The sequence below is a fragment of the Argiope bruennichi genome, chromosome 2 (genome assembly GCF_947563725.1).
Source record: "Argiope bruennichi chromosome 2, qqArgBrue1.1, whole genome shotgun sequence".
NCBI classification, from domain to species: domain Eukaryota; kingdom Metazoa; phylum Arthropoda; class Arachnida; order Araneae; family Araneidae; genus Argiope; species Argiope bruennichi.
In genome coordinates, this window is record NC_079152.1 from 23,351,346 (window position 1) to 23,469,409 (window position 118,064).

At 28.5% G+C, this 118,064-nt stretch overlaps 3 protein-coding genes across 6 annotated transcripts; 1 reads left to right on the top strand and 2 right to left on the bottom strand.

Moving 5' to 3' along the window:
* Nucleotides 1–22,489: 22,489 nt before the first annotated feature.
* On the bottom strand, nucleotides 22,490–28,962 carry LOC129961887 (cytochrome b5-like). Its single transcript, XM_056075508.1, has 6 exons — nucleotides 28,671–28,962; nucleotides 28,538–28,574; nucleotides 27,790–27,881; nucleotides 24,902–24,931; nucleotides 24,756–24,793; nucleotides 22,490–23,353 (listed from the first exon to the last, which is right to left on the bottom strand). The coding sequence occupies exons 1-6, from the start codon at nucleotides 28,782–28,784 to the stop codon at nucleotides 23,269–23,271; spliced, it is 396 nt and encodes a 131-aa protein (XP_055931483.1). The 5' UTR covers nucleotides 28,785–28,962; the 3' UTR covers nucleotides 22,490–23,268.
* A 337-nt stretch (nucleotides 28,963–29,299) lies between these two features.
* On the top strand, nucleotides 29,300–57,378 carry LOC129962433 (centrosomal protein of 89 kDa-like). 3 transcript variants are annotated; one of them, XM_056076203.1, is made up of 13 exons: nucleotides 29,300–29,488; nucleotides 33,576–33,721; nucleotides 33,836–34,034; nucleotides 34,464–34,552; nucleotides 36,514–36,584; nucleotides 40,048–40,228; nucleotides 43,619–43,682; nucleotides 45,448–45,651; nucleotides 45,724–45,765; nucleotides 45,839–45,928; nucleotides 48,227–48,273; nucleotides 48,363–48,476; nucleotides 57,222–57,378. In XM_056076203.1, exons 1-13 carry the CDS (start codon nucleotides 29,396–29,398, stop codon nucleotides 57,310–57,312), a joined length of 1,431 nt encoding a protein of 476 aa, XP_055932178.1. In that variant the 5' UTR covers nucleotides 29,300–29,395; the 3' UTR covers nucleotides 57,313–57,378. The 3 variants fall into 3 exon arrangements, 2 of the variants coding, with proteins under 2 accessions (XP_055932178.1, XP_055932179.1); XR_008783894.1 differs by lacking the exon at nucleotides 48,227–48,273 and having other exon boundaries at nucleotides 57,222–57,357; XM_056076204.1 differs by lacking the exons at nucleotides 48,227–48,273; nucleotides 48,363–48,476.
* Nucleotides 57,379–57,518: 140 nt separating this feature from the next.
* Nucleotides 57,519–112,719, bottom strand: LOC129991458 (apoptotic chromatin condensation inducer in the nucleus-like). 2 transcript variants are annotated; one of them, XR_008785839.1, is made up of 21 exons: nucleotides 112,468–112,719; nucleotides 108,057–108,102; nucleotides 105,354–105,373; nucleotides 104,917–105,022; nucleotides 101,398–102,757; nucleotides 99,517–99,609; nucleotides 97,764–97,856; nucleotides 95,933–95,998; nucleotides 79,721–79,784; nucleotides 73,310–75,429; nucleotides 72,893–72,938; nucleotides 70,613–70,667; nucleotides 70,174–70,289; nucleotides 69,314–69,422; nucleotides 65,958–66,181; nucleotides 65,315–65,422; nucleotides 63,406–63,667; nucleotides 63,140–63,249; nucleotides 62,593–62,721; nucleotides 58,975–59,110; nucleotides 57,519–58,227 (listed from the first exon to the last, which is right to left on the bottom strand). XR_008785839.1 is itself a non-coding variant. In XM_056098233.1 (20 exons), the coding sequence occupies exons 1-20, from the start codon at nucleotides 112,603–112,605 to the stop codon at nucleotides 59,057–59,059; spliced, it is 5,319 nt and encodes a 1,772-aa protein (XP_055954208.1). In that variant the 5' UTR covers nucleotides 112,606–112,719; the 3' UTR covers nucleotides 57,519–59,056. The 2 variants fall into 2 exon arrangements, 1 of the variants encoding a protein (XP_055954208.1); XM_056098233.1 differs by having other exon boundaries at nucleotides 57,519–59,110.
* Nucleotides 112,720–118,064: the final 5,345 nt, after the last annotated feature.

Genomic DNA, 118,064 nt, shown 5'->3' on the forward strand with positions numbered 1-118,064 from the left:
TTGTATTACTAGTATTATTAGTAATATTTATTATTATTATTAATTTGTATTAGTAATATTACTAGTAATATTTAGAGAAAACAATTATATTAATAAAAATTAGATCGTGTTGATATTCACTCGTATCTTCCATAAAACTAATGAAAGGTACAAGGTTTGAGCCAAATAAGCGGAAACTACACTATTATGAGTGCAAAACCTTGCCAAAAAGATGCCAAGGCTTAAACCAATCAGAGCCCGTCGGTATCCTTTGCCATAGACTTAGTCTGTACAATTTGCGAACTCGCTTTATTTGCAGTAAAGTTGATTTAAAGTTTTAATTTTGGTTTTTGTCAGCGTGATGGCAACACGTTGATTAAAGCTGATTTTCCCTATACTCACGTAATGTGCTCGCACAGGTTAAATTTTATTTTTGTTTTGTGTGAAATAAATTGTTGGAAAATATGCTTAAAATATTTTATTTGCAATTTGATTAAAAATAATTTATATGTTAAAAATTGGCATCATTGAAAAGAAAAGTTTTTGAATTTAAAGATGATGTAAAAATTATTTTTGTGGTTATTTTTTCGAATGTTATCGCGGAAATATATCGAAATTTCGCTTAACTTTTGATTAATTAAAATTGTAGTTAAACTGTCAAAATAATCACTCCAAGAGAAGGATTCCCAATCTTCAAAATATGTATGTGTTGGCAGCTCTTGGTGAAACATGTAGGTTGTCAAAACAAGCACACATTCATCTTTACTTATAATAAAAATTAACGTGTGTGTGTGTGTATGTTGGCGCTTTGTGTGACAGTACTTTTTCATCGTATACTTCGTATAAGAGAAAATAAAAACGCTTGTGAATGTACAACCGTACTTGAATGTGCAGCCTTGTTAAGAATTTCAAACGTTTGAATATTAATATCAGATGCAAAAATGATTTTTAACAACCATTTGTAACAACTGAAAAAAAAAAGAAGAAAAGAAAGAAAGAATACGGAGCGTTAAAGGCTTGATGCACATATCGTGTATTTTATCACTGAATCTGAAAACTGCTGTAATTTTAATATGAAATGTCCTTGACAAGCTTGTTGGTGTAATTGGTTTCGATTTTATAGAGAGAATGAGTGTTCGAGGTCAAATTCATAAAATATGTCGGTCCACGTACCTCCTCCGCCCGACAACATTCTGTTTTCGTCCGGTTTAGAATCTTTTCCCTGAAATGACTGTCTGATGGTCACACTTTTGTGAACTTTTTTTCTGGTCAATTCGTAAATTTCATCTTCGTATAATAAAACGCTCGAAATTTTGAAGGAAAATAAAGAATAATTTGAAATGTTTTTAAATTTTTCAAAAAAAAAAATTATTTGTGTTTAGTGTGGATCTTATTGAATATATTTCTAACAAATGGCGGATTTAAGCATTTTACGGCCCTAGGCATTATGGCACATTATGAAGCCCTTTTTAATAATTTAAGTTAAAAGTTGATTAAAAATTAATTTACCGTTGTTTAATTAAATTAATAGTAAATTAATTAATTCATTCTACATTTTTAACTTAATAACATATTAAATATTTTATGATTTTTTTTTTATTTTACTAACTTATGGCGGATAATTACTTATTATAACTAACTTAGTTAAGTAAATTATTATTTATTTATTATTAGTCGTGTCAGATGATCAACTGGCTCGTCTGGAATATTATTAATGTTTAATTTCAGATTAATCGTTTTTTATAACTCCACATTCATGATTCTGCCAAATTGTATGACATTAAAAAAGTGTTATTTAATTGTCTTAGTTAAGTTCTGTTTATCGAATATACGATCTTTTCTAATACAGGCAATTCCGTAAGATCCTAGTATTGTTAAATACCTGGTTCATCTATCTTGTAAATTTCGCGCTATTGTAATTTCACTTTTTTATTTGTATTGTAAGCTACACGGATATTAAGAAGAATCCTCCTTTTTTAGTTTTCAACAATGAAAGAAAATCACCCGTTCAATCAGTTGATAAAACACTGAAAACGGTTTGGTCTTTAGAGCAACTATGTAATTTATAATTGGAAATCGGACGAAAAAAATATTTTTAAAAAATTGTCAAAATTGAACAAAACTTCGTAAGTCTATTAAATGAGCATCATTTAAAAAAAAGCAATTTTTTAAAATTTTGAAATGGTATAAGGTTTATTTTTGTGCAATAATATTTTTGGAAACTATCGTGAAAAAACTCCAAAATTCAGCTTAATTTTTAATAAATTAAAATTCCTGCTAAAATTTTTAAAATCGCTCCGAGGTGTGAATTCCCACCCTTCAAAGTATACATGTACCAAATTTGGTAACTGCAGGTGAAACGGTCTGGCTTGTGAAGTGTCAGCATATACACACACAAACTTTTATCTTCTTTTTTTTATTATTTTTTATTAACTCAGGCTTACGCGGTGCACATGTTTATGCACATTAATATTTAAGCAGATACTCGGTGTTTAAAAATATCATAACAATCACGTGAATAGTACTATGTTTTTAGATTTCAAATTTAGAAATAAATATAAATAGCGGTATTTTAGTAGCCTTGCACCTGTTCTATTCTTTTAGTCTTATTAATAGAATAAAATTATATAGCGGAGTTGAATCAAAATAGTAACTGCCTAGATTATTTAATATTTAGTAGCACGTTGTCTTTCATTGTCTTATTTGTCCTGCTTTGTTATTTCATCATTGAACCGATCTAACGCAATAGTGTGAGCCCCTCCAGTTGCACGTTACCTGGATTGAAACGTGCGGATAAAAAATTAAATAATATCAATTACAACTATTATTCCCAAGTGCAAGCTTATTTACAAATTCTCTAAATATCTTAATGGACTTTATTCATAGATTTCGTACACATGCAAAAATAAATGAAATAAAATCAAAAAGCGAACATTCGTCACAACTTTATCAAAGAATATGAAAATTTTAATCTTCGTTTCTTGACTTTTAAGCACTAAAGAAAAAGACGTAAATATATAGAAGTTATTGTTGCAATTATTATAAAAAAATACTTTTAAAAAATTCGTAAAATTACGAGGAAAAATTCAGCTACAAATATATTTCCTCTTTAATAAATAATTTTTTAAAAAAAATTTTGTAATGTAAAAATCATTTCTGTGCATTGATATTTTCGGAAGTTATCGGGAAAATGGAAAAAATTATTTAAATCATTATGATTGTTATTGATTTAAAAAAATTATTCCGAAGTGCTAAATTTGATTGTCCTGTTGAGTGCCTATAAGCGCATGCACACACACAATCACGCACATTCACATTATACTTCTAGAGATACATTATAGAGATAGATTTTTTTTTCATTTACAAAATAAAATTAAGGACGGAACTTATCAATAAACTTTAAAAAAATATTTTGAATTGTATTTTATATGAATTTTGAGGAAGATTTTGCTATTCAAATTGGAAATTTCTTTGGGAAATATTTGTTTGAATCGAAGAAAGAGAGAAGTATAATAGTTTAGGAAATTTTTTTCATTTTAGTGTTACAACTAAAAAAACAAAACAAAATTCTATCGTCTCTCGCTTAACTGTATTATTTTAAAATGTTTCTTCTGCTTGGCAGACGACAATTATTTCCTTCTAGTGTAATAATTTTTAAAGCAAATGTAGAGTCATGCCATAATAAAATGTATGCTATTATCGTTTCAAGAGGATAGTTAGTAATAAGGTAAGAGTTTTACTTAAGTAACCAAAGATTCATACGTCGATTTTCGTGAACTTTTACTATTACGGATTTGAATTATATCTTTCTAATATCCGAGAAGCATTTTTCAGTCCTGAGAGTAGTGCTTTATAATAACAATGCCTGTGTCAATATGTAGCCTTGGGTTGAGGCACCTGGCAGCTAAGCATCTGATCGCTGTATCAATTTTGTCATCCTATGATTACGTTACTGGCTGTATCTTAATTTCTTTAATTACTATAAATATTTGTTATGTTTATACTCGCAATTTGTGTAACGTCAGTATAAAGTGACCAAACATTCAGAATTAGCCAGGAATTCAGAATTTTACTTCTGTTTTTTACCTCGGAATTAACTGCTATTTACTTAGCCCTCAAATATATTGATGAACAACAGATCCATAAGTCTATTATTTACACGGACTCTCTGAGTGTTCTGCAGGCTCTAAACTCTTCATCTCTCGGTCATCCACTTCTACAGGAAGTGAAGAAAATATACAGTCTTCTATACTTGAAAAATATTAGAATTTTGCTTTCCTGGATCCCTTCGCACATGGGTATTTCTGGAAATGAAATCGCAGATACAGCAGCTAAGTCAGCGAGCGTAATTTTACCCCAACGTATTTCTTATAAAGATATGCGTACAGCTATTATTCATTGGTGCTATCGCCAGTGGCAAAATCAATGGGACATGGAAACTAACAACAAGCTTCACTTTATTAAACCACAATTGGCCAACTGGTCTTCAAAACTAAGCAGGCGCTATGATGTAATTTTATCCCGACTACGCATTGGTCACACTCGCTTGACACATAGATTTTTACTTTTTGCCGAGCCACCGCCAGTATGTTTTAATTGTGGAGATGTTTTAACAATCCGACACATTTTGATAGAATGCGCAAGTTTTACCGATCTTCGTTGGAAGCATTTTATGTCCAACAATTTTACCTTAGATTTTTTATTGGGTGAGTCGCATCATCCAAACGTTTTTTCGTACTTTAAAGATGTTGGTATCATCCATGAAATTTAAATTGCAGTTTTAATACCTTCTTTCATTGACTTTTGACTAGTTTGAACACTGTCAGTTGCACTTCTCGTAACGATAAACTACTTTTTATCTTGCTGTGAAAATTTTAAATTGCTTCGGAGCAGCATATTCTGCTACAGGATCTTGCGCCAGAAATCTAAAATTAAACCTTAAACCATCAGAATTAGCCAGGCAGTTCAGTTTTTGACACTTTGATACTTCACAAGGACCTATCCGATATCTAGATCAAAATATCTAAAATGTAAATATTTTGATCATATTTATTTCATATTTACATCCGTTTTTCTTGTCATTAAATGGTAATGATTGATTTTTCATAATGAATTCAGAACATATTTTGAAAAGCTAAATGTATTGTTATTTGCATCCCCCCCTTCACTGTATATACGAATAGATATGATATTTGGCCTTACTGACTACGGTCAAAAGACGTATACTCGAGTATTTTCAGAAACTGCTCATGGCTCTATTACTATTTTCCTAGGCAAAAATTTTAATATGTAATCTCCGATATGACTCTACGCGCATGATGCATATATCTAGTTAATTATCAGTGAATATCACTGTTAAGAATAGTTTATGACGTAAATCAAAACTTTTTGATGCTGAAATTTCTCTCTTTCCCCTCGTCAGGTAAAACTGATACGAATTGTTATCATTTTTCTGATTTTATTTTTTTATGCTTTAATAGAAGTTTTAAAATCTGTGCCAAAATGTTATCATATTATTCTTTATTAACTGCATGAATCTTAGGAATAGTTTATTGAAAATTAAGAGATTAGACATTGAAAATTGGCAGGAAAACACTTACTTTCTCTGCTAAATTGGTCATTTTGTGTAATAGCTAATGTTTCCACATCAAAAGAAAAATAGCCTTCTTCTAATTTCTAGAAATACTTGTAAAGAACAAATACTTGTAAAGAACAAATACTTGTAAAGAAGAAATACTTGTTAACAATGCGTAGATTGAATAAATCTTGTATTTTACATTTAAAACTGATTAGTAACTTTCATTTAATTAGAAAATGATTTATATCTAAAATGTTTTGTTTAGATTTAATATGTAAAACAACTTGCAAAAGTACTTTTTTTCTGCTTCAGTTATGTTTTTACATTAATTTTTTTTAAATAAAGAAAAATTATATTAACATGCTTTATTTTAGCCAAATGGTTTTCTTGAGGTGCAAATTTTTTACGTATACAAAATACGATAACACTAAACGATAATTTTTTTTTATTATTTTAGTGAAAACACAATTCAGAACTTGATACATGTTGCCAAGATGGTTTTATGGAAAAAAGTAATGATGGGAAAAAATAATCGCTTTGTTTGTAGCATTGCAAAAGTTAGGTCATTTCATTTCGTCATCTTTTTTGCTACGATTGCCATGTTAACAATAAAGGATAATCTCTTCAGCACACACAATTTTAACTATCGAACTTTTCTAAAATGTGTTCTGAATTAACAATTAAGTTTCGTAATAGTCACGTGTCTTAAAATAATTCTGTGAAAGAAACTGATTGCTTTGCTTATAAAAATATATCGAAATCGTTATCGTCTGGCCAATTCGGCAACACAGCTAAGAGAACTTAAAAAAGTATTCAATTGCAGGGCCATAAATTTTGGTAAATAGAATGACAATTGCTAATGGTTTCCACCAGTTCCCGAGATAAAAATAAGGGCCATTCAGGTCATTTTTTTTTTTTTTTTTTTTTTTTTTTGTGCAAGTTATCTGGTTCTTCCACGTGATATGTCTTGAAACTCTGAATTCAGAATTGTGAAATCTCAAAGACTTTAATTTCGAAATAAAATGTATGTTGGAAAAAAAAAAGCTAGTGATCCATATTTGAGGAGATCCAGTGAAATTGTAGAAGTTGTCTTGAAAATGAAATAATAATAATTGCTTGGAAGAAAAGGCTTTACATAATGGATTTTCGATACCTTTGCTAAATTTTTTTCTAGATGAACGGAATTAGTAGATAATTTAAATATGTTTGAGGGAAATGTTTGATATGGAAAAAAATAGAAAACATAATTTGCTTAGAATGCAAGGTTCTATACATAATATGTCATTAATATTCACAAAAAAATACTAACCTCTTATTTTGAAATTAAATTATAACTTTGTATAGAATGCTTTATCTGAAAATCTTTTCAAAATTATTCTTGTATCCAAATATGCTATTTTTTAAGCACTCTGTTTTTCTTCTATGTTTCTTCAAACATTTATATAACTTTCACGTTTATAATGATAATGTTATTACAAACATGAGAAGCATAAAAAATAGTGACATAAAATATATAAAAAATCAGTTGTGATATCACTGAATTCTGATAGTAATTATTCCATATGCATACAGTTAATATAAAAAGTGCAACTAATATTAATTTTTCTTTGATTTTTGATTATTGATTTAGAAGAATTGGATTGTTTTGAGAAAAAATAATATACTAATTTTATTAAATAAAACGTAAATTTTTCGTATCTTAACATTTAGCATTTGCTTTTTGCTAAACTATGAACTGCTCTGAATTCCAAAGTTTTTTTTTTTTTTTGAGTCATTAAAATTCTTGATTGTAGAATTGTGAGCAAAAACATCCATTTAACATTATATTATGTTGATTTGCACCTAGATATTTGCTGAAATTTTACTTATCGCCGATTAATTGCATAATAAATATTTCCGTTTTAGGTCATTCCTAAAATGGAAGTATTTATGCAAATTTGCATTTCTGTATTCTTATATTTAAATTAATCTATATTCATGAAAATTTTTCTTCTTAGTATGTGGTGCGAATTTGATACGTTTTGGTATTTCAGTTTTTAGATATCTCAGCTTGATTTTGTTTAATAAGTCATTATTTTTTGATCTTTTTATACATCTCATCTCGTATTATCACAATCATGGCACTCTGCTTCATCAAATTCATTGTATTTTATAAAATAATTTTTTTCTGTATATTTTCTCCTAAAACGTGTGAACAATATTAAATGCATTTACTTCTATTTTTTCATGAATTAAAAAAATGTTTCTTTTTTTGTTCAGTTTTATTTATGTGACAAGAATAAAAACAAAAAATTCTAATTTATTAATATCACCGAGGAAATTTACAGTCCGGAGAAAAGCTTACGCATATCTTTATCTTCACACGATTTTACCAGCAGAATTAAGACGAAATTATGACGTAGAAAAACACAGCATGGTAATCTTGCATAATATAAAATTGAATATTACAAATCTTCTCATCAAAAGAATGAAAACTGAAATAATAATTAATAGAACAAAGATATTTATTTTATCATACGTTATTGATTTTGCAGTTAGAAAAGCAAATTATTCTTGCAGTTAGAAAAGAAATTGATTTAAATCATTTCACAATGTGCACAAGTAGAATCTATCTCATTGTTTGTTTTTGTTGAATGCCCCTCTTCCTGTCAAATAAAGTCGTGTCCACATTAGAAAAGATTTTTATTCGAAGTTATATTAGTTCTTAACTATCAAAGAAAATCATAAATATTTTTTCTCTGCAAATATTAATCTGAAACGAACAAATATTACAAATGTTCATTTTCATTTCTTTATTTCATGCAAAGTCTATTGATATTAGAACATTTTTTATATTTAAGAAAATATCATTAATGTTAAAATGCAAGCAAAAAAAAAAAAAAGATTTGGCTAAGAACTTATATCATTTAAAAATACTTAATTTTTTCAGGGAAACAAGGACAAATATATTGTTTTAAAAATGAAGAGCTGCGCCTTTAAAAACTATGAAAAAGTGTATAGTTTATTTTTATAAATATTATGTGTTTCACCAAAGTATAAACGTATACTGTTGTGTGTTGGTAAGTATTTCCAACTGTGCATTTAAAAAACAGCTGCGCTTTGCAGGTTAGTGTCGTCAGTTGGCTCGAAATGTAATTTAATCATTTCGTCTGTTAATGTTTCAGTAAAAGAATAAAAAAAATTGCAACAGTTACTTCTCAATGCCTTGTTCTGAATCCGTGAACTTTTATCAATTTTCAGCTAGATAAACAATTTCCTATGGGCACTGGACATTGTTTTAAAAGATAAATAGTTTAAATTCAATTGGTGCTATTTCTGTTCATTATTTTTTTATTCAGTGAATTTTTTAAAAAAAGATTTTGCTTTCGATCTCTCTGGAATCTTTTATGTAGTATCTTTGTAGGATCTAATAATGGCACAGCGCAGTGGCTAATTTTTTTAAAAACAAACGTAACAGAATTGTACAATAAATTTTTTAGAACTTAATTTCATTTACAGTAAAGGTACGTTTGTTAATTTTAAATACTAAAACATGCAGAATGTAAAGATTTTTGACATTAATTATAATATTAATTACGAACCATTAGTAGCATTGAAACATATAAACCCAATTAATGATTTAATTTATAGTTAATTCTATAATAATATGATTTAATATGATTTATGATTTAATATGATATGATATTTAATATGAATAATATGATAATAATATGATTTAATTTATAGTTTAATATATAGAAGATGAATACTTCTAGAAAAAAAAGTGATTTTCATCAAAAGTTTCTTTTATTTACTTATTTATTTTTCTGCATTAATTTTTCCATTCATTTATTTATTTTTCTTAGTTTCTTCATATATCGAAATGCGTGACACTAAAATTTGAATTTTTTTTAATTAGAACTTTTTTGGCAAGCTCTAAACTGGAATAATTCAATTTCAATCGCTTTCTATGCTTATTTTTTATGAAATAAGGATATTTTATAAAAAATATTTAATTTTTTGCCTCGACTGATATTTAGATACTGTAATTTTATAGTTCATACACAGATTATGTTGACTAGCCAATTCGAGAAAATTTAATACTAATTATTCAAAGTTTCGAACCCAAAATATTCTAAGCTATAAAGAATAATTTTTTTTAATTATAAGTCTCTATAAAATGATTGAAAGTGGCATTATAATCCTCCGGACTGGAGGTTGTGGTCACTTATTTTCAAACAGAAAGTGCAGTTTTGCCTCTATTCCCAGATATCCAAAAATACAATTCACATTATAAAAATAAAACTTTTACTATAAAAAATATGATTCTAATAACGTGATATAATAAATAAATATGATTTTACATAATCACAAACGGGCAAACTTAGTTTTCTTTACTGGAAAATATAAGAAATCGGCTCTTAGTGATAATAGGTACTAATGATATTAGTGCAGCTAAAGTTGGTGTTTTGGATACATTTTATCAAGCTTTTCTACTATATGATGCAAATTTGAATTTTTTGACCCATTACTGTGCACACTAAATATTATTAGATTTTGAAATCTGTTCTGTAACATGGTAATGCGCATATATTTTTTACAATGCGAAATGTATTGAAACTTCTTTCGCGTGCATATGTTGGCAATGGTAGAAATCAAGCAATTTTTATTAATATATTCATTTCTTAAAATATGTCACTTCAGAAATATTCTCATGCAATTGTAAAATTGTTTTCGGTTTATATGTATCTTTTTTCATTTCAAAAACACGATATTATATAATGGTTTATAAATATTGTGATTGACTGCAGTGAAACTGAACAAAACTATCATATAAAGTATCTTTGAAGTATGTCTTCAACAGTATTGACTATGATACCAGGCTTTTCTGCCTAACATTGTCCACGACTCTGTTTTCTATGTGTGCTCAGTAAATAGAGTAATATCTCTAGTGAAAAAAATAAAACATGTCAAAAGGAAGATTGACCAAAATTTCCTCACACACACAAAAAAAAATGCTCCTACAAGATTTTGTTCTGTCTGTGGTTGAGATAGGATCCCCCGGTGTCACCTCCGATTATGACAAATTCTTAACAATTAAAAAGAAATAAGTTTTGTCGAATTCCATTAAGGTTTAGATAAGGGAATAGTAATGCTCATTATAAATTATTTAACCAAAATTTTGTTTTCGCTTGATTTAGATTCGATGAAAAGTACATGAAAACGCACGATGAGAACTGTAGAGGTAAGTCTTTGAATGATCCCATTGTAAAGAGACATCTTCAAGTTTCTCGTTGAAAGCATTACATCAGTTTGGAAGTTTAGAAAATTTTGAGGGTTGCTGTCTAGCTTTACTGAATTTTCACAGAACTATAATTATAGTAAAATTCAAACTTAATTTAAATAGATATGTATCGAATTTTATGGCTCAAAGATCATCACAGTAAATCTGTGAGAGTATACTTTCGTCCATCATTAACTACAATACTCCATGCTTTGTATGTAATTCCTTCGCTCATATCATGAAAAAAATTCAAATATGCATTTTGGAACAATGTCTTGTAGTTTCAGAATTTGAAGGATAGGAAGAGACGATCGACTAACAATTAATCAAATGATGGAGTTAATTCGAAATTTTCTTCTTTATTAGAATTCTAATGATATAATTACTTATCATATTTCACCTATTTAAATCGTTGCATTTGTGAGTTATCATGCCCAGACCGACAGAAAATCAATTACTGATGACAGATTTCATTCAAAATCTGTCACAGTAATTGTGCAAAGCCTATTTGCTAAATTTCTTATGTTTAGTTCATTTTATTTTCGAGTAATTCTGATCCCAGAGCGAGACATAATTCCGATTTTTTTTTTCAATATTCTTGGAGATCTAAATCTCTATTATTCGCAGGAATAAAAGAATTTTTGAATGAAATTCTGAATTACAGTCCCTCCCTCTCCCTACGTCTACCCGAATGTTTTTCTTTATCTTAAGCCAGAAGATCAGGCTGAAAAACAGTAAAAAAATCCTACACTTTATTCCGCTGACAGATTTTATGAAATCTGAATGCAGCTCCTGATAACAAACAGAATCCTCTTTTGCCTTATCGCTGTTTAAGAAATGATCTCGCACATTCCTTGTGTGTAAAAAATTATCTCTAAATCATTTCTCTTTTAAACAATAAACGAGGAGTGGTTTATTGATTTACTCCCACTTCTATTTCGTTGTTTTAAAATCGCGAGTCGAATTTTATTGTTTTTCAGAGTCGATAATTCAACCATCTCGATAAATCTTCCTCCTTACAATTATTCAGAAGACAAGAATGTGAAACGGATGATTAATTTTTTATTTTTATTTTCAAAGGACTAATTACCCTAATAAAATGTGTATGTTTCAAAAATTCTTTCAAATGTAAAAAAAACAAACAAAAAAAAAACACTTGTATTGTTACATTGAGAACTAGCAGGAGTGGTTTGCCCAAAACTTTCTCTCATACTCTCTATTCAAGGTGTTATCCTCCCCCCTCCCCCCCAAATGTGGATATTGGGTAAAGCTTAAAATGTCTTACTTAGATGGCATTGGCATATAATAGTTGCTAAATTCTAATCTCTGGCTTCAATTCAGGTTTTTTACTGAATCTATCGTGTCATCCTTCTCAAGTTATTTGGCGATTATTCCGTGGTTTCGGTTAATAATAATTAAAAATCAAATTGTGTTTTAGACGCGTTTTACCCAACCGATTCAAACAAAAATTTCACACGGGACTATAACTGTAGTCACAAAAACACATATCAAATTTCAAACAATTAAATCATTGCGTTTTTAAGTTATCGCGTTAAGATGCTTTTAAACATACAAGCCGACAAAGGGTCAAAATTGATAAGTGATTTGACTCACAATTTTTATCTATCTAGCTCTCTTCGTTTTGTAATTATAATGTTAACTTGTATTCGAAAGCCGGAAAGACATATATTTCGGAATGGAGTTTGCGAAAAATTTTATAGAAATTTCAAAATTTGATATAAACATCTGGTACCAAACTTCACCATCTTAATCAGCGTGTTTTTTTTAGCTATCTTTGTTCACAAATCAACAGATATTTTCTAGAAATGTGTTTTTCGAAGTCAGGGAATTCTAAAACGTGGACATTCATCAAAATTTCGAGTTCAAATACGAGAAATTAAGGGGAAGAGAAAAAAAAAAAAAAAAAAAACTAAATGGACGTATTTAGGTAATAGAGTACAGGTTAAAAAATGACATTTTGAGTTCCAGCTATGCTGAGCTAGTCGAAAAGCTTTTGAAAGCATGATTTCTCTTTTGTTCTTCGATAACTCCCGACTGATTGTAAGGGGTAGACGTTATTAAGCGATAACAGTTTATATAATGCTCGTCTAATGCTTCAGGCGACAGGATGTGACCTTGGAAATGCTTCCGTAATCAAGTCCCCACGTGTAATATGGCATAATTTAGCAATGGGAATTAACTTATTTTTTAAAGCAAGTTTTTAATTACCTGCATTAGTAATAGTAAGCGCTGTAGCATTGTCAAATAATTAAAAAGATATCTTTTTTTTTCATTCGATCCTCCAACATGAAATAATATGAACAACACTTCTAAGTTCAGTTATTTTAAATGGGCTATTTCGAGTTCCGTAATTTTAATTATGCAAATGGTCGTTGCAGGTAACCGTTTTTTCGTATACGAAAGAGATTTTTTATATTTATAGTTTTTGATTATAATGTAACTAAAAGATGTTAACCGTAGAAATGCCACTTGATCAATTTGTGAAAAAAAAATCATTAAAATAATGTTACACTTATTTGTCTATCAAATAATAAAATATTTTTAATTAATTAGATATATATATTATTACCATTTTCATTCATTGTGATGAAAAAATAATTCAGCTTAAAAGAAAGAGATCGTTCGCATTCCATTTATAATAAGTCCAATAAATATGTTCCATATGACTTCATAACAAATCTCATTTCTTATTGCTTTAAATACTATATTGGTAGGATAACAATTTTTTATCCATGTATGTCGTCTTTAAAAATGATTAGTCTTTATTTAAGTTAATGAATATAGCATAAAGGTTTGAAATCACTAATTATTCGTTGAATAAAAATTATTTAATCAAAAGGAAATTATTATTCTCAGTGAAAAGCCGCTGATAAGAAATATTAATCACCTTGTTGAACACATCGTCAATGCTCTCCCTGAATTTCATTTTTTTTTACGTAAAAATTTGAATCATAATTACGATATCTATTTCATTTTGGTCTCTCTTAAATTTAAGTATAAAATTTTTATTGTAAAAAGAAAGAAAAAGTAGATTAAATTTTTAATTTAGGTTTAGTTACCAATCGAAACAAATAGCTTTTCAAATCTATCAATTCTAGTTTCAACTAGTGAGAAATTTGTTTCAAAACAAAAGGCAAAGAGATGTAAATAGAGAAGTCAAGCTAACTCAACTGGGCTGCAAATATTGCAGCTCATTAAACGCAAAAATCACATAATAATATTTTTCGTGGTTTATTTTTCAATTATTCGTCTTCCTAATTTAAAGTGGTTTTCTTGATTTTTTTTTTTTTCGCCTACAATTAAATCGTCAAAAAAAGTGACCACGAGATTTTGATGAATAGTTCATTTTAGACAATTCTGATTTTTTGTTTCTTTGCAGACTTAATTTATACTTAAATTTATCCATAAATGTATTCAATTACAAAATATTTGGACTGAAACAATCAATTTTTCAACTTCATTCTCCTCCTTAAATGTGCCTATTCTTCATTGTGGTTAGGCAAATTTTACTATCTTTCATATCTTTTTTTTTCTTCGCAGTCTCTAGTATAAGATAATGATGATTATGCAAATGATTACATCTAAGAAGTATACAGTTTATGTAATAAAATACTAGCTAAGATACCATGATATCTGTAACAAAGAGAAAAAGTATTCATATCATAAAAAAATTTCAGAATCGTTCATGCCTTTCACAACATAAGCAACAAAATTTTTCTCCGATTTTACCATGCTTAAGTGAGAAAGGGGCGTCTGGAAAGCAGATTTTTAATATTCGCCATGTCTGATCATAAATCATAAAAACGTATTGCTTATGCCCTTACAGTACACTCCCGAGTATCCGGTTCATGACTATCCGGTTTCCGTACTATCCGGCATAGTCTTCTTTTATCGTAATTAAACGAGGAAGGCATGGCGTTGCATTGGCAACATTGCCAAAGGACTGGGAGCGGACATTTGCTATGATCCTTCTACGTGTTGTGCGCAAAATAGAAGTTGCGACTGGAAAAGAGCAGCGTTCTGCTCGTTGTTCATTGTTTCGCCTGTGTGTAACGGACGTCTGTTAAACATTTTTTCAAAAACTAAAAACTGTAAGCTTTGACTCTTACCTTGGGGTAACCGCTTCATGTCTGTATAATCATTTATCAGTGAAAAATAAAATTAGTTTGAGTCAATTTTCTTAAGAATTAGGCCTACGATTTACGTTAAAGTTTTGTTCATGTTTCCTGCATGGAAGTTAGGCATTGCAGAATTTATGTTAAAATGTGAACAGTTTATGCCATTTAACTTATTTTTCCTCTAATAAATTCTTGAAACGTGAAGTGCAGTATATAAACATATATAAACTACCAGTACAGAGCCTTCTATTTTAACTCGACACGTTAGCAGCAACTGCTTCTATGATTCACTGGAGCACGGCTGCTTCCACTTCTACGTGGCTTGAGATAAATGGAGGGCTTAGCACTCAATAAGAGAAAATACGTGTTATAAAAGCGTGTTCTGGTATAAAAAATTGTGTCTGCTGATATTGATTGGAAAGAAACGAGTTCATCAAACTCTGGACCGACTCATTATCCGACCTGCCCATTCGCCACATTTGGCCGGATATTCGGGAACGTACTATAATTCCTTTCAGTGCTTCTTTACATCATAGAATATCCCTATTACTTACAATTAATGAAAAGATATGCCAAAAATTATGTTTTCAATTAATAATAATTTGTTTAGAATTTTTTTTTTATTGAGATAATTTTCTTTCCTAGATGGGTGCTGGAAAAGGCGGCGCCAACTTCCTTTGGGCCATCGTTTGGTTGATCATTTTGATCTTCGCCGGATGCCTCGTGTCCGGATTCTGTGCCGGATTCTACATTCTCTTCAGCATCTTTACGCCCTGCATCAAAGATCTCTCCTCTGTCACGGACTTTCTAATGAAAGGGGTCAACTTCGCGCACTACTGCTCCGAGAATATGGTCAACATGAGACCCCTCTGCTAGAACTCCACCCTTTCAAGTCTTTGTACATATGCAGTTAATGAACAGTACTTGTTTTGCTTCTTTTGATATACCTGTTTTTATATGAAAATTACGAACTGATTCAAGATTATATTTTTTAACCAAATAAAATGTTGAAAAGCAATTTGTCTCTTACAAAATATATATATATATATATATATATATATGTTGGCTCTTTGTGTAGTTAGCTATATAACTTAATAATTCGTAAAACGTTTTTAACAGTTTTAAAACGTTTAATGACAAAATAAAACATTTATTAAATAACAAAAAGTGTTCTTTAACGTACACACTGTGACATACATTTGACAATACCTTTAAAAAAAATTAGGAAATATTTAATCATTGTCATTCCTTTGTAGCTTTGTAGCAGTCCTTTGTCTCTAATAATAATAAATAAATTGAGGTCATATTTTTGCCAGTCATAAATAAAATATGCGTACACATATCGTATTAAGAATTCCTTGCCATTCACGCACTGCTGGTTTGCTAAAATAATTGGTTTCGAAAAATTTCCTCTTTTATACGTAGTTTGACCTTAATGTTTCCTTCTATACAGTAGTTTTAAACCCAATCTTGATAGTTGTTTTTTTTATTAATACCATTTTAGAAATCTTATTATTCTCTTCATTATCAAATTCTCACCTATCATCTGACGTAATTTGAAACCTTCATCAATTGGTATTATTTGTAAATTGAATCAAACCATGTTTATAAAAAAATTGTTAAGATAATAAGTAGAATCAATATTGAAGTTTTGTATGTTCTATTATATTTTTAAAGAAGATTTAGAGAATTTAAAAAAGATTTTAGGGAATTTTATTGATAAAAAAATTTAGTGTACTTCAATTAGAAGACAAAACTTCAATAATATTACAAGAAAATGAAGTAGTGTTTAAAAGACGAACTAATATTAAAAAAAAAAAAAAAATCCGTAATTCTTAATTCTGAATATTAACCTTAATTGTAATTACCACCAATTTTTTTAAAAATTCAAAAATTCTATCAAAAGCATCTTTTAACCTTTTAAAGGGCCATTTTTTTCTAGTCATATTATGTTAAAACATTTTTAAGCTTGAAATTAGAATAAGGAAAGGGATTCATTTAACTTATTAGATAAATTTAATTTGATTAATTAATTAATTTGGTTAATTAATAATTAAGTAACAAATCAAGACACATTATTTTGTGTAAGATAAAGAACTGAAGCATCTAAGTTTCTGTCTTTGTAAAAAAAAAATTGTCAGAACTTATGCCAACCTATATAATTTCATACAAATATTGATAAATTTGGTGGGAAGCATACTTCCCACGGCCCTAGAAAGGGTTAAAATGAAACGCAAATGAAAGCAAAAAATAAGCCGAATCTTGCTTGGCTAAAAGCAATAGGAGAAAATTCGAGAATAATTTATTTATAGCAACAATGCAAATTATTTGAGTTTAGTGTAACAATGAAAAATATTATAAGATTTACTTTAAAACCAGCAGAGGTCGTCTCCCGCATACACTATAATAAAGATGTTATCCTCCTTTTTTGACTCTGCTTACAATTATGGAACTTGGGTAAGCTCGTGAACAACAGAAGTGTTGAGATTTGTATCTATAGAATCCCACACATGAATGTTTTGTGTTCGTAATAGCATAAAGAAAAACGAATATGCATTTTGGACAAATTTATATTTCATATGCTTTATCTGTATATCCATTATTGTATTAGCCATTTATCTCTTTTCGTTTTATTAGCTATCTCGCGTTCAACTCGGAAAGGTGGACAGAGAGGCCTCCTATAGAGAAATTTCGTTCAAAATTTGCCAGAAGTTTATAAATTAGGTATAAAGAGCACATAGCAAATCTCATTCTCCTAGCTCGCCGCATTTCTTTAGTTAGTTTAGCATTTTTTTAAAATTATATTTTGGTTCGCTGTTTCTTTCTCAACTGACGAGTTCTTACTGATTTTTACACCTTCTAGAGGCGAACTGCGATTATTTGATGCAAAACCTGCTTTGTTACAAAATACCAGTGTAATATCCCCTCTAGAATCACAATAGCTAGAAAATACTACATGTGTTGGTGGATTGGCAATCATGTCCGGGTCACCAATGTTGGTGGATTGGCGATGCGCGAGGATAGAACCTAGGACCTTGTGGTTCGCAGTCCAGTAACATGACCATGATACAAAAGCAATTGCTCAGGTAGCGTAGTTGTTAACTGGCTTATAAGCTTTCATCACACAAGCCAAATAGATGAAATTTGGCAGAAAGTATTATTGCTTTAATTGTAGATCTATATTAAATTGGGAATCATAATTACCAGCGAGCTGATAATCTTTCAACATTCCCATCATCCGTGGGCTTGCTATAACTGGGTCTTCGCGTAACTTTCTCTTTTACTTTTAAAAAAGGTGTTATAAAAATAGAAATAAATATATTAAAGGTGCTTGAAAATTGTGGCACTTGGTCAGGACCGTTAACGTCCCTTCTTAGATTTTTACTTTCAGAACCTTTTTCTGTCTACCGATTGAAATCAAAATTTGATATGGAATTACAGTTTTAGTATCAAATTTCATTTATCTAGGTCTTTGCGTTTTTGAGTGATTGCGTTTACATGCATGCAACCGACAGATGATCAACCTGTTGATGGATTTTATTCAAAATTCGATGCAGGTGTATAATATTGTTACTAAAACAGTATAATAAATTCTGTACGAACTATTCATCTACCTCTTTGTGTTTTGTAATTGTAGTGTTCTCTTTCACTCGGACAGCTAAATAGATGGATTTTCTGTAAATGATTTCATTTAAAATGTACAAATATCTACAAATTTGGTGTAAAAACCACATACCAAATTTCATCTCCCTAGCTCAAAGCGTTTTTAAGCCATCGTGTTTACAGAGAGAAGACTAGACATAATTCCAGAAATTTGCTTTTTCGGTTTCAGTCAGCTTCGTTAATATTTCGAGAGGGAATTTTCTTTCATTAATTCCTTGATATTTTTTTTAAAAACTTGTTTTTTTTTAAATAGATGAAGTGAAATTCACTATATATTTATAATTATTTCATAAAAATCTGAATCAATCGTATGTTTCTTTTTCCATTGAGAATTAACTCAAAAGCAAGTGTTAACTTTCTTCTTCTATTTACTTCCATTCGCTATCTACTCATGTTGTCATTACCGGAAATGAACTGGTAGATAAAACTGCAAAATCAGCTATCAAATTCTTTCCAGGATCCATTGTTTATGCTGACGTACGCTCTGCAATTAATCAGTATTGCCAACCGCAATGGCAAGAACGCGAAAACGAATAACATCGCATCATCAAACCAATTCTTCCCTAGTGAGTTTCTAAGTTCAATAAACACTGTAACACCCCTTTAATTCGACTTCGTATTGAATTTACATAATGTACGCATAGATATAATAGATTTCAAATTCTCCTCCCATTTGAAATTATTGTGGGCACATACTTCTTGAATTATGACTTTACTCTGTTTAGTTTTCAGAAGACATTGGGCGAAATATTTCATTCAAATAATTTTATCTTCTAGTTATTTATTGGAAAAAATTTACATTTAAACCTCTTTGTGCATTTCATGGACAATGGTATTTTTGTTGTTGTTCTTACTTATGGCACTTGACGGACAAGCCCGCTGTTCGAAGACAGCCTATTTAAGCCTAAGGGGGAGCGCCTCTTGTTTTTATCGTAGAACCAACTAGGGCCAAGAGAACGACTTAACTACACACACGTCACAACCCTTTTTACGAGGCGGACTTCATTCTCGCATAGATTTTTTACTCTTATCTTTTTGTGTCTGTTCATTTATTTTTTCTTACTATTTTTCCTGTATCATAATTATCAGTGCATTCAAACCATTTAGCTCTAATAAACATTCTTAATTTTCGTTATAGCTTATCCTACTCGAGAATTTTGCACCAGAAAATAAAATAATAATATTTTTTTAATTTATAACATTACATTGGAAATATTTTTAAAAAATTGTTCGTGACACACATTACAGGATTGAACAATGCATTTACGAACCTATATATTGATGTGCTTATTTTTATTTTCCACCGGAGTTAATACTCACTTGTATTTACTCAAAAATAAGTATTTTTTGCTCAGTATTAGGCGCTAGTGTTTTCCTTAGTATAGTATATATGAATATTTTATTCCTAAATTTTCAATTAATCATCGTTTTATTGAAACACCTTTATTTTAAGTCCTTTAAAAATTCAGAAGCCTTTGAATGATAGTTTTTGTTGTGAAGTACTACATAGAAAGAAAATTTCGTATATGATTCTATTTGAAATAATGAATCTGAACAATTTAGGTATGATAATTCAGTTCATCAATAAGTTAGATGCACACTTGGAAAAGTTTTGTCACTGTACGTAATAGGTCGCTATATAATTCATGTCAACTTTTAGATTGTAATGGGTTATATTTTATTACTGAAATAATTGTGGCAATTAAATTGTAAAATAAAATAAACAAATAGTTACATGAATTTCATTTCCATTTACAAATTTTACTTATTCCCTAGGTTTATGTTAACCATTGGCTCCAATAAAGCAAATACTTTTAGCAAGCTTATGTTGCAAAAGATTGGCAATGGCAGCTGCCTATGTTCTTACTAAATTGACTGTAACTATTAACTAGATTTTAGTCAAAGAATTGCTATAATAGTATAAAAATAATAAAACCATATAGATTTATTGTTATAAAAGAAAGGATTGGATAAACTAATTAAAATTTGAATCACGAAATACAAGGAAAAAGACGTCTATGGTTTTGCTGTATTATCCCATTGCTCCACTCTTGTATAATATAGGTACTCTTACTTCCCATAATCGTAATTGAAACAGTCGATAAAAACATATAAAAATTTTCATCCTCATAGTGATCTCTAAAACGACCCCCCCCCCCAAAAAAAAGTCTGCAAAATATGCTATGAGATTTACTCATACGATTATTCTGCGAAATCAGAGGTGGATGAAATTGCCCTCTTTTTAGTAATCGTTTGCCTTCCCCTTCATCAGTGAGAGCTTCAGTTTCGACAATCTTTTCACCACTTATAATTTAAACCATCTTAAAATTAATATATTATAAACAATCGAAATATCCAAATAAGGTTTACGCGGTTTGACATTTGGCAATATAACGGACAAGGTGACAGGTAAATAAGATGTCACATTTTGTCGATAATTTTTGGTCAGCACACTAAGAACTCTATGCGATGGATGGCGACGGCATTAAGTGCCCAGATTTTCAGACACCAGATTTGAATGTTGTACATTCAACTTATAATTTGCACGATTTTGAAAACTTCCAAGAATTGAAACTAAAATCCCTACATCAGAAATTCTACTTTTATTGTCTTTTTAAACTTCTTAAGGTTATTACTCGAAAATTTTTCTTCAATTTAAAACAAAAAAGATTAAAATATCCTTATTGATCGATTTTTAATTACTAGTCTTCCTGACGAATTCAAAGACTTTCTTCGCTGATGAATGCACATATCTGATGGGGCAGGATTTATTTCATCGGATTTGGTGAGGACCAGGCCAGGAAGTTAAGAAACATGGAAATATTTTATATAATTTAAATTCCAATAGTATCATTTGCATGATACAATCTATTGATTTCCACCCTCTTTTTTAATAGTATTTTGTCAGTTATCTTTCATTTGTTTTGATTTTTATCGTCTTAAGTTCATCAGAAGCAAATGGGGGGGGGGGAGGTTTAAAGTGAATGTTTTGTACCTGGTTAATATCTTCAGTTTATGCTATTGTGATTTGGTAACATTCATCATGTCTCCAGCAAAGCAATGTAGGTTTCACTTGTATTTAATAAAATAAGGTGCTGTAAAGTGTATTCGAAACTTCTTACATTATATATATATATATATATAAGATTTTACACAGGCAGTTAGAATAAAACAAGAAATAAGGCCCAGAAAGCCGATTTGAAAGACATTTAACTAGTATATATACAAGACTAAAAGTTCTGAATAATTCTTCAGATGTTCAAAAATTAGACCATGTAATATTTAGATAAAATTTCCAATAAAAATCTTTCTTTTAAGTTTCAAAATACTCAATATAATTGTTCATCTTTATCTTTTTTATATTACTTGTATATCAGCCATATAATGTACAGATGGATTTTGATTAATCAAATTTGATATTTTGTTAGTAATCCAACTTTTTTTAGGCCTATATTTTCCTTAATATCTACTGATGAGAATAGAACTTGCAATGTCAAAGATTCATTCATGTATTAGTCAAAACTGTTGTATCACTCTAATATACAAAACAGGTAGTTTCTCATACATTATGTGCTGCACAAGCACATTATGTATGAGAAAAACAAGCTTCCTTAGTTAATGCTCCCCACCGCTTCTTCAAGAGGAAATATTACAAATAATTGCTCATAGAAATATGTGTCAATAATGAAATTACCAAATGGTTACATTAAATAAGTATTCCGAGATTTATGAAATTGTGTTAGCATAGTCCAAATAGAATTTATGTATTGTATAATTCCTTAAATAATAATGGCAATGTTAACTGTTTCAAAATAAAGTTGTCAATACTGATGTTCGAGTATAGTGAAATGCATTAAACGTCCCAAAACAAGTGGAATATCATTTACTTTATGAAAACCAAAAAGACAAAATAATTGCAAAGTAAGGCTTCCAATGCATTCTTGAAATGTGAAAATCATAGCATTACCATAAGTGTAAAAAATAAAAGCCACAGGACACATTATACAGAATTTAAACATTTTAATAAAAACTAATACCAGCAGGCAAATAAAATTTATAAAAGATTCATTAGACAAGATAAACGAAATTTTTAAGAAGCATTTAAAATGAACAACTTTTCAGCTGCAAACATGATATAAACGGATTTCATTAGATAATTGTCGCAATATCAAGAATATACTATGAAAATCACACTTATGTAGCCATTTATTAAAATAGGATGTGATTAACAGCCATAAATTGTTCCCTCCTTAAAGAAACATGTAAAAAAAGTTTTATACAAACTTTGAAATATTAACATAACCAGACTAAACAATAAATCTATTATGTCTAATTATATAAGATATCAAATATGATATACAAAATAAACAAGTAAACAGTATGAAGGGTCAAACATACTTTTCAGACAAACAATTAATGAGAAAGGAATTTTGAGTAGTATATTTATACAACAAAAAGGAAGAAAGTTTTTTTTTAAAAAAAGAAATAAGTAATTATAATCTCCCAAATGAAAAGAACTTTACAGAATCTCCAGCAGTGAAAATCAAATACAGAATTCGCTTTAAAAAATACCCCAGGTAGTTGGCATTGTCACAAAGTGATCGATTTTAAATAACCCTGTACAATTTTGTGCTCTTTGCTATGAATCATACATTATAATTCATGTAGAAACGATACAGAAGAGATGCCAGAACAGCTACAGTGATGGGAATAAGCCAGTTTTTCCAGGAACTGAAAAAAAAAAGTTTCAAGATTAACATTTTATTAAAACTTTTTATTCAATTGTTTACAGATCAGATATCTTACAAATATTGCTTAGTGATCATATTTTTTTATCCAATGTACTGTTAGCTAAATGCAAGTGAATATTAAAACTAATTTCAGTTTCAATAAAATGCATTATAAAAATACTCACAAAGAACTCTTTCCTGTATTACAGCTTATATTATTAATAAACATATAGAGTTAGAATATCAGATATCTGTTATTCCAACCTATATAAAGCAGAAGATTTGGCATTGGGACATATTGTGTTCATCATAGAAAAAAATTAAAGAGGAAGAAATTATTCAAAAAAGCATTTAGAAAAATGGAGGAAACCTTCTATAACAGGCAATTACATAAAGTTACAATGTATTAATGCAATTTTTTAAATACTATTTGTTGTTGGTAACAGCCTCATTTTTAAGTTGGAAAAATGAAGATTAGCTACGAAAGAAAATAATGATTTATTAAGTTGCATTGAATAAAACTGCAGTGAAAATTTTTTTACCTTACATTACAGAGCAGGATAACAAACTTTTTAAGAACACACCGTAGAGTTTATTAAGTTAATTTCACTTTAAAAACAATACAACTTTCAATAATCTTAGATATCCGCACAGAAAAAGATTATTAGTCTAGGAAAAAAGAAAATTATACTATTTGTTTTTTTTATAAATCAATCCAGACAATTACTCTTCAGGGAAAAAAAAAAAAAAAAAATACTATATGCAAATATGATATATTAAATATTCAAATACAACTTATTGCAGATGCAGATTCAAACTTTTTTTAAACAATTATTATACAAGCTTTATCTTAAAACTTTAACATTTATCAATGCTTAAATGAACTTTCTTGATGATAATTATTATAATTTTAATAATAAAAAAGAAATGCTTATATATTTATAAATGTGAAATATTCTCTACCTCACTCAAACACTAACATCACATTTCAAGACTGTGTAATGGAAGAATAAAAACAACAATTTAATCAGTTTCAGGATGAAAAATTAAATGCAACAAATTTTAACACAAATAATATTGTGGAATATTAAGCAGAAATGTAAAACTAAGGTTGAGCGAGTGCAGAATCCACTTCATCAATTACCATTAAGTAATTGATGAATTACCATTTACTTCCACTAAGGAAAAGGTGCAAAACATTTATAGCAAATTTTTTTCTAGAAGCATATGTATGTCACACAAAATTCACAAGTTCTTAAAAATTATTCACACAAGCTTCAAAAATAATTCTTTAATCATTCCTCTTATAAATAAAAAAATGATAGTTTGACAACACAGGGTTCTTTTTCATATTTAAATACATAAATTAAATATGAAAATATAAATTAAAAATGAGAACTTACCTATCATCATTTGCATTGATAGGCCAATGATTTTTTTCCTACAAAAGGAAATTTGTTTAAGAAAAAATATTATAATTTAAGAAACATCTATTACAATAAGACAAGAGAAAAATCTTAATATTGTAATAAGTGAATGAAAATCTCACCTCAATTTCAACAATCTTTTTCTTGTCTTCCTAGAGAATAAATAATTTAAAGGTAAATTAATAAACAGCAATAATTACAGTATAATGATATACATGCAATATTTTAAATATACTATATTTGGCTTTGATATGTAGTAAAAAATGTTTTGATAAAAAAAAAAATGCCTTAAAAGATTTTTCTAAATTCAGTCTAGACTAGACGAAATTTATGTATATATATTATTGATATGCTGATTTCAAAACAAACTCTGCTGAATTTGTAAAAGCCAGAGATACATTTTAAAATTTGAAATAAAAAAAAAAAATTGGAATTCCACCAGATACTTTCTACAATAAACTGCTTTTTCATTTTTTTTTTTTTGTTAAAAACAATTTGACATTTGTAAATTACAATAGGACATATGATCATAAAAAAGTAAACACTCGATTTTTTTTAATTAGCAAATAAAAATAATGTTGAATTTTGCATATGTTGCTAATAAACCTTTAAGCATTGCATCTTGAAAGGCAATGTCCAAAGTAGATTTCAGTATTTAAATAAAATAATTTTAAAAAAATTACCATTTTTTAAAATAGATGTCTCATAAGATGACAAATAGGAAAGAAATTGAGAATATGATTTTAATATGGTTTCATGTTTAGCTTTATAAAATTCACTTAGAAAATTAAAGATGTTGAATAAAACAGAAATCTAACCTTGAATTACGAATTACTTATAAGCAAAAATAACATATTTTAGAATAATAAAAAGGTAAAGCAAAATAATTTAAGAGCAATTCACATTTTTATTTTTAATTGAAAGTTAAATATACACAGGCACTGGTGAAAGAATAAATAATTTTATCAAGAATTTATAATTCTATAAAAAAAGAAAATGAAATAATTCTATTGTATGTAAAAATTTATGTATGATAGAACAGTAATCTATGAAATATCTTTTTATGATAAACAGAACAATGAATGAAGATATCACTTTATATAACATCAACATCTTTATATAACATCAACATCTTTATATAACATAACAACGTAAATACCCATTCCTATTTGAAAGAGCTAAATTTGTAGAAAAAGAGGCTTTTTTTTAGTATAAAATTACAAAATATAATGGTAACTAATAAGCATTTAAAGAACTTTTCATACTTCTAGAAATTTTAAGAATTAAGGTGAAGATAAATACAACCATTCCTGAATGCTTAGGAACATTTATTATCTATTCTCATTCTTAAAAGACACAAATGAAATACATAAATAAAAACTATGAAATCAAAACAAAAAAATGTATTTTTAATAAACTTTAACTAAAAAAGAAATACACTTGCAAGAAGTTTACTAATACACCAGTCTTAACAGGCAAAGCAGAGACAAAGTATCAGTGTTTATTTGCCGCATTTTAAAGATAAATATGATAAGAAAGCAAATAAATAATAATACATCATATCCTGGACACCATTAACTCCGATTCTGCCTAGGGTGCCAATTACATTCTTGAGTGTTTACAAGTATTTTATACAGCAAAACTAAATATTTGATACTTCTGTGTATATATATATTATGGTAAATAACCCACATAAGATTTAGTATGAAAAGTATGCTATTTGATAATTGTAATAAATTTTAGCTTCATGAAACTTTTATTCATTTGATTATATAAAAATTTATGTTTGACTCTGGGGCTTACAGTAGAAGAACCATAATTAAGGCATGTTGTGTTAACCAAGTTAGTGAATTATAAAAAGTAACAAGTAAAAAATATGGGTAAGACGATTTATGAAAAATATACAATCCAATATTTCAGTTTTATTGTAAACCGGAAATCTATATCTATCAGAAGATAAAATATTTTTCAAAGAAATGTGGCTATATTGAAGAATATTAAAAAAATATATATATTTCTAGCTGCATGTTTAAAAATATTCGACAGAAAAAAAAAAGAATCAAAACTAAAAATAATCCTTTAGTGTTATAACACAACCTTAATTTCAAATCTGATCCTGCATCTCCATTAAGAAACTATTATTTATCTATATATATATTCATAAGAACAGAAAAAAGTATATTTGAAAGAGGGAAAAAGTTAAGAACGAATTTTAAAGATTGGGCAAATAACATAGTTTTCTCAATATGCAGGAAATACTAATAATGACTTCAACAATTATGTTAAAAAATTTCATTATAAGGAAACAGAAATATCACAGATCTAGCTGGAAACATGATACAGATGAAAATAATTGATGAGTCATAATGATTAATCAACTTTCCATTTGTATATTGGAATATTAATACCTAAATACATGTACATATACATGTCGCAGAAATGTTATATAAAAATATGAAATTAAGTATACTCTAATTAAGGAAATGATAAATATAAATTTATAGAAAATTCAATATTTTGTAAAACATTGTAAATAACTATAGACATCCATTTAAATTAAATTAAAGTGCTTCCAAACAGGGAAGAGAAGAGATGAAGATATGAATATTATTTGGCAGAATGTAAATGAAGAAAAAGATGTATACATTTAAGAATTACATTTGTAAGAAATTAAATGAATAATCTTAATAAAGATAAATAAATTATATAATTGTTGATCTATATTTCATTCACATAAAAAAATGAATTCGTATGAAATTTTATTGGCTCGGAAGATAATGATTTTCATTCTTGTAGAAACTCCCTAATGAAATTTAGAGAATTTTACTTAGAAGCAGGAGCTGTCATCTAGTTTTAGAAAAAGTTACATTAAACTGTTCACAAAATGTCACTTTTGGAACAAATACAAAGTATATTTCTTTGTTTCTAACCATATAACTTTTATATAATTACAAAAATATTTATGTGTATTTAAAAAAATTCAAAATGATATAGAAGAGAAAAAAATTACTTCGCATAGTTCTCCAATGCGGTACTGTTTCATTAACTCCCTTGCGTCTGTAGAATGGCCAATATCTTCAAAGGCTTCTGTTGCATTTTTACCTAATGATAAAAAAAAAACAAATAAAATATTTATCAACTAAAAAATTATGCATTGTGATAATAATACAAAAAGAATCTGAATGAATTCACTAGCACAAAAATATATGAAAAAAAAATCAAAGTTACATATTTATTCCAGGAAAAAAAATTGCCATAATAATTTATTGCAATTATGGTAAATAACATTTACATAACTGTTTTCACATTTATCTGCACTTAATCAAAAGAATAATATTCTTTATCTGATAAGATCTTTTCATTTTACTGTGCACTCATTATGTTTAATACAATTCTCAGAGTATTACAAGATTTCAAATAGAAAAATAATCCACTAAAAATATTCAAATTATGTTAACATTTTTATGTCTTTTATCTATCATTTTATATGGTGCTAAAGAAATAAATATAACTAAGATAAATAGCTGAAGGCCGCAACTCGGTATTTTATGGCTACTGAAGTCAATAATATACAGAATACAAAACCTCACAATTCTTCAACTGAAATTAATAATACTAATGTCAATAAATTACATAACTGCATTCTTCTTATCATAAAATTCATCAGAAAAAAATTACAGAAACTACATATAAAAATTCGACAACTTAAAATCAAACTATTTACCACTTAAAAAGAATAATTTTAAAATTTGTTATACCTGCTTGATCTAGAAGAACCTCTTCCCCACCAGGATGCTATTAATATAGAAAAATTGGATATATTTAAACAAATGCCACCAATTACTACATAATAAAAAACAGAGATAAATAATTAATGAATTGACAAAATACCTCTTCAAGGAATTTCGTCACATCATACACATTTCCATGAATTAAAATCCACACCGATTTTTTATCTTGGTGCTCGGCAATCTCTTCTAAAGTAAAGGTCTTAGTTTCTGACATTTTAAAAGTCGCACTAACTAATAATCACAAGAACTCCTACCGTTTATTCTATTCAATTTTAGAACGCAACAAATACCAACATTTGATTTGGTTGATAATTTAACCTCAACTGACTGATTGAGGAAGATAGGAGGAAACTGAAAATCACCAAGTCACTCTGGAGCAGGTGCTTATCCACACTTATCTATCTCAGCTACATCACCTTCTCTTCTTCTTTACTTTTCATCGTTGCATAATAGAATTCAAGAATTACATTATTATAACCTTGAGTGTGTATGAATGCATCAGTTATCATCATAAATAGTTTAATACAGCTACATGAAGCTAGATTTGTTTCTAATATTTGTCAAACTTAAATATTTCAAATAATATTGCAATAATTCTGTGACACTTTTATTGACAATACCAATATGGCAATTTTGGCTTCATAAAGAACTGTTATATAATCGATTCTATTTTCTCCCTTCTATCATTGTATCTGGTTGCTATGGTTTCACATATGCTAAACTGTTTTTGTTTGTTTATTACCCAATGTGAGCTAAAGTAGCGAAAGTATTTTATATAAACAATGATAGTTAAATTTTCAAAAGAATGATTTATTTTTTGTTCAGATGGAGGAAGAAACCAGTAAAAAATCATTGAAATCACCAAAATCATTAGCGGCAGTTTCATTTAAAAAGAATAAGAAATACAAGAATTTGTGGGTGAGATAAGTAGATATTTTACGTCCTTCTTCAGTGTAATAAATTGTAGGACATTTTCTGTTAGCAGAATTGAATTTAAATTTTTGTATTATTATTATTTTGCTCAATATTATTTATATTTTTTTATTATCTAAATTTAATTAAAACGGGGTACTGTTAAAATTTATCTATTTAATTAAAGCTTTTATTCTGCTTAGTGTACTGGGAAATAAAATTCAAAACTAAAAGCTTTTAATTTGTAGAATTTTTGATGCCTGTATTTATGCCCTAGGCATATGGAAAAAAGTGTGTGTGACACATTTCTCAGATTTTTTTTTCTTAAGTTGGTATTTTGGCCATCTGTCAACATTATTAGGAGGAATATTCAGACGTGATATTTTATTTTGTATGATGAAGATAGATAAATATGATTACTGGTTTAAAAAAAAGACTATGAAATTATACTTCTCAATTTGTTATTTTATTGAAATATGTATTGTAATTTTGTTGAAATAATTATTGAAAGGAAATTTTTTTTCTCTCTGCGAAAGTGGCAAAGCTATGTGGAGAAAATTTTCGATTCTGCCTCATATAAATGAAATTTTTGCATTCACTAAAATCAATTTTTAATCATAGAATCAAAAGTATGTTATTTTTATATTAATGTGTGCAAGCAGTTGAAATTATTTTTTAAACTTTCTAGAAATTTTTTTCGACTCTCTAGAAATAACATACAACAGATAAGATAATCAATATAATTTGTCTGCAAATAATGATTTTAAAATTAAAAAATTAAATAGAAAACAAATACATTAAAATTTGTAATCTTAATGAGAAAACTGATGCTAGCTGAAACAAATCAACCAAGATATTTTTTAATTATATCATTTTGTAATTTTTTCATATATCAATGCTATTTTTATTGACTTTAAACTATGAAAATTTTTTGAATATATCTTAATTTTAAAAACTGGAGGAATTTTTTGGTTATTAAATTTTAGATAAAAACTAATAGAGATAACCAGGTTAACAGATACATTGCAAGTTATAGATGCAATGAAAATGTTAGTACTGAAACTAATACAAAAAGATTACACATTCCATTAGATGGGTTATTGATGTCCTGAATAACCAATTTTAGAAGGCCTTTAAAGGAAAATACTTATTTCTGGTCAAAAAACAAAAATATCATTAACACAATCATTCTTAGATTCTGAATAATTATCCTGGTATTTTTCAGTTTCTATAAATTATTCAAAGGATTCTATTTATAGTAACACTTAACTTATTGGAGAACTTTTAAATAAAATTCCTTAGTAATTCTATTTTTTTTTTCTTTCTTCTCTTTACCCCCTTCAATTTCCTATTAAAATAATGACAAAATATTGTTTATAACTCGAAAGCATTTTGATGAATTCAGATATAAACTAAAACTTAAATTCATTTCTGAATTTTTATTATTATTTAAATATATCCCTACATTGAATCTTCATTGATCACAAAGGAATAATTTTATAAATTAGTTAATTCACTTGAGAGATTATATAGTTTTATACTCAATTAGTGCGAATAAAAATTCAATAAAAAACTTCTGTCAATATATATATATATATATTTTTCTTCATTTAAAATTTTTCTCTGTAAATCATAGAGAAAATGCTACAATTTCTTTTTTGTACTCAATGAGAATTTTATACATAATAATAATTTTGTAAAAACAAGATTACTTCTGTATACTTATGTTCTTTAATATGTTTAAATAAAATCCTATGTAAATGTATCATAAAAATAGAATACTTTCTATGATTTTAAAAATCTGTTCTAGATTTTCAGTGCATGAACCTTTTCAAAGTCTTTTATGCCATTTCTAGCAAAAAGAAATAGTTTATCAATTTGATAAGTAAAAAAGGACATAGAGTCTCATTTTAGAAATTTTTCAGGAAAATGTTTACAAATTGAATTAAAAATACTTCTAAATTTAGAAAAAAAAAAATGTTAAAATTTTGTAGTATTTTAAAAGTGATATTCACAAAATGGTTTACTTTCAAAATTGTCTATATCATGTTATTATCATCTTGATCTTCTGAAAGATAATTTAATTTACTGAAGTTGATTTTCAACTATATTCAAATGAAAATAAGTGACGGACATTTAAATAAATTAATTTCACTCCTTTCTTTAAAAGATTTAATAATGGATTTAACATTTGTGTTGCTGTAAAAAAAAAGTATTTCAATTAAAGTTCTGTTAATCATAATTATAGACCAAAAATAGTTTTAAGAAAACTTCATAAGACTTTATTATTATTCATAAAAATCAGTTGTATCTTGGCAGAGTTTTTTGAATTTTTTATCATTCATGATTTTTTTATTTTTACATTGTTACTTTGACTGAATGTTTTTCTAGCTTTTCGTTTCACTGCTCTCTTATCACTTCCAAAGATCTTTGGTGACATAGCAACAAAATTTATGTATCTTATAATATTTAATTGAAAATAAAGTCAATCAAAAATTATATTATATTTCACAATATGCAAGTATGTTTGTAAATAAAACACTTTGAAAGTAATTATTTTTTTAAGTTGGCAACATTTATCATGGGAGCTAACATTTAAATTGTCCCACTCAACCCTCCCAAAAGTGACATACTCCCCATATTCCCATTATGACCTCTTTTATGAAATTACTCATTTCTTCATGCATTGCATTATTTTTAAAAAAATGGAAATTTTACTATTTAATTGATTGGAAGTTTTACTATTCAGTATTCATTGTAGAGATAAGAATTTTTAAAAAAATTAAGGAATGAATTATATTATAAATATAAGAATTAAGTACTTAGAGAAAACAAATTGTGTGAATAAAAAATAATAGTTATAATCACTTTTTTTCTTTGTTATTAGAATGTGTGAAATAATTATCTTCCAATTCTTTAAAAATTATTATTATTCAGAGTCAGGAGCATAGCCAAGACTGAAAAAATATGATTCCCTTTCAGTCATATTTAGCTTTGAAAATAACAAATGAACTTTAATACTTTTACTTTGTAATGTCCTTTAAGAATGTCTCATATTCTTCTCTCCCCTGACTATCGCTATGCATTTTCAGTAGCTTAAAAATTCATAGATTTTAGTTCACAGATGACTGAAATTTATACATCAGATCTTTAAATGCTAGTGTAGTTTGATTGGCTTCAATATCAAATTACAATATGGTTTGATTTATTAATGGGTTTGCAATATATTTAGTTTGATTAATTTTGAAACTACATAAGGCTTATTTTGGGGTAAATTTTATAAATGTTATCTGTAATAAGATGCTGAAAATTTAGGGTAAGCCTAGAATTCCAACTTCTATATTTTTACACCATATAAACTCATTGTTATATTGACAATAACAAATTATCATTGGGATTTTACTATCTAGAAGATGTTTCAAAAATTGTTTATGAAATTTATAATCATCCACAAGTACATGTCATGTTAGCATGAATGAAAAAATATATATAGAAAATGGTACTAATGCAAATGCTTGTATTCTTATCATACACTCTAAATAAATATATTACTCTAAGATACAAAATTATAGATAAATGTTAATTGTTATTAAGTTTTTTCCATAAGGTGGATACCAATGCTAACTAACATTGCCTTTCCATATGTTTTCAGATTTTATATGTAGAATTTATGTTGATATATAAGCTTTTTGTTTTTTAAATACTACTTGTATTTTATAAGTTATTTTTTATCTTTTTAATAAATAAATGGATATTACATAATATGATGTTTTAAAATAAAAAGAAAAAATAATTGTATTTATACATTTACACGTGTCATTCTAAAATGATTCTGGCATGAATAAAATATTGCTAGATTTTTTTCCGTCAAGCCTTTTGTACTTGTCAAGTGGTTCTAAATGACATTTTTCTGTTGATATGGCAGTTGGCAAAATATTTGGAAATGCTCCAAGTACAGCAACCCTATACATAATCATACATTTCACTGTGCATGATTATATATGTTACAGTTGCATGTGTTTGAAAATATTTAGCTACTTAAAATATGCTGCTATATGGAAAGGCATTGTAAAAGTAATTTAATTTTGTTTAGACTTCTCTTTGGAGTCCTTCAAATCCTAAACGGCATGCCAAAAAGGATATTAATGAATCACCTCAGTTTTCGCTGACCCAAGAAAATGGTAGTAAAGATAAACAATTCCAAGTTGTTCCTAGTCATCAAGAATGCAATGAATCCATGTAAGTTGTTACATTTTTGTATGTTCATATATAAAACTGTTCTGATGACTTTAATGTTCATTGGTTTTGTTTTCAAGTCATTTTTTTTCCCACAAGATATATTTTATATTGCAGATACTCATCTATAACAGAATTAGGACTGCAAGACAAGTCAGAGGCTTCTTTAAAATCTCACTCAGAAGAGAGTCTTATTTCATCAAAAAATGAAACTCCATTATCCCATATACACAAAGTTGAAATAAATCAACATGTGCCAAGTGTTGAGTCTACTTCTACAGTTGTAAAAGAGCCTATCTATGCAAAAGTTGATAAAGTAAGTTATTACTATTATTAATTGAAAGAAAATTCAGTCCTCCTCTATTAATTTAAAAGCTGTTATAACAAATACTTTTTTATTATCATGTGAAAGCTGTAAAAAATGTGTGCAAATACATCAGATATAGAAACTTTACACCATAAGCCCTATGTTCTGTGATAGAAGTTAGTTATTTTTGGTGGATTTGTCATACATTTTGGTAATTTATATTAATGGTATAATAGTAAAATTGGCAATTATTTTGATCTCTGACATTTAACAGGAAAGTACTGCAATTCTTTCATGTCTTTATTTTGTTATAAGAATTATCAGTACTAATTTTATTATTGCAAATGGGTGAAATACATTTTTTTAAAAATCGCTTGTTAAATTCTAAATTGTATATAATATTTTATAGCATAAACTTCTAAGTTTCCTTCATTACAGGATAAAAGCAAAATTTTAATAGCAAAATTAACTGATGAAAACAAACAACTGAAGGAAAAGGCTGAAGAATTAGTTAAAGAGGCTCGGAGGTTAGAGATTTGTTGCTTTTTATTTTATTATTCAATTTTCTCATTGGTTTCAATTTATTTTTGGCAAATTTTTATTTCAGTAAATTTTGGTAAAAAAATTTGATGAATTAATGCATTATTCTTTAAATAATACTACATTTCTGGAGGAAAAAATATCTGGTAAGATGTTGCTTTTTTTTTTCAATTTTGTTAGAAAAATATGATGCATGAATATAATTTTAAAGTAGATAAATAATTATAAAACTGAATTATACATGAGCTCTAGATTTCTTTCTCTTGCAATTCACTTTTTCTTCAAAGCTCCAGTTTGGACGCCAAACAAGAATTTGGAATCTCAAGTATACATTGCACTGAATATATAATCGAAGCACTGTATGAAATTGAAACGAAATAATTTAATATAGACATTTGACAAGTTACTATGATCTTTTTTTTTATTTTTTTAAAATAATTATTAATATTTCAAATGCTAAAAAATTGAACAGAAAAATAATGTTTTGGCATTTGCTTGAAAACCTCTTTTGAGCCAAAATTCCAATTAAAAAAAACCATGTGTAAATTGATAAATGGAAAAGAAATGTATTCGTTTTGCATAATATTTAGCTAGCTCAGTATTAGATAGAAGTAGCCTTTTAAGGAAGCTCTATTATATAGTGGAAATGGGTCTTTATGCACCTTATTGCATTTTAGTTAATTTCTTTTTTGTTATTTTACTTATCTTCATAATAAAGAATTATTTCCTTATAACTCTAATTTAATTCGTAATAATAAGGAATTATTCCTACTTCTTTTTCAATTTTTTCTGGCATTAGGAATGAAATAGGAAAATAAATGAACAATATCAGATAAGAAAACGGGCTCCTTACCTTTTGAAAAAACTTTGTGAAGTATTCAAATTTATTGTTTTCGATGCTGCACTTATATAATTAATACATTCGGTTAGAACGACATGTCTAATAGAAAGCGTCCAATTATTGAATATTTGGTTATGAAAACTGTGATATAGTCACGAATTGAATTTGAACTAGAAATTATAAAGACATGTTTATTTTATGCATATCTTAAGCATCATATAAATTCTTATTTAAAAAAAAATGAACTAAAATTTCTAAATAAAACATTAGACAATAAAAAAAAAAATTCTTAACTGAAGATGTCATTTTAGTTAGCTGCTGGCAGTTCTAGAGAAAGCACATTTTTATTTGCAACTCTGTTATAGAAACTTTTTTGTAACAGTGTAGATTCCTTTATTGAATTCATGTATAGATATTGAATAAGATGTGGTGACCTTATCGTTACAAAGGATCGTATAGGCACTTTTTTTAAATACTTTCTGTTTACGCCGTTATCATCCCTTGTATATTGTGCATCATCTTGAAATAATGCTTGGGGATAACATTCTAGATTTTCTCTGGATTGGAAATTTTTTAATTGCATGAATTATGGAGTTCTTTTATAAAATTATATGTTTATAAGGTAAAATAAAAACAAGACCAATTTGCAGCCACATATTTATATATATATATAAAAAATATTTAATTTAAGTATCAAGAGAGCATCATCACAAGTATTCTCCAAGGAGTTCTAAACGGCTTACAATAGCACTAATTAGAAATTTTTGAAATTAGAATTGATCTATTCCAGATTTAAAGTCTGTTTTTAGTGCAGAGTAAACTTATTTTGGGCAGGAGGGTTTTAATACAATAATTATGACTATAATTGATTCAACATAATCAATAGATCAACTATTGTGCTTGAAAATAGCCGTAGACAACTTGGGTGAAGATAAACTTGCTTTGAATAACAAATAATATTGATGCAAGAGAGAAAGATAGGACAATAATGCAACTCTTAGGCCCTTATTCATTTTGCTGTAATAAGTAACAAGGAAAAAATGTTTCTTGCTAATAAGTATTTATCATACTGTTAATTGTATTGTTTTTTTTTGTGTATAATTAAAGGAAAGAAGAGACTCTTTATGCCAAACTGCAATTAGAAATTACGCAACTTGAAGCCGAAACAAGAAGAGAAGGTAATTATCAAATGCTTTATTTATAATTCAAGTGCTTATTTATATTGTAGATGATTTATTGTGTAAAAGTTATCTTATTATAATGAAAAAAAATCAAATAAATATTTTTACACAATGATATTTTATTATTTTGTACAAAAAATAATGTATCTGAAACGATATAAGTTATATTTTTAGTCATTTGTAATATTGTTTTCCAACAATATTAGAATCATTGCGGAAAAAAAAAAGATTTACAGATATTATTAATGATGGCTTAATGAAGGCCAGGTGTATAACTCCGGTAGTTGGCAGGAAAAAAAAATGACAAAGAGCCAGTTCAGTAACAATCGAATTTGGCGAAAAAATTAAAGTTCGTGAAAGTACCAGAATTACCACAACATTTCTATTAAAAACAGAGATCCGAGTATCCTTCAAGAAAATTGTATGCCTTCAGACGGGAATTATATAAACGGAGGCACTCATTGATTCATTTTTTTTTGAAGTGCTGGTCCGGAGCGAGCTTTTTAGCCGTGTTCTCTACTACTGTTTAAAATTAGCTATTTGCTGTCTGCTTGTGTTGCGAATTTCCACGTGTACTATTTTTTTAGTACGCCTCTTCTGTATTTCTGCTACTTATATTTAATGTTTTCCGTCGAATAAAGCTTCGTTAATCCATTATCCTAACGTGACGGATATTTTTAACCCTATACCACTGAACGATTTCCACAATATTGGTGTTGTGATGCTACAAACGGATGGTCGGCTTTTGTCACTGGCAGTCAGTTTGTAGCCTCTTTCCAAGAACAGCGATATATATTCTACAAGGAATTCAGCTGATAAATTGACGTTTTCTATCGAGCTAACTCTAGAATCCCATTTGGAGATAGCTATCTAACTCATTTTTACAGGAATGAGCTGAATGCCTGAATAAAAGAAGGCAAAAAAATGTCTTCATGTATTAATTGCCGTTGTGGGAGGACTAAAACACCGAGCATACACCGTGTGTCCTCTGGATGTTTAAGAAAGTCTGGCAGCCCAGCACATCGTCGATGTTATTAGAGATGAAGATACATAACTTTCACTAAGGTTGATGGACGCAAAAGATTCGAAACCAGCTCCAGAAATTGCGAAATCTGTACTGAAGAAACACACAAGATCAATAGAGATAGAAAGGGGTAATAAATTCAAATCTCTGTTGTTGAAAGCATTGGAAGCATTATTAAACAGTTTTGTTTCTGGGAAGGAAAATGTTATTCGATAAAATCTGAATGTCATTTATTAAAAATGCAATGAAAAACGCGCTCGCGCACACACACAGAGAGCAGAGTGATTATAAGAAACGATTGTCTTGAGAGGCGAAAGTTTCCGTCTTTGAATAAAATTCATGGAGACGACTGGAAGTTTCTGTGCCTAGTGCTGGAAAAAACGAATTCTTCTTGAAAGTATATTTTTTAGTATCCCATATGTGATGTTAGTGGACACAGGTACAAATGTAACATTTTAAGAGTTGGCTTTTAACCTTGAAATTGAAATAAAAACTTAATAACCCAGCTCTAGCTTTTTTTAAAAAACTGTTGTGGATGAAAAAACAACGATACACTTGAAGATGGGAGCGTCTTTTGATTGTTAAATCCATAAAATGGCAACACCGTCTGATCTCTGTATTCTCGATTTGAATCTCGTTGAGAAATTTAACTTTGTAGAACTCTAGAAGAATGTTAAGTGAAAATAGAACTACTTTGTTTTGGGACCATATGTAGCTTCGTAAAGGAGGCTCTTAATACAGATGCTTTCTCTAAAGGGTCCTACATTGAGAGCTTCAAATATTACGAGAATGCCGAGGAAAAGCTTAGAATAGACACAAATACTCCCCTGAAAAAGCATCAGCAGCTGCAGATCCCTGGTTTTTAAATAATATCCGAAGAGCGCAAATGGAAGCAGCTCATATATTAGATCAATTCTAGTGAAGAAATTATATTCCGTGGATTGACTATCTTGGCTAGAAATTGCTCCAGTGAATTAATTCTACAGCAACATGATATTTTGAGTTTTGGAACTCCTTACACTTGAAATATCTAAAGAGGGAGAAAATTATATAAGCTTTTGTCCTGAAGAGCAAGAAGTTCTGCGACAGCACAGTGGAAAGCATTTTGGAATCAAGAGTACATTAAGTAGAACTCGAGGGTGATTTTACTGGGATCGACTTCGAGCTGACGTTGAAAAACGGTACAGTGAATGCCACACTTACGGAAAACCGAAAAGAACTTAAAACAAAAAGACGTCAACTAATGGTCGCTTGCAACGCTATAATGTAGATGCGCTATTCAAAAATAAATAAATAAATAATAAAAAAAAGAGTTTGGATATTTTAGGACATTTTCTTGTAACTTAAAGGAGTCTACTCCCCCGTTACTATAGGGATAGGGACGTCTTAGGATTTTGTCAGAAAGTAATCCCAGTAATCTTATGAAGTCCAAGGATGAAAAAAGTATCGCATTTAATAAAAGGGATTGCCGAGAATATTGATCCGCACTGTTATGGAAGGAAATTTCTACGACATTTCATTAAGTTCTGCATCTATATACAAAGCAAGAGGTTGAGAGATTGCTAATCTCTCCCCCTCCCTATGTGAGTTATTGGAAAAGAGTTAAGCAAGCTATCCGTCATAACGTAGGAACAGAAGAAAGACCAACATGTGCTTAGATAAACTAACAAACCTCCAGATACATACTGCCAGAAATAATCTTAATTGAAAGAAATAATCTTTTGTATTTCGAGCTAGCAGATCGATTTTATTGCTTAATTGTATTCTATGATTCCTTTACATTTTCATAACAAGTTTTATCGCACCAATTTTATTTTTTGAACCATCTTAAAATTTTAAACGATTTATTTTTCTATGACATCAAATTCATTATTTTGTGACATTTTCAATTTAAATCAATATTTCAAAATGTTTTCCAACACAATTCGCAACAATAGGTTCTATTGATTTAATAAAAATTTCAGCCGATTTTATTGCTTCGCGAAATTTTTTACTTATTTTTTTCTCCATTAAAAGTTTCATAAAAAATATTTGGATATTTTTTTTGTTTGTTTGTCAAATAAGGCAGTAGATTACGGTTGAGATTTAATGACTGGCAGCCATCTTAATGGTTGAGGAAAATATCACGGATTCGGAGTTGAGATAACACCGTGTTCAAAAGTCTAGTCGAATATTTTCATATATAGGATTATATATTGAATTTGAATTGCAAAACTTTGATGCATGTTGTTAAATGTTCATGCAATAATTATTTACACTACTCACATCTGTGCTTCGTACCATTCTTCTAATTAGATGACCCTTTCTTTGCTATCTTTTAAATGGGCATAGAAAGTAGCGTGAGTCACAAGCGATTCATGCAACATCTAATGTGTTATTTAAGATACGTTGTAATTTATTGTATTATATATTAATAATTATTTTCATTAATTTCAGTAAAGTCCTTGTCTGATAGAATACAAATCCTTTTAAAAGAAAGGGAAGCTCTCAATGAACAAATAGATCTGCTTCAAGCAGAAAAGAAAGACATTTTGCTCAAATGTAATGCTCTTAGCGATGGAATGAAGACTATGATTTCGCCAAAGTTCCACCGGAAAATCATTGCTGAATATAAAAAGTGAGATGTTTTATATATTATTTATTTATTTATTTATTTATTTTATTCATTATTACATCGTTTGAAAATTTAATCAAAGGAACACCTTATCTCATATGTGCAAAGCAAATTGGAGGCATTTATTCATTCGGAAGTCATTTAGCGTTTATTGGCTTTATAGTTTTATGGTATCTAAGTTTAATGGTATCTAATTTTGTGTATTTTGACTTCAGGGGGTAGCTAACTTTAAGCGAGTACGGGTATCTAATCCCGAGGTACTCAGAATCTTTTCTCTTCTTTTCATTTGGATGGTGCTTGGGCAAGAGCCACCCTCGCTAAAAGGTTTCAAAGCCTCATATTGATGAGGAAAGGGAATTTTTGACAACATATAGTGGTATATAGTAATTTATGATCCTACTGTTTGGTAAAACAGTAGACGTAGTGGAGTGGGTGGTAAGTGCTAGATTTTCAAATAGTGTACCAATGAAGAAGGGGGAGGAGTCCAACTTCTCCAAAGAGACTGGAAGGTTTGGAGAATGGGTTGCCAGAATAACTGGATAATGAATGTATTAACAGTCAGTCAAAACGAATCCTTTTTATACGGTTACGTTCTGTGGTAACGGAATAGCTGACAATATCAAAATGCATAACTATGTGCAACTGGAATAAAATTCTTAATATTATTACCACTGTTGTCATATGATAATGTGTTAGAAATATTCTTATTCACTATATTTTGCAGTTTATGAGAAATTTAAAAGAATCTGAGACATTTTCTTTCTATTTATGTAACTACATATTTTTAATGCTATGTCATATTTTTTTAAACTTTTTTATTCGGTTATCAATTCCATGCAAAAAAATCTTTCTCATATTTCGAGGAAATTATTTTTATCCTGTGCTTTTAGAATTTTCTTTAACATGTACATATAAGTTATTCACTACAGTTTTTTATCCCCATGCTTTAACTTCAAAACAACTGAAACTCTGCTCAAAATTAATATCAATACAGTCAATTTAATATCATCTACTATTAAAACAGCAATTACGAAATTTAGATAATCCACAAGTAAAAGCATGTAGTGAGATGCAATGTGAGTGTTGGGAATGCTAACGTGTATACAAACATATGTTTAAAAAACATTTTAAATTTATTTATTTTTAAATGGAATTCCAGTCAACAAACTCAAACTAGAAAGCAGTAACAATATATTTATTTTATGCTAATTAAGCGCATTAAAGTTTTAAAATTACAAAAGTGTGGAACAAAATTAGATCACGCAAGTTAAAAAAATTTAAGGAACTTTAGACAGCTTTCTAAAACATGTATTAAAAGCTACTATGTAATCAATTCAAAACTCAACTAAAAAAAAAGCTACTTAACTAAAGAAAAAGTAAAAATAACCAAAGAAAATAGCTTCATTTCAACGCTAGCAAAAACACACGAGTGGTTAATAGAACAGAAAATAGTCTTAATATTTCAACAAAAAAACATTGTTATAAAATGTGTAAAAATTAATTTTAAAAAATTGATTAAAATTGGTGAAATAGTCGTTTAGAAATAAAATTTATACTATTAAAAATAAAATTTATACTATCAAAAAGTTAATTTTTTAAAATTTTAAAATGGTGTAAAAATAATTTTTGTGTAATGATTTGTTCATAAATTAAGGCTGAAAAGCGTAAAACCATGCACCCTCATTTCATCCCCTTCAGAGGATCATATGAACTTTCTAAAAGTGCAATATATCCTTCTGATTGCTAAGAAACATTCATACTAAATTTCATTCGAATTAGGAAGTGACGTGGAATTGTATAAGGTTGAAACATACAAGCAGACAAACGGATTTTCAATTTTATATATTTAGATTAGATGTGTTTAATATATTATTTCGGTATCGCTTGCAATGTTAATTTTTTAATAATATAAATGTATGTATAGTTCTTCAATAAATGTTTTGAATGGCTATTTTAAGTAAGCACAAAATGTTTACGCAATTTTAAAAATTAAAGGTAAAAAAATGATTGTGTTAAACAATATATATATTTTATTTTTCGTATTATTTTTGTGTGAATATAACTTTATTTCAGTGCTTTTACTATAAACTATTTTCTTCTGACATCACCATTGTACAAAAGCAGTCATCAGATATTTGCAAAACAGGCTTAGTACGGCCCTGGGGGTTAATCAATTTCTAAGTAATTATTATTAATGCTAAGAATGGAACTCTTAAAACACACATTTGTTTTTTCGCGATTTCCAATACTATTTCGAGATGAAGTGTAAAAAAAAGGGGGTGGGTTGGGGCGGGTATATAGTTATCACAAGATACTTTCTTTTGGTGCTTTTGGTTCACACTTCTCTCTGTTAGCTGCTGTTGCATATGTGGTCCAATGGCTCGTGAATTTCAAATTGCCTTTTCAATTATTTATTCCTGAAAGTTACTAGAAATTATATACACTATATACAGTAATTTCGATTTAGGAGCAAATTATTAGGTTACTCCAGCGTCTTCCATCCGTATGTTCTGTTATCTGCCATATAAGTAGTGCAAGGCTTACATCAATTATAAGACAGCGCCATCTGGAGGAACAGAAATTTATAACAGCTGCAATGCACATTTAGACCCTTATTTGAATTTCACTTTGTGTGCTTCGAGGTGATACGCTTACACAAACGCGAGCAGATTCAGCAATATTGCGCACAGAGCGCATGGTTTAAGCAACCCCACAGAAAAAAAAAAATTCTATGGAGTCAGAGCAGGTGAGCGTAGAAGACACTCTTCTAAATTGTCATATCTGATTACTTGTTTCTAGAATGTCTCCACCAAATACGTCTTTACATTTGATGTCTTCCGCCGCTCCATGATGTTGGATTAGAACATTAGTTAAAAATATAAAACTTTCTGCTTCAGTCAGTATTTCGTGACCTTAGTTTCGGAAATCGTTAATAATCAAATGTCATTTTACGTATATTGTTTTTAGTATTAATGTATTTTGTACAAAATCTTTTTAATTTTCTAACTCACCCCCTGCCATCTCGTCTATTTTTCGAGATAGAAATTCTAATTCAACAGTGTGTTATCCAGTGGCAGTATAAACTGTCCCTGCATTGCGTATAATGACTTTAAAACTCAAGGCATCACTTTTATGACTGTAAATTGTTCTGAAAAGAGAGGACACTCTTTTACTTGGACAAAGGACTTTAGTGGTTTCCCTGTATGTATGATCGTTTGAATATCTTTTACAATTATACTTTTATTTATATTTTTTTCGAAATATTTTTAAATTTTCAGTTATTCTGACAGCACGTCGTTTAAATTTTAATAAAACCAAATATTTTAATTGAAGTAAAATAAATATATTTATTTATTAAAGTAATATACATTTTAATCTTTTATTTTATTGTAGATTATTGAATGAATCAAAGCAAAAGCATGAAGAGGAAATCAAAGAATATCAACAGAAATGCGAGGTATTATATCTTAAAAAATCAAATCTTTGGCACTTTTTTTTCTATTGGTCCCACAACATTTGGAATACCTGCAAATGTATCAATTAAGAAAACTTTCCGTCACGAAATTGCAGCTTTCACTGTAGAAGACATTTGAATATATTTACGCATTTTGGTAATTCTTACTAATGGAAAAGTGACAGTTTGAACCAGCATTTGTACTTGTTGGTAATTCATGTTGAACTAGTGGAAAGCTGCCAAATCTTTTCCTTCTTTTATTAGTGATATAAATATTATACTAATGCATTTATTGAAGTATTATCGAATTTGTCAATTGGAGTTATATTTTTTAGTTTATAATGGTTGACAATTTTGAGAAATCATTTTTACACATTTAATTATTTATGTATCGGTGTAATGCAAAGATTAAGAATTATTGAATATATTCAGAATAAATACTTTCATTTTTAGATTTAGATATTTTTTGCATTTAGATATGTTTAAGCTTAATTAAGTTCGGTTAACGTCACATTTTGAAGACACTCAAAAGACTTCATAAGTTTCAATTATAGTCAGTTAGTAAAAAAGACACCTTTTCAAATTTCTATGCCGTACAGAGGGAAAGAGTTTCTTGAATTTAATATGCATTGGTCTGCTTACATAATAGATATATGGTGGAATCGGATCTCAAAATAATAACATCAGGCATAATATATATATATATATATATATATATATATATATATATATATATATATATATATATATATATATATACTTTATTTTATCTAAAAAAAATTATGTTTGTTTGAAGCAAAGGAAATTAAATCTAACAGACAAGAAAAAAATATATATTCAAATATATAATGAAACAATAAAAGTTTATGTTCACTATTGCAATGTATCTTTTAAAATTATGTACATATTTTTTTTAAAAAAATTGCCAATTATGTAGTAAACATAGAACAACAATTAAACTGGTATCATTTGAAATTTAAAAAAAATGATTAAAAGTAAGGAAATAATCGGACAAAAATGAAATTTATGTCTCTGAAACGCTAATTTTTTAAATTTTAAGACATTGTAAAAATAATGCTTGTGCGATGATTTTTTTCAGCGGTTAAGATGTAAAAATCTAAAATCTTCTAACTTTTGGGGATCGTAGAAGTTTTTTTAAACATCACAACTACAGCTTTCTTGGTGTTAATGTGTAACAATGTGTAACAAATTTCGCTCGAATAAGAACAGATAATTCGTCAAGAAGTGGAAATTGTGTAAAGTTCAAATATACAAACAGATTTTCAAATGTATATGTATAAATTCACTATTAAAATATTTTTAAGTCATAAAATTATTTTTTTCTGAAATTCGCCATTAGATGGCATATCTTATATTGAGTCAGAATTTAATTAAAAGCATTTATGTTAAACTGATAATTAAACTCTGAAAATACTTTATTAATGTATTCCAAGAAATGAAGTAAATGAAAAACCAATTATAAATATTCCATCTTTGCTAATCCAGTTAAATAATAATATATAAAAATTATCATCAAATCAGAACAGACAATCGCTGTCAAAATATAGCTGTAGTGTTATCTGCCTAATCAAAAATAGAATGACAAAATTAATTTTATTTTAATTCTGGTAATGACAATATAATTCCTTCTAAAAATTATAGGAAAATTCTAAAATGTAATAAAAAGAATTAATATAAGCTTTTATATCTCTCAGCGATAAAAAAATTACTTATTTATTTAGCTGACTCTTTTTTGTTTTTGTTTTAGGTCATTGAAGAAGCAAATAAAAGTTTAACAGTGGAAGTGAAAGGATTGAAAGAGGAAATAGACTCTTATCAAACAAAAATCGAAACTCTTTCTTCTGCTCATCAAAAGCTGTTTCAAGAAAAAAATGAATTAAGTGGGCAGTTGGAGGAAGCAAAACAATTAGAACAGGAGAATCAAAAGTTGCTCCAGTCACTTTTGAAAATTGTAAGTTTTTTAGATCATTACAAATAATGAAATTACAATGAATGTTTGTTGATAATGCTTTTTAACTTCTAGACTGAAAATCTGACCATGGAAAGAGATGTGCTTTTAAATAAAGTAAGAATAGTTCCATTTATCTGTTTCACATAACTGTTTTTGAACTCATTCATTAAAAATATCTTTTGTACAGGTTTTCTATCAAGATAACCAACAAAAAGAACTTCAGTCAACTGTTATAGATTATAGTGTGAGTGTGGGTAGACTTCAAGAACATATCTCGGTGAGTAATTTTGTCAACTTTTACATGTATTTTTCCAGATTTTCTTCACAATATATAAATAACTAATTTTTCATTTAATGTAACCAGTGCTTTATCTCTATTGAATTCAATTTCCTTCCCTTCTAATACAGTATGCGCCAAAATATACAGTACTGAAATGAAATGATGAACAAAACTACAATATCGTCACCTGCGAGTTTATTTTTCCTCAAAAAGAATTAACATACTGTAATATGGTAGCGTGTATTATTCCAAAGAAACAGGACGATTTTTAAACCGAATTGGTTTATTTCTTTTTTGTCATATAGGTACGATCACTGCATTACACAACTTTACAAAGATTAACATTTAAACATGACACATTTTAAATTTTAATAAGCTATTCCTTCCGGTGTTCCTTTTTCACGCACACCACATCATTCCGCTCCATGCTTCTTTCTCCACGTTGCCATTCGGCACCAACTAAATTTAGTTTATGTTTCTCACCAAAGTACCTTCAGTACTTTACAATACATACACACTATTAGCGTGTTGATTTACCACGGCATGCGTAATGTAAGTGGTCAAAGTGTGCATCGTCTTGCTTTGTACAGTATTCATATCGTTCTCACAGATTCTCAAACATATCCTGTACAAAGGTTGCTGCAGACTCCTGCAAAAAGAGACGATTTTCTCACGTAACACAGGCTCAGAGAGTTCTTGGTGGATCTTCACAGTTGAACACACTCTCTTTTAACATTCCCCTTCCGTTGACACAGTAGACTACCAGAATGGCGAAATTTCGTAACAATAGACAACATAACTGTGTTACTAGGTGCTGTCTTTTTAAACTGCTCTTGGAATGGTTCTGCCTCCTTTTTCAAACTCAATCCACCTTCATGGCCGCTTCCATATGAGCGGAATTAATGCTCAACTATAAATACTTTGTGCACCGTCGAGAGACCCATTTCCAACAAAAACCGATCGAAACAACCTTCTTTTCACTACTGCAAATAGTATAACTGGACCTATGCGTCGTCGACAAACGCAACCACGTGTTCGAGGTGCGCGAGTTTCAGTACTGTATATTTTGGTGGATATTGTATTTTTGTTTTAATGCACTCGATTTAATAACAATTTTTACGTATAATTTTGATTGCTGGAAAGTAATCATTCCTGTTAAAGGGGAAGCATTTATCTCGGTAAACTTAGCTTTCCGTCATATTTTGACTGCCTTGAGAAGACACATAATTACTGGCAATCCATTGGTCATTTTCTCATAATCCCCAGAAATGATTGAATTCAATTTTGGAGGATTATGAGAAAATGCTGTCAATTACCACTCTCTTTATAATAAGATAGTCATGATAAATTTTAATTATCTTAACTTATAAAAAGGAACCTCCTACAAATTTAAAAATGAAATCGCAATTTGTTTTAATTCATTTCTATTACAGCCTCGAATATATTAACAAGGGATATGAAAAGCTCAACTGGTAGCTGCTTCATAAAACTTTATATCATTGCATAATAGTTCTTGTATTCATCTTTATTATTTATTTGGAAGTTATGTACAATGATTAAGGAGGAAAAATGATGCTATGCACTTGTTTAATAAAAAAACTGAAATAATCTCAATGTATATTTAATTAATATGGTAATATTCCATGGGTTCTAAAAATCTCATAAATCTTTGTATAAGATGTTCACAGGCAGGCAGAATATCCACTTGCAGAAACAGCAAATAAATTAAGTTGATGCTATGGTTAATGTGTGAAAATGACTACAGCATTAAGTTCCTGCAATACAGAATTTAATTGAAATCTTGGCAATCAGTCTAACATTTTATTTAATGTAAAATTTATTTTGTTTAGTATTATGTATTTTAATATTTCAAAATATTGATATTTATCACACATATGTAGGCTTTTTAGAGGGCAGCACATAATTTTTGTCTGCCTAATAGATCTATAAAATTGATGTGAAGTCTTTTTTGGATGAAACTGAGAAAGTTCTGGATATCTTATAATCTTTTGATTGGCATTGTAGGTATAACCGTAATTCTCTTTTATATTGATCATTTAATAAGTCAGTTTTCATTAAAACAAACAATCCCACAAATGCCAGTTTTCTTAATGGACACAGAAAATGGATTCAATCCTATTCATTTTTTTATTAGATGGATTAATAGGTACTATCCTATTTAAAATCATGAATACATTCTCAACTTGGGTATAAAAGAAAAAGAGATGGGTAAACAAAATGGTCAATATTCATATTTATTAAGAATGTTTGCTTATTAACCTTTCTCCTTTTCAGAATATAAGTAAGGAAAATTTCCAAGAACTAGCAAAACTGCAATCAAAGTGAGTGATTCTGTACAGATAAACTCAGAAGATAAGTTAAGCTAATTCACTGATAAACTAATTATATAATTTTTATTTTATTTAATTAGGAAATATCACCAGGAAGAAGATATACTGGGAATGTACAATAAACAGCTTGATATATTGAGAGACAAAATTTTAAGCCAAAATAATTCAATCATCCAGTTAGAAAGTGAGAAAAGGTAAATGTGCTGTTAAAAAAGCCTAGTTTCATAAAAACTTTTAGGTATTTAAGAAAAAGCAAATAGTATAAATATGTTTAACTGCATGAATTACTGTGATAATAGTTCTCCTTTAATAATCATATTACAGTTACAAATACAGTTTATAAAATATGTTTCCTACCAATTATATTCAAAATCTATCAAATTATTTTGTATATTCTTTCAATTCTTATAACTAATTAAATTAATTCTTACAAACACAGTTATAATTAACTGTAAATAAATATATGATAGAAATTTGAAGTAAACACAAATTGGTGAATTGCTGTTTGCCCTTTATATTATTAACATTCTGTTAGTCATGTCAGTCAATTAAGATAAGCTACATCCTATCGCATCAAATGAATGTAACATTTTCAATTATATTAACACAATCACCACAGAACATTTTATTTGTTTAACTATACACACTAAGCTGTTAAATTGATTGGCATAATTGGATCAATTGTGATGGTTATATTTGCTGTCTCTAGAATATAAGGGGGAGGGGGCAAGCAATTGTTGATGTACCTAATTATCATATATTTTAAATGAAATGATAAAATACAAAAAAGTGAGTCAATTGTATGCATTGGTTTTTCTTAAATAGTTCGTATACAATGATGAGTCTGATTCGCGATGGAATTACAAAATTTTTAAGTTTAAATCTGCAATTAAGGGAAAGTATTAAGTAAAAGGCGAAAATCGCTTGAAAACACATCATTACGTCAAATGCCCTTATATTATTCTAGATATTAAACATCAATTACTATCCCAAATAAGATCTGCCAGGTAATTAGAAAGTTAAGAAAATTTGTATGTCAAGGAGTTAATATGTTATATATGAATATTCTATGAATAACAATTTTAATCATCCTTTTATCAAGACATCTTTATATAAAGTCTATTAAGAATTTAGAAATCATATAGTTTTTGCCGCGAATAGTAATTGAAAGAAAAAAAATAATAACGATATGTTCCTCGATTACATAGTCATAATATTGAATGAAGAGTTTGAACAATTTAGAAAGTAATTTATTTAACAAATTTAGTGTATACTTGGTTAAACTCTCTTAGTGTAGCTAAAAACTACCATACCACAAATATATTTTTTTCAGTTGTAGTCTGTAATACTTCTTTAGTGTAATAATTGTAGCTTGAAAATTAGATTGCGAAAGAAAACAGATATTTTACTGTTAAATAAACTTAATTTGCAATTGTACAATTTACTTACTTTAGTAATTTATAATGAAGCCACATAATTTCGCTACAGTAAAGTAACTTTTTTTAGCATGCATATGCATAGCCGTGTCAAAAAAAAGTGTTGGATTAAATTTTGTTTAACCATTAACTAGATTTTAGTCAGGCAATCTCATAGTGAAATGAATAAAATAAATTTACCAATTCGTTACCGAGGAAGTAACAATTAGATGAATAAGACGACGATTAACTTTAGAACTTGAATTTGAATGATGAATTATGGAAAGCAACTCTTTCGTCCTATTCATGAATAATATAAAAGCTTCAATTTCTCTAATAATTCCACTGGCAGGTAATCGAAGTGCTCTGTGAAAATATTTTTTTCCCCATAATCTATGATAAAATCTTAACTAAAGGGAAAAAGATTAGTCGAGAAAAATGTGACGTCTTATTCACTTGCCAGCTTATTGATTATTCTGCTAAATATAATATAAGGTATATGCTGAATGGACATTATAACATTTAAATTAGATGATTGAGAATTTGGACTTAACGTTGTCCATCGCATTGAAGTCTTAGTCGACCGATTAAATTTTTTTTGGCAAAATGCGACATATTTTATGTCTTATTCACATGTCATCTTGTCGGTGCCAAAAGTAATGCAAATTAAAAGCTTGATGAACGGCATTTGAATCAAATGTCTGAAAATCAGTGGATATAGTCTTCGACATTCCTCACATTCAGTTCACAGTTGGCCGCCTTAAAATTGTCGGCAGAATGCGATATTCAGTCGGATATATTGCCAGAACTAGTGCAAATTATAAGCTAAATGAACGACATTTCAATCAAATGTCTGAAAATCTGCAGACTCAGCATTTTCGACACTCACCGCATCGAGTTCATAGTCGGCCGATCAAAAATTGCCAACAAAATGATCCTATCACCTTGTCGATATCTTATTCATTTGTTAGCTTGTCGGTTATATGTCAAAAGTAGTACAAATTTAAGCTGAATGAACGACATTTGATCAGATATCTGAAAATCTGCGAACACTATCTTTGACACCCATTGTATTCAGTTCTTAGTTGGTCTATCAAAAATTGTCCACAAAATATTGACCTACCACTCTATCGATTATTTTGCCAAATATAGTGAAAACACTTTAATCGTTACTGGAATATTTCGACTGTTTTTAATATATTAACCTCAAGGCGGTTTTTAAATAATCATATTCGATAATGGGCAGCTCTCTACAACCATCCTGAAGTAGTAAACACTTTTATCGACGAAACTTTGAAACCTCTCGCCGACGGGGGGGGGGGCAAGACGCTGCCGGCAGGGGGCAATTGGCCCCTTTTTTCTCCTACTACCACCGCCTCTGTAATGAATTGAGAGATATCTAAAATATAGAATTTCATTAAAATTTCGAGATCGAATCGTTGGACATTTATGAAGGACTCTAAATTATAGAAAGTATATATAAGTATATATATATAATTAAAGTTTCTAAATAATGAAACTTTACAGGTGCTTTGTTCTTTTTTCCATCTGAATAATAATATGGTGACTAAAATATGTGATTCATTCCGTTCTGCTGCACGGACTACTGATTTTCTTAAGTGTTCTTAATGGTGGATTCACCGACAGAAGACTCATCGATGCTAATCTAATCGGATTAATATTTTCCGAAATATCACCTCATTTCCGAGTTCTATTGCCTTACTTACGAGATAAAATATTGTAATGGTTTATGTCATGGAAAATTGTAAGAAAAAGATAGAGGAAACATTGCTTTGATGCGATCTTCATCTTTAAAAGAAACTTTAACTCCATGTAAATCTATCTCACGTTGTTTTGATTTAGATTATTATTATTTACTTTCTCTTATACGAAACATCAAAAGAAGAGATATTAAAATCGTCACAAAAAAGATTCCCCCGAGAGATTGTTCCGGTCTTTAGTAAAGTAAATAGTAAGTAAGTTTGTAGTAAATTGGACCAACTGAGTTCTGCTCAAATAAGCGATCTCCTCATACGCATACTTACATAAAACGGCATTCAGGGTAAATGATAAAACAGCCACAGTTACAGTTTTTTATTTTCTCGTATACGTGTTAAAGTATTGTAATCATCAAAACAAATTCAAACTCGAGATTTAGGCGAATCTAAATGTTTTAGACCTCTATGAATTCGAAAAATTCCATTTTTGGAAAATGTCCGTCTATCTGTGACAAAGACAACACAAAAACGTTTTGAGCTAGAAGAATGAAATTTAATTTAGGTCTTTATACCAAATAAATTTCTATCTAATTTTAAGTTAGAGGAAGATCTAAGTTAACACGACAGCTACAAAAAGAAAAAAGCTAGAAAAATAAAATTCGGTGCATGCATTTAATGTCTGTAGAGTAGACATGTATCAAAGTTTCAGCCAAATCGACAAGGGTCTGTCCGTCTGTATTTTCAGAAATATGTAAACGCAATAGCTCAAAAGCGGAATGATTTAAATATATCGAATTAGATATGACATTTTGTAATTACAAGTGTAGTTTTGTGTCAAATTTTTGTTTCATTCGGTTCGAAAAAACGAATCTAAAATACAAACACGATATTTAGACGCTATTAACCACATGGTTAATCACTAAAAAACTCGCCAAGAATAAAATTCGCCAATTCAATGCTAAATTCAGGCCAAAGGTTAATTTTCCGTGACTATTATAACCGCAATTTCGTGACTATTATAACCAAGTCAAAATTGCAGAATTTTTGTAGATTTTTATTTTTTCGTTTAAAACTTGATAATTTATCATAAATAAATTCCAACATTTTTTTGCTCTTTCTTCTTTTTAATAAGAGTTTTTTTTATAGTTTTCCAAATTTAGATATGTTGACCTACTTTTTTTTAAATTTAACAATGGTTCCTTGTGTAAATATCCATCGTTTTAATACGATACACAGTGTAAAAGAAAAATGCAGGGACGCTAAAACGGTAATTTATAGCAAAGCATGGAATGCCTGAATTTATCTTATGAAATTGTGGCAAACATAAATCCGTGCCTTTCTACGCATGCGCTGCCTATTGGCCGTCTTATAACTGGTCTAATGCAAACCTGGTATGAGAAAAATTTAATATTCACTCTTATTTTCTTGAATTACGAATGTATTAACTTTTAAAAAATAAAAAAAGAGTTGTTTTTTTATCACTTATTCAATTTCTGAAGATAATACAAAATTGATTCAGTATTAGAATTCTAAATCTTTATTTTCATAAAAGTTAGACATTATTCACTTTCAAAATAGTTTATAAGTAACAGTACGAAATAATTTAGTCATTTCTAATTCGCCGGTGATGTAATATATTGCTTCAGGAAAAATAACAGATGTGGTAAAAGCAGATGATTTGCAATCACATCGATTAATTTTAATTTTTCATTAGAAACAAATGTCTATGTTAATAATCTCAACATTGTGAAAAGAATTTTATCAAATATGATTAAATGACCACCTCCTTCAAAGTTGTGAAACAACTGTTGAACATCGCAAAGGATTTTGTGAAAAATGCGACTTATACCTGTAGTGAAGTTTTACTGAAGGTAAATATTAGCTGGTGTGCCGCCATATGCCAGTATTCTATGAAGAGGATAATGATAAAATATTGATACTTTTTGGAAGTTACCATATTCTTTAGTTTCCTGTCAATTCCTTTGGCCATTACAATGAAGACTTTACATTATTCAAGACGGTATGTTACAATGTCTATGCAATATGACCTTCAAGGCGATGACATTAGAATTTTTCTTCTTAGTTTCGGAACTGGTCTTATCATGATTTCATGCATTGCTTACACATATGTAAATCTTGAAAGTATCATAGGTTCTATATAATATAAGTATAATAACGAGAAATAATTAATCTGTAATTTAGATAATATAAGAGAAACTATCGATAATGAGAGGATGATTTTTGTATATACGCGTATAATGATGATAAATAAGTTGTATCAAACAACGGCATGTGTTTTTTTTTCCAACTATTAAGGATACAAAGGTATGGATTTTTAAGAAATTCTCCTCTGAAATGCATTGTTCATTATAAACGTTAAAAGATCCAAAAAAGGGCCAAATGGAGTCGCGCAATCATCATCATTCAATCATTGACGACAACGAATTATCGCCAATCCGACACAATCAATTGCTGTTGTTTCTAATGGCACAAGGGCCAAGAGAGAACAACTTTAGCTACACACACGTCACAACCCTATTTTACGGGCGGACTTCATTCACTCAACCACAGATCGTAATTTAGACCTGAATCAGAGAACGATCACCCCTGATCCAGTACCCCCAGTGGTATTACTCTCGACATGGAGGACTTTGTGACCACGACAGATTTAACGCGCGTCAGCCACCAAGCACGCGGGGAATCTTCGGCCGGCGGGGTTCGAACTCGCAACCCAAGAGATGCGAATCCAATGCCCTACCAACCAGGCTATCCCGGCCACACAGCTAATGAAATAAGTACCAATATATGATTCAAAATCAGTTTTTTGAATAATTATATACAATTCTCATTTGCCCTATTTAAATATTGTTATTTTAATTAATTGTTAATGTACTAAGAATAAAAGATGACAATGTGTTCTCTAATAGCAGAAAAAATATAGAGATACTTCAGATTAGTATTCAATTTCTCGCCAAACACAATAGAATCGTTCCAATCTACCAAAAACTTGTCAAACTTCGGATTGATGGTAATAGTTACAATATATGGCGAGAAATATGTATTTTAGGATTGCATTAAAAATTACATATTTGGCGAAAAATCGTCCTCAAAAATTCGACATTGGTATTAATTCAAAGGATATTAAGTCGGACTTCCCCTTTGGTGTTTTTGACTTTCTAAAGTAAACTATATTTGAAATCTAATTCACTCAAAGATCATTTGACTATTCTTACTTCCGTTAGCAAAATTTCTACGAGTAATATATATTTAAAAATTGCTTCAAAAGCGTCTGTGAATTTTTATACAATAATTCGTGAGTATAATGATTGTTTTGATGTGATGAGCATGCAGGTTGTTTTGTTTTGGTATTAAAGCTACTTGAGTGAATATTCGAAACCAATTTTGGATTATAAATGGTTGAACATACTTTAAAAAAGATTATTAAAAATCTATTAATTAATTGTCTTATGGTAGGTGCAAAAGGTAAAAACCAAACTGGTATTTTTCCGTTAGCCGACGCCAGCGAAAAATCGCCAAATAATGTAGAATTCCGCCAAATTTGCGTTTGGTTCACAATTGGCGACATTTGCGTCCGGCTAACGGAAAAGTACCAAACTAAATAATGGCAGATTTAACAATGACAAGAATAATCATTTCTAGAGTGTTTGTGATCCATTTAATATCAAATTGTCTGGTAGAATTAAAAATATATATAAATGTTATGTTTGCGTCTTTATATGTTTCGTAATCTTCATTTAGAAATAGTCAATAGTTTAAATACAGATACTTTTATTGGTGCATTGAAATGATTTATCTCTTAGAGATAGACCAACTGACATTTTCAATGATAACGGAACAAATTTCGTAGGATTCACCAATGAATGACCCAAAATTTTAAAGACTTTATTTAATAAAAAATGTAGAAAAATTAGTGGAATTTCTTGATCCAGAGAATATTAAAAGGCATTTTAACCCTCTGGTCGCACCTGATTTTGATGGTTTATGGGAAGCTGGGGTCAAATCGTTGAAGTTTCATCTTAAGAGGGTCGTAGGAAATATTTTATACCCTGATTTCTTAAGTAGAAACTGTGCTGAATTCACGTCTTTTGTTACGTGACCGAATGATGATTTGGCACTTAAATCGCAACATTTTTTGGCTATCTCATCATTAACATCTTTGCTTGAATATGATTTAGTAGAAATTCCAATGAGTAGATTTAATAGATGGTAATGAGTGAAAAAACTCGCACAAACATTTTGGAGATAATGGTCGTCAGATTATTTGAATCGTATCCAATCGAACCCGAAATGGTGAAAGAGTGAGAAAATTCAAAGTGAATGAAATAGTTTTGATAGAGGATTATAATAATTTAAAATTAAAACGTACAGAAGTTATTTATATTACCTTAGTGCATTTAAAAAAAAATAGGTATTATGCATTGTTTTTTGTAAATAAACTCAACTAAAATTTATAATTGTGTACTAATATTAATACATTGGAAAATTTATAAATTTGTCGGACAGTCTCTATGTTGTGTTATGCCGGGCCACCATTATTTTCATAGCTCTGCAGTCGCTGATGGATCTTTGTATATGTGATGCCAGGAAAAAAGTGTAGAGTTGTAAGGAGAGAGCAGCTTGGAGGTAAACAAATGTGAAGAAATTACCATCCCTTTGCTGTGTATTTATTATTAACTATGACCATGAAGTTCCATACAGAGTTCTGACAAAGGTGAAAAATCTCAGCGACCTATGTTTCAAGCAAAACAGTATTCAATTCCCAGAATACAATCTAAGAGAATGCATTGCCCAATACTCTCTGTGTGTGTGGTGCGTGGCACACGCATAAATCACAAAGTTCTCCATGTCGAGAGTAATACTGGACCAGGGGAGATCGTTCTCTAATTCAGATCTAAATTACGATCTGTGGATGAGTGAATGAAATGCATGAATGAAGTCCACCCCGTAAAAAGGGTTGTGACATGTGTGTATCTAAGACATACTCTTGGCCTAGATGGCACTGCTGAAAAAACAAGAGGGCGCACCCTTGGCTTAAAATCAGTGAGCTTGTCTATGACAAGTGCCATTAGAAACAACAACAGAACGTTGCTGTTAACTTCCTTCCAAGTTCACACATCGTTGAGAAAGAGATTTGCTTACGGGGAGGCAAGACAAACCGACAGGGGGGCAAGCATAATATCTCTCATTTGGCTTCAAAATAACTCAATAATTAATTTTACATTTAAATAAAGAAAATCAAGTGTTATTTAACTTTTTTTTTTTTTGAATTCAGATACTGATCCTTTCTTTCATAGTTAAAATTTGTAAAAAAATATTCTCAGTTTCTTTTAATGACTATCAAAAAATTGTCAATATTTGTGTCTATTTCTTTACGAGACTATTGAGATTTGATTTCTCTGAGATCTAAAATTAGAAAAAATGTTATATCCTTTCTAGATTGTATTATATAAATAGAAACACAGAAGTGTCATGCTCTTATTTTATATCAGAAGCTATATAAATGTTCAAAGAAAAAGTTTTATAAAAGAAACTTTTTCAAAAATATAAAATTATAAATAAAAAATATTTGATGTTTTCACCAAAAATCGATTTTTCAGCGTAGTTTCCCCTACTTAAAATATTTGCAGCAACGAGCAGGAGTTTCTATTAAAATAGGTCAAAAGTTTGTTCAACACTTAGAATTTAGAAAATGATTTCAATTTATTCAAATAAGTCTTAGTTTAATATTACATAGATGATATGATTTCATGTGCTATTATTAAACAGCTAAGGCTTATTTTTTCAGAAAACTGGAAATGCAGTTGGGAAATGTATGGAATGCTTCTTATGAGGATGCTAAAAAGTATTTGAATACAAAAATTTTCTCAAATATTTGAACATGAATTTTGTATGGATGCAAACTATTTTGTGATATATTTATGAATAAATATTTACGACATCAATATAAATTGCCATATTATAAAAAATTAGTCTACTTTTTTTATACCATAGCCTTCTAAATATTTCATCATTGTAAAAAAAACATTGAAAAATTTCATATGCATTAGATTTATATGCAAGTTTTGAAGACAACCACAAAATACAGAGCTCAAAAATTTCTTTTATTTCTCAGACAAATAATTGTGATTACAAATATTCTTTTCTTTCCCATCTAGCTGATTAAAGCCATTACACTTAAAAACAACACTTTTGTACATAATACTACATACATTTTACATTTCACAAAAACATACTTAAACCATTTTAAAAAGAGCCAACTATTAACTTTACCAATACGTTCATTCCAGTTTGTGTTGAATAAAACAGTGCATTATGTAAGAAACAAAACATGACTGCTTTCATATACCAAAAATTATTAAGCAGTTTATATCGAAAAGCAAACATCAATAACATAGTTATTTGGTCATGAATTAAGACACCTGTGTAATGAAATAGTTTTCAACATAAAAACACAATACCATACGTGATTTTCACAATGTTAACAGATGACAAGATGCATTTATATATACATGTGACTAAACTTGCAGAGTTAGGGCATTGCCTAAAGACCCCACTGACGATTTAAACTTCTGTCTAGTCATGGCTTCAATATCTTTAGATACGGATATTGTTTTTTGCTATATTTCAAAGCAGATCCAGAACCGATCATTTAAATCTGATCTCTGACTGACATCCCTTCCTTCAATTGAATACAGACTTCACAATCAACTGATTGCTACGGTTACAAAACCTTGTTCTCTGTTGCAGACAGTTTTAGGAGTTATACTTTTTCGAGACGGAACTGCTTTCATCTGCAAAAGGATTAGGTAGATGACCCACTGGTTAAAAGAAAAAAAGTTGCATTTCTTTTTCCTCTGGCCTCCAGAACTTTTCAAAATTTCAAGTTATTAAGAAAGGGGTAGAGTTGTCACCAATAAGTTAGAAAATCCCACCCATTTTAAAATTATAAAAATAAATCAACTGGGATAATTTTGCATTTATTCTTAACAAAAAACCCATTTAATTATGGCTCCTGACTGGGCACAGGAGGGGAAAAGAAAAGTATCAGGAATTAAAAAAGATGGAGGGGCATTTAAAAATACGTTTTAACATATCTAAGAATGAAGGTGACAACCCCTAGACCACAAGCACACTTTTCATTCATTCCACACACACTTCTTTTTTACAAATAACTGACTTACCTCCTGCAAAATTTAAAAGGGAAAAAACAATGCCAAATACATATAAGAAACCATGCTTTCATTTCTTTCAAACTAAAACAGCCTGCAACCTTTAGGTGCACAAATAACAAAGATTCACAAAAAGGTAAAGCACACAATATTTTAAACATGCAAAATAATGCAGTGAAAACAACAAAGCAATAAAAAAGTCCAATTCTTAAATTAATATGGGGAACATATTTTGCTTCAAAGGTCATTTCATTTACTATAAAGTTTTTGTTCAGATTTTAAAATAAAATAGTTTGATCATGCATTTAACTTAAAAAAGCTAAAAATTGCAGGCCGTTTCATGGTTTATAAGAGTGGACGTTTGTATACCTGGATACACTTAGAACTTTGCTTAAGTGCACGAGAGGAGGCCAGGGACTGAAAAAAATTATATATATATCTAATCTGCCATTCATCGACGTCTGGTAACAGGGCTACGACTTCGAGTTGAACTTCTTCTGGTTTCCTGCACAAACAAAAAAATAAAAATTTTAATTTTTCTGAATACACATAAAAATAAAATAATCAGCAAAATTAACACAAATTTATTTCACGTTAAGTAGAAATTATATATTGGGAGAACTCAATCCAATATTTTTGGATTTACATATACTGATCAGTTATTTTACTTTTCAGATTAGATAATCTGCATTTTTAGGTTCTTAGTTAAATAATATGCTTAAGATCATGGTTGCGCCATAGATTTAGAGACAATTTAAAAAAAATAAAATAATTGACAATTGGAAAGTGGCAGTGACATTATCCCATTGAAAGACTTCAATGAAGTTTTGAAAACCTTGGTTCTTACAAATATGACATTGAAATTTTTTTTTCTTCTGACTTCAAAGTTTTTATTCTGCCTTGCTCCTAATTTTTCATCCTTTCTTCATGCATGTTTGCAGTATACTGTACTGATGATATCCATTATGAATAAATTCTCATATGCTTTAAAATTTATCATTCTTTACTTATTAATAAATTCTTAATCAGGATGAAAAGTACAAAACTATTACATTAATATAAGACACTTTTTAAAAAGCATGTTTATATATGCATGCATACATAAACCAGCATATTTTCTAAATATAGAGTGTATTCTGCTTTACAGGAAAGCATAATTTTTATTTAAAAACCTAAAAAATAATAATTAAAACGTGTTTTATAAAAAATTAATATTTAATTCTATATTTGCACAATACCAGCTACCATAAAAAGCTAAGGTCTTTTTGGCTTTGACTTTTTTTTTGGGGGGGGGGGGTATCATTATCAAATAAAAATTTGTGATATTTTTCAACATTTCTTAAAATGGTGATATTGATGTAGAAGATAGCCTAATATACAGCTACAAATAAATTCAACAAGGCTGGGATGGAAAATAAATTTCCTCCTGCACTAACTCGCCATACTTAGAAATATAGGACATTTTATTTGCAACCTTATAAAGGGAAGAACTAAAGTATTCCAGGATGGCTACCATCATAAGACTGGCAAAAATGCCTCAAAATTGACAATAAACAAAGCTAATTCAGAAAAGAACAGCAACATTTAGAAATGGTTATATTATAAAAAAGTATTTTTTCCCCCTGAAGCTTAATAAAGGCCCCCTTCGGATGTGTGTGTGTGTTTTAATTTAATAAAAACCTCTATTTTAACCTATAAGCAAAATAAATATATGATTTTTTTTAGCTTTAAAAAAAATTACAGAAAAATATGATTATATATTTTACAAAGAAATGAAAATGATTTAACAATTCTTAGTTTTCAAAAAATGCAACTGACAAAAAGTATTTTGAGCATAACACACTTGATTACACTGCCTAAAAATTTAACAACACACAATAAAATGAAAAACTGCTTTTAAATTCTTAAGCACAGAAGGCATTTTTTAAAATCACAACTTCAGTAAAGGTAAAATCATGTGCCTCAATTATACAATGACATTGTTTTGAAATTCATTACAATAGACATCATAGTTACAAATTGTGTTCAAAACTGAATTTTAAAAAACTATTAAAATTGAAGAGGGGGGGGGGGAAGGAGGAGGACCTTGCATTAACTGAAGCAAAATTTGATACTTTTTAAAACCGATAAGCCCTTGTAAAAATTTGATAATATGCTTTGATGTTATGGTAGAAAGAAATTAAAATTTTGTTTTTATTCTTTAATTAAACTTCTAATTATTTTTTAAAAACCCTTTCTTAATGTTCTTTTAATATCTATGAAGCAATTTCCTGCCTCTTATTACAATGGTTTATGCTACACACTATGGCAATTGGGACAAACTTTCAACCATACCTGTATAGAGAGGGAAAGAAATTCTATTAAAAGTTACATAAAAGGAAAAAGCAAAAAACCGTTAGCAGATTATAGAACCAGAATCCTGGAGAATAAAAATTCTAAGCTCTAAATTGACAAGTTTGATCCAACAAAAAAATGTTTCCATTGAATGGGGATATTAAAAACCACACAGCGAAAGAAATCATAATTATTGAAAATTTCTGGCTTCAAGTTAAAATTTCTTCATACTGGATTTTACAAAATCGACTTAATGTAATTACACACCACAACAACTAATAATTTAATACAGTACAGTAAAATCCCTTTCACAGGTCATTTAAGGGATTGCTCCAAACAACATATTAATGAGAATGATAATTGAATGTGTAATGTACTAAAGCAGCTTCTTTAATGTTCGATATATCTTTTTGGCACACCAAATTCATCCTGTTGTATTTTTACTTTCTGTTGATCAGACCAATCAAGCATATTCTTCTTTAACAACACATAAAAGGTAAAACATACACTTACCAGGCATTACTTAAATAAATTCATCACCATCTAAAATACTTGAGTTGAAAGTTATTTTTTGAATCAAGTATGATATGGTATGGATTTTGTACAATCTCTTTGAGATAGCCACATCAGTATTTCAATAAACAGTGATGCATATTTTTATAGAAAGAGGATGCACGGGGGAGGGGGCTTTATCTTAATGTCTGTTGGCACCATTGACCTATTTCATCTTGTATTCTCCTTTGCTTTCATTGGTTTTCTCTCTTAATACCTCATGTAAAAAACACCCTTTCACAGGTAATTTAAGGGATTGCTCCAATCAACATATTAATGACAACCTCAGGTAAACAAAAAATTCTTCCAGTGAAAATTATTATTAAGATGCTTAAAAGTGATTTTCAAATGCAAATATTTATCACGATAGTGCTCACTTTGATGTACAATACAAATAAGCATTAATACTTGAATATTAATCATATACAAGTTTATGGATAGATAAGCAGAAGAATCTGTTATGGGAGAAAGATGGTCAAAATTTTCCTTGACCAGAAAAAAATATATCAATATCAATAAAAATGAATTCTAAATGCTATTTCTTCACAGTAGGATCAGAAAAACAGTAAGTGAATGAAGTAACAAATGAGTAATAAAGTTGAAAGCTATTTTACTAAATATCACTTAACATATTCAGCTTTTCAATTACACATCTCCAATAACAAGTGGTTGACTATCGAGAGCAGCAATAAAATTTTTTTTTTAAGTGGTAGTAAGAAATCAATTCAATAGTTCTATCTTGCACTAATTATTTAAATCATCCTTTTTGGCTGATGTTATTGAAGACTATGAGCTAAAACTTTAGATGCTTTGACTGAAGTCAAATTAAGTAAGTCATGTATAAATACAACATACAGCATTAAGGAAATTTAAAATGAAAACAAGAATTTTTTCCAATTACAGAGTACTCTGGATCCATCAGTCATGTGAAATCAGTCACTCATTTGCCTATACAAAGACTGCTTGGAAATGCCATCATTCAGAGATCCATGAATTTTTTTTTTAATATCCCATTTCAATCAAATTAAATTATGTTCTAGTAATTTATCCTGTAAAAACATTTTCTAAAAATCTGAGTCATGCAAAAGACAAAATAATTACCGCTTCTCTAGTTCTATTCCTAGACCGTGGTCTTTTGCTTTTATTTTCGGCATCTTCCTGTTCTCTCTGTTGAATTCGTTTCTCACGTTCCAACTGCCTCAAGCGCCTACCTTCCATTCGTTCTTGAACCTGAAATAAATATTTCGATTTCATCATATTTGGTTCCACAAAATAATTAGTAGTTATTGTTTAATCATTTGAAGAACTTTTGCTACAGGAATAATTTGAAGGCATCTGATGCATCATATTTTAAAAACTTATATTGCCAGGGAATTAGTTTCATAATACTTTCTTTCAGAGAAAACAAGTACAGAGTTGCCTCTTTTTTTTTCTTCAGAGAATATTACTTCATCAAGTTAATTTTAAGTTATTGCTCAAAAGTTATAAACTCATTTCAAGTAGTAACTGGATGCAAAATAAGTAGTATTAGCTTAAAATGAAATATCTCTTGAAGATGTAAAAATGTAAAAGAAATTTATAAGGCTTGTTACACTTTCAATATATATATATTTTATACTTTCAAAGGTTTTAAATTAATTCTACTTACTTGTTCATCTGTTAATGGCAACCAATATATACATGGTGAAGCCTTTGTTTTTTGAAACAGATCATCCAATAATTTGGCAGGAGTATCATCATTTGCTCTTCTTTTCGAATCTGTAATTTAATTTTAAATAAAATAATTAATTCCAAATATGTCAACAATACTATACATCCCAAAATTTTCTTTAAATATTCAATATGACATGGGTACATTAATTGTTACAATTTTGACTGATAATTTAGAAATCATTCACTAAAAAGTTAAAGCACCTTTTTTCTCTTTCTTATCCAAATGTTTAGATTTATCCACATCTTTCCCTGAACGCTCTCGATCAGGTGATTCTTGAGTGATCTTGTCTTTATCCCATTCTCGTACTGGTTGCTGCTTTGATCTGTCTCTTCTCCGATCTTGATCATGGTCTTTCTTACGGAACTCATCAGCCGAATAAGAAGCTCGGGATTCTTCATTAGGTTCAGGTACAGGTTGTAGAACAGGTTTAGGAGTATCATTTCCGTTTCGATGGAGGGTAAGCTGCAAATGAAGGCAAAATTAATGAAAATTTAAGTAATAAGGCAGCCCTATAGGACTTAAGAGAATTTATCTACAATTTTAAAAATGACAAATTTTTGGTTAACACTTTATCTACAATTTAACTTAAAAAAAAAAAAAAGCAGCAGCTTGTAGTAATATATGTCCTTAAAAATACAATGGATATCTGATCAAAACAATGTAAAGTTGGTACAAATAGATCTTAATTTGTAATGAAATAGCACTTTTCTCCAAATACTAGACACTATATTTTTATACATAACATATCTGATGCAGCAGTGTTGTCACCCATAGGTGACTTACCATTGTTAAGGGTTGATAAATAGAAGCTTTCAGAAACACATAAATAAGTAAAGGAATTCTGCCAAAGTCGTTGATATCATATTGTCTTTGATTAAAATGGCCTAAGAATGAAGTGCAAAACCTATTACTGAAATTATTTTATATTAATAGAAATTCATATTATTTAAAATGGTAACAAATTTTGCTTCCTCTTAGAAGAAGGAATATTAAATATATTCACAAAACACATTCAAGAAATCTTTGGAATTTTACTATTATATTTTATTCAAAATATTTTTAAAAGCATAAATAGTGTCGATTAATTTATAATTCAAAGCTTATTTTTTCCCAAGCTATTTTATCAAAAGGATTGCAAATTATCACAAAAGTATCAAAATGTGGGAAAAATAAGAGCAATGGGCTCTTTAAACCTTTTGTTCTTGGGAAATATAAAGGCTTAAATTTGAGAGCTTATCCTCAACTTGTTTCAAATTTGAAAGTTGTTGGGAGTTCCAGTTCTCTGACAACTTTCACAAAAAATTGTGGTTAGAAAGGTAAAGCATCAGTTTTTGGTGCTTTGAAAGAAAAAGCATTAATCATAAATTATAGAGAAGAAAAATCAAAACAAACTGTGGAAGTTAAAAGTAGTTTAATCAATTAAAAATAGAATATAAAAAAAAAAAGATGTACATTTGTAAAAATGCTTTTAATTTTAAAAATTGAAAGAAAAGTTTACAATTCCACTTAAGTACCTATTACCCAGACGAAAACAGTTGGTAAAGATTTCAGATCAATGCCTTTATAATAATAATTATTTTTTTGAAAAACTAAACTTAATAGGGAAAAAGGAAACAGGGCTGTAGAAATACCTTTATCTTAAATATAACTGAGGGGGGGGGACTCATTCTAGAAGTATTTTTCTATGATTTCAGCTGAATTATACAAGTTGGTTTTCAAAAAAGACATTGTGCCTTTAGAGAAATAATAGTTTTTGCTGGAGAAATGGCATGAGGCTTGGGTCACTAAAAATTACATTTAATCATAATGCACAAGCCAAAATTTTATATTTGGTTTTCCCTCCTTTTTTTTCTTCTTTTTCTTTTTATAAAAACCAATCATTACGATAAACCTGAAATCACACAACAATACTTCTAGAATAAACCCCTGACAAGAAATTTTTTATTTCATATAAATACGGCCCCATTCTTCCCATTTAAGCAAAATGATCAGTTTACATAACTTTTAAGGTATATATACTTTACATATATCATTATTCTGAGGAATCCAAAAATACATTACTTAGTTTGGACAGGATAATTTCTAATTAAAGATAGATAAGTTCTTTACCTCTTCTTCATTAGAAAACTCTACAGATAGTATTTTAGGGTTTGAAGAAGGCCATCTGGTACCATTTAAGTGATTTCTAGTCTTGATAGCTTCTTCCTCAGTTTCATACTGAAAAAACATATTAAATAATTATGCAAAGTGAGTAGTGCTAAACAGATAAAGCACAATTCATAATGAAATGCATTGACGTTGTTTTAGTTAAAAATAAAGAAAAATAAGAACAAATGTAACAAAGTAAGAAATGATGAATAGAAAATTCATGATATAGAATTCTGATGATTAAAAATGAAGAATTTAATAACTATTAATCTAAACTATTTTATATATGAAACTTTAACAGTTTTGACATTGAATAATATTTAAAATTTTAGAAAAATAAAATAAATTATTCCATTGTTACAAAGCTAAATAACATGCAATTTTATGGAACAATTACTGCAAATGATAATTTATTAGAAAACATAACTTTATCAGTAGTATGCTTTAGATATTATAACTATAAGACAGTAGCCTGTATTTTTACATTTGGTATCAGGAAGAGTTTTGTTAATTAAATTATTGTATCCCTAGGTTCGGAAAAACTAAGGTTTGAAAATAGTAAAATAATAAAACTCGCATTACTCTTAAGGAATTTAACGCTTACTGTAACAAAGCATTTGGACTTGATTTTGTCTATCCAAAAGTCTTCTTCAATAAAGTTTCCTGTCTCCCTGAGCAGTTCCTTTAATTGGTTGAGAGTAAATGGTCTCACCAAATTCTGAATGAAGAGAATTCTCGAAACAGGCCCGGTCTCAACTTGATCCACTTCCATCTGCTCTTCTTGCTGAGGCTCTTGGAATCGCTTCATATTGGAAACTTGCTTGGTATCTACAACAACAAAATTTATCCAAATTAGAAATCAATTTAACTTTAAACAATAACAAAAATCTGGAATTTCATGAGAATTTTTAAAGTAACATAATAAAAGTGAAGAAATGAATGCAAATATAGAATGAATATTAAAACTTTTAAAATTATTTAAAACTCACATAGAAATTTAATTTCTAATCAAAGTAAATTTCTAACAATAGAAATAAAAAGTATTTAAATAAATGCACAAATGATTCACCTACTAACTATTTAAAAAAGTTAATATGTAATCTTAAATGAAAAAAATACTTTATTATAAATACTTAAAAAATTTTATGACTTTCTGGAATAATAAAATGTCTAACAACAGGAGGGCATGAGTTGGAAAATTGAGTTTGGGATGAGATTTAGTATAATGATACAATGTCTTTAGGATTTTCATTCGTTAAAATATTAAAGTGTTACAGCTAGCCGAATTTGAGAAAATGGCCCTCAGACTTTTAGTATAGCTTATATACTAATATTGCATCACTGTTCCTGAGCACTCGAAAGGTACAATGGTTAAGCCTCTGGCATAGCATTCATGAGATCTGAGTTCAGCCATGGACTAGTGTTACCCCCCCTTTTTTTTTCTATACAAAAATAATTAAAAATATGAAAGCATCCTTTTTTCTTTAAATATTCACTTAAACTAAAAATTTAAAGATGTTTCAGTTAATATGATACTTATTTTTGTATGAAAAAATAAATTTATTCATATAGTTCTTGAATCGTAATTTTTAAGTGTTAAAATACTTATGAATGTAATAAACAATAAATATTACTTTAAAAAACAATTTTTATTTTAAAATCATAATAAGGCTTAAATTTTTTAATCTTAATAACGATAAATTTTTTGATATAGTTCACCAAAGCTGTATTTATCTCTAATTAAAGAGAGATGTTGAAATTATTACAATTATATCAACAAATATTCTCATTATTAATAATCAAAAAGAAAAAGTAGAATGCAGATGGCAAGTTATGGATTTCATAAACGGATGGTTCAAAAGTTTTAATAACAATGTTAATGATATGCTTCTTTGTATTTGTAGAAAGACAAATATTTTTTGAAGGTAAATGAAATTTTCAAGTTTTGCAATTTTTTTTTTTTTTTTTTTTTAAATTTCATTTACTCACTGAATAATGTTTTCACAATACCTTCATTGTATTTACATAATACAATCTAACTTTAAAAATGCCTTTTAAGGATCAACAAATTTTATTTTACACTGATTAAGGCAAAAATATATAAAGGAAATTAATTTATAATTTGTGTAAACGAATATAATGAGCCATTTATGAAAATTGTACTAAGACAATGCATTCCAAATTCTTATTAATAACTCTACAAACTTTATGCTTTTAGGATTATCCTATTATATTTTGAAGATTTTTATTTATCATTTGCCCTGTGCTGATTTAAATTCAAAAACAAATAAATTGGGCAATGCAAAGAAGTGCCCACATTTCTATTGGCACTTTTTGTAAAATTCATAAACATACCCATATGGATTCAAACCGATTCCAGAGATCTTAAGGAGAGCACATTTAAGTACATTTCGGCCGATGCTCTGTATGTATTTAGTGCTGATTGGTCTAAACAGAAAGGCAAGTTATTATAAATCTTTTGAGTGTTACACCTTGTTTTTCAGCTAAATAAAAAATAGTGTAACTTTTTTTCAGGTGAATTCCTTTTTCTTAAAAATTTTTTTTAACAGATACTCACATTGGCCTTGAATAATATTAGTGTCAGAGAAAATGCGAATGATTATATGCTGAAGTATGCTAAATATTCTAAGTTTTTTTTAACCATGTTGCCTGCTTTTGCGAAGAAAGTTGTGCAAGGGAAGAAAGAATGCAAAGCAAGAAATAGGATTTAACTGGATTATCATCTATATTTGAGAGTGGGGAAGTATGAAATTGAGAAAAAGAAGGAAGACAATAAACAATGGCTTTATAAGAACCAATCTAAAATAAAAGAAGAAAGTATGACATATGTAGGAGTATATGGGAAGTTTCATGGTTTAGATTTGCCAATTGGAAGTATGTAAGTTATGTTAAGTGTTGTGAAAATTGTTCGCAAAGTGATATGAGAAATATTCGATGGAAGACTGAAATGTTTCTAAGCTACGGTAATTGAGTGGTACGATTTCTGAATGAAAGTATGTATTCATGTTTAAACGAGGGAAAATTGCAAGATTGGGGGAATGGGTAAGATTGTTAAGGTGCATCATAGTAAATGTGGGATGATGAAGCATGGAAGAGGCAGACACATATTCTATGAACGAAAGAAGATTTATATCTGTATGAATTTACATGGAGAAAAAGACATAACTACCATCTTAAGAACAAAATACTTAAAAAGCTTTCCTGTTAATACTACAAGTATCCCCCTTCCTCCAATGCCATATAACCATCTAAAGTATTGTATTGCAATTCTGATAGCGCAGCTGCCTTAGACATCAATGTATTAGGCTGCAGCTGTCTTAGAAATCAATGTATTAGGCTATCTTCATTTTAATTCATCATAAAAAGGAGGAATGATGAGAACTTTTAACATTAGGGTAAAATTCTAATTTTTCAATGGTTTGCTTATTGTAACATGTGGTTTGATAACTATCTTCTTATTGGCAAGGAAGACGTCTTCATATTATATATTATTCAACTAATTTTCATTTTTAAAATTACATTTTTAATTATTTAAATCCAAATTTAAAAAATCTTTTAAGATGTAAAAGATTTTCACAACTGTTCAGATTTAACAAATCTTAAACTGACATATTAAGTAATTATTCAGGTATTTATTTTCAGTTTAATGGCAATTACCCTAAGCAAGCTTTTAAAAATTGTCTTCTCTTTGCTCTGCAATACTCATCAATAAAGTTTTGCCATTTCCCCCTCCAATGTTTATAATTGAAGAGTAAATAATGATAAATCATGATAAATGTAATAAAATTTCAGTCTTTCTAAATGACTAAAGTTTTTAAAATTTTGACTTTTAGAATTGTTAGAAATTCATTCTGAATGATTTCACTTATGATCCTCTGATACATATTCAAATTCAAGGACAATCAACAATGTACACAATATTTTTGAAGAAATGATTACCTTCTTCTGGTTTGTTGACTGCTATTTCCATGTCACTTTCTTCCTTTGCCAGGGAGGCAGGTTCTTCAGGAGTAGGATCTTTTAGAAGCTTGAAATCAGGAAACCAGTTCTATCCAGAAGCATTATATGTATATTTAATTTCACTACTTTAAAGCAATACATTAAAGAATTTTTTAAAGAAAGGAAAGAATCGATGAGATTCATTCAAATTGTTGTATAGTTTTGATATATACATGAAAAATTTAATTTTTATCAGCAGAAGATTAAAATTTTTTTCTTCTCTTACAATTTTCACTGCAATTTATTTTTGGTTGACTAATTTTTTTAAATAAAATTATGTTTGGAACCATCTATGACAAAAAACATCCCATTTATTAACTATGCCATTCTTTAGACTTGTAAAAAAATGCCAAACCAGATATAAACATATGTTCATCCAAGACAGATACAACGAGAAGACACATCTTAGAAAGATCCTATACAAAATAAGTTTTATATATTATCGAGGTGAGCAATACAATTAGTAACTATAAATTAACTAATCAAAACAACGCATCTTAAATGTCAGAAGTGAAATCAACTTTGACAACCAATTATCTATTTTGGAAAATTTGGTACAAATAATAATCAACAAAAGTTATTCATTCTGTAAACTTCTTTGTTATCAATCATATATTGTTTACCTCATATTTATACAGCTGTGGACTTCATATTAAGCCAAGAGATATAATCTGCTTAAGCTACAAGATATTATTTCATTGAATTTGAATCTTTTTAAAATATAAAAATAGTTAATAATGCAAAATTTACATTAGCATATAAAACAGAGAAATAATGGCAAACAGAAAAAGTCAACCTACCTTTAATGAATCTGTAGAGATGTTTATTGTTGGTGTTTTCTGTGAAGAAGCTAAATTACCCCATTTGCTTCTTTTACTCTTAGGCTCATCATCAGATGTTACACTTTGACTGCGACCTATTAAAAAAAGAGAGGGAAGGTTAAACTATTCTGTTGTACTTGTGGTATCTCATTCACATTCAGGAATAACTAATACAAGCTTATTAAATCACATTATTTGACTTACATTTCAAGCCTATTGGAATATGAGCGAATATAGGAATTTAGATTACACAATTAGAATACACCAGAAAACTTATAATTTTATGAATTACTTATCATTATTAGGAATTACTCCAAAGAAAGTCTATGTTTATGATTTTACATAGCCAAAAATATATTAAACTAAGACCTTTTTGAAATACACAAGAACAGAAAAAAAGATTCAAGAATGAACCTACTTGATAAAGTAATCTTTCTTGAAACATACTGAATGCGAACAGGAGCACTGGAAGGCTGAAAAAAAAAATAAAATTTCTATTAAAATACTAGCTGGTACTTGGTGCGCTGCTGCCGCAGAAGAAATAATTTTGAAAATATCGTTTGAAATACAGTGGCTCAAAAAATTGAGAGTACGCCTTACTTTTACTTGATAAATCCGACTTTAAATATAAATAGCACATTACCGGGAAGTGCAAATTTGTTTTTATTTTTACACATAACAAATGGTTTAATTTAGAGTAAAAATAAAGAAAAATCAACGAAAAACTTCTAAACTGAAAAGTTTCAGAACCATTTTAAATAAACATACGCAGAATTTTGCCTCAAAAAATTGAGAATACACCAATGAAATTTGTGTAATATCTCGCATAGAAAGAACGTGTCAGTATTTAGTTGCATGTCTTTTGGCTTTTATAATGACCTCTAAACGTCGTGGCACCGATTCGACCCATTTTTGGTGGTATCTGAAGATATTTTACCCCATTCTTCTTGCACCACTTGTTTTAAATGGGCTTCGTTTCTAATTTTATGTGTGGCCCACAGATATTCAATGGTATTGATGCCGGGGTACTCTGGTGGTGGGTGTAACAGCTGTTTACAATGAAAAAGACACCATATTTTGATGTTACGTGGATTCTGTTTGCAGTCGCTGTCCTACTGAAAAATGAAATTTCCATCCAAACCCAAATTTTTAGCACTTTTCTTTAGATTGCTGCGGAATATATACAAGTAAATCATATCGTTTATAATGCCATCTATAAAAATTAAATTTCCTACCCTGGATGAAGCCATGCAACCTGAAATCATGACGGATTCACCATCATGTTAAACTGTAGGCCGTAAATTTTTTGGATCCAAAGCAGTATTAGGCTTTCTCCATACAGTACGATGGCTGTCACTGCCAAAAATGTTGAGTTTTCTTTCATTACGAAATATAGCGTTCTTCCAAAGGTTATTGGTCTTCAATTGATGAGTTTTTGTAAATTTCAAATGTTTTTTCTTAATTTGCAAGCTGATGAACGGTTTCTCTCTAACAATGCGACTTTTATACCCAGCTTGTCTAATAGCATTTCGCCCAGCTTCAGCACTTACACTTCTGGTATGATTCGAAAAGTTTATGTAACAAGTTGGATGAACCATATGGTCGCAACAATAAAAAGGAAAATGTTAAAAAATTGCGTTTAGATGGAAATTCCATTTTCTAGCAGGACAACGTCTCCAAACAGAATGCTCGTAACGTCAAAATATGGCGTCTTTTTCAATGTAAACAGCAGTTATCCACACCTCCACAGTACCCCGACATCAATACCATTGAATATCTGTGGGCCATACTCGAAGCAGTGGTCCAAAAAGAATGGGGTAAAATATCTTCAGATACCACCAAAAATTGGTCGAATCGGTACCACGACGTTTAGAGGTCATTATAAAAGCCAAAAGACATGCAACTAAATACTGACACGTTCTTTCTATGCGAGATATTACACAAATTTCATTGGTGTATTCTCAATTTTTTTGAGGCAAAATACTGCGTATGTTTATTTAAAATGCTTTTGAAACTTTTCAGTTTAGAAGTTTTTTGTTGATTTTTCTTTACTTTTACTCTAAATTAAACCATTTGTTATTTGTAAAAATAAAAATATGTTTGCACTTTTCGGTAATATGTTATTTTTATTGTATGTCGGATTTATCAACTAAAAGTAAAGCGTACTCTCAATTTTTGGAGCCACTGTAGATATCTTGCTTAAATAGGAATGATAGAAAGAATAATATTTATTTTGTCAACAATGAATACATTCACTGAAATTGAGCGATATATAGAGAAGTAGTATAAATAATATTTTATTTTTTGACTTTATTATTCAAGTATACTTTAAGGTAGACAATATTTTTTGTTTTTCCATCTTCAGCAAAAACAAATAAATTTTTCGCCTGTTCAATTTGCGAGCATCCAACATAAAACTGGTCATGTGAAAAACATGGATTTTCTACAGCAAAGTTTTATTGCTACGGTACAGCGTATAAAATACAAACAAGCAAAAATTCATATTTATATATTAGATATAATAATTGCACAATGCCTATAACCTTTGCATAAGCAATAAGTTGGCAAAATTTTATCATAATCCAATGAATGGTAAGGCAGTACATTAAATACGAACAAAAATTCATTTTTATATATTAGATTGATTGTAGATGCAAAAGATGTCTAAAAAATAAATTTAGTTTTGAAAAGTACATACCTCTTTCTGATTTTCTTCACCTGATTCAATAACTACAGATTTCTCACTGTAAAAGTTTTTATTTTATTATTATTTGTTTTGTAATCATGAGAATGAAAAAAAATTTAAGATTCAAAAAATTACTATAAGATTTATTATGAAGCCGCAATTTCTGAACGAAATAATTTCATGAAACCAACTAAGATGCATTCATTTGAAATGGAAAATGAATTACACCTGCTTTACCCAACCCTTTAAATATTAAAATATATTACACTCATATATATATGATTACTATTTAAGTAATTTTATCTCCACAAAGAATGTTTTTGAATTTATAAGAATAATTTTTAATATTTTTCTAAATACTGTAAAAATAAAGGAAAAAAAAAAAAAAAAAAAAAAAAAACCCAAAAAACAATCTAAAAGAAGACCTACCTTTTACTCTCTATTTCCTCTTTCTTGTTTTTAGAAGAAATAACAACATTATCTCGTTTTATTTTCAGTTTTTGTTTTATAGGTTCTTTTTTAACAATTGTAATGTTACCTTTCTTAACAGCACCAGGGATATCACTTTCAGAAACAATAGTTTTAGCAGGTTCTTTCTCATATTTAGCAGTATCCAAGGAATCAATATTTGTTTCATCAGAATGAATTTTAGATCTTTTTAGATCAGGGCTTTTTTCTCTACTTCTGCTTCTGGAATCTCGACCATCCACAGAACTTTGACTCTCTTGCCTCACGCGTTTGGTTAATGCAGCTGAATCTACACTTGATTCATCTGTACTCTCTTTTGCAATACGAACTGGAGAACTTTCTTGACTTTTACTTCTTGTAATCTGGTTATCATCTGAGCTTCCACTTTCAGGTTCCTTTTCTTGCCCACTTGTCTTTGATGAAATAACAGAGTCACTAGTTGATTCATTTGGTTTATGTTCAGAAGGACTTTGTTCACGACTTATACTTCTGGACTTGGGACTTTTCGATTCTTCTACAGACATACGAGTTTCTTTAGTATCAATATGTGATTCAGATTTATGTTTAAGTTTGTTTTGAGGAGGACTTCTCTCCCTACTTCGACTTCTAGACCCATCTGAACTTTCACTTCTTTTTGCTCTAGATGTTTTAACCAAATTAGTAGAATCCACATCTTGTTCAAGTGACTTATTTTTTGAGGTTATATTAACTGGACTGCTTTCTCTACTTCTATTTTCAGAGCCTTCATCTTCTGAACTTTTATGCCTGTGCTCTCTTAATTTTTCAGTCGCATCCTTTGAGAAAGTTAGCGATTCATTTAAGTCTTTTTTCGATTTCTTTCTAGTTGAATCATCATCACGAGAAGGACTTTTAGGAACTTTATCACCATCTAAAACCTCATCTTTATGGCTTGCTTCCTTTTGCTTGTCAGATTTTTCAGCTAACTTATTTTTAGATTTTTTCTGAATAGGACTACTATCCCTACTTCTACTTCTTGAATTCTGATCACTCTCTTTGCTTTTCCGTCTCCCATACTTGCCAGTTACTGAAGATTCAGAATGATCATCTGATCTATCAATAAGTTTCTTTTTAACTGGACTTCTACTTCTAGAGCTTTGAGTTCCCTCTGAACTATCACGGTTACGACGTCTATTCTTCTGCCTTGCAGAATGTCGTTTTCGTTTTGAACTTTGTGATGGACTTCTATCAGAACTTGAGCTGCTAGATTTGTCACTTTCGGAGTCACTCTCTTTTTTTACTCTTTTCCTTAATTTAGATTCCTTGTATTTATCTTTCCTTTTTTGAATTTCTTCCTCAGAGTCGGAGCTATGATCACTTTTACTATCATTAGATACTGATTGTGATTTTTTACGACTATGAGTAGCTCTGCGCCTTTTAGATTCAATACTAGATTTACGAGTTTTTCGGTCATTTTCTTTTGATAGTGATCGAGAATCTCTGCGATTGCGAGACACTTTACGAGTACCTGAATCTTTTTCATACTTTCGAGTCCTTCTATCCTTTTCTTTCGATCTCGACCTAGAATCTCTATAACTGCGACTATCCTCCTTTAACTTATGAGCCCTCTCTTTGGATTTTGACCTTGAATGCCTACGAGGTGGAGAATCTCCACTTGACCAACGAGATCTTTTCCTCTCTCTGGATTTTGATCGAGAATCTCTACGAGTAGGCATATCAACTTTAGACCTTCTTGTTTTTCTATCACTTACATGAGCTTTAGATCTTGAACTTTTATGGTCATTTTCCATCTTTTTAGTTTGAGATCTAGATTCTAACACCTTAGAATCATCAAAATTGGATTCTTTTGATCGCTGTGTGAGCTCATCTGATCTTTCATTTGAATCATTGTCTGGATTACATAATTTCTCAGAGGGATCCTCTTTTGAATCTTTCTTTTCAATACTTTTTTTGCTTCTCTTAATATCAGCAGGATCTATTCCATTTGAATGAGTTTCTTCTGTATTATTTACAGATTCACTTTCAACGGAATCAGATGTAGACTTAGATTTCACATTCCCAGGGCTTTCAGGTAATTGAATATCCATAAGAGAATAAGGCACCTATATTGAAAAGGAGATAAATAATTTATTCTTTCAGAATTTATTACAATACATCTTTGGTCAATAATTTAGATAACGCAAGAACATTAACATTTTTAACAGACCTTCCTGATTACAGAAGGAGTACAAAAATAATTTCCATGACAATCGTATTAAAACAATGCAAATTTCTAATTGCATTTCTTCTTAATTTTCTGGAGGAAAAAATAAATTAAGATAGAACAAATAAAATATAACAGTAAGCTTAACATAAGAATCATACAAAACATGTTCATAAAAATACTTTTATATAGATGAAAACTGTATTTAAATAATTTATCTTTAAAATTATTTAATATAAGAAAATGCAGGATGAGTATATTTTGATAATTTAGGAGACAAACATGAATCAAAGTTTGCCATATCCAGGCATGTTCTTGAAATTATCTATCTTATCTATTCTATCCAGCATAGATATTTAATCAGGAAGTAGGTCACAGTATAACAAATACAGCATAATTTTATTTATTACAATACTAGTTGTCCGAGATAACCAGCTAACTCACTGAGAATATAGATTACATTTTTTTTTTATTTCAGAAAAATTCTTTATATATAATTTCACATCAATGATTCCACTAAGCTGAAATTAATGCCATGTTATTTTAAATGCTTTGCTTAGGTTTTATTATTGTGTACATGAAGGCATCTAATGGATACAGTTCCATAATATTATAAGTACTATTAAAAACCCAAATACTCGGTTCATATATCTTTTCAATTTTGCATTACTGTAAATTACACAAAAATACTTCTTTAGCTTTCAACTATGTAAATTACATGATTAAAAATTTAATGAAACAATGAAAATGGTTTATATTTCTATACAACAATATAACCAATAGCTGAAAATTATTTTTTTTTATTGCCAAATTTTGAAGAAATCAATATGACTACAAAATAAGCAGAGTTAAAAAGACCCCCCCCCCAAAATTTGTAATTTCATTTTTGGGCAATAATATTTTTAAAAGTTATCTAAAAAAGTCAACATTTTGCTTAATTTTTAATTAATTAAAATTCTAATGTAAATGGGTAATTCGAACGTAACTATGCAGTCACATTTCTGTAATCCAAATCGCAAACTTTGAGGTCAAACAATCTGGCAGCAGAGCGCCAGCATGCACACACATTTTTATTATTAGTAGAGATGTATTGTTTCTCCAATCAATGCAAAACTGAGCTACAATTCTTATTAAGTATATTTACAAATATATGATCAAGTATGAACCTTAATTTATCTATTTAGAAGTCCCCTTTGGCGATCAGCTGGCTTAGCTGGGAAAAATTGTTTGTGCTCAATTTTCTTATAACTTTTATACATAATTTAATATTCACTTTTCCTATAACAAAGTATTTTTAAGCATCAAATTGTGATAGATATTAAAGACCAGCTATTTTAAAAATCTTACACTTCTGCTTAGTATATTCATCATATTTCCATTAGTAAATTCTATAATAGAATCCATATTCCAATTAAAAATGTAATTTCTGAGAAATTATCTTCAAATTATTCCATGGTGATAAGTACTTTAACTCCCCTCCCCTCATATAAAATGTGCAAATGATAAGCAAAAATGTTCATTAACTTTTACCATAGAATAAAATTGCACGAATAAATATTTAAAAAAAACAGCATCAATGAAAATGGCTTAAATTTCACTACAACTATGGAAATTATCGTTGAAAATTATACATAAATTTATATTAAAAGCTGGTAGATCTAGATCAAACAGTGTGATCTATATAGTAGTAACAAATATATTCTCCTACATTATAAATAATGAACTTTTATTATTGTTCTTTTAACTTCAAATATTAAGAATATATTATTTATTTAAGCATTATAGCATGCCTGACACACTTTCCTTGTTTTGTTTGCACTCTATTAAAATGCTTGTCCAATTACTAAAAAGTTTATAATTTAGATGATTTGAAACAAGCAAATTGAGAAATATTATACAACAAGAAATCATTAAGTATTTAAATACCTCTAAGCTATATATGATGTTTACACTTTATTAAAATGCTAAGAAATTTAGTGTTGCATTTTTTTTTTGGTGAACCTAAAAAGAACTAATCAACATATAAATTCATTATTTTGGAATAATTTAATCCAGATAAGCAGTACAAAGGTAACATTTAAGGATAGATTTGATAAAATCATTCAAATGCCATAATATTCATGTTTAAATATAATCAAAATCATAAAAAAAAAAAAAATATCCCTCTCTGTTTACAACCTTTCTTGTTGGGGGGGGGGGGAATTACTAAGCAGCTAATTATTGTAGCTTAGTCTTTTAAGACCTGGTATCCAGACTCTGAACAGCTGTTATCTATTTAATAATCAATGAAATTATAAGCTACTTTTTAATTAATTCTCTACTTTCATAAATAATAAAATACAGAAAGGATCAACATTATAATTTTTGACATCTTTCACAGGAAAACTATTTTAAGATTATTAACCCCCAAAATTGAAATTTCCATTTATTATATCAAATACTGAAATAGAATTTAAGTACCATGAAGAGTTTCAAATTAATCAAAATGTTGCAACAAGATACACCATAAAAATTTATTTTTAATCCAATTTCATAATTTAAATTATTTCTGAAGAACAGTAATTGCAAATGGAGAAATATGTTTTAAAAATTTTAATTTTAGTAAGCATATAGGATCTATTAAATATTATAGTTCTGTTGGCATATTGTGTAGACAAAAGTAATTCAACTGTTCCATGACAAATTAAAATTTGTTGAATCAAAATTTTATACAAGGAATTGAAAGTCAGAATTGTAATCTCAGTTGTAGCTTTTATTTCTGTGAAGTAGAGTTTGTAGCAGATACTATCAAATTTTAATTCTATAATTAGAAATAAGTTGTAGTGATCAATTAACAGGCAAAACCATCTAACTAATCACTATATTCATTAAAATTTACATAACAAATTTTATTAAAACCAAAGAAATGCAATTAATCTTTCATTAACTATAAAAAATTAACTATGTTCTAAGAAATACTTGTTGGATGATGTAGTTTTAGAAACCAGGAATGAAACCATACATGAAGTGCATATTTTGATTATTCATTTCAAAGAAATATATTTTATTCATTAAAAAATACTTTCCTCAGAGTTTTCACAAATTTATTAAATTAGTGTAGCTGACTGACCAAATACTGGTTACAAAATTGTCGAAATCATATCAGTTCCTAATATTTTTAAGACATTTTAGAAATAACATGCATTTTACTCTTATTTATCATTTTTTTAAATCAAAGTAACATTAACACATGCATCATTTTCTTGAACTATCCATCAAAACACTACATTGGTAAAATTATATAAATTAATTTCTTAAAAAAATTAATTTTAGAGAATATAATTATAGATAACAGAAATGATTAATAATAAATAGTTCTTCAATTTTTAATAGATTAGAAAAAATCTAAAATTTCATCCATTATAGTTTCGGAAAAAACAAATAGGGGAGTATAATATGAAAATACTTCATGAATAATTCCTTAATTCTTGCACTGTTTAATTTTTGAGAATGGTACCCAATCTATACTTCTTTAAAACATTTACTATTAAAAATCAAATGCATACGTATCATTTCTTGGCAAATGATAGGACAAAATGTAGAATTTATAGTTACCAAATTTCATATTAAATATTTTAGAAAATGGGAATGCACACCTTAGAGTGTTTTTTGAGATTTTAATTCAGTAAAAATTAGAAACAAAAATTTTGACATTTTACTGCAAGACCTGAAGAAAATATTGCAACATAAAAATAATTTTTATACTATTTTAAAAAACTATCTTGGTAATAATAACAATTTCTCTGCTGTAAATCTTTCCCATGAATTTAATAATTTTTTTCAACAACATTTTCCATCATTGTAAAAAAAAAAAAATTCAAATCAATTTCATTGTTTATACCAAAGTATAAAGAGTTTAATATTAGGTGACAGATGGAATTAAAAAAAAAAAAAAAAGCAAAGCATAACCAAAATCACAGGTCTAGGATTTCTACAATAATAAGAGAAAAATGCTTATCAAAATTTAAAGTTAAAACCATTAAGACCAAAGATTTCGTTAAAGTTTTTAACAAATAATTGTGGCCATGTAGCAGAGATCAAGGGTGACCAGAATGTACAATATAAATTTATTGGAATGATAATCTACTTTTAGAATACTATATTTAAAATCAACAGTATTGTTTTTTAGAGGCCAGAAGGTGGATACTTACAGTGGAAAATTGTGTAGCTGGTTCCATCTCAGGCAACGGTATAGATTCTGGAGAAACTATTTCTCTATTAAAAAAAAAAAAAAAAAAAACAATGTTTAATATGTTTAGAGACTGAAATTTAACTTAATAAAACAGTCAAAATTGCATAGGTTTCTACACAAAGTACAATGTCACTATAGTTTTTATGACAAAATACATAGTCACTGTTGTTTTTATTTCAATATAAAGCATATCTAGGTAAATACAAAACAAAGTACTTCAAATACATAAAATGTACATTGTTCAGTTAAGAGTAATTACTTCATGTAAATATTCAATTAAAAAAAATTTAAATCAAAATCTATTTTTATTAAAAAAAATCAAAATCTTATAAATAGGAATAAGTTAGACATCAAACTTTTAATTGCTTTCCTTAGCTTTCTATATAACAAACATAAACCCTAATTTGACATATTCTTAAACACAAACTATATTAAAACACCGATACTAGCTTTCAACAAAGAATTTATCAAATGTACTGATACCAGCGAAGATTGTTTCTCAAAAAGACTTTGAAATCAAAAGAACACATGAAATAAATAAAGGTGGATTAAATAATAAAAATATATAAATAAAAATAGTTTTGCAATTTTGACGACATTTTCTGTACCGTTAAATTTTACAAACCGGTATCACGCTAAGGATAGACGTGTTATTATATCACAATTTTATATAAAATGGATTATATTTTATATCAATATTATTTTGAAGAACATAGATTACTGTGTGGATAAATAATTTACCTTTACTAAAATTAATCACGAGGAAGAAATACAATAATACAGGCCAAATGTATAGCAATTCACTTCGCGTTCTTCTTTCTTGCTATGTACTGCAGTTATGTAAATACAGTTACAGTTAAGTTTTCCCAAATATCGATATGTCATTAAATATTCGGAGGAAAAATAAAATTTTAGCAATTTCAAAACAATATTTCATAACAATAAGGAATTAAAAGTTTTATCCTAAGAGGAATTTTATTAAGTTTCCTATAAAAAAAAATATCGCTCTCGGTTCAGAAACGCCAACTGGTCATTAATGACTTACAAAAAATACGTCATACGAAAACAGCGCGTAAAATAAACATGGATCAAACACAAACATAATGCAACGCAGAGCATTAATGATAAGAAAAGGCGTTATTACCCACAATAAAAAAAATGATATTATTCAAGGCAAATTGCGGAAACTTCTGCCTGTAACGCATCGATCTAACATGAGTTTTGCAAATAAAATTACGTAAAGGTGACCTTTTCTAATTTTCAAGACAATTTTTGCAAATTCTTATTTAAATTATTTTTTTATTGAATTACGATTTTTAATTATATGTTGCACAATACGCTATTATACTGATTTTTAATTTTGTATGAACCATAAAATAATATAAGTATTTTAAATAGATAATTTGGATTTTCCACATAAGAATGTTTGCGAAACAACTACAATTAATTTCCCTTACTGATCGAAAACGTTATTTTGGAAACTCAGAAGCATTTCGTAATTTAACGATAATTTCGCTAGGAACAAACATTTCAACACAATATTTTTCATAATTTTTTTTTATTTATTTAAATTTCAAATGGAATTCTGGCGAATTTAATTCCCAAACATTCATTTTTATCAGGCAATAAATCAAAATATCTAGCAAAAATATTTGAATCCTTAGGAAATACTAAGAAAATTTTTTTTTTTTTAGTTTAATGTTTTTTTTTTAAACTAGATAATTTTATTTCAAAACTCAACAAAATCATAAAAGTTAAATACAACGCAAAATGCATGTTTTTTCTTTCCAATAAATAAAAAGTTATTTATTTTGAAAATTCTAACTTTGATATTTTGCATTATACCATAAAAAAACTATTTCAGCATTTTGCATTATATCATAAACTATTTTAACATTTTAAATTATATCATATACAGGGTTTTTGATATATTAGACATGAGCTCTCAGCTGTTTCATTTTTAACCTGAAGACAAGATGCATAGTTTATGAGGGCTATGACAGCAAACTTAAGCGCGAAAACAAGAATAAAGTAAATTTCACTGCAAAATGAATTAACTTTAGTATCCTACTAATGCTAGATAAAATGTCCAAAATTTTCTAAAGTTAAAGCTTATGGGATAAGAAAAATCACCAGGGTAAATTTGTCTTCCCATTTAAAAATAATGACAACTCTGTCAATCAAGATCTGCCAACCTTTCCATCCCATATCAACCAAGCTAAAACCCAAACAACCTTGACCACTAACAAAGACAACGATATAAACAATATTAAATAAATAGTGTCACTCCTTATTGAAATCAGGTCAAAAGACAATCTCTGCCAACATAAAAAATATCTCAAAAATTACTGTACAACTACAAGCAGTAAAAGTCCCAATGATGTGATTTATATTTATGTTAACTCTATTAAAAACAGCATTGTTACTTTAAATTAAACATTGCTGTCATTTCCTATTTGAATCCTTATGTAATTATTGTAATAAAGAAACTGAATTATTTTTATGGATTAAAGAACTACTCTGGTACATTCATACTGTTGACTGATAGCCACACCACACCAATATGACTGTGAAACTACTGATCTTATTATGTAAACTTCCTTCTTCTTTACCCACCCCTTTTCTTATAAAACAATAATCATTGCACATTTTCTCCATAATTATTGTTTTTAATTTTCAAAGGCATTCCATATTTATCACGTACTTAAACTTTTATGCTCATCGCCTTAACAATTGCAAGGTTATGGAGGTTAAGAATCTTGAATATTGACAATTAATTTGAATATTAACTGAATTTGCACAATCTATATAATATTTGAAAACATTTATTATGATTTAATCTAAAATTAGTTTACAAATAATTCTTACTTCAAATTTTATTTGATAAACATTTCCATCACTTAATACAAATGAATGTGTGCAGAAAATAATAAATATCTGCTTAAGAAATGGCAGTTTTTTACCTGATGGTGGCTATCTACTTTTATCGTTAATGATATTGATTGAGTTTGTTTCACATTTGGGACAGAAATCTTTGTTGGTAACATTCCCAATTATAAGCATTCAAGATTAACCTTTCCTTAGAGGAAAATTTGTATCAGTGGGATCTTTAGTTTTACTGAAAGGCTGGTACAGTTGCTTTATCCGTAGGATTATAATTTCATGCCCCCATTTAAATTATTTATATCTGCTCAATTAATTTAATTGTTTTATTTCTTTGTCTAATTCTATTGACTCATGTTTGATTGCTAATTAGGGAAACGAGAATAGAAATTCCACAAACAACTAAGAAGAATTGCAAACTTTATCTTGTGATTACTAGAAAAGGTGGAAAAATCATTTCATTTCGTTTTTCTTTCATAATGTAAAATTAATGTAGAAAAAGTTTTTCCTTTAGTACTAATGTAAAGATAACGCACAAAGCTAATCCTGAACCAGGGATCCATGCAGATTATAACAATATAGAAAACAATCATTAAATAATTAGTTCATAGCAAATAATCTATAGTTCTTATTTGATATTCAAAAAGAGGAGTAAGTTAGATTGAAATATTACTCAAAATGTGTCACAGATACATCATTTAAATGAATTTCAACATAGAATATGTTCTAAGTGTATATTAGATGTCTTCTGGAAACCAATCAACCCACAAATTAAATTTTCTAACTCTGAAGAAGATTTGACGTGGCAAATGCATTTTAGTAAAAGAGATTGAATTCTACCTGGAAACCATTTTATTATACAGAAGTAAAATTTTTTATCTTTCACTATGCAAACTCTAAAGGCTGTTGGAATTCAGTTTATTTTATAGGTAATATAAGATGAATGGAAATTGATGTAATCTCCAACACAGTAGAGGTGTATGTACAGGTTTTGTTACAAATATGACAAAACTGCTAGATTTAATTTGCCTTTATAAATGAATCAAGGCTGAATCCAACTAATTCTCAGTGAATTTTCAATTGATGAATTGCTGAAGAAACCGACAACAGACCATCAAATCTAAAAAACATCTTTTTGTATGTGATGGTGGTTCTTTTCATATGAAATAATAAGATTCTAAATATATGTAATTTTATATACTGAAAATAGCTTGAAAATAAGTTGGAATTCTTTGGCTTGAGTTTTCTCTGGTCAAAAAAACTACAATTCTACTTAAGAAGCACAATGTAAATTTCAATCAAGGCTATTAGGTGGATGAATGCCTAAACATGATACATATTATGGTCTAATTAGTATTATTCGAAATCTGAATTCAATAAAAATAAGTGGTTGGGTCAAATGAGAAAAATGACAGTGCAATGAAACCTTTCAGAAAAAATTGTTAATATTAAAGAAACTGTCAAGGCAATCAAATCATAAATTTTGAAGTGGTACGCTTGTGTTGTAAATTAATTTTAAATATTCAAGCTGATTTTTTAAAACACGAGATGAATAAACACTTTCTTACGGCTTCTTGTAAAATACCTTATTCTATATATAGTGAAAATTATATTCCCCAAAAACACTTTACAGAAAACAAAGAAAAATTTTCTTTTTTTAAGCCCTTATACCATTTGTTGCTTTTATAACAAGACAGGCAAATTAGGAAATTCTGGAAAAACACAGCTAAGAATTCCTTTATTTTCAAAATTTTTCATAACAAGTAATTAAATTATAACCAGCAACAAATGATATTTCAAAAGAAAAACAAATAAATAAATAGCTGATATTAGATGTTTAATGAATTTCAAGAGGAAGGATTACAAGACTACTTTAGATTTTTTTTTTATCTTCGACAACAAGAAATCCTGTATGCTGGTACATCTGGTTAAAAATTCTAAACTATCATAAACAAAAATTTTCTAAAATTTTAAAATTTTACCTTTATGAAAATGATTTTACTGCCCTTTTTTGATTTCACTATTCAGATGTTTCACAAAGAATTTTAGAATAATTATTGGAAAAAACATTTTGCTGATATTTTAAGATATTACCTTTTCAATGACGTCAGTTTGTTTAAAATGCTTAATTTTTTTCCTTCTTTATTTATGATTATAAAAAAGTTATTATCATGGCAAATTATACATAAAAGTATTTTTTTTCCAACAGGTAATTTACATGCATGACAATTTTACTTTACTTGCTTCAGCTAGCAATATTAGCCATGTTATTTCATTTTAAAATTTTCTTTTATTTCCCGATTCAAATTCCCCCTTTTTATTTAAATATTCCAAAAACTGCTGTAAAAAATTACTGACCATTGCAGTCTCTCATGGTCTGCGAGTAGGGATAAAAATTCTTAACACCTATCCTTTCAAAGATTCCCTTTCCTAAATGAACAGGTGTCGAAGAAATCCTTATCAGAATTTCTTAGTAAAATCACTAGATGGAAAAAAATTTCTTACTTTGCTCTTGTCTTCTGGTATGAAACAGATGCGTTTTAACTTTGCCCCTGTGCACTAATTATGCTCTCCCCCCATAGAAAGAGTTCCAAAGTTTTAAAAACAATTTTTATTCTTCATAATTTCAAGGAAACAATCTAATTTTTATCAATTATTAAGATTTCTGTGTCCAGCCATACTGAGAACAGTACAATATACTGAATAGGAAGGCAGAAAGCAGGGAAGAAAAGGCTTTGAGAAAGTACTTTGAGCTTGCATAGTTTTATTAAAGTATAGTTTAGAAAAGTTTATAATTTTTGTTGGCATAGCGGTTTGATTCAATGGGAAAATCAATAGTCCGTACAACTCAGAAATTAAAGTTATAGTGAGGATGCAATTTGAGGGAATAGGAAATTAATTTTAAAACATCAATTAATTATAATATATATTTCTTGGGAAGTGAATGGTTGGGAGCAAGTAAAGTGCAAGTTCCCATAAAACTTAATTTAGAAAGTTGAATGGTACGATTCTTGATGATCAGTATGATAATTAAAATATTCAACATTATATCCATAATAGAAAATATTACAATTTCAGAATATATGATATTGTTAAGGAAATTAATTTTTTTTTCTGAACTGATGGAGGGGAAAAAAAAATCTCTCATGAATTAGTTGTACAACTATAATTTTTTTTACTTGCTTCAATAAAGTACAATCATTATTAATGAAAATAAGGAGATTAATGTTTGTTAGATGTAAATTGTTTTTAGATGGATATAAGTTGCTTTATACAGATATATATTGCTATAACAATCTATATTTTAAATTCATGGAGTTTATTTATTTTTTAATTTTTTGAAAATACAGATGTTCAAAAGTTTCTCTTTAGTCAAATTTGTGCAGTGATTAATTATTGCAAAAATTACATGGATGTACTATTTGATGCTAAGTTTGACTGATTTCAAGATTTATACTTAGCAATATATCTTTTTTTTTAAAAACCAAGTTTAAGAAAATTATTTTATATAATACATTTTTTGAAAATTCTTACAATAGTTACAAAGGACAGAGTAGTTTTAAAAATGGGGAAAAAAATCAAACCAACCAAAGAAAGTCATAAAACTGACTTTTATCTTTCATCAATAACCAAATATTTTCAAACATAAGTACAAAACTGAAGGTTATTTTTACTGGAGTTTTGATCAAGTATAGAAATATGAATACACAAGAGTTTGGGTTTGGGAGAAAATTTCAATAAATTAAATGTAGAAAATAATTGCAAGAGGTTGACATTTAATCAAAATTTTTAGCAAGATAAGTGCATGAACTTCCTTGCAAAATTTCAAAAAATAATTAATATTTAGATGAATCCAGAGGCAAGATTTTTAAACAAAAATCTGGCAGTCTAAAAGAAATACATGAAAATCAGATAGTAAAACTTTAAATTTCTGTAGTCTTAAAGACATCAAAATTTAAAAATTGGTATTCAAAATCAAATTTGAATAAATATAATAAAAAGTTTTTCAAAAAGGCATCTTCAAGAGTGTACTAAATATCGAAATTTATTTGAATTATAGAATACTTTTTAGTTTATAATTTATTATTCATCATTATTAACATTATAAAATCTTCAAATCAAATTAATAAATGAATCTGAATGAGTAATTACTTGATAATTATAGTCTGAAAATACTAAAAATTAAGTTCTGTCATTAAGAACACACACGTTTATCAAATTTCAATTGTACTACAAGTGCATCAGGAAGTAAGTGAAAAAAAAAAATCAATAACAGATTTTTTTTCTGTAAAAAAATAAAACATGTCACGTTAAATTAAAAGTTCACATCAATCAAAGAGAATCAATTTTAAAGCAAATAATATTCCCGAACGTATTTATGTATACCTAAGGTACAGTAATCAAAACTATTAGTCTAAACATTTTCACTCAAATAATGATGTTTTATCTTACATTCACCCTAAGTCTAAAAAATGTTTTATTGAGTCCAAAATAATAATTTAATTTTTTTTAAGCATACTAACTTGGATATTCTACAAAATGATGTAGAATTAGTTATTCATTCCATTTTACAGAGTCATAGATGTCTCATTTTTTGGCATTACATCTTATAAATTTTGAAAAGATTTATTCACATTAAAAATTTAGTCAACTATGGACTAGTTTTATCTTTTTTCCTCCCTTCAATGTGGTCCAAAGGGAGAAAAGAATGGTTTCAGAGATTTAACTGTGAATTAACACAAATAAGATTGAGATAAATTATAAGCTTTTAGCATTTCCAAATAATGCCTCTTGGTATTTGAGTCGTTTGTAACATATAATGACTCCATAGATACCCCATGTATCAATCATTAGCAATCCTAAGACAAGATATAATGCTTTACTAACACATGTCAAACTTTCACTAGTTAGTAAATTTAAGGGTTGTAGCAATAATTATGATTTTAGATGGACAGCTTGCTCATCAGAATGATCAACTAAGCAAGTACGCTGTCACTATAATAAAGTATGTGAAATTACAGCTTTTCAATGACTGCCGAGACTAAACAGGCACTCATCAGCATGCCTCATAATCATTTAACAAGTGCTAATCTTTCAAGAAACTCAACAATCCCAAGTCCTATTTAAGTATTGAATTAATTAGTTTGAGATTGAAAGTAGAACTATAAGCCCTATATTGAGGATTGCCACTCAAATCTAGGGCAAAAAAAAAAAAAAAAAAAAAACTGTACACATATTCAAGATATGAGTGAATGTGGAAATAGCACTCATAAGCTTTTAATGGAATATGATTTTAAGAAGTGGAAAAAGCAAGGAACAATTTATCATTATTGGAAATAATAGCACATTAAAAGATTTGTATTATTAAAAAACAATTTATCTTTATTTATTATATAGAATTTAGCAAGACAAATTTATATAATTAGAGGGTGGATATATTACCTCGCATGCTTTTTAACTGTAAGTCACATAAAATTAAGGACTCAGATGAAATAAAAACACAAAACATTTTTGTTATGATACAAGCCATTTAATGATTATTTAACAAAAACATTACAAGGCAAGATTACTTTTTTTATTTATTCATTTTAGCAAGTTCAAATATTTGGCTATCAATTTCTGCAATGTCTGCAGATTTTTCAGCCATCAGTTTCATGAAGCTAGTGGATCTAATCTGTAATAAATAAGGTACGACATTTCTGTACAATCTAACGTACATTTTTTTAGCTATTTCACTTTCAGTGAATATATATGAAAATATTTCCGACATATCATTGAATATATTGAAGGGCAAAAATGACAAAATATATTTCAATGCCCATAAAAATTCGGCTTTAAATGATTGTTCTTGAACTAAAAAATTCGAAATCAGTTTATTTTCGGACATTACATTTGACGTTTTTGGATTTTACATGTCATCTTTTCCTGTATTCCTTTTAGATAATAAGTCCAAAATCAAATATGACTCTTTTGAACTGGTATAGAGTCTTGTATGTTCTCATCTTCTGGCATGACTAGCAAGTGCCTGTTTTCCCATATTAGGTTTATTATTTTCATAGACAGCGAGCAATACACAATAAATAGATTTTGTGGAGCCTCTCAAACCCATTCAGCAAAATCAAGATTGTTTTCCTTTTTATTTGTACAATTTGCATAAAATACAAATATTTAGCAGGTCATTATTTTTTTAAATTCTTTTTTAAAAAAATTCTCTTCTTCGACTTTGAAGAAGTTTACAGTTTCTTTAATAATAATTAAAAAAAAAAAAAAAACATTCAATAAACTCAAGCATGGTAGACTAAAAACCACTGCACTGCTTCTGCAGATTGATTGCTGCTATTCCCACCCAAGAAATGTATTCTATTTTTTCAAGTTTGACGAAGTTCTTGCGAATACTCATTAGCTGCAAATCAGGAATCTCATGAAAAAAGAACAATTGTCTCATAAATCGAAACTTGTATTATCTATATAGAAAAAAGAGCAGAGTTTTCGCATTACACAACTGTGAATACTATTGATTTGTTTTTTTAAGTTATGACTACGAAATTTCATTCTTGCAGTCTTCAGAAATCAGCATTTCTGGGGTGGGAATAAATAACCGAGACTTAAAATTCCTTGCATTTTCCCTGTTTTTATGAACATTTTCAAATTTTTTCCCTGGGTTTTCCTTGTTCTCCTGGTGGCATGGCAACCCTACTATAGAGACTAGAGTCATAAAAATCAGTTAAAAAAAGCTTTTAATTAAAAGCACTCATGTTGCCGCATCGCATCCTACCAGTGGGTTGCACTGACATGCTCCTTCAGGCAGAGTGCATCATCGATGGTTTGCACTTGAATGTTCCATTAGGTGGTGCCTGCCACTAACAATTTAATTCATTTAGTAACTTAAAAATTACCATACTGTAGAAAATTAAAATAATGAAAATTTAATACATATCGATTGAAAGAGTATGATTTATTTTAAAACAACACAATGCTAAAAATTTGATAAAATAAACATAAAATTTGATACTATAAACATAATTACTTATTTATCCTAAGCATTTATTTAAACTTTTAAAACACAGTATTGGCTGTTCTTCAATGGTATAATGGTATAATTTATTCATGGTATAATCCCAACCTCTTTTTTCATATGAGCATTGATAATATTCTTTGCAATTTTTTATATGGCAAAAATAAGAACTGTTTTCTTTCAAAGGTATTTGCTTCTCAATAGCCATTTCATCAATACGATGATTACTGATCAACAGATAATCAATATTTTTTTCTCTCTCTAAACTGTAAAAGACTAATGTGTTTATTACTTCATTCTTTGATGTATATGCCATGCACTTGTGAGGCAAATCTCATGTATTAATCACACCATAATTTTATTGTACAATTTAATGATTTTCCATAAATAATTATATTCAATGTCATTTGATTATCTGAATCAACATTCTTATTTTGCATTATTATAATAAAAAACAACAGATTTTTAGTAAATCATTTTCTTCCTTGAAGAATTGCCCACTTGTACTTCTTGGATGAAGTTGACATATAAATGGGCCTTATGTCAGTCCCTTTCAAAAATTCAATTTTGCTACAATTTTCAAAACTTATAATGTTACCCTGTTTTTGTTTGAACTGTGTCAGTCGAATTTTTTTTTTTTTTTTTTTTTGCTCCTTTTGACAGTATTAAAAATTCATTTTTCAGCAAAAATTCTTTAGCTAAAGGGATACTGATATAAAAATAATCAGTAAATAGTATGGGGCCCTAAAATAATAATCTACTTACTAATCCCATTATATCATATAAATCTCTGAATGGCCATTGCTTCCCCCCCCCCTGTATAAAGATCAATATTATAGGTGTAACTTTCAGGGAAATACAATTTATATAATTTTATGCCACACATATTCTACTTGCCTGGAATATATTAACAGACACAGATGCATTTTTTCCATGGAGTTATACTTTTGTTGATACAATGCCTTTTTACCAGGTTTAAAGGTTTTTGAAGATATCAACAATAGCACCAATGATATTTTGAATTTTTTTCAATTCAACCAATTCAATTTTCAATTTTGTTCAACCAATTTTTTTTCCTAGCTGGTATTGTCAGAAAAAAAATATAAAAATTTAAATGCTTATCAAAGAATTATTGCGTTTCATTACATTTTTTTATACATATATTCATATATATGTTATTTTAAGACTAATCTAATCTAATTTTTGGTACTTGCATTACACTCAAGACAAGCAATATAAAAGTGCTTATTTTGTCCCTTGTAATAAGGCTGCCAAGCCCAATAGTAGACAAAGAATTATTTATGTACTGCACAGCATATTTATTTGTTTCCCAACTGTCATTTTTATTATACTATCCTTGAAGAATAATTTGCATAAGTAAAAAGTTATTGCAATTAGTGTTTCCAACTAAAATTTTCTCCTTTTTGAATCTCATTTAATACTGAATTTCCTTCTCTTATTTGGTATTATTTTTCATCAGAATCCTCTTCTTTTAAATCAAACTTGAAAACATTCAGCCACCATGTTATATCTGTTCACTTCATAATCTGAAGGCATCATCTAATAACTTCATTCCTTTCATTAATAAAATCTTCATTTGAAGAAGAGGAGAGAATATTTCAGATCTTTACTTATTACTACATTATTTAGATCTTAATTCATTGAATCCATATGACAGTTAATCAGAAATATTTTTGGTAAGTGTATTATTTTAGGAAAAATATTTACTAGAAATCATAACACTTTTCATAAAATATAGAAATGAAATTTTCTGATTATTTACATATTGGAATACTCTTTTAACATTCTAATTACACTTCCTACATTTAACAAATAAGAGGATAGTAATTTATTGCATCCTTATGGTGAACCACAATATGGCACATTCAATTAGAAGTTATATATAACAATCTAAAAGTCATAAAATAATTAATGAATTACAAATGTTCTAACTAGGTACTGTAACTTTTATAATTACTCAATATTATTGCTAGATTATGATTCATACATATAATGTATGAATCATGTACAATTTCTAATTATATATAATTGCTTATTAGGACTGTTCCATACGGCAAATGGATTTTTTTTTTTTTTTTTTTTTTTTTTTTTTACTTTGGACACTAATATTATGAATAACACCTAATTTAATGAATAAAATTTTCAATTTTGATGAATTCGTTAAATTGGGATTCAACTGTAAATTATAATGCATATTCTTTGCTTAGTAACATTTACCTTGTTGGAAAACCAACAAAGTTAAAATTCTTATCTTAACATAAATAAATTTATTTTTAGACATCAATATGAAATAACTTAATGCTGTCAGATGTTATAAAAATATTTTTCCATAAAAGTTTGCAAACAATTTTCAGTATTATATATACATATTTGGTAAAATACTTAATTGAAAAACTTATTCGATTTTTAAAGGCCATGTAAATATTTTCTAAAAGTTTGCAAACACTGTCAAGTATATATGCATTTTAAATTAAATATTTTAGATACATTTTCATCATAGGAGTATGTATATCACATAACAAATTTATATAAAAAATATGTGATATATATTTATATATAACATAGCAGATTTACAAATGAATTAAATTCTCTGAGTTCAAAGTAAAATAATTTTTTAACACTTCCTTTTCAAAACTATTAGAATTAACAATACTACTAATTTAAAAAAAGACAACACAATTTTTAAAAAAATGTCCAGTAAATAAATGTTTTCAACTAAAATTGAAATAGGTTAAACTCAGAATGGATTGTTTCATTCTCTATATTAAAAAAAATACTAATAAATGAAGCATGTTCTAAATCATATTGCTGTATAATGAAGAAAAGAAACATTCAATCAATCATTCTTATTAAATTGGTCTATGCAGAATTATCAATTTTTTATATATATTTGAAAACAACAACAAAAACCCCAGAAATAATAATAATAGTTAAAAAAAAATCATAAAAATTGAGATAAGACAACTTTCTCAACTTGAGATAAGATAACTAAGACAATCAAAAAGAAATCCACTGCCCAAATGGCCAAACTACTTAGTTTTATTTTTATGTATAATTCAGAAATAGAACTTATTCATATTATTAAAAATCCCAAAATGGGGAGAAGAATATCTTTTTTAGATTATAATGCAAAATATGGTTGTAAATTTGAAATCTTATTTTCAGACCTGAAGATATTTAAGATCAAAATAATTAGCATCTAGAAGAGTTAACATACATTGATATTTTAAAAAAATGCATTAATTAATTAACTTTTATTAAATTATGTTAACATAAATGATTATAAAAATATCATTTCAAAATAAAATCAATCACTTTTTTTTAAAAATCTGATATACAACTATACAAATAAGTAGCTTAAGCAAAAATTACAATCTTTTATTTAAACATAAATAAACAAATTTAAAAAAACTTGCTGGAATCAGAGTCCTTAGTTTGAAATTAAAACTAAAGATCCCTTTTGAAATACATAATGAAAGCCACTACAAATATTTGCAACAAATAAGAAACTTGGAAAAAAATGTTAAAATTAATGAAATGTTCAAGATAAATATAAATTAATATATCTTCTCAAGCAAAATTTCAAATAATACTTATAAGACACTTGATAGTATATAGTTAATTACAATTGATTGGATTGTTGCAAATAAAATGGTAACTGAAAAATGTCAAAATTCTGCTGTTCTATATAGGAAAGAATATAATGAAGTTTATATTTATTCTTTTTTTTCATGTGACATTAACACATTGAATGACCAATTGTTCAATGAGTATTAAACACTGAATATTACTGATAGCAAGCCCCAAGAATCATGAAATTCAATCAATGCTATCTTTTATAGCTTTAAAAAAATCTGTATTGATCATAGAAAAAATATGCAAATAAAAATCTTCAATTGAGGGACAACTAATAAGATATTCAAATGGCATCTATATTGATCATAGAAAAAATACGCAAATAAAAATCTTCAATTGAGGGACAACTAATAAGATATTCAAATGGCATCTATATATAAAAATTTCATGTCAGAGATTTGAGACTACAAAACAAACCTTATAGTCATCGTCCTTTTACAATGAGATTGAATGAAATTAACGGATTAAATCCAATCAAACTCCTAGAAAGGTTCCTGTTTTATATTGGCAGTAATTGAAAAAGGAAGGCAGCTCAGTAATAGGAATGCCTCTCAAATTTACTGATAAAAATAAACCACAATCTTTGGAAGTGTGTTTATTTTCTCCTAAGAGAAGTTCATATAATAAAATCCCATTGGAGATACTGAAAAATAGATGCACATATTTATTCCAGCAATGAGGGGGCTAAAAGTTAAACACTCCAAGAAGGATTAAAAAGTTTTTTTTTTCTTTTTTTTTTCCCCCCCATCAAAAGACTATATTTACTATACAGTGAGTGGTCTTCTACTGTGCTATTCACTAATAATTCCTTCCATGAGATAAATGATAAATACAACTCATTATTGCAGATTTGCAGCAAATGTATATAAAGGACATGAAGTCCTATTACTTCAAGAGTAATATCCAACCAATCACATACAGTAGTGTCAACTATACAACAAATTTACAATTATGACAACAAAATTTTGCCTCACTCTCCATGCTCTGAAAATATTTGGCTAAAAAATTATTTACCAATTAAATAGGTATTATTTTTTAAATTTAAATCTAGGACTACATCATTAGTCTATAAGATTTTTTTAAAAAAGAAATTTTACAAAATCAAATTAATGACTTTAAAAAAACCTCCAAAAATCTCAGCCAAATAATTATAAAATTCTAGCAAAAATGCCGGTTTTCTGAGTTAAAACCAAAAACCAATTTTAAAAACCAAAATGAAATACTTAATTTTGAATAAGGAGGAATGAAAAAATTAATTAATTAAATGATAACAAGGAGAATGAAAAATAAAACTATCCAAATTATTGTGCCAACAAACAAAATTTAATTGTATTTTAAGTATTTGGAAGGCGAAATTTCCTTCTAAAGTAGCTGCTAAGGAACAAGAGCTTATTCCTCTTTTCATTAGAAAATAATATTCATCATTTTTTTTTTCAATCTCGCAACGATTATATACTCATTTTATCAGACTGCAATAAGTCTAGCTACTTACAAAATGACCAAAAGACTATCTACAGAGCATGATTACAAAGGGATGAATGAATTGAGTTAGAAGAGAGAAGTCCTAAAGGATTTATCAGAAAGTTCATAGAAAAAGAAATAATTAATAAAAAAAGTTATAAACCCAGTTGTGAATGACAAAGAATCAAATTTGCAAAAGAGACAAAAATGACTCTGATTTATGACTGTCAAAACATAGAAGTCATACTGATAATAAAAATGAATTGATTTGGAAAGTCATATTTTGCTATCGTTTATACATGGTTCCGCAATAAAATGGATCTTAAAAAGATAACAGTTCTTACAGAGGAGGAAAAATAATTAATAGAATCACTTCATTTAATACAACATATAAAGTTAATAAACAAAACACAATCAACTTTTGTGTTATGATTCTCTGTAAATGCAAATTTTCAAGATAGTGCTTTTATTTGAGTTTTGACTGTAATAAAGAAAAAGTAAAGGTCACTGCAATATATAAATGCTTTTTGAGTTTTCACCAAGAAATATTGAAATATTAAAAGCATGAATTAGGAAAATTTGAAGGGAAGAAATTATGCTTATTCCATATAGTGTTCCGAGTATTTCAAGCATAAAGGTTTTTTCAACACATTAAATACAAATTAACTCCATAGTTGTTAAAAATATAATAAAATTATATAATAAATAATTTATATATAATAATAAAATATAAATCATATCAAAGTATAAGCAAGAACAGATTCAATGCATTGGCATCATCCTAGTTTATTAGCATTCTTAGACTTACTCTAATAATGTTAATGAACAAGAATGATAATGTAAAGAGAAAATTATATAAAACAAAACAGAAATAAAATTTAAAAACTAATAAAAGTTGTATAGACAAAAAAAAAAAAAAAAAAAAAGAATTGAAAATTCTATTAATTAATCAGGTTGCAGTAGTAATTTGGATCAATATTTTCTATCATAACAATATTTCATAATCAAATGCAAAATAAAAAGCAAATTTTCTGTTCCGAGATTTCTATTTAAAGAAAATTAAAGTTAAACGTTTAATTGATTGATTATTCATATATATTAACTGCCTTTACTACCATTAGCACATTTGCATTTGTGAAAATCTAGAAATCTTACCTGGAATCAGTATGTGTCTCTACAGATAATTCATCCAGATGAGATGCGTTTTGAGTATTTTCAATGCTAAAAAAATACAGAACTCTTAACTCTTTCCAATCCAAATTATATATTTTTTTAAATTAAAAAATTTAGTATTGAATTTTTTTTAAATGTCAATTTTAAAATAACCCATTTACTTGAGATTAATTAATTTTATACAAAATAATTAAAAATTTTCATTCATTATCCATTTGTATTCATATCTTGTTATCTAGTTACATGTAAGTGCAATATGAATTTAAGTATAAAACTCAGAATATTTTGGTGATAGCAACAGCTACCACAAGAACTGAAGGGATTAAACAGAAATATATTTGTATGTAAAGATTACCCAGCATTTATCAAAACAAATATTTCAGATACATTCTGCTAATCTTAAAAGTTGTATTTAAAGTTTATTAAATTAAGTAATTTTTCCTTAAATTCGGATACTATCTTTCAAACTTTTTTTTTGCATAACAAGCACTTTCATTTTTTTTTAAAGATAGTATTCAGAATACATACTGCAATCAAAAATGTTAAAATTTATCATAAGAGAACAGTCTACTAAAAAGTATTCATAGCAACACAGTTTTCATTAATTTTACTAAACCAGAGAGAAATATTTGCTATTTTTTACATCTAATTGGAAGAAAATTAAAAGTAAAGCTTAATAATATGTACAATTTAAAAATTTCTTCATTGATTTTTTTAAAGCAACAATATTTTTACATAAATTAATCTGAGATTTGTTTGAAGTATAGCGGATGATCAGTAAAAAGAATACACTCATACTTCACTGACTGAGCACTTTTCAAAACGAGTGATTTGTATAACGAGCAAAACAAAATGTAGAAAATTATATTCTTAAGTAGCAGCATTTTTCACACAACTGACAAGTACACATTGTGACGTCACATGCAGGATTGGCTTGTATCTCAGGTTGTTTGTGTTGAGTATTTATTTGAAGGAAAACTTATTTCTGGACGGAAAATGCTTTAAGAAAATATCACTGTCAAATGAAGTTACAAGTTTCATCAAGTGAAAATGCAACCTCAATTGATGAGATTATGCCTTTGATCAAGATTATGGCATAGATGTATAGCAATGACATCAATAAGATAGTGGAAGAACTATAAAAAAACTTATGGAGCTGCATTCTATGTCACAGCAAAAAGTTGCAGTGTAGGTCAGAAGAGGAGGAAATAACAGTTTCAGTAGAATAAAAATCTCCAATGGAATGAGAAAGATGCTGAAAGCATAGAAAATTAATGCATTGCACATTGAGAAAAATTGTGCTAATTAGGCAGTACCTACGCACACTACAAATTCATTTAAATTATAATGTTGTGTCTCATTTTCACCAAACATTAAAATTTAGTCAAAGGCAAGTATCTTTAGACAACTTTCGTACAAAAAACATGCAATATAAATAATTATTATAAATTTGCTTGAATACTTTTTTTGGCAGGGAATACATTGCCTATTTTACATCAAAAGTTTTTTGCATTATGAGCAAAATTCAGGAATGAATTATCCTTGTTAAATGAGGTTTCACAGGAATTGCATCAACAATTAAAGGAAATACAATAAATATCAACACCAAATGTATATAAATCAAAAGGAAGCAAGTTTAATTTCTTTGAGACTCAAACTATTTGTTAACCAATCCCCCACTACATACAATTTAATTATAAAATAATTTTTTCAAATGATATCAGGGTGTTACATGTAGATAGTAATCAAACATGACTATTCTCATGCAGTTAATGCTTCGTAAATATTGCAAATTTTAAATTAACAAAAATACCTAGATTCAACATGCTTCTCCTGAATGATTTCAGATGTTGATGACTCTTCTGTCTGATGGTCAATGATATTGTTGATTTCGGTGTTTTCAGTTCTACAAGAAAATGTATATTAATTAATTTAAAATATTTATAATTGTTTATTTGCTATTTATCAAGAATAATACAACAAAATAGACTCAATTCACTCCAACAAAAACACATAATTTTTTATACTTTCTCAAGTATTTGATAAATGGCAGAAGCATGTTCAAAAGAATAATGATGTAAAACAATAACAAATAAGAGAATGCACAAAAACCTGTTTATCTATTTATCTGTTGCCAGTAACCTTTTGTGACCAGCTGATTTGCAGTGGATATAGGTTACATTTAATTCCAGTTAAATTGTTCAATATAACTTCCACAAATTATCAAATACTGAAATCGAGATATTTTAATTGTTTTTCAGACATTCTCACACAAATATTTTCTTTAGAGACTAGTCTCATAACATCATAATGTTATTAAAAACATAAATGTGCAATTTATCTGCCTTCCAAATTTTGCAATACAGCAACTCTATTTTTTTAATTCATTTTGTAAACTACATAGATTTAAACAGAATCTTTCTTTAGTTTTCAACAATGAAATAAAATCACAGTCTCTTTACTTTTTTCTAGTTTCCACCATCTTCAATTTTTACAATTTGAAGAAACAATGAAAATGATTTGAATTTTGGGGCAACTAAGTCATATACTGTTAGAAATTATGCAAAAAATTACAAAAGCACTGTCAAAATTTATAAAAAAATTGATATTATTAAAATTATAATCTTTTTAAATTTTAAAACAGTTTAAACTTCTTTTTTTGCACAAATTTTTTGGAACTCATTAAGGAAAACTGCCAAAATTCAGATTGATTAAAATTCTAATTAAAATTTTTTAAAATTTGCTTTGAATTGCACATTTTTACCTTTTAAGGTAAACATGTCAAATCTAGCTTAATAATTTCTAATGATCTAGCTCACAAAATGCCAATACGCATATCCATCTTCATTACTCGTATAGAAAGTAATTAATTTAAAAGTAATTAATTGCATGCCAGTAATTAATTTAAAAAAACCCACCAAAGATGTTATGTTAATCAACTGACTATGTTTGTCATTCATATTGTGGTTAATGCATAAAATACTCTTTAATTTTATTACTCAAAGTAAAATTTAAAAAATGTTTTCAGAAATGACAATAAGTAATGTAATATTTCAATGCATTTGGTTTAAACTTCCCTTAGACAGAATTCAATCTAGATTTGCAAAATGGCAGTAGGTAAAATTTTAAAGGACCTAATATTTCATTAGAAAATGTTTTAAACCTTGTTAAATATTAAGATTGACACAATTCTTATCTTTTTTTTAAAGCTGCTACTAACAGTAAAAACTTTCATACAATTCACACACACATGCATGCACACACAGCCTTTAAAAATTACATTTCCAGTTAGAATAATATACATAAAAATCTGTGCAAACATACCTATTCGCAAATCACATGTTAATAAATTTAGTAGATAAATAATTATTTTGTTATAAAATTCTAATCCTTTCACAAGAAATATTCACATCATATCATTTATAGGATCTAAAATTAACTAAATAGTTATAGCTTTTTAAACATAGTACTTAAACGCTAAAGAACACGATTTAAAATAAATTTCAAAAGACTTCTTGCTTTAAATGATTTAAAAAAAAAAAAAAAAAAAAAAAAAGAGTGTATACCTAGAGCTAATGCATGCATTTTCAGTGATTTCAGATGAAGTTTTTTGGTTGGCTATATTATCAATGGCTTCCAGATTCTTGCTAATTTCAATGCTAAAACAGAAATTATTTATAAATAAATAAGATCAATTAATTTTATTAATTCATTTCAAATTTATAAAGTTGTGGAAAAAATGCGAGCACAGAAACTTTATTTCCAATTAATGCAAAATTTCATAATAAAATTTTTCATTTCTCAAAAACAATAACGTACTAGGAAAACATCTTTAAGTAAGAAATTCTATTCTATTACTCTCCTAAGAATATATATATACACACAGATGAAACCAAATCTTTAATACTGGTATGCTTAACAACCTGGTCTGAAGTCATATTAAGAAAAAGATGAAATTTTTAACTATAGTTAAATGGATATGGTTCATGGTAACTCAATAAACTGAACGTTCATCAGATTCATGGAAACACATGGTAATTTGTCAAAATTCAAACTTCTGCACTTGACTTCCAACAACGAAATCGAAAATTCTGCCACATGGTCATTAGAAAAAAAATCCTGTCTGATTAATTCCATACATTTCTTTCAGAATTTAAATTTAAAAAGATCTGAAATGAAGCTTCACTCCTTAAATTCAATTTAAAATAGTTTAATAGAATCACCCCCCTTAATCAAATGAGATAAATTCTCAGAACTCAACTTAGCCTTTCCCTTTTTATACTTGATTTATTATATATATATATATATATATATATATATAATGATATTTTAAACTCTTAATTTCAATTTAATTAATTTCCAAGCTTTTATCTTAATTTAGCCCATAGTAACATTATTCTAAAATATTCTCTTATTTCGTGATCCAATTCCACTGTCTATATTTAATTAATTCAAGAGAAGCTTTGTTAAACTGCTGAATCAGCTAAAACTAACTTTCCTGCACTCCGTGTGACGTCATTTTATTTCATTTTGAAGAAGCAGGCATATGTACAAGCGATGAGCACACAGAAATTAATGAGGGAAAAGCTTTTGGACATTTTATCCCTGGTCTTATATAACCTATGATTTTGATAGGGAAAATATTTCTTTACAGTGTTAATGTATTATGAGATTTTGATAGGGATTTTTGGTATACGCGTGGACAAGGTAGGGGAAACACAGAGAGATTTTAAAAAAGAATTTACTTGATCAGCGGTATTTTATCTCTTCACGCGGAGTGTGGGAAAGTTAGTTTTAGCTGATTCAGCAGTTTAACAAAGCTTCTCTTGAATTAATTAAGTAGAGAGAGTGGAATTGGATTACGAAATAAGAGAATATTTTAGAATAAAGTTACTATGGGCTAAATTAAGATAAAAGCTTGGAAATTAATTAAATTGAAATTAAGAGTTTAAAATATCATTACACACACACACACACATATATATATTCAATTTATGTATATATATATATTCAATTTATGCAGAGAAATATTTTAAATGAATGCTTAGTTAATTTAAATGTTTTATGCATAAAATGATAGTGATATCATCAACTGTATTGGGTAATATAGAAAACAATCCATACAAATATTTATTTTTAAATATTTCTCTACAAATTTATATTTAATTTTGCAGCTTGTTAAAATAAAATGCAGAATTGAACAATTAGGGGCATTAATAAAATAGCAAATAGAGTGATCAGAATAAAAACAAGACTGAAGAATGATGACACCAATGGTAAAATTGGATAATTAATGGAATTTTGAAATACAATGTCACAGATATATCTCACAGATATATAATTTCCATGTATAGAATCTGGCATATTAGACTAGCTATTAAAAGATACATCATTATGAAATGAATCTGCTATCTACGAAAATAATATTACTAAAGAGATTCATATACCTGGAATCCACAAGTACATGATTAGATGAAGTTATTTGGTTTTGACTGTCCTCTTTGTTGATAGTTGGAATATCTGTGACAAGCTCTTCTTCTGAAAATGGTATAGTATTCGAAGCCTGAGAAGTTTCAAGAACATTGGTATCATATTGCACATTAGAGTTCGCTACTTCTGCCTTTGAAGGCTGTGTAGTTTCCTCATCAACATCATCTGAGCATAATCTTACTTCTACCTTTGAAGGTTGGGTAGTTTCCTTATCAACATCATCTGAGCTTGCTACTTCTACCTTCGAAGGTTGGGTAGTTTCCTTATCAACATCATCTGAGCTTGCTACTTCTACCTTTGAAGGCTGTGTAGTTTCCTCATCAACATCATTTGAGCTTGCTACTTCTACCTTTGAAGGCTGTGTAGTTTCCTGATCAACATCACCTGAGCTTGCTACTTCTACCTTTGAAGGCTGTGTAGTTTCCTCATCAACATCATCTGAGCATAATCTTACTTCTACCTTTGAAGGCTGAGAAGTTTCCTCATCAACATCATCTGAGCTTGCTACTTCCACCTTTGAAGGCTGAGAAGTTTCCTCATCAACATCATCTGAGCTTGCTACTTCCACCTTTGAAGGCTGAGAAGTTTCCTCACCAACATCATCTGAGCTTGCTACTTCCACCTTTGAAGGCTGAGAAGTTTCCTCATCAACATCATCTGAGCTTGCTACTTCCGCCTTTGAAGGCTGAGAAGTTTTCTCAATAATATCACCGGAATTTGCTACTTCTGCCTTTGCAAATAGAAAAGTTCCCTTATTAACATTATCTGAACATGCTGGTTCTACCTTTGAAGGCTGAGAAATTTTCAGATCAGTATTAATTTGGAATTCTGTGCTTTCTGCTTCTACTTTTAAAAATTCAGAAATATTTTGATCAGAATCATTTTGGATTTCTCTTTCCACTTGTGAAGGCACAGAAGTTTTCGGCTCAGAATCATCTCGAATTTCAGAATTTTTTGTTTCTATTTTCGAAGTTTCCAACTCAGAATCATCTTGAACTTCTGAATTTTCTCTTTCTATTTTTGAAGTTTGCAACTCAGAATCATCTTGAACTTCTGAATTTTCTGTTTTTATTTTAGCAGGTTCAGAAGTGCTCTGATCAACATCATCTTGAACTTCTGAGCTAGCTATCTCAACCTCAGGCTTGACATTGTCAGTTCTAGCCTCCCTTCCCATCTTGTTTCTGGTGACAGCAGTCCTAGAATCCTCCTCTTCAGGTTCATCTGGCTCTGTCTGATCATCATCATCATCAACAGTGGCATCTTCGTCACTTTTAGTGGAATCACAAATCTCTTTTTCCTCAGTGCTCTTTAAGGTTTCTAAAAATAAATAACATTTATAAATAATTTGTGAATAATAAATGGAAAATTTTGATTCCAAATTACTTTTGACAAGTCTGAGATCTTTATAAATACCAAAACTAACTGACAATCTAATCAATCTAACTTTGTAATTGACTAAATAAACAGTCAAATAATCAAATTTCATCATCAGCAGGATTTTGTTGTATAGCATAATGTGTGTAGAAACATCATGAAACTTTCTTAATCTCTTAAAAATTAATTAATTAAAAAAATTACACAAGATCAGAGAAAAACTGCAGATTAATAAAAAAAAAAAAAACCATATGAGCTATACATTCATCTTTATATATATATATATATATATATAAAGATTTGCAAAGCCCAGTCAAGCAGTACAACCTCCTTAATATAAAAGATTCCACTTCCAATCCTTTCTGTATGCAAATTATAATAAAACTACTGATACATGTGCAAATGCAGCAGATTCCTTACTAACCTTTTATTAGATGAATATGCCATTTTTTTCCTCCTGTTCACTGACAACTATCATGATAAGAATTTTTCTCTTTGTTTTTCACTCCCTAACTTTCTACTCTTACAAGAGGATGAAATTTTATTATATGCCTGTCATAAAAGATTATTTTAAAAGCTTTTTAAACCTTAAGGGTACCTTCCATTAGAATAGTTGCTCAGTTCCTTTTAAATAATATAATGTAACCAAACCACATCCTAAATCTTCCATTAGAATAGTTGCTCAGTTCCTTTTAAATAATATAATGTAATCAAACCACATCCTAAATACTTGTATTTGTAAATATATTGATTCACCTAGTAAAATTTATTACTTCTGCGTAAATGAATATTTTTGTTTCATCATTAAGTTTCCTTGTTACTTGAATCTTTTCTTTGGAACCACTTAAAATCCTTGCATGCCTGATTTAAGTTAAATTGTGTTTTACTAGTAGGATGTATTTTACTATCTGGATGCATCCTACATATATAGTTGATGATTTATATATGTATTAAGTTTTGTGAAATTTCAGAAGTGGCAATTAATATTGTGATTTTTTGCTTGAGATTTCTTATTTAAATGTTGAAAACATGATCTATTGTATCCATTCTATAAAATAGAAAATTTCCAGCATAATTATAATCTTTTGCACTTGTAAAAGTAATTAGATGGAAGGATATTCATTAAATATTCAAGCATTTCAGAAGCTTTCTTTCTTTTTTTAGCAATCAATTCAATTCAGACATGTTTAAATGATGCAATATTTACAAAAAGGCAAGACCAAGAGTAATAGGGTAAAATTGGTTTCCACAAACATGCAAAACCTGACAAATAAAAATAACTGCCAAGTCACATATTTATACCAGTAACTATTTTCTTTAAGCATGTTGTGGAAAATAGACCACAATTTTTCCATCATTAGAAAGAAAGCTTGCTTAAATTTTAATATGAATGCCCTAGTAATCTTATAGAGGGCCATGGTGACCTAGTATTTTAGGAATTAGAAAGTTACTGAATCCAGATGTGATTCCTTCAAAGACTCATAAAGTACAAAGGGCTGTGCACTTTAAATTTATCAGGATTAAATATTCTCACACGGGTATGCAAATTTACAAAAAAGAATACCAAAAAAAACTATTGCCCCCATCATCTAAATGAAAATGAATCCGACAAGCAACATAAAAAAATAGTTCTAATGCGGCTACAAAAAGGGAAGTTTCCCCAAGAATTCAAATAACATATAGTTTTTTTTAATGCCACAAGTACATTAAGAATAGAATGCTGATATAACACAGAGGAAACAAAAAACTTCATAATTTAACATTATAGTTAGTTAAAATGATTGAGACTAAGTAATTTGATATTTTTTAACATTTATGGCTTTCTTATTATGCCAAACACTATTTTGCACAATGTGCTAAAATGGTTGCATGTATTAGCAATCAATTACAGAGGCAACTTCAGTTGGTAATATTTTAAATTTTTGATGGTTTAATCAACAAACAAGTATCACAATTTTTTATAATATCAAGCAACAGTAAAATTTAATTATTGTAAAAGGTAATATTAGTATATCACAAATATATTCAAGTAATAAAGACCAAAAAATGTAACATCAAAAACATAGTGAATTTGATAAAAACATACAAAAATGGAAAATTACCTTCAAGCTCAATACGTCGTTTTGCCTCCTTTTGTTCAGCATATATCTTTTGCTGTTGAGCTAAATATTGTTGCACAAATTCATTTTGCTCTGTATCAGCATCCAACTGAAATAATTCATATTTGAAATGAAGGAAACTGAACAAACATAATATAGTTATAAAGCAATGAAAAAGGCATTGATTATCTTTACTCAGAGTAAATAGATTCTTAACTTCAATCAGCTTTCTTTAAACTTTTTATGATACAGAAAATCACTAACAGTTAGACTAATTCTTTGACATATATAAGACAATAATTATTATGATTTTCATCAAATATATAGAAGTAAGAAAATGTTTAAATATTACAAAATTTTAATGATAAAAAAAATTTCATGAATGAAGTATGTGAAAATGTACTGATAACAAATAAGTAATTATTAATAGTCATACTTACATCTAACTTTAAGTCACAATCTGAAAGAAAACAGAAAAGATTAAAAAAAATTTCATATCATTAATAAAAATAACCGAGTATCAAAATAATATTCAATACAATTCACATTAAAATAGATGATAGACTAGATAGAGCACATACAATCTTAAGCATATAGTATTATATGATTACAATTATAAATGAATGGATGACTAGACAAAAAATTATAACTTTATATATATAAAAGACCATGTTTGTTTGTGCGTGCCCTCTATAAATTAAAAAGTTACTGGACAGATTTTATTAAGTTTTGAATATATATGTAATGAAGCACTAAGGCTATAGTTATAATACTATAGTTATACAAGGCTATACCATAATAAAAAATGAACCAAACGGTTAAAACTTTTATTGACTGAAAACTACTCCTTAGTAATTTGCTCCTCTGCCTTGAATCGTTATACTTTTTTTCCTACGCTGATGGAGATGGCCAATTTTCTTTTTCCACACTAATGAAAGGTCTCTGATGAAATGGAAAATTATTCATGCATGGGCAGTGTGTTACGCAATTTTTCCTACCTACAGAATTTTTGGGATGGTGATGTCCCCCCTCCTCTACACACACACGCACACCAATGAAACAAGGCTTAACAAATATTTCGTCTATTGTTTCAAAGGAAAATATTAATTTTTAAAAATGTTTTACACATTGAAAACTAAGCACTGTTAATTAATCAATCTTCCAGATTTATTCAGATGTATTTCTGAATTACATTAAAAAATAATAAAGAAATTAAAAATTTCTAATGTAATTTTCATAACCTTCAAATGGAAATAATAAAACTATTAAACTATGCCTTCATAAGGCATGGAAAATCAAAATCTCTTTTTACTCATGCACGGTGTGTTATTTTCATTCTGACTTACATGGGGGGGACACGTAAAATTTTATATAGTTTTGTAATATTTATTTATTTAACATCTCTTTGTGTAACACCACTTTGTGCTATTGTTTAATAGTCATTTGTATGTTATTGTTTATGGCAAGTGCTGTTCTTGTGTATGTTTTTACTATACTTTGTTAATGTGTATTTGTGTAGAATATAGCAACAGTAATCCATACTGAGCTTGTCAGACTTTTTCACTGTATACCAACTAGATGGATTTTTATTTTTCAGTATCATTATATATATAAAATGAGGAGGAAAAACTTGAATAATAGGTTATTATGTTATAACGCTTCAAATTTTTAACTGCATTAAACATTCAAAATAGTGCATGCACACAAATCATGACAAATATTATCATTGCAAACTGTAGCAAAAATAATACAAAATTAGACAATTTTCATATACACATTTTTGAAATAATAATGAAAATTACTTGGTTGATCTGAACATAGTTTTCACTATTATCTATAAAATTTGCCAATAAGTTCAATAATTTTATTACTGAATGAGATTCACAAATCATCAACTAAAAATTACCTCAAATCAATGTTATAAAATTATTTCATTACCTATAGTGAAAATAAATTCTCCATAATTATTCTCTAAGTTGATCTAACATATCATTAATGGTTAACTTTAAAAAAATCATCAAAGATGACCAATTTTCTTCTTACACATGATAGATATTGTATCTGGGAATTTTCTGCCCTTTTAATATAAATATTGGTGCAACTGTTTTATCACAAAACTATTAGCATGGTTCTAATTATGAAAAATTTTAGCTCCCTTGTATCACTACATCTGTGATGAAAAAATTGATCCTTCATATAAGACAAAAATAATGACCTTAATGAATAAATGAAAAGAAAAGCATATGCTAATTTTACAATAACTGAAAAGAGAGATAGCACTGTCATCTTTTAAAGTAAAGTCCACATCTTAAAGGGTTATTTGAGATTTCATAATCTCATTAAGCTCAATTTAAGATTGAAGGAAAAAAATTGAATAATTACAGAGAATTTATGGCACATTATTAACTATTGGAGCATTTTCTATATAAAGGTTGGAGTAATATAAAGTGCATAACTTTCAGATTTTTGCAATACAATAAAGTCAAACAATAAAAATCTGAGCTTATGACCAGAAAGTAACACATTGTATGTTAATGTGGTTAACACACAGTATGTATTATGTGGTCCATTTTGATTCACTCAATTAGATCGACTTTCTTTTTTTATGACAGCAACTGCATACTTTCTTATGAATGAAAATAATGCTGATCGTAGATAACATATAATATCTACTAGGATTTTAAATAGATCTCCAATGTTTTCCATTTCATTATAATAATAAAGTATATAAATTAAAGTTTGGATATTAAATAATAGTTTGAATAAGTTATTTCATATGTCAATAAATTTAAATAATGCACAATGAGCAATATATTTCTTTTGTACAAAAATCAGAATAAAATACAAAATCACAAATTTATTCAAATGGCATATAAATATTTGAAAAGGAGAAAATATTTTCCACTAATCTAAGTATAAAGCCCAGAAAACCCAAGTAAAAAATGCCATGTTATTCATTCTATTAATTATGTTTGCTAAAAACTTCCAGTTCAGCTTTAAAGTTGCCTTGTCAAAAGTATATAATTAAGATAAAATTTTACAAATGGCATACAGTTAAACCAAAAGTTCATCAATGTCATGTGGTTAATACACAAGTATTGACAGAATTTTCTTGCATCTAATAGTAATAATAAAATTAATACCTGCAGCTGATTTTCTTTCTCCACACAGCTTTTCAAATTCAAGTTGCTAAAAGAAAGAGAAAAAAAAAATAATATTAGGTACATAACAAGAAATGTAAGAAGGAAAGAAGTATATTAAATCCTGAATTTCCACAATAGAATAATTCTGTGAAAATGTTGCATAAATTATTCAGCTCATGGAAACATCTATAAGTAAAGCCAGATCATAAAATCTATAATTTCTGTTTCCTAAAACTACATCCAAAAGAGCATAGCACAGGTATTTTTTTAATTAACTCGAGCAATTTTAGTAAATATTTAGAAAATAGTAAATATTAGATAATTAGATATATATTTGCTCCCCTCTCCTTCTTTGCATCAATGCAATGAGGTCAATGGACAATTCTAAAAGATTTGATGTTAGGAATGTGTAGAACCATGCTTACTACTTTAGAAAAACAGTTTATCATCAAAAATAGTTTATTTTTATGGTTATTTTGCAGGATGGAATTTGTTGCTTGAAATACTTTCTTTGAATAATTGCTTTGAATACTTTCAAGAAAGAGGGTCCGAAATCATACAATAACAAATGTTTTAACTTTGGACCTGATAGCTGATTCATAGACCAAAGCTCAAGATGAGTTGAATTCTGGTCATTGGACCCAGTTGATGCTAATTAAAGTCACGATATTTCAGGAAATATAATAACTCAAATTTTAAAATTTTTATCAAAAACAGCTTAAATAATATATTAAAATTAATAAAAATGAATTAGCACAAGTAACTTCAATTAAATTATGTTAAAATCAATTTTTAAAAATATTTTTTTGCTGATTAAAGAAAAGTTAAAATTTTCAACAGATAAAATCAACAGCAAAATTATTTATTGGTAAGGAGAGAGAAAAAAAAAAAAAAACATTTGAAAAGAGCAAAATGTTAAGAGCTTAATGATGTTCATTTTGTATTAAGAGGCAAATTTAGATGCTGAACAAAAGAATAGCGAACATGAAGATTCCATTTAGTCTCACTAGGACTGAATGGGCTGAGCTTTAATAATTCTAATTCTTTTTTTTTAACCAGAGAGAAAAATTCATATTTTGAAGCAAACAATTATAATAGAGAAAATTAATCTGAAATTAAAAAAAATAATCATTAAACTAAATAATTTACAGTAAGTTTTTAAGATAAAAGGAAAACTAATGAGCAACAAAACAAAATTTTGTGTTTCTACACAGGGCCGGCCGTTTGTAAGGGGCGGTGGATGCTGTGCATCGGGTCCCAGGATTGTGGGGGCCCCAACATGATCAAGAATTAAAACGACAATTCGAAAGCAGCCATGTACTATAGTATCCAAATGGATTGTACTCCTGATATTCCCCATAAAGAACAAACAACATTCATTATTAGATATGCAAATTTTGAAAAGAAGCATTTAATTATAAAAGAGTTCTTTATATTGTTTATTGAAGTAATTGGTGTAACTGGAGAAAGACTGGCAAAAATTCCATTGAAAAGACTAAGTGAACTTGATTTAGATACTATAGAAGAAGGAATTGTAGAGGACAGGCATATTGCAATGGTTGCAACCTGAATGGGAAATATAGAGATGTACAATTTAGAATAATTGCTCTAAACCTTCATGCAATTTTTGTGCCTTGCCTGTCACATTCTTTTAATTTATTAATTCGTGATGCTGATTCCAGCAGAATATAGTGTAATTTTTTTTTGATATTGCAACTTTTACATTGCTTTTTTTCTGCATCTACAAAATATGGGAGATTTTACAAAAACATTTACATATTAGTCTTAAAACATTATTCAACATTCGTTGAGAAGCCAAAATAGATTAAACTATTTCAAGCAAAAAAATTGTTCCCGATTGATTTAATTTAGTCAATAAAATTAGAATCCAAAATTTAACACAGTTTTAGATGAGACAAAAGAGACAGCAAAGAGAAAAAATTTACGAAAAGAACGCGGGAGCTGAAGATTAAAAAAGCACACGTGCAACGTAGTCGAACGAAAATTAAATAATGGCGGCTACATTCAGTTGACCAATAGGGTTAATGCAATTACCCTATTATAATTAGTTGCCGGGTTGGAGGGGGGTTGCCATATAGAAAGATTTATCGCCAATGTAAAAAAATCGTGCCAAGGGTGACCGTACAGTAAATCTGATCTGAGAAAGCACACAATTTGAATATTTCAGAACATTTTCTGGAAAAATGAATTTGGGGGAGAAAAAAAAAGATTATATTCCAAAATAGTTGAAGTGAAGTTAAATAAAACCCAGTTGAGGATAGATGTTATTTTCAGCACTGTAATTAATACTGCTATAGTACAGACAGAAAATAGATTTAAAAGTATTTCAAACAAATCACTGATAAAAGAAAACTTTAGTAAAACAGGAATTAGAAAAATGTTCCAAAAACTTTGTCAAGTTTTATAACAAAGATGTAGTTGAAAACCTAATCCAGAAAATTTGTTTGCAATGGGATTTGACTTTGAATGAAGTAAATGTAAATAACACACAATACATACCGCAGTACATGCAAAATAATTAGTATAATGAATAATTTCTAAATATATTAACTGTGTTAAAATTTTTCTTGACGTTGGGATTTATTATGCAAGTGCGGTGCATTCTTTCAGCAAATTAAAATTAATAAATAATTCTTTTTGGTCAAGTATGTGTGCAGAACACTTAAATGCACTTGCTATACTAAACTTCAAAAAAGAAATTGCAAAAGAATTCTAATTTCTCCGAAGTAATAATAAAGATAAAATCATGCATTAAAAAAACCTGCAATAGAAATATATGTTTGCAATTATAATTTCTTCTTCTTTTTGCTTTATTAAAAATTTAGAGCCCCAAATGGTTTTTTGCACTCAGACCCTTTATAAAGAAGGTCGGCTCTGTTTCTATATAAAGGATCTAATCCTGAATCTTTCAAGAGTATCAGATTAACATCCAATGGAACTATTTAAAGATATCTCGTTTCTAACCATTGTTATTTTCAATTACAGTTCTGATTAAATCTTTGGTACTTATGTATTAATGTCACCACAGCTACAGATTTGGCGTTTTTTTGCACTAATGGGGCAATAAAGAGCAATGTTTTGATTTTAAATAAAATGTTTTATTTTATGATTTGTCGCAAAAATTTTAGGTGAAGATTGGCGGCACTTAAAAACTGCCAAATCTTTAGCTGTGGTGGCGTTAATACGTAAGTACCAAATCTTTTAATCAAAATAGATTTTAGAATTAAAAAACTTTTAACAGTATACATATAGTGACCTCTAGATTCACTTGCCAAATAACCGAGAGATATCGGCAAGATAGTTGCATTATGTATAGTGAAACTTGGTGTAATCTTAAGGTTGCCAAGTAAACCCAGGAGCCAATATAATATATAAGCTTCTAACTTATTAGAAACAAAACCGCTTCTAATTTTATAGTCTAAAATTGTACTATATCATTATGTATACTCCGATATAATCCATTTAAAATTTGCACCTTAAACTAACATATGTTATAGGTATTGTACAGTATGTCAAATTTAATACAGCACTCTTCAGTGTAGATAATTATTTGTACTTTCAGATCATTTATAGCATATATTCATACAACATGTGATTTTTTTTAACTGCAGTATATGAGAGTATACTGTTTTTGTACTCCTAATTTCTAATTTAACATATTCTATTCAACACAGTAATATTTTAAAATGTGAATTTTGTACAAATTTACATATATTCTTAGTATTTTTATAACTATTTCAACTTATATGTGAAGTTATTATTCCTATCGAAACAGCATATTTTACAGTTAATCCAATAACAAACTGAAAAAAATTAACAAACAAACAAGATATAGTTTATTCCATTGTCATATTTAAATGAACAAGACAAATATAAGTTCAGAGATAATACATAATTTCAAAATGCAACATTAGATAATTTTCACATTTCTCTACCAATAATGCAATGATGACAATTAAGAAAGCATTTTTTGAATGCATTTTGAGAAAAAATTTATATAAATATCATCAACGATCTCAAAAAGGAAATACTTAAAGGGAAGAAAATATACTTAAGGAAATTTTTATGACATTCATACATAATAATACATACAATATATCAAGTCATTTCAAACTGCCAAATAAGCTAAACATTGCCTTTCTCTTTGTTCAAACAAGTAACTTTTTAACAGTATTGCAATAAAATCATTAACACAAATAAGCAATCACAATTATTCTATAAGGTCAACACATATGGGAGTGTATATATGAAGTCGAAAATTAGGAAAGATCAAAGTTTATTTAAAGTAAAAGGATGAATTTCGGAACAAATGATTTCGGTTTTATACATTACATTTGAATTTATAGTGAAACATTCACCGGTACAACTTGTTGCAAATACATAGGCTTACCACTTTCAAGCGCTTCACCAAATCTTTTTTACTTCCGCTCTTAGATAAACCGCGCTTTTCTAATTCTTGTTTCAAATCAACTACACGTAAATTGCCTAGCGTTTTGCCGTCTAATAAAATTGATGCTTCATCTTCCATAGCAACCACTCATAAAATTTAGGCTTAAACTTATATAAATAAACAAAAATAAAACGCACATTACGCAAAGTTTACTCCTGTGATTGACGTTACCATACGTTACGCTGTACACAAATCACTGATTGGTCTGTGCTCCTTAAAATATGATGCCGAATTATAAATTGAAATATTACATCAAATATTTATAACGGATGACTTATTTTTGTACACACTAGAGTTAAAAAATTAGGAAATACTATATTTCAATAATTAAAATGAACATTTTACCCAGATATATGAAAATTTCGGCAATTGTATTATTTTCGTGAGTTTACAGTTTATCTTACAGGATATGTAAATGTTGTACAAAAAATTTGTTCTTCTATCGTGGTAACAGCAAGCATTATGACCGGAGCAGCAGTGATTATATCGTCAGCATGTGTATACACTCATCTAAAGATATTAATCTTTCATCTCGTTTTATTTTAACAAAAATGATTTTAAAACCGGGAGGAGTTAGGGAAAAGCTCACGTAACAATAATTTTCTATCAAACCGTTTCTTAAATCGCAGAAAAGATGCAAGAATTCCTTGGTGGCGGTTTGTTATGAGCGAGGATAGAACCTGGGACCTTGTGATTCGCAGCCGAGTAACAAGACCGCAAGACAAAAGCAATTGCCCGTGTTTCTTACCTGTTAACTGGCTTATAAATTTTTCACCACAGTACTGTGCGAGTTGAGGTTCGAACTCGCAACGTTAGGATTCATAGCCGAGTAACAAAGCCACTAGACAAAAGTGTACACTCTTCTCCGGAAGTTGTTATCTGACTTACGATGTTACCACCACAGTACTCTCCCTCCAGTGAGTCGAACGATATGGCCGTTGAATGGTGATGTATTAGCTGTTGAGTCTATTGCGCCTGTACCCATTTGCGTAGCGCCAAGCGTTATGGCGAGCGTGTGTGGGCGAGTGGTTGCTGTTGCGCCATGTGAGTCTGACGACTTTATTTACTGCGTCAAGTGAATCTGACGACTTTATTTACTGCGTCAAGTGAGTCTGACGACTTTGGTTTGCTGCGGGTAGATGGCGCCACAACTACTGTACGAAGGTTGAAGGTTCATCGTCAAAGGTCATCAATGTGGAAGATTGTTCTGACGAGGATAGAACCTGAGACCTTGCGGTTCGTAGCCGAGTAACAAGATCATAAGACAAAAGCAACTGCCCGTGTTTCGTAACTGTTAATTGGCTTATAAGCTTTTCACCACACCTTGAACGACGAAAATCATATCAGATTTCTACGCTTCTCCAGCTTTCATTCCAAAGCGAGGATTGCAGTAAAAGATCGTCAAGATTCCAGCCTGGATCAGAACAGGGGTCTCTTTTTTTATATTTGATGGGATCACAATCCAATGAAATAATTACTACTTTCGATTTGAAGCAAACAAAAGTGGATTCTGTTTGCCACCCAAGCCAAGTTAGAAAGTTAATTTATTAAAACCCGAAATATAATTTACGATCTTCATAAATTGACATGCGAATCCAAGAAGATGAAGCAGCAGAATTATTATTATTAACTGCACCATAATTTGGTGGAGACTGCAACTTCCCGCCAGATTTTAGCAACGAAGTTAGCTATCTATTCTAATAATAAAAATGAATGTGTATTTATCTGTTAGCGCTCCACAAACCGGACCATTTGACCAACAGTTACTGTACTTGGCACATGTATACCTTGGAGGGTGCAAATGTGTGTGTGTATGCGTTTTGTTTTTGTAATTTTAAATAGAATTTTATTTAATTATAAAGTAAGCTGAATTGCGGCGTTTTTCTGTGATAACATTCAAAAATATTATTTCAGAAAAATAATTTTTTTTTTATCATTTCAAAATTTAAAAATATATATATATATCTTTTTGATGATCCAATTTTATAGTCGTGCTAATTTTCTTCAAATGTTAGAAATTAAAAAAAAAAAAAAAAAAAAAAAAAAAAAAAACTTAATTTCCAGCAATAGATTATATTGCTGAATAGAAATTCAAATCGTTTTCATTTTTTCATCAAATATTTAATTATGTGATTTTCTTTCACAGCTAAAGAAGTATTATTCTATTTATTCTGTAAAGCTTACATGACATATAAGGAAGTGATTATACCACGAAATCTATAAGATAGATGAACCACATATTTACATTTTTAACAGTCATGGGATTGGTTTCCATGAGAAATATTCATGTACACAATGAGCGGAGTGTATGTAAGTCAATTAAAGTGATACATCATTATTGTCTGAAAATATCATGGATACGAAATTAAATGTAAGCGATTTAATTGAAATTAAAACTAATCAATATCTCTGCCGAATCAGCTAGTCGTCAAAGGCGACTAGAATAATAAGGCTGAATGTAGGTGTTATAAGTGATTTGATATTCTACAGATCATACTGTTTGATCCATAGCTACTGAATTTAGTACATATATACTTTGAAAAGTAAAAATATGTATCTCGGAGCAATTTTTTTGGAAATTTTAATTAGAATATTAATTAATTAAAAATGAAGCTAAATTTTTTTCTGCGATAACATTCGAAAATAATACAGCAAAAATAATTTTTACACCAGCTCAATATATATATATATATATATATATATATATATATATATATATATATATATATATATATATATATATACTAGCCGTCTTTGGCGACCAGCCGGTTCGCCAATCTTAATGTTCGTTAAAATTTTAATAATTAAATATTTTATGCAATACCTACTTTAATAGCTTCTTCATCAAAATATTTTAAAACTTCAAATTTTGATAGTCATATAATTCTCTCATAATATTATAAACGCCTTCAGCCATAACGTAATATGTATCTCTCTAATTTTCTGTTAGTTCCCATAGAATTTATACTATAAATTAAAGTGGAAAGGATTAATCTGCAATTAATATAATAATATTTTTTACTGAAACAAAGTATTTTTTTGTAATATGATTACTGAAAACAGTCACTGAGCGTTTAAACTTTATGGGCACTAAAGAATATCCTTCCTAATTTATGTAATATTTCAAGAATTTGTCAACAAAATATTATCAGATTCATTATGACCAGAACGATTAATTAACAATGTTTAATTTTAAATGCATCAAACACTAAGAAAATAAAACGAATCGTTTAAAATAATCGGTTGAAAACAGGTTAAAAAAACTAAAAAAACGATGTACTTAAAACTATAAGCGTATACAAAAAATATATAATTAACATAAATACAATTTACTTACAAAAACATGCAACTAACCTAAAAATAATTTAAATCATCCGTTGATAATGGTTGTCATGTCAACAATCAGAACACAATGCGCATGCGTGAATTTTCAAAGCCAGTTACGGTAACGCAAATGCGTGAGTTTTTCTACGCCAGTTGGGGTAACGCTATGCAGATTAGAAATTTTTAATTTCCTTTATTCTGTTTTATTTTAATTCATCTGAAAGATCGATTAATTAACAATGTTTAATTTTAAATGCATCAAACATTAAGAAAATAAATAGAATCGTTTCAAATAATAAGCCGAAAAATCTTAAGCCTAGCCTCATGACTGTTGGGAAAAAAAAATGACTACTCATTTGGCGGTGGGGAAAACGAAAAGATTTTTTTGGCGGGAAAGTTAGTTTTTAATTAATAATTAAAATTCTAATTAAAAATTCAAAAAAGGGACTATCCTATCTTTTGAGTTAGATCAAACTGCACACGGTGTGCAAATTTGATTAAAATCGGTTAAGTAGTTTAGGAGTCCATCGCGGACAAACAACGTGACACGTAATATATATATATATATATATATATATATATATATTGTTACAAATCTGTAATTTTGATACCCGGTACGAATTGTGTCATCCTGGAAAAACCCGTTAAAACCTTTGTAAGATCTGTACTGTGCGTGCTGAGCTTGGCGACCATTTGGCGACTTGGCGATGAATTTGGCGAGTTTGGCGACTAAATGGATAAAACCGGAAAGTTCGAGAAGTTTCACGATCCATCGAGTAAGACCCGAGATACAGCCAGCTACGCCCTGATTGGTCTGAAGATTCCAGCCCCGCCTCCCGGAACTATAAAAGACAGGCAATCTGAATCTGCGAAGAAGTCGTCGTGTGGATAGTGAAGAAGTTGTGTGTGTGAGAGGAATCGGAGTCGATAAATAAGAGGTCTTGGAGGATGAGACAGCAAGCAAGCTGCTGAACTATTAGAGATTAAATGCGCTGCGCCATTACGATTAATCGACGGTAATTTGCTGTATAGAGAAAAATTTTGCAACAATATATATATATATATATATAACTTTTCAATTGTAATTTTTTAATATGCATTTTAAAAAATTCATTGAAAATAGAAATTTAAATTATATGTGAAATATATTTTCTAACAATGTATTTCACTCAAAATGAAAATTAAATTTAGCTTTCTTGAGCACGTTGAGTGTTCATGGGAAAAATTAGCTTTTATCAACATGCTGCTATCATGCTGTCAAAACAGGCCGCGAGAGCCTGGTTGGTAGGGCATTGGATTCGGGCCCCTTGGGTTGCGAATTCGAACCTCGCTGGCCGAAGACTCTCCGTGTGTGTGGTGGCTGGCTCAAGTCTTCCATGTCGAGAGTAATAACGCTGGGGGTACTGGATCAGGGGTGATTGTTCTTTGATTCAGGTCTAAATTACGATCTGCGGATGAGTGAATGAAATGCATGAATTAAGTCCTCTCCATAAAAAGGGTTGTGACGTGTGTGTAGCTAAGTCATACTCTTAGTCCTAGATGGTGCTATAGTAAAAATAAGAGACGCACCCTTAGCTTAAAAAAGGCAGTGGGTTTGTCCATGACAAGTGCCATTAGAGTCAACAACATGCTGTCAAAAGCTGAAATTAAAAGTTTATGTGAGTTCTTACTCCTAACTAAGCCTAGAAAGGTGTAGTTTTCAGTACATGTTCGAAAAAAACATTAAAGAGTTTTTTTTTTTTTTTTTTTTTTTTTTTTTTTTTTTTTTGTAGAAAAATAAGTGAGTAGAAAAACGACTGTGAACTTTCAAAATGTATGTATTATTAATTAAATTCTGGAGTATTTGAGGCAAATATGGTTTACATATGTGTAGGATGTCTGCTCTATTCATATTCCAATAACTAATTTCTAGAATTTTAATATTTGGCAAATGTAATAGAAAAAAGTTGTCTAAATGAGGTAAAGAATATTATTGTATGAATATTATTATTTTACTAAAACTGTGCTAGTTATGAAATGTTAAATTTCAATATAATATAAAAACAGATGATTTTAGAGCCGGAGTCTTGGCTTAGGAGTAGCGCTCCTTCCCTGCGATCTGGGCTTCCCGGGTTTGAGTTCTGATTGGGGCATAGTTATTCCCTCCTCCCCTGTGTTCTATCCGCAACGTGTGTGAAAATGCCCCCTCCCCCATCATGTGTGAAAAAATGCCC

Bases quoted from the DNA above. Each gene is read 5' to 3' on its own strand.
- LOC129961887 (XM_056075508.1), bottom strand. From the start codon at position 28,784: ATGTCAGAAACTAAGACCTTTACTTTAGAAGAGATTGCCGAGCACCAA. The intron at 27,882-28,537 runs GTATAACAAATT...TTTTATCATTAG, and splicing joins GGTTCTTCTAGATCAAGCAG to GTAAAAATGCAACAGAAGCC. The intron at 24,932-27,789 runs GTAATTTTTTTC...TTTATTCTCTAG, and splicing joins GCATTGGAGAACTATGCGAA to GAAGACAAGAAAAAGATTGT.
- LOC129962433 (XM_056076203.1), top strand. From the start codon at position 29,396: ATGGAGGAAGAAACCAGTAAAAAATCATTGAAATCACCAAAATCATTA. The intron at 34,553-36,513 runs GTTAGAGATTTG...GTATAATTAAAG, and splicing joins TTAGTTAAAGAGGCTCGGAG to GAAAGAAGAGACTCTTTATG. The intron at 45,929-48,226 runs GTGAGTAATTTT...TCTCCTTTTCAG, and splicing joins GACTTCAAGAACATATCTCG to AATATAAGTAAGGAAAATTT.
- LOC129991458 (XM_056098233.1), bottom strand. From the start codon at position 112,605: ATGGAAGATGAAGCATCAATTTTATTAGACGGCAAAACGCTAGGCAAT. The intron at 72,939-73,309 runs GTAGGTCTTCTT...AAACTTTTACAG, and splicing joins GAGGAAATAGAGAGTAAAAG to TGAGAAATCTGTAGTTATTG. The intron at 69,423-70,173 runs GTAGGTTGACTT...GCTTCTGGATAG, and splicing joins TCTCTACAGATTCATTAAAG to AACTGGTTTCCTGATTTCAA.